The 121,940-nt window shown below is 42.8% G+C and overlaps 5 protein-coding genes across 9 annotated transcripts; 3 read left to right on the top strand and 2 right to left on the bottom strand.

Moving 5' to 3' along the window:
* Nucleotides 1–8,326: 8,326 nt before the first annotated feature.
* Nucleotides 8,327–39,818, top strand: obsl1.L (obscurin like cytoskeletal adaptor 1 L homeolog). Of its 2 annotated transcripts, XM_041576113.1 has the most exons (27): nt 8,327–8,693; nt 10,327–11,492; nt 12,389–12,655; nt 13,109–13,369; nt 16,995–17,270; nt 17,390–17,662; nt 20,118–20,390; nt 21,531–21,803; nt 22,692–22,964; nt 24,245–24,517; nt 24,937–25,209; nt 25,393–25,665; nt 26,791–27,069; nt 27,762–28,034; nt 28,368–28,643; nt 28,957–29,232; nt 30,762–31,037; nt 32,413–32,688; nt 34,177–34,446; nt 34,750–35,016; nt 35,104–35,483; nt 35,783–35,936; nt 36,025–36,186; nt 36,537–36,641; nt 37,481–37,747; nt 38,154–38,423; nt 38,531–39,818. In XM_041576113.1, the coding sequence occupies exons 2-27, from the start codon at nt 10,331–10,333 to the stop codon at nt 38,533–38,535; spliced, it is 7,413 nt and encodes a 2,470-aa protein (XP_041432047.1). In that variant the 5' UTR covers nt 8,327–8,693; nt 10,327–10,330; the 3' UTR covers nt 38,536–39,818. The 2 variants fall into 2 exon arrangements, with proteins under 2 accessions (XP_041432047.1, XP_018091164.1); XM_018235675.2 differs by lacking the exon at nt 30,762–31,037 and having other exon boundaries at nt 8,333–8,693.
* A 1,279-nt stretch (nt 39,819–41,097) lies between these two features.
* LOC108701272 (transmembrane protein 198-B) lies at nt 41,098–61,853 on the bottom strand. 3 transcript variants are annotated; one of them, XM_041575966.1, is made up of 5 exons: nt 61,746–61,853; nt 54,402–54,661; nt 52,272–52,847; nt 45,220–45,419; nt 41,098–42,973 (listed from the first exon to the last, which is right to left on the bottom strand). In XM_041575966.1, the coding sequence occupies exons 2-5, from the start codon at nt 54,562–54,564 to the stop codon at nt 42,830–42,832; spliced, it is 1,083 nt and encodes a 360-aa protein (XP_041431900.1). In that variant the 5' UTR covers nt 54,565–54,661; nt 61,746–61,853; the 3' UTR covers nt 41,098–42,829. The 3 variants fall into 3 exon arrangements, with proteins under 3 accessions (XP_041431900.1, XP_018091163.1, XP_018091162.1); XM_018235674.2 differs by lacking the exon at nt 61,746–61,853 and adding an exon at nt 59,751–60,288; XM_018235673.2 differs by lacking the exon at nt 61,746–61,853 and having other exon boundaries at nt 54,402–55,249.
* Nucleotides 61,854–68,197: 6,344 nt separating this feature from the next.
* Nucleotides 68,198–78,017, bottom strand: XB5760632.L (provisional ortholog of polyamine oxidase L homeolog). 2 transcript variants are annotated; one of them, XM_018235671.2, is made up of 5 exons: nt 77,901–78,017; nt 74,077–74,181; nt 71,274–72,484; nt 69,540–69,723; nt 68,198–68,483 (listed from the first exon to the last, which is right to left on the bottom strand). In XM_018235671.2, exons 3-5 carry the CDS (start codon nt 72,455–72,457, stop codon nt 68,346–68,348), a joined length of 1,506 nt encoding a protein of 501 aa, XP_018091160.1. In that variant the 5' UTR covers nt 72,458–72,484; nt 74,077–74,181; nt 77,901–78,017; the 3' UTR covers nt 68,198–68,345. The 2 variants fall into 2 exon arrangements, with proteins under 2 accessions (XP_018091160.1, XP_041432961.1); XM_041577027.1 differs by lacking the exons at nt 74,077–74,181; nt 77,901–78,017 and adding an exon at nt 73,442–74,064.
* Nucleotides 78,018–80,490: 2,473 nt separating this feature from the next.
* chpf.L (chondroitin polymerizing factor L homeolog) lies at nt 80,491–112,529 on the top strand. The gene is made up of 4 exons (XM_018235670.2): nt 80,491–81,644; nt 103,300–103,864; nt 106,172–106,354; nt 109,413–112,529. Exons 1-4 carry the CDS (start codon nt 81,349–81,351, stop codon nt 110,670–110,672), a joined length of 2,304 nt encoding a protein of 767 aa, XP_018091159.1. The 5' UTR covers nt 80,491–81,348; the 3' UTR covers nt 110,673–112,529.
* A 1,947-nt stretch (nt 112,530–114,476) lies between these two features.
* Nucleotides 114,477–121,126, top strand: LOC121398174. Its single transcript, XM_041576971.1, has 2 exons — nt 114,477–116,538; nt 117,757–121,126. The coding sequence occupies exons 1-2, from the start codon at nt 115,997–115,999 to the stop codon at nt 118,385–118,387; spliced, it is 1,173 nt and encodes a 390-aa protein (XP_041432905.1). The 5' UTR covers nt 114,477–115,996; the 3' UTR covers nt 118,388–121,126.
* The last annotated feature ends 814 nt before the right edge of the window (nt 121,127–121,940 follow it).

Here is a 121,940-nt window from a genome sequence, read left to right as displayed (position 1 = left end):
ACAGTAAATGGAATATATACCCACCAACACAGCTTCATGTAATATTGCTCAGATTTTTAACACTGCAAATATCATGATTGTGTAACAGGTACTTCCCTGCTATTCTATCCTGGCAGTGACTGGACAAATGCTTAGGTAACTGAGGCACGAAGCGTCTTCTGACATTTCTTTGCATGGTTTATCACTCAGTTTAACAGGATGGGTAGAACTGAGCAGAGGAGCATCAGGAGCCATTTCTCCATAAACATTTGCTGGTTTTTCCAGCCACCTCCAGCACAGAACAGCAGGGGGCTCTCCTGTAATATAGTAACATAGTAAAATGGGCTTTCAGATTACGTACTTATATTATAAATTATATTGCTTAAATTTTTGTGGACTTCTTTGTCTTGTACCTATAAACCTCATCTATTACCTCTAATTACAGCAGCTAAATGTGTAGAATGGCTCCTGGCCATCAATGTGCTCATAGGGAACAGTTAAGACCTGCATGATATCGTCTGATACCCAATACCTACATTTATATATCTGTATCATCAGATATTCAGAAATGTAAATTTGTCTTCTTATCTAGACCCTGAACCATTTAAGTTGTCCTTCTCATTATCAGGATAGAGAAAGAAAGGAACATAAAACTATTTGGAGAGGAGACACATGTCCCCATATACTGTCCAGCCTAGAGCCTCCCACTGCTATTTATAATAGAGAAGTAGACGGGACTCCTGGGAGATTAATTGGGGAGGGACAGGGTGCAATGAAATGAAACGAAACACCACAACACCAGTAATGTAACTACACACAAATAACAAATATGAAATTATAATCTGCCTGGCAGCATCACCCATATGGAAACATAACACAGGGTGCATTGCAATACACTGTGTATAAAGGTAACACAATGCCTGCCAGGCATCCTCCACCCTATTAATCACTGCCATGTTCATACCCTCAGCCACTTACAGCACAGTTTGTGTAATCAAGCACTGACCTTCAGGAATGTTGCAAAAGTTTATTTTAATAGGGACAGAGACAAGGAGAAAGTGTTGGAAAGGTTACTGCCTGCTCTGCTCTTATTTACACTACAGAAATAGGGATTGTCAGCACTAGGTACCTAATATAAAGGGACAAGTGGAAAGTGTTGGAATGGTTACTGCCTGATCTACTCTCATTTGCCTACAGAAATAGAGATTGGTAACACTAGATAGGTGCTTAAATGGCACCTGCTGGGCAACCTTTGGTTGGGGATTACATTTTTGCTCAACAGGTGCCCTTCAATATATAGTGACAGAGATAAGCTGAAAGTGTTGGAAGGGTTACTGCCTGCCTTGCTCTCAGTTCCCCTAGAAACAGGCATTGGCAGCACAAAGCATCACTTTGCAATGTGTACCGACAAAACAATCATAGATGTGGCATGGCTGATAGAGATGATGCCTTTGTGCCCTTTAGATGGCATTCCGCAAAATCAACCAGACTCTGGAATGTAATGATGTGTCATTAAATGGAATAAGAGATAAGAATGCTTGGATTGTGGGAGATGAGGTGTGGGAAAGAGGAGCCCAAAGATAGGATAGAGCAAAGGCTATAAAATATGGAGAGGGGGTGCCAGCTTGGGAAAGGGTATCACAACCCAGCTACCAACAACACAAAGTAGTGCTACACAAACACTCTCACCGCTCTTTGCAGCGGCGGGTGCCATCTGTGACTCTGCCTGCCCAGGTCTGATTCATGTACAAGAAAATATTTCAGCAGCACTCCGATTATGGTGAAAAAATTGTTGCTTTATTTGTGCCTCAAGCTAAGCGACGTTTCGAGCTTTTCCAGCCCTTTATCAAGCTAGCTACCAACTTACAGCTAGACAAACTGACGCCACTATTCAGAAGGAACATTTCACAGCATTATAGATATGAGTGTTACAATCTTTTATAATTATTTCTTATTTATATAGTGCCAACATTCTCTGCAGTGCTGTATATAGATTATGTATGAGTCACATCAGTCTCTGAGCCAGTGGAGCTGGAATTATGGGGGAAAAGAATTGTGGGCAAAAACATAGCAATTTGCAACATCCCTTTGCACTATGACCATCTTAGGCATTGAGCCTTTTGACCTCTAGCTTGTATATGCTGAGCTGTGTCTCATATAGGGGAATTTATAGTTCCCCTCACAGTATAGTCGGGTGGGTAGCCTCAGTGACTCCCCTGGAGAAGGACAACATCATAGGGGAGCATGTAATTTGCTTTAATGGAAACCCCCCTGTCACTGCCATATATCAGATGTTCCCTGGCAGAAATCTGTACACAGTAAATCTATGGGGATTGTAGTTCAGCACTGTAGCAGGTAGTTTTTGGCTGGGAACCCTATTCTTCAGCTTCATTACTTCATTGCCCAGTGCAAATAGGATATTATTAGATTGTAAGCTCTACAGGGCAGGGACCTCCTTCCTTCTGTCTTCTGCATTATGTTACTTGTCCTCCTTGTGTATATTTTTATAAATACAGTTATACATACATATATACATATTTATGCAGCTACCACCTCTGACTAGAGGTAGGACCATGTTGTGACTAAGAAAACACTGTATGGTGGCCCTCATGTCTAGACATTTATATGCTGTTGCCTGGATTCTCCAGATCTCTCCAGCCTGCTGTGCTCTGAGTATCTCTCTGAGGTTTCACTTATCAGTCTGTGACGTCTGGACTTGGTTTCCCACTGACCTTGATAAGGGAACATGGAAATAGCCGCAGCCCACAATGGTACCGGGGCACTCACAATGTACATTTGTATTACCCTCCAGCCTCTGTCTGAGACCAATAGCAGACGGAAGGCTCTATTTTATTAACTCGTTCTCTTACAGGCAGTGCTTTCTTTAGTGAGTGGGGTGCTGCCATAAAGGCTGAATAGGTATAACAGCCTGGGTATTTTGGCCAGTAGACAGTCACTATTTATTGGGTCTGTTGGGGGTCTGTTTGGTCCTCTGTGTGCTTGAAGTGACAGTGTGCTTGAATCCCAGTTCAGACCTGCCATCTGCTCCCTGTGATTATACCTGCTATTCCACAGCCACAGTCCCTTCCCAGAGACTATTATCCCACTGCTACTATAGACACCATCTCTCCCTACTATACCTGCTATCCCACAGCCACTGTCCCTTCCCAGAGGCTATTATTGAAACTGCCACTACTACTGGTGCACTATGGACCCAATTATGTTGGGGACTCAGCAGTCTTATATGATAGGACAGCTTTGCCTGAAAGAGAGTCATTTGTTCCAGTTAAAAGACTGTCAGGCCTCCGTGGTATCTGTACATGTAGCCAAATTAATCTCTATGGGATACAAATATGGGATCCATATGATATCTCTAGGAACTGAGTCGGACTTCTGTGAATTCTATATAGAGATTTTTCCACAAGGTCAGTATCAAGTCTCTGAAGGGGGTTCAATAGTGTATTTATAGGATATTCCCTGCCCTCTAGTGCTCAGTCTCCAGAAACCAAGGTTGCTGGGAGTTGTAGTTTAGGAGGAGCCTGAGATCGACAGATTGGTAATTTGGGTAAGGGGGTCATTTAGCCTATGCAGTACCAGAGAATGGCCGCTGTATGCTGGGCTGGCTAATCTATATTTGTATAACTAGGAAGGCCAAGAGGAGCTGACGTTGGAGCTTCAGTGGCTAAACATAGCACAGAGTCCCAGCATAACCAGACTTGCCCTGTTTTGTTGGCGGTGTCATCACGTTGGTATTTTTAAGTATGGCAGCTGTGGGAATCCATCCCCTTTCCATGGAATTGACCAGTAGCCATGGGACATGCATCTGTCACATACACACACAGGAGTACCCCAGAGAAGCAGAAAGACTCAGGAATGTTCTACCTTGGTAAATGGGTGAGGGGGGAAGAAACACACAATAGAACTGGAATTTCCAACCTGAGCCCATTTAGCTGTCTGGGGATGCTGGGACTTGTAGTATAACAATAATTAGAGAACACTAGATCTCTCCTATGAATCCACCTATTGGTTGGGCAGTGGAATGCCAATTAACCAAACTATACAGCCAAATCTGGAGACATATAGCCAGAGCGACAGCATAAGATCCTGATGGTATCTTACAGGGGTTGGGGGGGAAGGCTGTCATTTTGACAGTGGGTGGGGGCTACAATACTCTGATGGAAACTTAAAAGGTGAGGAGCAGGAAGCCTGTGACTCAAGCAGTGGGTGGGACTAGAACATTCTGATAGCAGCTTTTGGGGGAGGGGCAGGGGAACAGGAACATTTATTTTTATTAAATTGTTTATTAATAAAGACACAGTTATTGTTCCTGGAATATTTTACATCAGATATAAAAGCAAAACATATTCCTGTGAGAAAAGATGAGCCATAACCTTAGATTCACCCGGTTTGGGAACATGATCGCAATGACTCCCTGCACATGTGCCCCTCAAGTGAGTTAAAAGGGGAGCGGCTCTGACCACGAAAATGAAAAACACTTCAGGGATTTTAAGCTCCCGAGATCTTTTCTTATCCTTTCCTGTCTCTTTATCAGAGTGTCAGCAATGCCCCCCTCATTAAAGAGACTCAGGGGGAAGCTTGGGATAGAGGCAACACACACTGCTATAGCTATGAACAACAGCCACTGACTGAGGATCATGGGATGTGTAGTTTAAACATTTTTTAGAGCCCTAGCTCCCAAGTCAAAGTTACATAAAAGTATATGTTTATCAAAGAGAAAAATGACCATAAAATTAATTAGAAAAGACATTTTTGGGGCGGTTCATCAGACAGATGGAGGGGTCTTGATATCTTTGGTGTTAATGAGCCAATAAATATACAGAAGTAAAAGAGGTTGGTTCTGATTGGACAGTCTCAGTTGGTACAAAAAAGACACAAATTGGACTTTTAGCCATAAAGCATTGACCCAGTCATCCAGTTTGGACAGTTTGGGGGTGACTGAATTGTATGACCTTTAGTATTCATGTGTTCTGTGCCCACTGCAATGTGACATTATTTTATGGTACATTTCTGGAACTATTTAAATCGATGGTGAAAATGATGAATATATGAAATAACAGGTGATCTCATAAAGTGTATTGATATAGGAATAGCTATACAAAATGAGTTCTCTGTGGAACAGGTGCCCGAGCCCAGGCAGCTGTGTGGGTGCCTATGAATGATAGGGTGGGTTACCAAGGGCAGCTATATGGAATGTTACAGGAGGTTACTTGCACAAGATGCCTGTGTTACAGTGAGTCACTTGATCCGGGGCCCAGCTATGCATGAGGCCAGTGCAATACTATGTGAGAGGGATGAGGAATGGATATCTTATATGCAGTGGGTATCTGAGCAGAGCCAGGGAGCAGGCTGAGACAGGCTCATTGCCACTTCTGTCTCCAGCTCTGTACTGATCTCATACAAATGCAGGGTGTCCACGAGTAAAGGTGCAGGGATGTCTTTATGGGGTAATTGCCCGGGCCGTGTACCTAGTGGGATTCTACAGAGCAGTAGTTGAGGTTTGGAAGAGTGGTGAATCAAATGTATTATAGGGCAAGATGGAAACAGAATAAGCTAATGACAGTAGAATAAAATGGAGACAGTAGGGAAAGATGGCGACAGTAGGACAAAAAATAGACAAAAATAAGCTTTCCCACTTTTCTGGGAAAAAAATATCAGCCTTCCTATTTTTGTTATCTGGTAAAATATTGGCCAAGTGGCGGCCAAAGATAAAGTAGAAAAATATGACAGAAGTAGGACAATATGGTGACAGTTGGGCAAGACGAAAACAATAGGGCAAGATAAAGATATTAGGGCATAATAGTGACATTTAGAAAATATGGAGTCAGCAAGACAAAATGGAGACAGTGATTCAAGATAGTAATGACCATCATGCAGTAGGGCAAGTTTGCAGTAGCAGGACAAGATGGCATAAGTGGGACAAAGTGATGACTACAGGACAAGATGGTGACAGTAGGACAAGATGGAGACAATTGAAGAAGATGGTGACAATAGGGCAAGATGATGTCACGTTCAGCACCCTTAATCCAGATCTAGTGCTAGGCTCCCTGGTTTCGGCTCTTGCTTCTGCCTTTAACAGCCGCTTTACACTTCGGGAGGAGCCATCCGCTAATTGGTTGCCGACAGGTCTTAATAAGAGAGGAGCCAAGCAAAGGGGCACGATCGTTTTACCAAGGATATTGGACAGAAGGCAATACAGCTCAGAAGATGGGTCAGACGGGAAAGCGTGGTCAGGCAGACTGGGCCAGCACAAGCAGCATTCAAGAATAGTCAGACAGACCGGGTAAGTGCAGGCAGAGTTCAAAGAATGTTCAGACTGACTAGGATCAGGATTGGAGCACGTAGAATAGTCAGGCAGGCAAGGGTCATCTTTGGAGAGGTCAGAGTGGTCAAAACAGGCAGGCAAGGGTCAATACCAGGATAATCAGAAAGGATTCACTAGGAATACACAGCCAAACCTAACAGCAGGCAATGTGATTACTACTGAAGTCCCTTTAAATACGTTTGAATTTCAGGCCAAAGCATCGTGACGTCATCACGCCGGCACATAAACCCGGAAACCCACAGCCGCGTGCGACATAGGAGAACTGGCGCTTGAGGAGCAAGGAACCAAGCAAAGGCCGTCCCCGCCGGCCACTAGACCACCAGGGTGAGCAGTCCTTGCAGACCTTACAGATGGAGACAGTAGGGCAGGATAGAGACAATAGGACAAGAAAGAGACAATAGGACAAGATGGAAACAGTTGAAGAAGACGTAGAGTGTAGAGCAAGATGGAGACAGTAGGGCAAGATAGAGAAGGTAGGACAAAATGGAAACAGCAGCAGGCCCAGATTTGTGGCAATCCCACAAAGACACGGGCCTAGGGCAGCAAGATATTAGGGATGGCATGCCGCCTAGCCATTTTCTGGGGAGCACTGGGGACACACAGCTTCCCAGTGCTCCGGCACATGCGTGCATACACTCGTGTGGGGTGGGGTAGTGCGCGAAGGTGATAGGACTAAGTAGCCTTGGGGCGCTCACCCAGGAAATCCGGCATTGTACAGCAGGACAAGATGGTGACAGTAGGACAAGATGGAAACAGTTGGAGAAAATGGTGACAGTAGGGCAAGATGGAGACAGTAGGACAAGATGGAGACAGTAGGATAAAATACTGGCAATAGGATAAGATGGTAACAGTAGGAAATAACAGTAAATGGCGATAATGGGACAAAATGGTAAAAGTAGGGTAAGATGATGACAGTAGGATGAGATGAAGATGATAGGACAAGCTGGTAACAGTAGGACATTAAGATGTAGACATTAAGGGGCAGATTTATCAAAGGTCGAATTTCGAAGTGAAATATACTTTGAAATTCATCAATCGAATGGCTATACTTCGACTTCGAATATCAAAGTCAATGTTTTTTTACGGAATATGACAGTTTTGTGGTCAATCGAAAGATTCGAACGATTTTACTTTGACTACAAAAAACTTAGAAAAATGCATTAGCAGGTTCCCATAGGCTAACATAGCACTTCGGCAGGTTTAATTTGGCGAACTATTGAAGTCAAAGTTTTTTTTAAAGAGACAGTACTTCGATTATCGAATGGTCAAATATTCGAACTATTTTACTTCGATTCAAAGTAAATTCAAAGTCGTAGTATTCTATTCAATGGTCGAAGTATCCAAAAAATTACTTTGAATTTCAAATTTTTTAACTTTGAAAATTCCCTCGATTTCACTTTGACCCTCGATAAATCTGCCCCTAAGTGGTGACAGTAGGAATAAATAGTTATAGTAGAGCATGCCAGAACCGTAGCCACCCTAAATACAGTACAGCAAAATGACAATTGAGAAAGGTTTTTACAAAACATCAAGATGGCAACAGTGGGGAAAGATGGGGACAACAGAACAAGATGGAGACAGTAGGGTAATTTTGCAACACTAGGGCAAAATAGTCACAGCAGGACAATATGGTGACAGTGTAACATTATCAGTGTGGCCCACTTTGAAGCCCTTCCATTGTAACTGATGTACAACTCCCAACACCCACCAAATCCACCAACTTTGGAGTTCAACAACTGACAAGTTCTTAGGTTGAACAATCGAATGGCTTCTACTGCCACTACTAAAGACTGAGCAGACATCCCAGGGGACTTGGCATGATAGAGTGCAGGCCTCTGTGATTATGTGGGAAGTGATAGCAGAAGAATGCATTACTCACATTAGACAGTGGCATGGGGGATGTGGATAACCGTTACATTATCATACACCAAAAAAAGTCTATGGCACCCGCCTTTGCACAGCTATCTGCACCTATCAATCATTTCCCGAGCTGCCTCGCACTCCAGAGCCTGTAATAGATACAAGAAAGAGGCGTTGCAGCTCTGAGGCTCTGTCTCCACCTGTTTCCCCCATTGCTCTCTACTCCAGGGGGCTTGTGTCTTGTGCCTCTGACTCTCTCTCTCTCTGCCCCTTTTTCCCTTGTGCATTTTGGTTCTGACAGGATCAGCTGCCTCAACATTTTATCTTTAGACTAAAATTAGGATTGTTTCTGTGCAAGGACAAGCCCTGTTGCCTTTCATCATAGGGGTCCTCAAACACAGTGAGCTGAGCATGGAATAACCCAAGGGGGACACTATTTGTGAGATAGAGACAGCAATTCCAGGAGCCAGGCCCTAAAGCTACAACTCGGAGCTTAACTGAGCACAGAGAGGTAAGTAGGCACAATGGCATCACTATTTCATGTTTTTTTTTCCATAAAAAAACTCTCTAGAGGTCTGTGGGGAAATGTGAATTTAAAGTCTCCTTGATGAATTAACTGAATTAGGACCAACAATGTATCACCTAATTCCAGATTTCCCCCTAACTTGAATAGACAGGCAAAGGGGGTTGTTGTATGAGGGTAATAAAAGACATTTTCTATATGAATTCATTCATAATATCCCAGAGCCAATTTGGGCAGAATACATGTAGTTCATATTCCATATATAATGAGCCATAACACATGGAAGTATAAATATAATGCAAGTTCCATGTATGATGCCTCCATCCCATGCAGTGTAAGTTATTAAAGGGGCAGTTCATCTTTAAGTTAACTTTTAGTATGTTATAGAATGGACAATTCTAAGAAAAATTTCAATTGGTCTTCATTATCATTATTATTATGTTACTTTTATTAATTCTTTGCCTTCTTCTTCTTCTGGCTCTTTCCAGTTTTCAATTGGGGGTCACTGACCCCATCTAAAAAAACAAATGCTCTGTAAGGCTACAAATGTATTGTTATTGCTACTATTTCTCTCCAATTCATATTCCGGTCTCTTATTCAAATCAATGTATGGTTGCCATGGTAATTTGGACCCTAACAATTAGATGGCTGAAACTGCAAGCTGGAGATCTGCTGAATGAAAAGCTAAATAACCCAAAAACCACAAAAAGTAAAAAATGAAAAGCAATTGCATATTGTCTTAGAATATCACTCTCTACATTATACTAAAAGTTAACTCAAATGTGAACAACCCCTTTTATTAGTGTAGGAGTCTTGATTAAAGTCCGCCTATGCTAGTATGGAATTTTTATGACATAAAACTTTTTTCTCATTGAATTGAATATGGCCCAAAGTAAGAATTTCACATGTTCTGCATGCCTTTATTGTCTGTGGTGCAGTGGAAGATCATTTTGGACAGATTAGTTTTACTGTGAGCATAATATTCCATGTTTCGAATCCTATGGTGGAGACAATTTTGAAACTGCTGAAGCCCCCATCATATGCAGGACCCTGGGCTATCACCTCCAACCCTGATCCTGTTCACACTAATGAATAGGCTATTTAATGATATTTTCCATGATTAATTTGAAAATCCATTTATAAATCACCTTATTTAACTAATGGCAACTTTAATATTTGATGCAGCAATTGCAAACAGCACTACATTAAAATACCATGTGGCATGTGGTATTTATTATGGCATTAGTGGCTGATTCTCTTGGCACGTTTTAATGCAACCTGCTAGAGGAAGCCTGTACGCCAAGTTCTTGGTAATTCGGTAAACTCATTTAAATCATCAGAACAGGCTCCAATGTCACATGGGTACCTTTGTGAATGGTGTCCTTAGAGCTAATTTATTAAGCGCTCAAAAACAGACGCAAACCGGCATTGTACCCAGCCCTGTGCTGAATGGAAGCTTATATGCCCCTGCCGTAGGTGCTTTGAGGATGAGCATTGAGGGGCTTCATTTTGCAGATGTAGATAGCCTACAGCTCGACCGAAGGCCCAATCAGAAGCAGCATAGAAATGCATGTCATTCAGTGATGTAATGTGTTTCTAACCCTGACATGTTCTTCTTCAGGTAGATGGCAGCATTATCTCTTCACCCGCCCAATACCCATCCAGCTCTGGAAATGCCAGGAGGAGCTCCACGGTTCTTGTGTTTTCCTCGCTCAATCACAGCCCCTTCCGGCTCCCAAGCTGTCCTTAGATGCCGTATAAGTGGGGACCCCCCACCACATGTTCTGTGGGAAAGGGTGGGCAACATTCGAATGGAATTAGGGGAGAGGTGTGTGGTCCAAAATGATGGAGACTGGTACCAGCTAGTGATCAGTGACCTGAGGCCTGAGGACACGGGTCATTACATGTGCAGAGCCAGTAACTGGTCAGGAGAAGGGTATGCCGGAGCTAAAATCACAGTGAACCCCAGCCTTAACCCCACTGCTGAACCTCTTCCTTTACAACCCCATCTTCCTGTGATGTCACGTGAGACCCCCTTTATACCTACTGTCAGTTCTGACTCCTGCACCTTGCCCTCGTCTAAAACCCAGCCCCTCATCCACAAATGTATTTCAGAAACCTCTGATTCTCAGGAAGCAGATCTCAATACCAACATCTTGTCCTTTCCCCAGACTGGTTTGTCTACAGCCACCGAACTGCCCCCTCGTTTTCTGCTTACTCCAGTCTCTCAGAGATTATGCCGGGGTCAGAGTGGGGAGCTCACATGTAAAGTTTCTGGGATCCCAGAGCCCACCATTCGCTGGGAGAAAGATGGGAGAAACCTGGATGAACTTTGTGATGGATCTCATTACCGATTGTCCCCTGGGGGTCACACGTTATTGATTTCCCGAGTGCACCCACCTGATGCTGGGGTGTATGTCTGCCGGGCTACTAATACAGTAGGGCAGTGTTTGGCCGCAGCTGTAGTCCTGGTTGATCCAACGCAACGCCATGGCCAAGAACCCTACCCAGGGGATCCTCCAGCCCAGGTGAAAGTATTCACTGTCAATGAGGGTAAACATGCCAAGCTGCGCTGCCTGGTGACTGGCAAACCGCGCCCAGAGATTATTTGGCGCAAAGATGGTCGAGCTGTTAGCCCTGGGCGCAGGACACTAATTTATGAGGATCGTGAAGGGCACTTTATACTCAAGGTTCTGTTTTGTCGACAGCAGGACCGAGGCCTCTATGTGTGTGGTGCTTCCAACAGTGCTGGGAATACCCTAAGTGCTGTCATGTTACATGTGAGAGGTATGTGAGCTAAATGTGTACAAAAAAGTATAGTTGGGGTCCCAAAATCTTGCCCCCAAAAAGGTAGGAAATGGCAATTGTTTCAGTAAAGATCAGTGTTCTGTTGCATCTTTGGTAACCTGTGGACCCTGAGCTTATGAATTGTAATTGTGCCCTACCATCTGTAATAGCCCTTTAGGGGCCAGATGACTAAGACCTTGCTGCAGTGATTCTGATTCCATCTGTTCATTAACCCCAAATTGACCATTGGAGTATAGGGTTCTGTTCTCATCTCATGGGAAACAAATGGCTGTTGGTTGTCTGGGAATGTATAGTTGTTGACCAGTTTTATCCCAGAACTCACCAGCTGTCATATAGCCTGACTTACTGACTGCTGTGTGGTCTTAAGGGCTGTGACACATGGAGCAGCATGCATTATTATAATGGATTATAACCCATTAAGGTTTTGTTTGTCACTTGCTCCTCTTTTCTAACTGATAGGTAGCACAAGATAGGTGCCTAATATACAGGGACAGAGACAAGAGACAAGACGCTCTGCTCTCATTCCTCCTTCAGAAATATAAATTGATAGCACTAGATAGGTACTTGATATACATAGAGGCAAGGGGAAAGTGTTTAAAAGGTTACTGTCTGCTCTGCTTTCAGTTCCCCTACAGAAATAGTGATTGATAGCACTGGATAGGTACCTAATATATAAGGGAAAAACAAGGGGAAGGTGTTGGAAGAGTTACCTCCTGCTCTGCTCTCATTTCCCTACAGAAGGCTCTGGTATCTTTAGACAGGTGCCTAATATATATCGATAGAGAAAGGGAGGGTGCTGAAAGGGGGGGGCATTTATTGCATACATTACACGTTTCCTTTACATGTATCTCTTGTCCTTTTATTTGTGCTTCCAGAGGTTGGAGAGCGGTTCCCAGCTCCTCTTAAGGACATTGCGGTGAGGGAGGGCCAAGATGCAGTGCTGGAGTGCTCAGTACCAGATGGTACCCGGACGTCATGGTTCCTGGAAGATCAGAGACTTCACCCAGACAAGCACCACCACATGGAGGAGCATGGACCCATCAGACGGCTCATTATTCGAGGGGCCCGGACAGATGATGATGGAGTGTACATGTGCCAGACTCAGCAGGGTGCACAGAGCATTGCTGAAGTTGCTGTCAGAGGCAAGTTCTCCCTTTAGTTTTGGTGGGAAGAACCTGTCATTTAAACTGAGCATCTTATTGGTGTTCCGCCCCCCCTCCCATCAAAAACTAACTGAGAACTAATGGCTTTTAATAAAATTGACCTTAATGTAGGGGTGCCCAAAACGCGCGGATGCGTTTTCAATAGTTGCCCAAAGTTGCCTCACTGAGGGCGACTATAGAAAACGCATCGCCGAGTGTGCATTAGCGCAGGCGATTTTGCATTGTAGCCTATGGGGAAAAACTCAGAGGCAGTTCGGGGAGATAGTCACTCAAAAGACGAGGCGATTAGTCGCCCGGCGACAAAATCTCCTCGAATCTCCTCGTGTGGCCTTACCCTAAAGAGGTAGAAGGATAGACAAAAGGTAGAAGAGACTAGTAAATGTCGCCATCAAAAAAGTATGTCGCCATATCTCATACAGTATCTATCACCAGGCCCTATTATAAAGAAGCTGCCTCGTCGTCTGGAAGTAGCAGAAGGTGGAAATGCAGCCTTTTGTGCTGAGACAGAGAGTGAGATGGAGCAGATTGGTTGGACCCTGGATGGACATATACTTTCTGAGAACCAAAGGACAATAGTGCAGAGCTTTGGCAGGACTCATGTCTTGGTACTGGTAGGAGTGACACAGAAAGATTCAGGAATAATTCAGTTCCATGCTGGACTCTCCGAGTCGTCCTGCCAACTGCGTGTGAAGGGTAAGTCATCGGCGGGCATCACTTGGGTTGTAAATATGTGGATTTAAACATATGTGAAGGAGGTGTCATATTGTTTCCCATAGACATTACAGTATATGGGTATAGCTTATTGTGTGCCCAGAGCATGTATTTGTACATATGGGAGAGAGGTGCCATATGGTTTCTCTTAAACAGTACAGTATGAAGGTATAGCAATTTTTGTGTGCCCAGAGCATTACTTCTATGTATTTATGTATTCCATTGGAACCCCCTTCCACTTCCAGGAACATCTAACCCTCCCTTTGGAACACCTTGTACCCCCATTTTAGTATCTCATTCCTTGATCCCAGTATCAGGCCAAGCCGTCTGGTGCCCTAGGAGGACTAGTCGACAGAGGAAGTATGTGCTTAGCACCCTCCCCACCGTTGCGCCCTAAACATGAGTCTCTTCTACCTACCCCTAGTTCGGCCCCTATTCAATCCTATATGATAGGCTCCTTCTTTACATTGTGTCCTGGCAGAGAAACTAGGGATTCACCTGCATGAACCTGCAACTTGCCTTTTTGATCCTCCCCACCATCCTCCTTCCTTCTTATTGTCTTGCCTTGTCTTTTTCTTCTCTACTGTTACTTTTCTTTCTACCTCTTTCTTCTCTATCCTTCTCAGCTCCATCTCCTCCTACTCCTCTACTAGGTCAACCAGCTCTTCCCCTCTGGCAGGAGGTACTTATTTGAGGCTGGCATATCAATACCAAGAACCAGTTTCCTCCTTGGTTTCCCCACTACTCTCCATTCTTCCCTCCCCTACCCCAATTTTTGTACTGGGGAACCTTCTACCTTCCTTCTATGAACTTTCCGCTTCACTTTTTTTTTTGATGTACACAGGTTACAGAGGATCTTGCATTCCTTATTTACGTGCCCATGGGCCCCACATAGCGCACATATGTTATTCTCACAGTCGCTGGCCAGGTGAAGCTTTGATCAATGTTTGAAACATTGTTGCAGCTGCCAAGTAGAAACAGGATCCTCTCTCTTTGCCTATGAAAAAGGAGTGGTGGAGATATTTAGGGGCATTGTTCTCTATGAGTAACCTGAGCTGCACACTCCATCCTGCCACCCAGAAATCCTCCTCATTATAAACTGGCTCAAGAAGGGACAGCACTGTGCACCATCTTTGTAGCCACACAAGAATATCTTTGGGTGGTACTGACTTGTTTCTTGAACAATATGGTGACCACTTTGGTTTCAGGCTTATATGGGGATCGCTGTAAACACCTCCCCTCTTTTGCTCATACAATGCCCAATATCGCTCAAGACATTTGAACAGTTTAAAACTGTCAAATTCCACCTCAGATACACAGGTAAAGGCAAAGATGTAACTGCGTAAAGGCTATATTTTACTAGAAACAAAAAGATGCCTTTCCCTCCCAGTTGATCCTCACCACATTCCTTTTTTTTATCAACTGTCCTCAAATACTCATTCCTGTCTGGCAAAGAGTCTCCTCATGTCAGATATTGGGGTAATTCTTTCCTGTGTCACAGTACTCTTATGGGCATCTTTTCCCTCACGTGCTCACCCACCTCCCAGTCACAGCACTGACACACTCAACTTGCCCCTCTCTTTGCTCTGCTCCATCCTCGCTTCCTACTCTCTTTACATTCAAACATTCAGTATGATTAATGTCCATAGCATTTTGCACAAAATAACATTTTACTCTTCTCATGCAGGTAGAAAGTGTTTTGCCCTTTAAATCAGAAAACAACTGTTGCACAGTCTAACAAGACAACTCCCTGCAGCCTACTGTTTTGATACACCGAGACTTTTTGGATAGAAGGTGTCTCAGTATTTGATTAAACTCATTAGGGTATATTTAAATCTGCAAGAGCAGTAGGCAACTAGCGCTTTTCCTCACAGTGAGTGGAGCCTAAAAACACTTTCATTAAATGCACTTGTGTGCTCCTTGCACTTCTGTATAGTTTCTCTTGGCACCATTCAGTCCTTACTGACTTCTTTTCTGAATTGGTCGCTCCCATGCCTATTTACACAAGGGAACCCTGGAGCTACCACCTGGTTAGGAGGTGTTTGTAGCTACAGGAATCCACTGTGTCAATAGGGGTTTCCTTGCCTCCAGAGTAGCAGCATTATCGCTGGACATTTGCTTGTACCGGGGAGTGCACTGGGCCCCTTAGTCTTTCCCACTTTCCTCCTTAGGGTGCTACTTTTGGGAGGAAAAACAAAACAGAAGTCCTGGTGAATCAACTACAAGGCTTAAACCGTGCTTTTGGTGGCCAAACAGATCCTCTTGGACCTGTGAAAACCACTTTCCCCACGAGCACACTCTGAGTACATTCTAGGGTTCTAGGCCTAGGGCTTGGATCAGTGATGGCCAGTGACGTTACTTGAGGCGTGGCATGATGATGTCATGGGTAGGAAATTGTCAGGCTGTAGTAGGAAAATTGGCAGGTTGGGGAGGAGAAATGAGCAGAGAAGAGGTGGCCCTCTGCTCACAAGGAGGTGATTGAAAGCAGAGCGGGTCAGGGAGGGATTTACAGGATATTACAAATTTAAAGGGTACATGCCAGTAAATTTGTATTAACAACCCTGTCTAGGTTAGGTGTGTGGCAACCCTAGAACCTTCTAGGGTTGCCACCTTTTGGCATGAACATTACCGGCCAGGACTGGGATTGGTCCATGATGTAAAGTCCTGGGCAATGACGCAAAAAGGATGGAGCCATGACATCAGGATAGTGATTGTGAGTACAGCTGAGAGATGGGGAACTTGGAGAGGAGATTTGTGGCAAATGGGAAGTGTGCCAGGGGCAGAGGACTAGTTACAGGCCCTAGCCTTGGCTGGTATTTTACCTCATTACAGTACGACGGTATGGGTTATTGTCCGCTCAGAACATTCCTTCTCTGTATATTTGTATTTATACTTATGGGAAAGAGTTGCCATATTGTTTCCCTTAGACAGTTAAGTATGAGGGCATAGCTTATTGTGTGCTCAGAACATTTCTTCCTTGTATATTTACTTGTGTTTAAAGGGCATGGTGACCAGGACTAGCTCACTTACCTAAAATCATCACACTTAAAGGGATCAGGTTGTTCTGATGCCAGTGACTCCAGTGGGATTATCAGAGGGTGAATTTTAGGTCAGACGAGTCGCCTGAGTCACCTGGTAATGTTGCAGCATAAACAAAAAATAAATCCCAGAAGGCAGATTTTATTACTGAGCCTGTAATGAGTTGGCCAAATGCTGTTGCTCTTTCCCTTATGGTTTCCTGCAGCTCTGTCTTTGCATTATTATTATTCTCCGTTATTTTTATAACACCAACATATTCTGCTGTGCAATATAGAGATTATATATTATTGTCATCGGTCCCTGTCCTAAAGGAGCTTGCAATCTAAGTTCCCTATAACATTTACACACTAGGGTCAGATTTAGACGTGGTTAACAGTTTGGTTTTTATGGAGCAGGCACATTGGCCTGGACTAGAAGTTTGCCAACAAATTTGCACCCCACAGTGTTTTAACATGTAATCTTCCTAGAGATATTACAACTTAAAATCTTACCTATTAGAACTGGGCTCCTTTTTCAGCAGGGTCAGTCTCTAGTGTTTTTCACCCAATCAGTGTCTATCTCCTTACAGCTCGTGGGGTCAGCATAAAGCCTGCCTCTGGGGAACCAGCCAGTAGGACTCTAGGAGCAGGACAGCCCATCTGTCTATGCTGCCATGTTCCTAGCTCAGCCGTGAGAGTGCGCTGGATGAAAGATGGCCAAGAGTTGGAGTCAGGTGGACACTTCACCATCCAATCAGAGGGCAGAGTGCGGAGACTTCTTATCTCATCCTCACACCCATCTGACAGTGGAACCTACATGTGTCACACGGCTGATGGAAGTGTCAGTTTCACTGTCAGTGTGACTGGTAAGATGCAGCCCTCCTGATGTGCTTTAACTACAACTTCTAGCACCCTCGACAGATACTGCAATAACTGTGCAGGTGGGGATATCCTTAATCATTTTTTTTTCTCTCACATATCTCAGAGCCCCCAGTGAAAATCATTAACACTAGTGATAACACCCAGCACAAGTGCCTGGCTGGTGAACAGGTGGTGCTCAGCTGTGAGGTGTCCAGAGAGAATGCAGGTGTGCGCTGGTACAGGGATGGCATGGAGCTGGAGGAACAAGAAGGCCTTAGACTGGAATCAGATGGGAGACATCGCAGGCTGGTGATCCCCTTGGCAAAAACACAAGACTCAGGGGAATTTGTATGCGACGCCGGGGATGACTCTGTTTTCTACCATGTGACTGTGAAAGGTCAGTGCAATATGGCAGTGTCATGCAATTTACTATTAAGCAACCTCTACAGCATTGCCATCCAAGATTATCCATTCTGTGGGCCAATTATTATTGAATATGCTGGAAGGTCTTCAAAATCTTTTGGGAGACCCCTGCCCTGTAGAGACCTACGTAGGTGAATGCAGACTTAGTACTAAAGAGAACATTAGAGAAGCATTTTCCTGTACTGTCTATCATGATCATCCAATCAGAAGGCAACTTCTACTTGTTACATGGAACCACTGCCTTTGGCTCCAGGAGACAGATGGGCTAATAATTAGGGCCCATATGAAGAAGGGCCCTGATAACTCAGTAATTATGATTAATGATGGTGGCACTGTCTGACTTTGTTGTCTTATTTTAAGTCTGACCTGCCATGAGATCAACTGGTTAGAGATTCCCAGTAGAGCACACAAGTGTGGTGATATCAGGTTGGTTTGAGGGGGGAACAAAGCAAGGGCAACAGCTAGGAGTGACAGAATGGTTATCCCTGCTGCAGGAGCAAGGGACTCTGGGAAATGAGTCTGTGATATGGCAGATTCCACAATGTGAAAGTGACAGGTCAATGACAAGTCTCAGAGCCTTCACGCCTGGCCCTTCCTGCCCAACACTTAGCTCAATTATCTCCAGATGGCTCCTAATCTGCCCTCTAAACACCCCGATAAAAATAGTTTCTGAGGCAAAAACATTTCTGAAATGCTAATTAGCCTGAGCATGAAAACTGGGCAAATGCCAAGTAACTGTACTTAAATACTGTTAGGAATATCAGAAACACAAAGTAGAAGTGGGGCCAAGCTAATCCCCATCACAGCGCTCCTTGGTTCTTTGCTCATAACAAAGTTACAGATATATAGAAACATTGGGGTAATAGTCACCCTGCTATAGTTCCAGGGCACAAATAAGCACTAATCCCAACTCTCACCCTAACTGGCCTTCAGGCTGGTGCCCCTTAGCACATAACAAGGTAACGTATATATAGAAACATTGAGGTAACAGTCACCCTACTATAGTTCCAGGAGTACCCAGGGCAAAAATAAGCACTCACCCCAATCTCACCCTAACTGGCCTTCAGGCTGGGCCTCCTTAGCTCATAACAAGGTTACAGATTTATAGAAATATTGGGGATTACAGTGACCCTGCTATAGCCAATATTTTATGGGTATGAGATGCAAGGGTGAGGAAATTGGGTTACTGGTGGGTTAAGTAGCTATACTGTTACAGAATGAGGAGGAATCCCCTAGGAGTTAAAGTGATCCAGAGTATGACTACTTAACCTTCTGGGGACTGGAGGGGGGCCAATTCCTCTGAATTGTGGTCAGTTCATTTTCATCATCATCATGTATTTTAGACATGTCAACATATTCCGCATCACTGTACAATTAATAGGTTTATACATTAAACATACAGAATTAAATACAAAGCACCAATAACCAATACAAGAGGTAAGGGAGCAGTCCAGGTGATAGTTATTTCTGTCTTTAAAGGCTACAAGCCAATTTTGCACAGGCCATGGGGCAAGAGAATTTATTTCTTGGGGGCCTTGGCTCCAAATGTTACACAATTCTGAATTGTGTTTAGTACAGGGGGATACCTATACTGATATAGTTTTATAGTAGCACTGTACGGACTATTAGCACAGTTTTGGTACATTTACTCCGTGGAGTTTCGCTCATTGCAGGAAGTTCTATTTAGAGCAATAATAGTTGTGTTGTGGGAGTGGCTAGAATTACAAAATTTTGTACACACAAGGTTATCAACTCTACAATCTTTTGCACTGATTTTCCTTGCATTTGGAGATCAGTGCTCTGTACCTGACAAAGTACTAGGAGAAGAATGGATTCTTTTACCCACAGTGGGGGTTCTTTTCTGGGAAAGGCAGCAGCACTGTACCTGGTTAAAAACTGGGGTCAGACTGGGATGTCTTTGTCATTAGGGTGGTTTCTATTGCAGCTAATTCATATTGGCACATGGGGGACTACCACACTGGGGGGAGATCAGGGGGGAGCACCCATAAGATTCAGGCAGGGAGTCCGACCCTGCCGGTTTTATCTGAACATGACTTACCCATTAAAACTGGGCATAAAATAAATATCACTTATAAATACACCACAAGTCATATTTATAAATACCCCTGAGTTATTTATTGCACGTTTAAGGTAACATCTCTGCCGTCACTGATTCCCTGGGAGTGGGGTATTTAGAAATACAAATGATCATCGTATCCAGGAGGCCCCAGGACCATCAGAAATAAATAAACAGACTGTCAGTTTCTCTCTAGGTCTGGTAATCAGCTGACTTCCTCTACATTGTTTCAGGAGTCAGAAGCAGAAGTGCAGAGTATATAAACAGCCAAATAGACAATGCTTATTTCTGATGGATTGAGGTTTGTTTTAAAGGCAGGTCTGAATTTTTTTTTTAACTCTTCCTTCCTCAGAGCCCCCTGTGAAAATCGTGAACACTTGTGACGACACAGAGCACTCATGTCTGAGCGGGCAGCAGGTGGTGCTGAGCTGTGAGGTGTCCAGAGAGAATGCCCGGGTGCGCTGGTACCGAGATGGAGTGGAAGTGGCAGAGACGGATAGGATAAGGCTGGAATCAGATGGTAGGCGACGTAGGCTGGTGATATGCGCTGCAGGGACACAGGACTCCGGCGAGTTTGTCTGCGACACAGGGGACGACTCTGTTTTCTACAATGTGACTGTGACAGGTCAGTGGCTAATTTTAAGGGGAACTAAAGCCCAGAACCCACTGTCACATAGGGACACTGTGCCACCGAACACAAAAGGAGCCTCAGAAAAAGTGATGTGCCCACATGGGTAGGTTAGCACAAAAGGAGATGGTGCATCCAACTTCTATAAGCACTACTGAAATAAATACCAGTTCAAAAATAGAGTGAAAATTGGCAGGACATACTCACAGTTCACCCCAGTCCAAGGGTGCGTATACATAACAACAAAGCCGAAGAGTTCCTCCAAAAATAGATCAAGCAGCAAGTAAAAAAATACAAAAGGTTTATTAAGACATATAAGGACACGGCCTAACGCGTTTTGTGCCTGTTGGGGCATTTACTTATGAGTAAGTGCCCCAACAGGCACGAAAACGCGTTAGGTCATGTCCTAATATGTCTTAATAAACCTTTTGTATTTTTTTACTTGCTGCTTGATCTATTTTTGGAAGAACTCACACACATGGGTGGGTTCCCTTAGGTGCATCTGCCATGAGCTGCCACCCTTGTGGTATTTTGGAAGGGACAATGAAGAATTACTCACACCTGTAAGAGTTGCCAATGTGCTCTCTACACCAGCATATGTGCCCCAGCTCTTGCCTGGTCCAAATGCAGGAGATAGTAGTCTCGTGGCATTGGGTCTGTTGCCTTAAATTCCAGCAGAAGCACCCCATTGGCATTGTTGGAGAGTTAGTACATTAGTACAAAACATCAGGACCCTCCATTTAACCTAATCATTTTCTCGAAGTTACTGGGCCAGCAGCAAAGATTTAAAAGCCCCCTTAAACTTTGTGAATAAGATGCATATATATTATATATAAATCTTCACATAGACCCGCACTCCAATGTTCAGTGATTTAAATTATATTTATTGCAAGCATTTGTGCATCCAACTTTTCGGCCCCCTTGGGTCTTTATCAAGGATGCTTATGACTGTTTATACAGTGTTTATGTATATATGTATATATATATATATATATATATATATATATATATATATATATATATATAGATACTGTATATAGGTTTTAGGTACAGACTGAAACGTCCTTTTAAGATGTGGTGAATAAAGCGGGGCAACGCCAATGGTACTAACAATTGTCTTTCCCTTTTAATCATTAGAGCCCCCGGTGAATATTGTGAACACTAGTGATGACACTGAGCACTTGTGCGTGACTGGGGAGCAGGTGGTGCTGAGTTGTGAGGTCTCTCGAGAGAATGCCCAGGTGCGCTGGTACAAGGATGGCATGGAGGTGGAAGAGACAGAGGGGATCTGGCTGGAGTCAGATGGGAAACATCGCAGACTGGTTATTTCCAATGTACAGACTCAGGATTCTGGGGAGTTTGTCTGTGATGCTGGCAGTGACTCCATCTTCTATACAGTCACAGTGAAAGGTCAGTAATAGTTCTGCTGGGCCATTCATTTCACACTTCATAGACTAGATCAGAACATTGGCCAACCCTTTTTAGTTGTTTAACTCTGCTCTTGCTTTACATGTTGCAGATTGACACTGAGCTCCTGGCTTAGCTAAAGCATTCTTCTACATGAAGTCAGTGCATTAACATTGCATGGGGTCCGTTATCCAGAAAGCTCCAAATTAAAGGATGGCCATCTCCCATAGACTCCGTTTTATCCAAATAATCCAAATTTTAATTTTGATCCAAACTAAGATATAATTAATCCCAATTGGAAGCAAAACCAGTCTGTTGGGTTTATTTAATGTTTAAAAGATTTTCTAGGAGACTTAAGGTATGAAGATCCAAATTACAGAAAGATAAGTTGTCTGGAAAACCCATATGACCCAAGCATTCTGGATGACTGGTCCAATACCTCTACTGTGACTGTAAAATCAATGGAGCTAAATTTATATTGGGTCCAGGAATTAGCTTTGTGAGCCAAAACTAATTTAGAACCAGCTACAGCCCAATTCCTTGTAGTAAAAAGAAATTTCACATAATTAAAGGGACCCATTTTATCAGATTGGGGCCCATTTTTGGATCCTGACTCTCGGGTTAAGAATCCTGAAACTAAATCTATGGTTTATGAGATAGAGCAAGAGCACCCTCTGCTGGTAAAATGGTATAGTCACTTACATTTTTTTTATTGGCTAGCTTGTGTGTGTAAGCAATGCTACACATGAGTTTGGGTGGATTTTCTTTGGGGTCCCCAGCTTCTTCCTGCAGACAAGAAATATCCCAATAGGCTAGTTAGTGCCCAGTGAAACTAAGGGATAATTGTTTTTAAATTATGTTTAACTCTGTTGTGCCTGTATGTGATCCCAGAGACCCCCGTGAAAATTGTGAACACTAGTGATGACACAGAGCACTTGTGCCTGACTGGGGAGCAGGTGGTGCTGAGCTGTGAAGTGTCCCGAGAGAATGCCCAGGTGCGCTGGTACAAGGATGGCATGGAGTTGGAGGAAACAGAGGGGATCAGGCTGGAATCAGATGGAAAACATCGCAGGCTGATTTTACACACTGCCCAAACTCAGGATTCCGGCGAGTTTGTCTGTGATGCAAGAGATGATTCTGTTTTCTACACCCTCACTGTGACAGGTCAGCGACTGGGCCTGCAATGTACTTATAGATATATTTGCACTCTGTTTCTCCGGCTATAATTGCACTGAATACATAAGTATGGGGTTTGGTCGAAAATCACATTCACCATCAAATGTTTATCTGAATACTGAACCAAATTAGAACCCTAATATCCTTACTGAGATTATAATAGGTGTGGGGGGTGGAAATTGCATCACCTGTACTCAGGGCCAGATTTACATAGTGGGAGCCCTCTAGGCCCACTGCCGTTCGTCGCCCCTGTCCCCTTCCCTTTATTCATGGAAATTTTCATAATTTGGACTGGAGCAATGGAGATTGGCGCATGGGAATTTAAAAAATGATTGTATCTCCAACACATCCCCAGTGTTTTTGAACCAATGTGGGTGTGGTTGGGCAGCATGCCACCCTAGGCCGGGCCTAGGTGGCCTTTCCACAAATCCGGGCCTGCCTGTACCTCTTTCTGTGCCACCTGCTTCACTGTGATTGGTGGTTACCCACCAGCCCAATAAATTTTAACTTTTTATGGGATCAAACTGAAGCCCCTCTACAGTCTGAGTCAGGCCCGGACTGGCAATCTGTGGGTTCAGGCAAGTGACGGAGAGGCCTGGACAATCACTATTAAATGGGCTAGTGGGGGGCTGTTTGGGCCTCTGTGTACTTAAAATGTCAGAGCCTATTTTGAACCCCAGACCTAGTTTGAGATTGAGCTCCCGCTCTGGTAGGATCTATGGCAGTGATCCCCAACCAGTAGCTCATGAGCAACATGTTGCTCCCCAACCCCTTGGATGTTGCTCCCAGTGGCTTCAAAGCAGGTGCTTATTTTAGAATTCAAGGCTTGGAGGCAAGTTTTGCATGCATAAAAAACAGTTGTATTGTGAAATAGAGCTTTCTGTAGGCTGCCAGTCCACATAGGGGCTACCAAATAGCCAATCACAACCCTTTGTTTGCATACTATTTTAATGCTCCCCAACCCTTCTTACATTTGAATGTGGCTCACAGGTGAAAATGGTTGGGGATCCCTGATCTATGGCATCTATATCCTTGAGAGCCAGCCTTATACATTGTACTTTGATAGTCAAGCAGTTAAAATCACACGACTTTTAAGGTTTGGATTTATATTGGTTGGGCAAATCTGAACCCTACAGCAAGTGCTCAGATATGACTAAATCCTGAAGCCAGTGGCAACAAAACTCGCAGCACCTTTTCTAGCCAAAGACTGCCAGTATTACATGTTGGTAAATGTATTGCAGACCCTCACAACCCTTCCCTCTCTTTAGAACCCCCAGTGAAAATCACAAAGACGAGTGAGGAGGAAGAACACAGGTGGCTGAGTGGCGAGGCCATAGTGCTGAGCTGTGAGGTGTCACGTGATGATGCCCATGTGCGTTGGTTTAGAGACAATGTGGAGGTGGTGGAAAGTGAAACTATCCACCTTGAGTCAGTTGGGAAGCAGCGCCGGCTGGTTATCAATAACACAAGCCCCCAGGACTCAGGAGAATACATCTGTGATTCAGGAGATGACTCTGTGGCCTATAATGTATTGGTGGCAGGTAATAGTCTTATGTTCTTTCTAATGGAAGTGCCACCTGGTTCCTAGGCTCAGTGGCTCTGGTTGATAGGGACACTGAGCATAGCAACCAGAGATTTAGAACAAAAACAAATTCAAATGAATGGAAAATAACTTAAAAAGACCAACTCTGAAATGTTTATTTACATCATACCAAAATGAGAAATAAAGTAATAGCAGGGCACTCAAATACTTGAAAATGAATCTATTTTTATTTGCATATTAACCCAATGAGTTTCGACCCCAAAAGAAACATGAAAGGGTCTTTGTTAGGCAAACTAAAAATTCAGGTCTGCATGTTTGATATAGAAGTGTACCACCACATATCTTCTTTACTGCATCATACCAAAAGCTTATTTTTAAAATGAGTTCACATTGTTCATATGAGTTTTATGCCCCCAGAGCCCCCGGTGAGGATTACAAACACAAGTGATGGCACGGAGGAGAAGTGCTTTAGCGGAGAGCAGGTGGTGCTGAGCTGTGAATTGTCGCGGGAGAACGCCCTGGTGCGCTGGTACAAAGATGGCGAGAGGCTGGAGGAAAACGAGAGGATTAGAATGGAGTCGGACGGGAAGCTGCGCAGGCTGGTTATCCTTTCTGCACAAGTCCAAAACTCAGGAGAGTTTGTGTGTGATGCTGGGGATGATTCTGCTTTCTACAGTGTCACAGTTACAGGTAAATGTCCCCCAGGCTACTGAGTCACAACTTTAGTTGGTTTCACCCCTGATAAGCTGCTACCTAGGCAAGATTCTCATCTTGGCAGAAACAACAGTAGAAGGTCCATATATTTGCATATCTTCCTACAATATCTCTGATTTTACCCCATACCTGCTCTCTTGCCCCATTCTGTCTTTGCAGAGCCCCCGGTCAAGTTAGTGAGTACAGGGGAGAGCACTGAGCAGTCGTGCCTGAGTGGGGGGCATGTGGTTCTGAGCTGTGAGGTCTCCAGAGAGGACGCCACCGTATGCTGGTACAAAGATGGCGAGAAGCTGCAGGAGGATAAGAATATTTTACAGGAATTGGATGGGAGATACCGGAGGCTGATTATCGCAGTGGCTCGGGTGCAAGACTCGGGGGAGTATGTCTGTGATTCCGGAGATGATTCTCTCTTCTATAATGTCACTGTGGCAGGTCAGTGCCAACTTGCCCTTGTCTATGAATCTGCCATAGATACAACAGCTTTGTGTAAAATTCCTCTTTTCGCTAGTTATTGTTTTGGTTTCCATGATATCAGCAGTCAAACAATGTTAATGCCATGAATATGCAAGATAAATGGCCTGTCTGGGTGTGGCCCAGAAGGATGGATAGAAGCTTAAAGGAGAAGGAAAGCTAGCAAAGAAGTTTATTGCCAATAGATTAGCCACAATAGTGCAAGCTATAACACTATTTATTCTGTAGAATGCTTTACCATACCTGAGTAAACAGCTCTAGAAGCTCTCTCTGTTTGTTTAGGATAGAAGCTGCCATATTTTCTTGGTGTGACATCACTTCCTGCCTGAATTTCCCATGCTCGCTTATAGCTCTGGGCTCAGATTACAGCAGGGAGGGGAGGAGGGAGGAGGGAGGGGGAGAGGAGCAAACTGAGCATGCTCAAGCCCTGCCATGGAGGCTTAAGCTGAAAATTGGAAGTCTGATACAGAAGCCCATGTATACACAATAGAAGGAAAGAAATGTGGTGTTTCTTTTGACAGAGGACTCAGAGCAGCATTACTTTGGGGGTTTACTGGTGTATTTATATATTTATTTAGCCTTTCCTTCTCCTTTAAGTGTCAGGAGATTCTTCCTGCATTGTTTACATAAGCTTCCAAAGTTCTGTCTTGTCTGCCCTAGATAGCTGGGAGCACTTATTTCACACATTTGTGATATTAGCAGTGTTTAACTGCCAGTATAATGAAAAAAATCTATATTCTAAACAGAAAAAAGTGCTCAAAGGAATATTCTGAGCAATTGGGTGGGTATGAGTTATGTTTCTCTGTGTATGAGCCAGGGACAGAACAATAGAACAAGAAACCAGGGTCACCGTGGATCATTTTACCACTCCATCCTTTTTTTTTGTCCTCCTTCCAGGGGTGACCAGGGTTATATGGGGTCTAGTGGGTTATGTGCAGATAGCAAATTGTTTGCTGCATATTTCTTCTCCATCCCAATCACATCACCAACTTTCACCAACACCAACATGTAAAAAGGATAGATGACTCCCTACCACCGCACCCCCAGTGACCAAATGTTTAGTTACACAAATCCAATTCCTTCTAGATCCTCCAGTGACCATTGTGAACATAAATGACAACTCTGATCTCAAGTATCTGACCGGGGAGCAAGTGGTACTGTGCTGTGAGGTCTCACGAGAGAACGCCCAGGTGGGCTGGTACCGAGATGGGGTGGAGGTGGAGGTGGAGACGAGCAATAGAGTTCGCCTTGAGGAAGATGGAACCATCCGGAGATTGACCATCCTCTCTGCCGAGACGCAGGACTCAGGAGAATATGTCTGCGATGCTGGAGATGACTCTGTCTTCTATTATGTGTCAGTCACAGGTTGGTGGCCTTTGTCTTTGAGATTTTTTATCCAAGGCACTTTACATAGATACAGTAGGCACAGTAGTGGTCACAAATTTTCTGTGCACACAATTAGCTATACCATCATACTGTACTGTATAAAGGTGATCAATACAGCGGCTGATCAATCCATGGGCCCATGTTACATGTCAGTTGAGATTGGCAGGCCACCATACACATATATGTACATTTTATCCAATATTACCCACCCATATGTAGCAATTTAGATTTTCCCTTACATACATACATATATACAGAGAAGATTTGCCACGCTAGAAGTCTCATTATCCCTTTTTTTCTGCTCTCACTGTGACACATCTATTTCATTCATTTGCACACAAAAGCCCCTCTGTGTTAACTCAAATCCCCCTTGTTTCTCACAGCCCCTGACCCCTATTAAATATCAGCTCTATCAACCAAGGAGGCTGTATGTATATAGAACCAGTGTGTCCCATATTGTGTCCTACGTTTAACCTTCCCCCTCCCCCCAGCCAAGAGGCAGCCATGGAATGTATGGTAACACTATTTAACTGTTCTGCTACACTCATTAGGCCCATTTTCAGTTTCTAGTTTGTATCCTCCTAAAAAAAATTATAGTCCATCAATAAGAAGTGGGACTTTGTAGTGTATATAGTGTCTAGAAACTGATGGGGTACCTGTTCTTGTTCCAGAGCCCCCTGTCAAGTTTGTGAACACAAATGATGACACAGAACTCAAGTGTGTGACTGGAGAGCAGGTGGTGCTGAACTGCGAGGTGTCCAGAGAGAATGCCCAGGTGCGCTGGTACAAAGATGGCATGGAGGTGGAAGAGACAGAGGGCATCAGGGTGGAGACCAATGGCAAGTACCGCAGGCTGGTGATCCCCAATGCACAGCCACAGGACTCCGGAGAGTTTGTCTGTGACTCTGGAGATGATGCAGTTTTCTACAGTGTCATTATCAGAGGTATGTCCTGTTCTTCTTAATAAAGAACATTGGGAGGGTTTCTGATCTGGCCATGAACTTTCTCCCTAACCAGTCTCCTCCTCTCAGGCTCACCAATGCCGTCCTTATCCAAGAATAATCTGCTCAACCTGCATAGAGGCAGCATAACACCCCATTCCTTTCTCAGTAATTTAATTTTCTGCCAGCTGGAATAATCAGCAGATGGTGCTATTGTAGCAAATTAATTATATTAGCATTGAATAATAGGCAGGTAGATACATAGTAGCTCAGATACTAAATTAGTTACATTGTTGTGGTTTACAGTGCACATTATATTATTATTTTCCCTTTCAGAGCCCCCCACAAAGATCTTGCGCCCCGTGATTCGAACTCAGGATCTGCAGTTCATCACAGGGGAGCGGGTGCAGCTGGTGGTCGATGTGTCCCGGAGCGACGGCAGGGTGCGATGGTTTAAGGATGGACTAGAGGTGGATGAAGATGACAACCTGCAAGTGATGTCGGAAGGTCTCCGCCGATGCCTGGTCTTGCCCTGTGCGGTGGCAGAGGACTCTGGGGAATATATCTGTGACACAGACAGTGAATCTGCCACGTTTGATGTCAAGGTTCTGGGTAAGAAGAAATCTATCATGTTTCATAATGTTTCTATTATAGAAACACTGTAGCTAAGGTGGGAGGTGTGTGTAGAGAGAAATAGTGGTCCTTTATTCTTCTCACCAGCTTCTCAGGGGGGTTGCCCTGCTTCCCAACTGTACAGCAGACTCCATAGGGGGCTTTGTAAGGGAATTGGGCCCCACCATGAAGGCCAATATGGGTTAGATTGCAGGGTGAAAGGAACCATTCCTGTATCAGTGGGATGCTGGAAGTCTGTAGTGCTGGGAGCCCCTTGGTTACTTTCCTAGCTTCATGCCACTTCTCTTTCCAGAGCCACCAATTAAGATCCTTCCCAGAGGGAGCTCGGCCTCTGAGCTCAATGTTATGGCAGGTGACCCCCTGTCCATACACTGTGAGCTTTCCCGGAACAGCTCTGACCTCCGCTGGTTGAAAGATGGAGATGAAGTAACCCCAACAGAGAATATCATCATGGAGAAGCTGGGTACTATGCACACACTACGCTTTCTGTCCATCCAAGCAGAAGATGCAGGGCAGTACCACTGTAACGTGGGAGCCGACTCCAGGGTCTTCACCGTAAAGGTGGATGGTGAGTGTCACATATCAATGCATGTGCAGTCTGCACCAGATACATGGGAAGTGTCAACAATTCCCAGTGACGCCGTGTCTCCTGGGAGTGCTTGCAATATATGTTGTGATTATAACTGCTGGCAAGGCTACTTGAGTCCCCTGATGCTCTAACTCTCATTTTACTATGTGCAGGATGGGGTGCAAACCGCCATGTTTTTTACACTGTTTTTAGCGCCCCCTTAGCTGCAGCTCTTGCACCATAGAATGGAGCAGAAAGACCTGCTGATTTCTCATGAATACAGCCAGCCACTATAGCAGGTGGACATCCCCTTGGACTCCCCTTTAGCTTGGGGCAAGGTTAAATGAGCCCTTTGCAGAGTATATCAATGCCCCATACTATACAGATATGCTTTGCAGTGGGCAATTAACTCCTTATCTGGCCAAATATGCATCTAGAGCTGCTGCTTTAACCTTTTCTTTGCTATCCAGTGACTCCTGCACTCACCCTCCCTCGCTGCCTGTCCTTAACACAACCAAACACCCCACTACTCCCAGCACGCCAGGTCCATTCATATCAGAAAATCTTGTTCATTCCCAGAATCAGTCAGTCAGTCACGGCAAAGGGATAAAACTAGCTCGGTATATAAGCCCAGGTATGTAGCAAACAATCAGGTACTCTGTAGTGCACCATGCCAGCCCAACGTTTAAAGACTCGGGGGTGGGACACCAAGCCTATTCTTTTAAAAAATACCTCTTAATATACTGTACAACCTTAGGAGATTGTGAGGGAATCAGTTGGCTCAGAACTCTGTCTCCATTCAAACAATATCTCAAAGGATAACAAAAACAGAAGGGAATGGAAACCACTGGATGGACTCAGTCCACTAACTAAATACTTTACTGAGGACTGCTTACGTTCACCTTCCTCTTCCATCCACAAAAATACAAAGGGTGCAGGGCCATTACCATTGGATGATTTTTGGCAGGCCGGTGGGCACACAGATAGAAGATAAGCACTTGCCACTGGATGCCATTAAGACAAGCCTGGAAGGCACATGGGATCAAGCATACCTTAACAGCTTTGTCCTACCTTTTCCAACAGCGCTGAAGATCCCAGGATGTGTGCAGGGAAAAAGTTCTCATGGATCAAAAAAACCCAGGCCCTATGTGCCATTTCCTGCACCTAATGCTTTTTCATAGTTAATTAGTAAAAATATTGCTTCCAATGGAACAAGTAGAAGGAAAAAAACACACCATAGAGGAGGTTGGGGTGGCTTTTAAGACTTTGGATGGGGTCATTCTGATGGGGCATGGGGGGGGGGATATCCTGGTGAGTATTGATATGAAGTACTGTACATCCAGGGAAAGAATGATAAGGGCTCAGGATTAACCCATAGTGCACTAGGCCTTTAATATGGCTGCTCCTGGTTTTTGTTATGTTTTGTTAATTATGGTCCCCTCCAGCATGTTGTGATTAAAAAGTGCAAAAAAGAGATAGTTTCTGCCCCTGGGGGTGTCTAATGCCTGTTGGTTGTTGGTTCTTGGAAGAGAATAGAGTGAGGATCTTAGAGCGCGAGCAGATTGTGCCGTGGCGGTTTTGCACTGTGTCTGAGGACCTCAGGCTGGCACTCTCCCTGTCCCGACCTGACGCTGAGGTGAGATGGTACAAGGAAGGAGAGCGGCTGAGAGACACGCCACACATTCTAGTGGAGGAGAGGGAAGCAGAGTGCTCGCTGACCATCCTGGGATTGAAGCGTGTTGACGCGGGGGAGTATCTCTGTGACGCCAGCAGTGACAGCTTCAGCTTTTATGTCACTGTGGGAGGTAACGGGAGAGATGAAGAGGCACTGCAACCCACACTTGGCTGCACCCCAACCCCTAATATCAGCACTATCAAGCCCTAAGTAACCCTGGCCGGCTTTAGAGTAGGACAAAAATGGGGTCCCCTGGCAACAGACTCTTTAGGGGTAAACAGAGGTAAAAGTACAAGGTGTATTATATTGTGTATCAGTATATACTGTGCATCAGGGATGTCCAACTTGCAGACTCCCAGCTGTTGCTGAAGTATAACTCTCTGGGGATTCTGGGAGTTTTGGTTCAGTAACAGGACATGCCAAACTACTCTGCTCTACTGCCGGCCCTGGCACAACCCACCCCTCTGCTTCCTTCAGCTTATACCTTTAAGAACAGACTGTGATCTTTCATACTGATAAAACCATTATTCGTTACCAAGTGGCATTCCTGTTGGCCTCACCTATTTGTAAATGTAATTTTGGGTTAAAGTCCACCAGAAGGTCTGGTATCCAGAGGAGACCACATTGTGGTGAACTATAGCTCTCTACCATTTTTTTAGGTGGGGCAGTGATGGTTCTCAGCTCAGAATAAAAACTTGGCTTACTTGAATGTGGGTGGAGTTTATATCAGAAAAAAGAAATGTCATACTGTATTCAGTCGGTTGACATGACCAGAATGTGTTACACATTTATTGTATTAGTGGTCTAAAACTGCTAATATCTTGCAGGCTAGAAAATAATGTAAATTGCAACTCTTCTCAGATGAGTGCTCTAAGTGATTTTACAACATTTTGAGAGATTACTTTTCCTTTAAAGATCACTGTCTGTTTTACAAGTTAACACTTTCTATGGACCCATGCTGTATGTGCTGCTTTGTATATATTAGTGTTTTCTTTTTGGGCTGACTTTGCCTTTATATTCCCATGATCCTCTTGGTAACACCTTCCCCACTACCTGTGCTGGCTGCTTCCCAGTGCTTTTTCTAACTGTGTGATGCTTTCAAAGCTGTATAACTCCATCCTTCTTGCTCTGCCTCCTTCCTCCTCCTCTTGCCTCCAGGGCCAGTTTTAGGGTTAGGGAGAAAGGGCAGATATGCACCTAGGGGGGAGAAATGGCAATATAAGTGTAAATATACGTAAAATATGTTATATACGTCAGGACTTTATGTGATATTTCCTCCTGTCAGGTAGGGGCCTTTCTTCTCAAGCTGCCTGCCTACATGTCCCCTTCTGCCTGCTTGTAATGACCCCCTAACCCCTCATGGTCTGCCCTTAGACTGTGCTGCCCGGAGTGACTGCTGTTCTGGCTGAGAAGGGCTGCACACGACTTGCTTGGCCATTGCTTTTTCTTATTACATTGCATTTCCTGTGCCCTTTATGTCCATTTCATTTTTCTTCCTCCTACAGATCCTCCTGTTTCCATTGTGGGGAACACAGGCACTCCTGAGCAGCATCTCCTTATGACCGGGGATGATCTAGTTCTGACCTGCGAGCTGTCCCGGCCAAACTTCAAAGTACGTTGGCTACGCAATGGAGAGGAAATGGTGTCTGCCGGACGGGTGAAAATCCTAGCAAGAGGTGTTCACCGGCAACTTACCATACAGAATGTACGACCTGCTGATTCTGGCACATACACCTGTGATGCCGGCACAGACCAGATGCACACTGCAGTCTATGTGGAAGGTAACCAGTCATTCACTCACTAGTTGGCTTGCAGTGTGCATGAATGTGTCGACTTTATGGCAAACTGTCTCTTCCCCATCCCCTTTTTCCTCTTCTCATTTTTCTCTTTCCCTCTACTGCATATTGTGATCTGTCTCAAGTATCCAGGATAGTGAAGGCCAGGGAAAGCCATTGCATATTATGCATTTTCTGCCGTGATCTTACTGCCATGTCTGGGGTTAATGCAATGTTCAGAGTCTTTTTTCTTACTGACGTATGTGAGGCTTAATGAAATGCTCTAAACCCATTTTCGAAAGTGATCTTAATGGCATACCTTGGGTTTATGTAGAACACTGAATCCATTTTATGCAATGCTATTGGCAAGTCTGGGGTTAATGTAGTGCTCTGATCCATATTCCATTATTAAAGAATTGGGTGAGCACTGAAGTAACTCCACAAATGCCAGTAAGATAATTTCAGAAAGTAGCTCATCAAGGGTAATCTTACCTTTAACTAAAAACATATACCTGCTCTTTCCCACCTCTTGACATAAGAGAAAGGCAACATGGAGAAGCCCAATTGAACACAGCAGACACATATGAGATCAGCACATATTGACTTCCCAAAGCACAAAGCATGGCCCTAGTTGATGTGGTAACTTACTACCAGGTCAGAAGGGGTCAGTAAGTGCTGGTCTCATGTGTCCATTCTGCTTATCAGCTTTCCGTTTCCCCTCAGAATGGCATTCAAGAGAAAATATAAGAGAGACTAGGAAGAGAAAGCCTACCAGGTTTGCCACATGATGGGGTGGTGGGGCCCTCTTAAGCTCAGGTCCAGGCCAAAAAGTGGTAATCTGTTGGTTGTGGCAAATGCCAGAGAGGCCCCCGGCTGTGGCTGTAATATGCCATAGACACTCACTATTTATAAGGCTGGTGGGGGGCTGTTTGGTCCTTTGTGTACCTAAAATGCCAGGGCCTATTTTGAATCTCAGTCCAGACCTGCTCAAGGCCTAAGGCAGTGATCCCCAACCAGTGGCTCGTGAGCAACATGTTGGTCACCAACCCCCTTGGATGTTGCTCTCAGTGGCCTCAAAGCAGGTGCTTATTTTTGAATTCCAGGCTTAAAAGCAAGTTTTAATTGCTTAAAATGTAGGTATACTGCCAAGTAAAGCCTCTTGTGGGCTGCCAGTCCACACAGGGGCTACCAAATAGCCAATCAAAACCCTCATTTGGCATTCCCAGGGACTTTTTTCATTTGAATTTGGCTCACAGGTAAAAAAGGTGGGAGACCCCTGGTTTAAGGCCTTACCCCCTTTGGTCAGCCCTGAATAGAATTTGTTATCTGCATTAAACCTTATACTAATACTCAACTGTTCTATATTACTAAAGTGCTCCATTTTACTGACCTCTTCCATTTACTGACCTGTCCTATCCTACTGAACTGTTCCAATTTTCTGGACTGTTCCATATTACTGAACTGATCCATATCAGGTGCATTTGTTCCCCCCAGCTCCCCGCGTGGTAGAATTTGTCACTGAGCTGCAGAATGTTACCGTCCTGGAAGGAGAAACCGCCAGCTTTAAATGTATGGTGTCACCTGACAATGTGGATCTTCGATGGGAGCTGAATGGGTCCCCTGTGTACTCGGATAAAAGATTTAGTACAACAAATAATGGCATGTGCCATTCCCTCATCCTGCACTCCTGTCGTCTGTCTGATTCTGGCAAAATCACTGCCAATGCCGAGGGGCTTATATCCAGGGCAAAGCTGAGAGTGCAAGGTAAGAACCTCGTTATGTGCCAAACACAGTTCATAAATGTGGCCTTATTGCAGTAATGTAACTAGAGGGAGGCGGGCCCTGTTGCGGGACGTGCAGCCGGGCACCGCCCCCCTCCGTACGCCCAGAAACAGCCGAAGAACTCAGTGGCGAGCGAGCTGCCTGGAGACACTGAGGGGGTGCAGGCCCTGGCCCAATCGCACCCCCTGCTCCCCCGGTAGTTATGCCACTGCCTTATTGCCATATTTGGATGGCATTGGTAATTATATTTAGATGACTTACTGTTGATCTTTTTTGCCCCCACAGAGGCACAGGTATTGTTTGCACAAGGGCTCCAGGACATGGAGGCAGAAGAGGAACAGGATCTGCTGTTGCAGGTTCAGGTAACAAGGGAGCAGGCAGAAATCCATTGGGTGAAACAAGGGGTAGTTATCCAGCCCAGCCCCAAATATACCCTACAGGCTTCTGGCTGCACGCACTCGCTCACTATCCACGGGGTCCAGGCATCAGACCGTGGTCGTTACAGCTGTGAGAGTCTACATGACAGGACCGAATGTCGCCTGAACGTTATACGTATGTAGCAATGAATGTCATTAGTGAGAATTATTTGTACAAATTAAACTGCATCCTCATTTTTGTGCATTCCCTCAACCCCCGCAGCCCGCAGTATCTCTGTGAAGAAGGGGCTGAATGACATTAAATGTGTGGAGGGAAGCAGCGTGGATTTTACTGTGGAGATGTCCCACGATGGTTTGGTTGGCGAGTGGTGGAAAGGTGGTGTCCGGTTGACCAACGACGATCAGTGCACGATCAGATCCAGTGGGCGCCAACACTTCCTGCACCTCTCAGACCTCACCATCCCTGACTCCAGCGTCATTGCATTTATCACAGACACCCTGCGCACCACAGCACAACTGACAGTGATCGAGCACCCGCTGACCATCACGCAGCCTCCTCAGGACTTTGTAGTGAATGAAGGGGGGGCAGCAACATTCCAGTGTGAGGTGTCCAGACAAGATGCCACAGTGACCTGGGACAAGGTGGGGCAAATTCCCTTTGTGCTTTAAAGGACAATTTCAGTACAAACCCAAACTTTACCAGAATCTATTTGCATTAATTAGCTGGTTAATAAAAATAAAGCTGACTGTAATACTCACCATTATCAAGGCCTAATTCCTGCTTTATCTATTGCTTGGTGCATATACCATGTAATGGGGGGACAGTTGCCCCTGGAATAATGGTTCCAGTCAAGTTTGGGGATTAAAAGTGGGGGCAGTGACATCCTAGAAAAACGTGTTGGGGGTGTCAGTCATCTAACATATGTGTGTTATCATGACAGGACGGTGTGCAACTGGTCCCAAATGCAACGTGTCGCATGTACTCCGTAGGCCGGCGCCGAATCCTTCAACTCAGCCAGTGTGGGCCTTCAGATGCCGGGATCTACACTTGCCACATGGGAGATATAAATGCATGTGCTACACTGCGTGTCCTTGGTAAGATTTAGTTTAGGGCAACTGATAGTGACATCTCCTTTACCAGAGGACCCCCAATATATCAGGTCTTTCTTTTTGTTGTCACCAGAGCAAGAGCCTCAGATGTTGAAGGATCTCCAGGATGTGGACATTGCAGAGAATGAGAATGCTGTGTTCATGTGCGAGGTGTCCTGCGCTCAGGCTAAAGGAGAATGGTTCAAAAATGGAGAGCAAGTCCAAGTCAGCAACACCACCAAGATCCGACAGGAAGGTAACAATTCTCAGAGAGGGTTTTATACCTGCCCTTTATATGATATATTTATTTAAGTGATTATATCCCCCTTATGTGCATCTTATTTAGCCTAATTGCTAAAATTTTCCATTCCCATTAGTTAGTTGCTTCCTAGGCCTGTCTTATGTGCCAATATCTGTTGTTTCTATGACAGTTTAACAAGGTTGAACTTCATCTCCCAGCATCCTCAAGGAGACAATCTACTATTTTATAATTACACTCATCCTTTGCATATAATAGATTGCACAAATAGAAAATCATGCAAATCAAACATAAATGTGCCGTCTATGATTACAGTTGTTACTTATCAGCACTCTGTCTCCTCACAGGACGCAGGCACTTCCTTTTAATCTGTGGGGCACAGTGTGAGGACGCGGGCGAAATCACCTTCAAAGCCAGACGCCTACAGTCTACAGCCCGACTCCGAATTAAGGGTGAGACTCTATGGATCCTATATTAAGTCTAGAGGTTGTAGATGTCAGGCCTATTTTCAGTACCCACAAAGCAATAACTGGCCAATCAGAATTGGGTATCTCTTTGTATGCCATTAATACCCAACCAACGAGTTGTTTCCATTGGCTATCCAGTTCTAATGTGAAAGATGTGTATTTTCTCTTTGCTGAGTGGCCCACAGGAGCAGAACAGTAACACCAAATAATGAAAGTGTTTTAAAGAAATGAAAATATCATGTACTGTTGCCCTGCACTGGTAAAACTGATGTGTTTGCTTCAGAAACACTACTATAGTTCATATTAACAAGCTGCTGTGTAGCAATGGTGGAAAGTATATATGGCACAGGTTAAATAGTGGATAACAGATAACACCATTATGTTGTACGGAGCTTATCTGCTATCTGCTGTGTAACCTGAGCCTTTTCTCCTTTGAATGGCTGCCCCCATGGCTACATAGCAGCTTATTTGTATAAACAATAGTAGTGTTTCTGAAGCAAACACAGCAATTTTACCAGTGCAGGGCAACAGTACATGATATTTTCATTTCTTTAAAACACTTTCATTATTTGGTGTTACTGTTCTGCTCCTGTGGGCCACTCAGCAAAGAGAAAATACACATCAGTACATGATATAGTCATTCCTCTTAAACACTTTCAATTTTTTTTGTTACTGTTCCTTTAAACTTATTGGTGGTTGTGATTCCACAGACATCAACTAAGCAGCAGCATCTAGTGGTTATACTGTATGTAGAGAGTGTGAATTAATATACTGAGACAGCGAGACTGACACTTGCCCCTTGTGTCCCCATGCTGCACCCCCAGAGATCCCAGTTCGGATAGTGAAAGCTCTAAGGGACAGAACAGCCCTGGAGGGTCATCGGGTCGTGCTGGAATGTAAAGTCAACCCACCCAGAGCTCAAGTCAAGTGGCTACAGGGAGGGCGGGAAATCTTCCCATCCGCGAAGTACCAGATATGCAATGAAGACGGCTTCCATAAGCTCATCATCAACGATGTGGCCCCTGAGGATGAAGATATGTATACAATGAGCACAGCCGGGGGTCAATGCTCAGCACGGCTGCTTGTGGAGGGTAAGGAAGATAGAGGTGATAAGGTGGAGGCAGGGGACTGATATTGGGGTGAACAAAGCTATTAACAGCTGTGTAAAGTTATTCTGACTGCTGTAAAGCCTTTCTAGCAAACTGGTCAAGCTCCCTTTGTGTTAATCTGTGATATCACCAGGGATTGGCTCTCAAATGACTTCTATTGCAGAGAAATAACTGCCCCCACCACACTATACTTCAGCCAGGAACACAACCAGTGAATGCCAACTTATACTGGGATACCATTAGAACCAAATGAGCCTGTACAGAAATGTACAGCATTTATTTATAAACCCACCATAGGGTCATGTTCTCTTATACTTCAGCCATTGCTCATTTAATCCCCTTTTGCCCTCTTTACTCCAGTTTTCCTTTCTGTATTTTTGCCACTCAGGTCTGGCCATCCAGATATCCCGGGGACTGAGCGACGTGCGGGTGAAGGCGCCGGAGGATGCATGCTTCACATGCGACGTGTCTCTTCCCCTCTCACGACCTGCTCAGTGGAGTCTAAATGGTGAACCACTGCACAATGAGGAAGATGTCTCCATAGAAACCAGAGGAAATCGACACAGACTGATCCTGAGGAACACGCATCCCGGATTGTCAGGGACAGTCAGGTTTACAGCAGGAAAAGCACGTTCAGAAGCTAAACTCACAGTGCAAGGTACAAGGGGGCCCTATAAACAATGAGACCCCTCAGTGCCACAAGATGTGCTTATGCTTCCAGCTCTTTTTTGATATTAAACGTCTACTTTGCCTTTTGTTTCCTAGGATAACCAGAAAATCTCCCAATACATCCGAGGAGCACTGGATCCACACCCATCTACCAGTCCCGGGTATACACCATTCACCCCCCTAATGCACCATCTTCTTTGGCCCTTGGACCCCTGGCACTTGGTACAGCTGGGCTTGTACCACTGTAAAACAATATGGCTTCCCTGCAGCAATGATAATTAGAAGCTGTCACCTTATATTAACACATACTCTACCAGAGAGACAGTAGTCAGAAGTTAAGCATTGGTCAGGGTCTATCAGGGCAGGTGAAATGGTACAATGAGTTGATGGGACAGAGGGGAGGAACAGAAATAAAAGGGGTAATAAAAGTGGTTATTTTGTTGCTTAAATCCGGGTCTGGTGCCTTCCAAATGTCAGTAAACTGCAACTCCCAGTACTTGAGGAGAAGCAGAGAAATGTAGCCCAACAACATCTGAAGCAAATTTGTCAAATTCTGGCAGGAGCATTGTGGTATTACCTGGTCTCTAAGGGGTCGGACACTGCACAGAGGGGTAACAGCCTGGGAGCCATGACCTTTTAGAAAATTCAAGGTTCTTACTTTGCACGGCTGGGATTTTAGCAGGTTCTGAACTACAACTTACTGAATGCACCATACTAAGAAGGTACTGGGAGTTGCAGGTGAACAATGGAAGGTGGAGGCCCCAGTAAGTGACACTGAAAAGAAGAAGCGGTAAAGAAGGAATAGCAAATTTAAAAAAAGGGAACTGAATCAAGGCAACAGGAGGTGAATTATGGCAGAGGGAAGAGCTGTGTGATTATCCAGGATTATGGGAGATGGTGGAGATACATTCTAATTCACAGAGGATTGTGGGAGATGGGAGGAGCTGTATTCTGATGCACAGAAGATTATGGGAGAGGGCAGAGCTACATTTGAATGCACAGTGGGTTATTGGATAGGGTAGAGCTGTATCTTAATACACAGAGGATTATGGGAGAGATTCCTGATGCATAGAGGATTATGGGAGGGAAATGGAATGTGGGTTAGGTGGATATAAGTCTGGGTGTGTAGTGGTCACAAAAAGTCACATGCTGCTTTAGGAGGTAAAGGGATACTGATATTGTCCCCAGATGGGGGTTCTTGGCTCTACCACAGGGTGAAATAAATGCACAACCAATTTATAATATTGATATTGTTTTCCTACTGAATCTTTCCCCCAGAAAGTTCTTAGAACTGTTGTCCCCCTCTCTGTCCCAATCCCTTCCCAGCTGTGCTCACCTTGTACTTATGCCATTTGCATTGCTATTAAATATCATTTGTACTAAGGCTCTTTGTGTTCCAGACTAAAGTTTATAAAGTTGGTCGTCCGAACATGCAGGGGTCTAAAGCTGGCCATACACAGGCATATTTGAGGCCTTTGGTGGTATCATTATTGTGTTGGCTACAAGATCTAATTAACCAATGGCTGTCTGGTACTTTGTTTACTGCATGCGCAGTGAAACAATTATTTAAAGGAACAGTTCAGTGTAAAAATAAAAACTGGGTAAATAAATAGGCTGTGCAAAATATAAAATGTTTCTAATATGGTTAAACACAAATGTAATGTATAAAGGCTGGGGTGACTAGATGTCTAACAACAGAACAGAACACTTACTTCCTGCTTTGCTCTCGAACTCTAAGCAAATTGAAGGGGGGCCACATGGGACATAAATGTTCAGTGAGTTTGCAATTGATCCTCAGCATTCAGCTCAGATTCAAAAGCAACAGTTATGCCCCCCCCCCTCAAGTCACTGGTCACAAATAAGTGGAAATCAAGAGAACTGCAAAGCAAGAAGTAGTGTTCTGGCAATTATGTTAGACATCCAGTCACTCCAGCCTTTATACATTACATTTTTGCCTAACTAACTATATTAGAAACATTTTTTATTTTGCACAGCCTATCTATTTACCCAGTTTTTATTTTTACACTGAACAATTCCTTTAATTATTATCTAATTGAACCATCCAGCAACCGATTTCAATGTATGACAGTGAAAGTTTTCAAACCTGTCCAATCGACTGTTGAGACGAGTGCTGCCCTGAGCACCAGAACTGTGAGTGCCCATTGGCAAATGTGCAATTTTATCAGCGGAAGTGATGTCATGGCAGAACACACCTGCACATGATGTCACTTCTGCACACGCCACCTAAAGATTTCCCAGAATCCCCACCTCTGCTGATGGATTTGAAAGGAAAGCATCCAGCAGCAGGGGAAGTGGCTTTTTTCCAACGAAAGATTAATTTACAATAAAGGCAGCCGAGGGCTGCCCCCCTAAAGCACCCACCCTATGCATAGGCTCTCCAGTGCCTATGTGGTAAATACACCTCTGTTTATAGTGGAGACTGGGTCTGATCATAATCCTGTACAGATTCTTCCTGTATTCCCCTACATTTAGCACAATTTAGCAGGAACAGCCCATTAAGTTTGTTCATAGCATGTACAGAGAGATATCCTCAAGCTATATACACAAATACAGATATTATATATACAAATATATACATTGCAATGTACTAAGCCCAATTTCTCTAGATTCCAAGTTGGAAAAGAAGGAAACAGACACAGAGGTGGGACTTGTCCTTTAAAGAACGGAAATAAATTAACAATCAACAGGTATTGGTGGATATTTACAGAGAATATTTCTTTGTTTTTGGCACAGATAGAAAATATTTAAAATAAGAGATAAAGTTCCCCTCCCACAAGCAAACATATCCTGAGGGGGGGGCTATGCACTCACCAACTCAAAACTCATGCTGCTCTGCCTGGGCCAGCTAAGGGTTAAAACATCTATCAACAAGACAGGCCTTAAAAAAAATAGTTGCACTTTATCTGTGCGTTGCATTTCTGTTGCTCCACTATACATACATGCCAGGAACTTATCCAAATGCCAAAAATCAGCTGTGGCAGAACTGCAACTCCCAGGCCACTCAGCTCAGATGCAGAGGGTTCTGTGAGTTGTAGTTCTGCAGGAGCAGCAAGATGAAAATCCATGTCCAAAATGGACATCGCCTGCAGTGAATGACCCCACCCTCCATCTTCTGGGAGAAGAAAAACTGACCACAAGGTTCCAGGAGTACAAGACAAACTGAATGATTACTGGCCACATGGACAAGAAAGGAATATATCTCACTAGCCGCAGCTCATGGGTTGCTACAAAATACAACAAAAAAAAGCTGAAAGCTGATTGGCCCTCTGTCGGACACAATTCCAAAGACAGCATGGAGGGGATAAAAAGGGCAGTTGCAACTCCTCATTCTCTCACAGTCTGTATAAATATCACACACACTCCATCTTACACACCATCACTTCCCAACGCACCCCAATAGCAAGAGTTTAAAAAAGGTCCATTTAAAATTCCTCAGAAGTTATTTACCCCCCGCCCACCACCCACATACCAAATCTGTCCTTTGTGGCTTTTTTTTCCTAAAAATGTATAGATTCGACCAATGAACCAAAATGTCCTGAAATTCAGCAATTTCTTCTCCATTTATTAGGCTCCAGGTCTCTCCATCTGTTTTCATGTAGGACTGCTCCTGTAGATGGCCACTAGATGGCACTGGTGCTCAGTACATTAAGACAGCTGTAAGTGCAGGCAAGTGTTACTGCCTGTCTTCAGTGGCTTGACTTCTCCTTTGGTGGATTCAGGATGCGAGGGCAGAGGCAATGAGAAATGGGTTGGTGGGGGTGCAACTTAACACTGAGCTACATTACCCTCATCCACTGCGTAGGACTCCAAGAAGGCAAAGAGTCATGGCTACTTCCTAGGACGTGAATAATGGCTCTTAAATATGGTCCACACAATAACTTTATTGATCTAAATTCAGCTTCCCCGATCCCCTAGAGTGCAGCCTTATAAAAATCAGTATCATCCATCAGGACAGGATCATGGGATTTGTAGTTCTAAAGGCAATCTGCCCCAATTCTTTGTTATTCTGAGAAGCACCTCTAGCCCATGGGGGTATTTACAGACACTAAACTAGGGGGCATTTAATGGGATAGGAAAGGAATGATGGTAGTCAACCCCAGAGGGTGCAGATTATGGAGAGGTAGGTGGGCTACAGGTTGTATAGTGTCAGAGTGGTGTCTGTGGGCCACTGCCAGGAGTGAGATGCCATGATTCATACTGGCACTGTGTTTGGTCCCACAGAGAGCTGTGGGTAATGTAGTACTGATTTTGAGTGTCCACAGCTTGCGTAACAAGCCAGTCCCCCACGTGTCACAGTGATTGCTTAATACAGCGCAATGACATGGTATGGAGTATGGACACGTTGCCCTCACTCCCTGTGTATCTCACCCTCTGCTATACCCGCACAGCACAGGTGGCCCCTGCAGTCAGTGGCACCCGAGAGCCACAGTCATAATCCAGATCCACCACAGTGTGGGCCCCAGTCATGCGGCCTCGCGATGATCCCGACTGGTGGTCCCGGAAACTCTGAATGTAACTCTGTGAAAAAAATTGGAGTGAGTCAGGAGTCAATCAGAACTGGTATCCCCACTGTTCCTATATATAAATATAAATCTGTAATCTTGTTATGAACTAATGTGTCCCAGCCTGAAGGCCAGTTAAGGTGAGATTTGGGGTGAATGCTTTTTTGTCCCCTGGAACTATAGCAGGGTGACTGTTACCCCAATGTTTCCATATGTCTGTAACCTACCTTGTTATGAGCTAAGGAGGCCCAGCCTAAAGGCCAGTTAGGGTGAGATTTGGAGGTGAGTGATCTCATGGAATATATCTCATGGTATAAGAGGGGCACTGCCCAAATGTTAGGCTGTGGGTCAAGGCTTTGGGCCCCGTATTACAGGGGTACAAGTCAGACAGCGCACTCCCAAGCTCCTGATGCTAGCAGCTGAATGCACGTGGGAACAGTCGTGATTCATGGTAATTACACGTGATGGGACACAGGCAAATGTGATATTAACCTTTACTCTGCTGGTCAGTCATGCAAGAGGGAAGGAATTAAATGCTGCCTAAGGGGGATATTTTATTGAGTCCCCTAACGGCTTTTTGCAGATAATAAGCCAAGTGGATTCTATGTCTGCCCATGCACTAGCTAATTAGGGGCCTTGTTATTTCCTTTTGTATCCGAACACAGAGACAAAGCTGCACAGAGGAACGCTGAAGGGAAATAATTTAGGAAGGGACAGGGAAATAATAAGGCCCAGTATTAGCTCGTTTGCCATGGCACACACAGAAGGTGAGGGTAAGTGGGCTCCTTGGAGCAACTTATACAGTGATTCAAGCTGACACTTTAACCTTTACAGAGTGAGTAGCCGGGGGCAGATCCCTCTGGTCTAGTGATGGCAAATAAGAAAATTTGCCACATGCTTGATCCTCTTAATCACATGCTGCTCTGTCGCTCTCTTCCTGACCCATACCTCCCAACATTTTGGAAGTAAAAAGAGGGACAAAACATTTTTTCCCGCACATAGCGCAGCAATTTTTTGACCCCACCCCTTTCTGTGGCCACACCCCCTAATTACCATGTTTGTTTTACAAAATTTGGCAGGTTATGAAAGTTTGAAAATATTTCTCCTTATCTAAACTGTGTTTTTGTGTCTCAAAATTGTTACAAAGTATATTATTTGCACCTGTTAGCTATTCTGTGCTCTCTGCTAAAAGCCAATTAAGTGAGAAACTTTGTTTCTTTTTCTGGCTGTTCAGTGCATAGAAAAGAGGGACTTTCCAGTACAAATGAGGGACTGCGGGTTGAGCTGTCAAAAGAGAGACTGTCCCTCCGAAAAAGGGACAGTTGGGAGGTGTGCTGACCCACGCATGGGGGGGGGCGTTTGGCAACTACTGGAATGTGGCTGGGGGTTCTCAGTCGCATTGATACTGAAGTTCATGAAGTCATCATGCAGTCCATCTCACTACTTATGATCCCTGGCCTATCTAGTTCACCCATTCTTGACCACGGGGAAGAGAGCAGCCCAGAAGCAGGAAGTACAAAGGACAAGAGATCTGTGCCTGAGTAATTTCTGTGGGATAAACTGGATTTACACACCTAGGGGATTTCCTATTGTGGTCATTGCTATTTTCCTTCTGAACCTTATGGAAGGCGATATCGTTTTGTAGCAGATATAAGTCTGATTTAGGAAAGCTAAAGATTAGACAAGGAGTAGGGTATAAATGCTGCACATAATGTTGCTGTTCAGTACCAGCCAAGGCAACTGCAAAACTTTAGTTGGCAAGATGCCCCCAGTAGACCCTCATCTTCTTTTCTTCTGATTCCTAGCACATTCTGTTGGCTGCTCTCACTTACCTCAGTTTAGGGACCAACTCCCAATAAATTGTTTATGTACAGTATAACATTCACAATAGAAGTCTCTGAATTGTTTCTGATTCACATTACATGGCATCATAGAAACCAGTGCATTCTGCATCAGAATTGATTTATAATCAGCCCTGCTGCACCATAGCAAAGCCCTGGCCTCACTTTCTGCTTGATAAATTCCCACAACCCCCTAATCTTATCTTCCTAACAGCAGCCCAGAGCTTACTGACCATCTGCAGTGCCACTGACATGAAAAGTGGACTAACAAGATCCAAGATGAGAAGCTGCTGGGGGCAACTTGCTGGCCTGGATCATTACTGCAACATAGCTGCTCAACCTCTATACTGTACATTTGCTTCTGACCCCTAGTTACATGTATCTGCTACCGCACGCAACCCAGGAGGCATTGGCTACGTACCGGAGAAATCACGTCCCCATCAAAGCGCCGTATAGGGGTGGGTTTCCGGCGGAAGGCAGGATCTGGAGGATGTGGGGCTTTGTGCTGCGGGTGAGGATGATGATGGTGAGGCCTTTTCTTCTTCTTCTTCTTTTCTTTTCGTTCCTCCCTCTGTTTAATCTTCATGAGCTGGACACGGCGCTGCTGCCGACTGATGATAACTGAAAGGGGAAGATTAGTGATGGAAATCATCATTTCATGCTATTGCTACATTCTTTAGTTTCTACGAGGCTGAAGGAGGTGCCTTGTTATGACTATTATGGCTATGAATGCCTATTATGGCTTATGAATGAATCTGCAGATAAATAATGCTGTGCAAGGATTCTGGGAGTTGTAGTTTAATAACAGCTTGAGGGTCACATTATACAGTGTACCTGTAGTGAAGGGCTACTTCACCTTTAACTGTCAGTATGATGCAGATGGTGATATTCTAAGACAAGCTGCAGTTGCTCTATGTTTTTATGTGTAAAAAGCCCCCCTAAACATTTCGATTGATTGAATGGATTTTAAATTATTTAATTGTCTAGCTATCTGGTTGCTAGGGCCCAGTTTACTCTAGCAACCAGGCAGTAGTTTAGATAAGAGACTACAATACAGGGCCAGACTGGGCTCCTCACTCCTCTCATTGCAAACACAAAAGGTAAGTGGGTACATGGGGGGGGCAGGAGGATGAGCTCACAACTGGAACAGGGGGCTACTGAGGTGGCAACCCCGGACACCCCAGACACTGTTGGAAAATGAATAGGAGATCAGTAATAAAAAGTCTAAATTGTAGCCTCACAGAACAATAGATTTTTTTTTTGGGATGAGCACTCCAGAGGAAGGCAAATTATTCAGAAGCTATAAAAAAAAAAAAACAACTGAATAGGTGCTACGAAGAGGCCAAACTATAACATACTAAAAGCTTACTTAAAAGGTGACCCTCACCTTTAAACTTGACAATAAAGTGACCCAAAGAGCAGAAAGCAAATAATGGAGTGTAGGGGAAAGCAGAGTGTGACTCATTCAGGCCATTGCTATTCATTTGCTTCTCATTTGAGATGTCATGATAAATACTCAATAGCTGGGGCACAATAAATTAAATCTAACACTCCTGCCCAGCACCGGATATAATATATACAGAGAAATGAAATCCCATCATAGTGAGACGGAGATCACTAAAATACTTGAAGGTATTGAGCATCAAGTAAACCAAAATGTGACTCCTCCTGATGATGTTGTAAAGCAACTATTCCACCAACAGAAAAAAGAACTTAATCTTAATCTCCACGTGACGTCACTAGCACAGTATGTGAAAACTAGGAGAATACCACGTGACCTGAGAGTTCCTATTCGCCCGAACCTATGTGCAGAAGACCCTGTACTTATTCAGTGTTGGCAAGAAATTTGCAACAAGTGTAGCCGAGATTTAATGACACTAACCATTGAAAGGCTTCAAGAACAAGCAGACCAGATCAACCTATCGCAAAAAAACCCCCAAGGGCCCCGAGAGGATTACCCAAGCTGCAGCAAACAGCGGAGGTAAAAGATCTGGTCATTAATATTTCTTCCCACACTCTCTCCCAGGGCGAACTGTCATTATTGAATAAAGGGTTTGGGTTTATTCCCACTTACAACAGTGACTTTCTTGAATGAGATTGATTTCCAAAAGTTTTTAAGGTATTTTAATTTGAAAATGTGTTTTGGGGAATCTAGCCAATTAGAAGGGACACAGCATGGGTTAAAGAAAAAAAGCACTTTTGTCCCTACTATACAGAATGATGCATTAGTAGCGTTTGAGAAAGTAGTGACTACCAGTGTTAGAAACATTTGGGAAAAACCTGCTAAATGCACTAATAATTTAACCCATAATGAACATAAAGCCCTGTTGTCCCTACAGAATAATGATTCTATCCTTATACAAAAAGCAGATAAAGGAGGTGCAGTGGTAGTCATGAATAAAGCAATGTATATCAAAGAAGCCAGGAGGCAATTACACACCCTGGGCCACTACAAACTAATTGATAAAGATCCTATGTTTGATATACAAAAAGAAATAAGCATTTTGGCCAATGATGCATTTATGAATAATGTGATATCCAATGAAACAAAAGATTTTCTCTGTACTGAACACCCACGTACCCCTGTGTTGTATCTCCTACCGAAGATACATAAGTCCCTCGTGGACCCCCCTGGGCGCCCCATTGTGTCAGGTATCGGGTCTGTGTTAGAACCTTTTGCAAAATATGTCGACCAATATTTGCAACCTTTGGTAAAAAGAATACCTTGTTGCTTACTTGACACTAATGGTCTGTTAAACAAATTGGCAACATCATTGGGGATGATACTACACTCTGTAGCATTGATATAGTTAGTCTATATACATCTATCCCCCAGGACATAGGCATCTCATGGGTGGAAGAAGCCCTGTTGGACACTGACCTTCCAAATACATCGATATATTTTTTGATTGATTGTTTAACCTTGGTATTAAAAAGGAATTATTTCAGGTTTGAGAATGAATAGTACGTCGATGGGAGCTGCAGTCGCCCCATCTTTTGCCAACCTGTTTGTCCATAAATTGGAACAAGAATTATTTTTAAACCATCGTTACAAAGACCATATTTTGCTGTACCTTCGTTTTGTGAACGACATTTTGGTTGTTTGGAAAGGGGAAGTACAATTGTTTCACGGAATGGTAAATGAGGCTAATTCAAGGCATCCCACCATTAAATTCAACCCCAGAAACATTAACTAAAACAATAAATTTTTTGGATGAAAATTTGACAATTGAAAAGGGATCTTTTGTGACTAATCTTTACAGGAAGCCTACTGATAGAAATAGCCTTCTTAACCATTCCAGTTTCCATAATCGGAAGTGTATAGCGGGCATCCCCAAAGGGCAATTCTTGCAGGCCAGCAGAATAGCCTCTGATGATACTAATTATCGAGAAGCGGCTGAAATCTTGATTGATAGATTTTGTGAGAAAGGCTATAATAGAAAGTCCCTGTATAAGACAGCTATTGAGGTTAGAGATATTTCTAGAACCGCCTTACTAAATGATACAAAGATCGGAAAGAAAAATTCAAGGGTGCCTTTTTTAAGCCAATTCCATCACAAAAGTGATCAGGTTGAAATGTAATTAAAAAATTCTGGCCCATTTTACAGGGAGAGAAACCATTAATGAAAATCTGCTCTGAACCTCCACTGTTTTGTTATAAAAAAAAGGCCATAGCCTAAGAGATTCTCTATGTGCAGCAGAATCTAAAAAGAAAACCAGACAAAGTCATTTGTTTCATGGGTCGCCTAAGACTGGCACGTTCCCTTGTTTAGGGGGTGTGTGTTGCAGAGCCGGGCCAAGCCGGGCAGGTGCCCTAGGCACCCTACCCGGCTGCTGCGCCTTCTGGGTGCACACATGCACGCGAGAAAAGGTGCTTGTGCGCAGGCGCGAATAGAAGCTTGTGCGCATGCGCTGTGCATGGACGAGAATAAGTGGGCGGTCGGGACTCGGCAGAGAAGGGACCGGACTAGGGTATGAGTAAGTACGTGCCTGGCGCCCCTCCACCTTTGCGCCATAGGCACATGCCTACTCTGCCTACCCCTAGTTCCGGCCCTGGTGTGTTGCCCCTCTGTAATCAAAGGAGATTCTGTTTGTCACCCTATGAAAGGCAATAGAATCAGCCTCAAATGTTATGCAACTTGTGAGACTAAAGGAGAAGTCCATCTTTTAAAATGTCCCTGTGGTAAGGTATACATTGGGCAAACAATGCGGCCTGGAAAAGAACGGATCAAGGAACATAAGAGCCGATATTAGAAATTTGAAATCAAATACCCCAACAGATACCTCTGTATCGAGACATTTTTTTACCAATAACCACAACCACTCACAGTTTAAATGGTTAGTCCTTGAAGTGGTACATAAACCCCAACGTGGTGGAGATATAAAAAAAAACTACTACTCCAGCGTGGAGCATTGTGGATTAAAAAGCTAAGCAGCTTGGTACCCATGGGGTTAAATGAATATTGGAGTGTAGCACCATTCTTGTGATGACTTACCTTTGTTCCTCTTTTTCACAGATAATTAAACATGAAAATACCGCTGTCCTTATGCGGTAAGATTAATAGTATTATTTAACATGTATTATGGGCAGTTATATTTGACAATGTTGATGTAGGTGGATCTTTTTCACAGCAAGAACCTTTTTGGTAGGCCATTCGGCAGTACCTTGGGAGTTTTGATCTAAAGACTTTGGACTTTTTCAATATTTTCTTAATATTCTTAATATTTTTGATTTTTTTTGGACTTTTTCGCTTTCACTTCATGGCAGTCACTATATTCTGAACTTTGTTCATATGTACATTCTCTGTATGTTAACTTAAATTAATTGTATTTGGCACCTTTTGACCCTGGGTTAAGGTCCCCATAGACGCGACGATTCTTCTTGCCGAACGACCGATTTTAGGGAAGTCCGACCAATCCTTCGAAATTATCGTGCGGTTAGTGGTATTCGAACGATCGTACATCTTACGATTTTTCGGCCGACATCTGTCGGGAAATTGATCGGCCAGGTCAAAAAATCTTTGTCGGCCCCAGTGCAATCTATCTATGTTTGCAGGGCCAAGCAGGCAGCTCCCCTTTGTTTTCCTGCCAAATTGGTCTTTTTAGTTGATGGTAAATTCGTAGGATCGTACGATCGTTCTGAGAAGATATTGGTCTCACGATCAGGATCTGATCTTTTAAAAATCTCAACATCTATGGCCAGCTTTAGGCTGTCTTTATTTCTCCCCACAACAGTGGCCCATCCCACTTAATTACACAGGAGGGTGTGGTTTAACCTTTATATTGTGTGCTTTGATACACTGCGATTATTACTCGATAAAGGGCCTTGCCCGAAACATGTTGTACAAATAAACTTATTTGCAGTTTGATCTGAGAGTGCCTGGCTCTACTTCCTTCTCATTGAAATCCCATCAAGGCAGGAATACGGCCGCGCGGCTGAGATGAAAGGATTTAATCTGTGAAATTCGGAGGGAGAGGAAAGAGCAGGAGAAACACAATGAGAACTGCCACATGCATCACAGAATGGAACAGATTTCCCACTAAAAGAAGAATAACAAGCTGTGCCGATGAGAAGCGGAGAGACGACACACTGGATACATACATAGGTCTGAATTATTCCCCCCCAGGTATTCACATTATGCTATACACGAGATTAAAGGGCCACTAGACTCGTACAGCTTCCTGCTTCAGTATATAGAAGTAATTATTCTGGCATAGAGAAATAGTGTTTCTGCTGAATTGTGCTTAGTTACTGCAATCATTTTATAGTATCTTTCTGTACAGGCTATTAGCAAGCTGAGATGTGTGCTCCTGCTGAATTGTGCTTAGAATATGGGAATACCTATGCGTTTATAGTTTTATGCTATCTCTCTTTACAGGCTATTAGCAAACTTAGGGGGGGCGGTTTCTGCTGAGTTGTGCAGCTTTAGCCCCAGAGAACAGAAAGGGACCCCATCTAAAAAAAATAAAGCTCTGTAAGGCTACAATTGTATTGTTATTGTTACTTTTTTTACTCATCAATTTATTCAGACCCACTCCTATTAATAGTCCAGTCTCTTATTCATATCAATGCACGGTTGTTAGGGTAATTTGGACCCTAGTAACCAGATTGCTGAAATTGCAAATCGCAGAGCTGCTGGATAAAAAACAAAATAACGCAAAAACCACAAATAAAAAATGAAAAACAATTGAAAATTGTCTCAGAATATCTCTCTCTACATCATGCTACAATTAAGTTTAAAGGTGAACAACCCCTTTAAGCAAGGGTTTATTTTTGGGTTTTACATCCCCTTTATTATCTGCATATAGGTTATTCGCTTATCAGCCTTTTCTCTTTATAAAAACTCCAAAACTCCAGAGCTGACTGCAGTCAGAGGTCCCCTTTAACTGACAGCCGGGAAGAGTTAAATCTTTAAAAAGAGTTAAATCTTATTGGTCAGAAAACGTAATCCCAGAAACAAACTCTGACTCACGGGTAAATCTACCCATAATCCTCACGTTATGATAATCCAAGGTCATGGATCCTTTTCCATTTCCAGAACCTCAGTGGCTCAGTACAATCCCATTAGGGCAGGAATGATGGGCTGTACCAATATGTTCTAGCCATGGGGAAATCCAAGCAACGGAGGTTTAACATAGTTATATAGTCATTATACCATTATTTACATTTGTATCTGTCCAATAAAAGTAAGTGTAACTTCTCTTTGGTTTTTTCCTGCCTTTATGAAAGTCACTAACTCGGTGTAGATTCTCATTCTTTCATGGAATTCAGTTTTTTCTTAGATATTGTCAACATTATCTAAGATATTGTCCTTAACTCCTTATTGTATATTCCCCGTACAACTGGGGCATGTCTAGTGTAATAGGGGGGTGTGGTGTAACATTATTGGACACCTGAAAATTGAATCCTATAGTTGAATCCATAGTTTTAGCAGGACCTAGCCCCGACATTTATTTTAGTTTGTATTAGTTGAGAAATAACACTAGGTATTCCCATGTACTAAGCAGAATTCAGCAGAAACAGCCCTCTAAATCTTTTCACAGCCTGTACATAGATATACAGCAGGCAGGACAACAGAAAAAAACCTGAGAAGCAATTGTGGCAACTGTAGGTTTTCAGCTGCAAGTAAGAAGAGATATGTGATATGGGAAGAGGTATACATTGGGTAGGGGGTTGCTGTGGGGGTCGCAACAGGGGTGGGGGGCCTTGGTGACTGGGCTGGTGGGCCCTTGAGGTGGCAGCCCCTCACAGGCTTTGGACACCCTATTCTGATGCTGGAGAGATACCATAAAATGATGGCAGCATAGGTATTCCTCTGTACTAAACACATTTCAGCTGAACAGCCTCCGTATTTGCTCATGACATTTGCAGAAAGAAACCCTAAAATAATTTAATTTGATAGTTGCCCTTTAGCAGCCAGAGATCAGAAAAATACAGTGAATGTGCCCCAGTGCAGGGAGGCCAGGGCTTACCTTCTGTGTGAGAGTAGCCCTCTCCTGTGACTTTCCACTGAACCAGGACTCCCAGCAGGCTAAGTACAGGCCAGATGCCCAGGATGACCCAGCTATACCAGCAGACAGCTTGTGGCGGTGCCACCTTCAAGCGTTGGTAAACATACTGCACCAGCAGGAACAGCTCAATGAAGTAATCCACTGTCACTGTCATTATGGCGCTGCCAAAGACCGCTGTGGAAAGTGTGGTGAAGAACCTCTGCCACTGCAAGGTTAGTACAGCAAAGAGCATGCCAATGCCAAGCAAGAGGGCCACAGGAACCCAGACTGTCCTTGGGTGATAGAACTGCTCCATGACTATTAGACTGGCTATGGCTAGCAGCAGCCCCAGCAGTAGTCCCACCATGAAGAGCCCCACACTTCGCACCAGCATAGTCACCAGGCCACACAGAATCCCGATGCCCAGCCCAATGCCAACACTGGCCTCCACACTCAGCTGGGTGTCCAGTACCCGCTCCTTGTAGCATAGCATGAAGATCACCACTGAACCGAACATGAGACCCGTTAGAAACATCACAGCCTTAAAGCAGCGGTAGCCTGGCAAAGAGAGAGAGAGTGGAATTACTGGAGTATTAAAGCTGCAAACAAGAAAAAAATTGATTATTTTCCCATAATTCCATCTTAATTGCCGCCACAATTTTGCACAGTGCATAGCAATGGATGCAACTGCACTTGTATTTTGATGCAAATAGAGTGCTAGTAACATCTTGCAATTCCAGAAAGGGGTTTGTGTTTCTTCAAGATGACGTGTTTAAAACAGTGTTTGCATCTGATTCACTAGGCGCAAGTCTGGTTCTCCTCTTGATGTTAATTACAGTAAACAATATAACACATCGCTTAATCCGATGGATTAAAGATGTAGCAGCACCAATAATAGTTGTGGATCCACTTATCCACGTACAATAAATCTCCTATTGCTGTGACCCGCTGTGGGAACCCTGTGGTGGTATCTCCAGGGTTCCCAAGTGTCAATAGACTTATCTGAAGAGGCAAGATGGATGCAAGTACCTTAATGAATTGCCCACAGAACAACAGGAATCTGTGAATCGCGTCATGTCCTAAGCAAATCCAATTGTGAGCACGCCATTCTTTATATAAGTACCAATGCTACAAAAGTACAGAGCTGAAGAATATGTTGGTGCTTTATAAATGTTTTATTACTACTAATAAATCCTACAAACACTCAGCTTTGCCTTTAATGTGGTGATTACAATTAAAAGCATGTTTTTATGCCAGTAGCCTGCAGCCAATCAGCAGATCCTGTCGGTACGCTGCTGCACAGCACCATTACTGTTTATTCCTTCATTTGCAACTTCTATTTTTAGAGATGAAAATGGAAAAGATGAAATAGCTGCCACTGCTGAGATCTGATTGGAACGTGTACTTGTCCCTCCTGCCTGAATAAGCACCAATCAGAGTGCAGCAGAAGGAGTCGGCATGGTTGTGTTTGCTATGATGCGCAAGTGGCATTAGACTGCCAGCAAAGGAACAAAGAAAGAGGAGGAAGCAGTGAAAGGGTTACACCACTATTATTTTGACATTTTCAATTCTTTAGGCACTGGAGGGCTGCACCCAAAAGCTGCCGCCTTAGGCACAGTCCCTCAGGTACCTATATATAAATATGGCCCTGGTGCAGTATACATCTTTATGCACCTTTGCTACTACATAGGACTACGTACTGAATGATTGCACCCAGCTCTCCATCTGAAACCATGGTCATTAGTCACAAAAGGAGATGATGAGCTCAGTATAAACAAACCCATAGATGCAGCATTTGTTAGGTTTTAAGATAAGGGACAGCTCATTACAAAGAAGGTTAATCTTTGGACTAGCCATCTGCATGCCCCCTTCGGCTTAATCACTACCCCCCTGGCACAAGTGTTTGATGTGAGTCGTGGGGGCACAGTATGGATAAGATATTTGCAGCAGGAAAATAAGTTGGATGGACCACACTAATCATCCATATAATATTTCATAAATATAGATCTGTAAGGTTCCATCTGGCAAATTATCTGTTTATGAATATGCTCCTATGTTATGGACAGATCTATGACACATGCATTACAATCACCGTTATTTCTGACTACTCACCAAAAAAGCAATAGATGATTCCAAAGAGGCAGCACATGGCACAGACCACGGAAGGGACCACCTGGTACCTCCTCTCAATTTCCTGCTCACAGGGAGGAGGCCAGTCCTGTCCTGGCTCAGGGGGCAGCAGCTGGAAGTGTAGGGTTTGCATAGTGTCTGTCATATTGTCACCTTGCCAATCTTAGTCCTTTCTTCTATCAGCACTTTTGGAATTGGGTGACTTCCATGCAGAGACTCCTCTATAAATAATCTTGCATCACCTTCAAGGGAGAAAAATCCACTGAAGTTATAAGTAAGGCGTTTACTAGTTTGTGTGACCCACAAAGGCACCACTAACATGCTGGGTACATCTACCACTTCTCAGGAATGCCCTGTATCATCCCATAAATACCATCACTCCATTAGGAAAGGGCTTATTTTAGCAAACAACTGAATGAACATAGCCTTCTAAACCTAGATTAATCCCTCATTCTCTGTCATATTGGGACTGAGCATACAAAGTCTTATGCGTGCTCAACAATCCCTTCCTGGCGAGCAAGCGACTTAAACCAATGTGAAGCACTCCAGTCTGCATCTTATTAGTCTGTTTGTGTATGCAAGCAATTCAGGTGTATGCGAGTCAATCAGATGTGGACATAAAGTTTATTAAGCCTATGCAATCTACTATATGAATGCAAACTAATCTGGTGTGTGCAAGTGTATCAGGCATATGTTAACCTATGAAGTATATGGATGTTTATTGTGTGTATGCATGATAATCGGGCATATACAATCTTAAAGGGGTCATTAATTTTTAAGTTAATTCTTCGTATGTTATAGAATGGCCAGTTCTAAGCAACTTTTCAATTGCCCTTTATTTTTTCTTCTTCATAATTTTTGAATTATTTGCTGCCTTCTTCTAACTAACACGATCCAGTTTTCAAATGGGGGTCACTGACCCTATCTAAAAATCAAATGCTCTGTGTGGCTACAAATGTATTGTTATTGCTATTTTTTATTACTCGTCTTTCTTTCCAGGCCCTTATTCCAATCTCTTATTCAACGCAATGCATGGTTGCTAGGGTAATTTAAACCCTTGCAACCCAATTGTTGGAATTGCAAACTGGAGAGCTGCTGAATAAAAAGATAAATGATTCAAAAACCACAAATATTATAAAATGAAAAACAATTGCAAATTGCCACAGAATATCACTCTCTACATTACACTAAAAGTTAGTTTAAAGGCAAACAACCTCTTTAGCAAGTCTGTGCCTTCTAATCATGTATGCAAACCTATCAGGTGTATGCATGCTAATCACATGTGTGCAAGCAAAGAATCGGGTAATGTAGTATTAACAGAACTATGCATTCTAGTCAGGCATGTACAAGTTATTCTGGTAAATGGGAAGTTATCAGGTTTGTGCATGCTCAGGTGTATGAAAGCATGTCAGGTGTAAGCATGTTACTCAGGTGCATGCAAGCTTATCAAGTGTATGCCAGCTAATCAGGTGCATGTTAAGGGCTCTTACACATGAGCGTTCTGACCTGCGCTCCCCTGCGTTCCGTTTTTTGGCGTTCAGCCGCAGGGGAGCGCAGGAATAGACGCAAGTCATTATTTGAAATGGGGCTGTACTCACTCAGGCGCGTGTAGGCGCCGAACGCAGGTTCAGACGCAACATGCTGCATTTTTCCTGCGTTCGGCGCCTACACGCGCCTGAGTGAGTACAGCCCCATTTCAAATAATGACTTGCGTCTATTCCTGCGCTCCCCTGCGTTCCGTTTTTTGGCGTTCAGCCGCAGGGGAGCGCAGGTCAGAACGCTAATGTGTAAGACCCGGCTCTTAGGGCTCTTACACATGAGCGTTCTGACCTGCGCTCCCCTGCGTTCCGTTTTTTGGCGTTCAGCCGCAGGGGAGCGCAGGAATAGATGCAAGTCATTATTTGAAATGGGGCTGTACTCACTCAGGCGCGTGTAGGCGCCGAACGCAGGAAAAATGCAGCATGTTGCGTCTGAACCTGCGTTCGGCGCCTACACGCGCCTGAGTGAGTACAGCCCCATTTCAAATAATGACTTGCGTCTATTCCTGCGCTCCCCTGCGGCTGAACGCCAAAAAAACGGAACGCAGGGGAGCGCAGGTCAGAACGCTCATGTGTAAGAGCCCTTACAGACAAGCATTTTTAGCTGCGCTCCCCAGCATTCCGCTTTCATGCGTTCAGCCGCAGGGGAGCGCAGGAGTAGACGCACTGAATTCTTTTCAATGGGGCTGTACTCACACAGACGCATGTAAGCGTCGAATGCAGGTTGGGACGCAGCATGTTCCATTTTTCCTGCGTTCGGCGCTTACATGCATCTGTGTGTACAGTCCCAGCTAAAAACGCTTGTCTGTAAGAGCCCCTAAAGTTTAAACCAACTCTGAATAAAGCAGCTGGGATGTTCACCCTTATGTATATTAAACAGAGAGTAAATATAAGATAATTTGCAGTTCTTCATTTGTTTTTGTTCAGTGGGGTTCTATGTTGCCCTTCATTCTAATGCCTAGTAGCTGGGCACAGGGAGACTCGGCAACAAATTGTGAAATGGCAGGGCCTGAATAGAAAGGTAAGTAATATAAAGCCTCACTGCCAAGCTACTTTTTGGTTGTTAAGGTGGCTGAACATAGCAACCAGTTTAAATGAAAAGCATTTCTTAAAAAAGGCATTTTGTTAAAAAAAACATTTTGGAAGCATTCAGTCTGGTAATGACACAGTTAACTTGGTGTCTTCTAAAATAATCTCATGCATGAGCCATAGGCAGCAACATACCCAAACAGCCATGCACGCTCATGCAGTCTGGGAACCTACCAAGCCCTATCATTATTATAATATAACATGTGTTTTTAGTGTACCAACATATTGCGCAGCACTGTGACCTATAATAATATATCATTTAGATCGTGGATGCACCTGTAGGCCTCCACCTGTTTCTGTACTACAAGTCCCAACATCCCCAGACAACCGATGTTGGGGACTTGTAGTTCAGAAACAGGTGGAGGCCTTTGTCTTTTGTTCTGCGCAGTCCAGCAGAGGATATAGAGAGGTTCTATATAAAGTAAACAATCAATAGGAAATAAGATAGACCTTCATGTCATGGATAAGTGTGTTTGTTAGTATTGCACAGGGAGACTCAGTCTGGATAGATAAAAGGGAAATTCAACCAATTGAACATAAATAGAATCAGATGAGACTCCATTAGCAACCACTCCTCCTCTGTAAAGCTTGTCTCTCAACAGCAGCACCATGGACAGTCCCATTCTGATGATGGGGGAGGTGCAATTAACCTCTTGACTCTCTTACTGAAGGCCCATCTGTCTTAATATAAAACTTCTACTGTTGCTTAAATTAAAATAATTCCTTTCTGTACCATGACGGGTATGAGGAGGCACAGATGCAAGAATATGGTAAGTAGGACGTGGGCAAGAGGGTGATACAGTGAACTAGAAGATTTAACGTGGGCATTAGGGTGGCACTGATGTCATAGAGGTAGGTGGAATGTGGGCTTGAGGGTTTTTTATACAAAAGAGGCAGGTGGGTGTGTGGGTGGTACATATGTATCAGAGATATGTGGTAGGTGGTCATGAGGGTGGCACTGATGTATTAAACACAGGAACAATGGACAAAAGGCCAGAACAGATACAATACCAGCAGGTGGGCATGATGAAGTAAGATATATGAATAAGATGTGAGGTGGGTATGAAGGTGGCACATATGCATTTGAGACAGTTAGCAGATGTGCAAAAGAGGGGTATGGAGTAGGAGGTGGGCATGAGAGTGGCATAGCTTCAACAGAGGCAGGTGTAGGTGGACCTGAAAGATGTATCACAAACAGTTGAATGGTGCACAAATCCAAACTATTGGTACTACCAGGGAAAAGTATAGTAGGAAATTAGAGCAAAATATAAATACCGGTAATGTTCACAGGAGGGCATACTGTTCACCCCAGTCCAGGGTGCAAGTCAACAATAACATTTCAAGAGTTGTGAGTGCCTCCATAAAATAAAGGGCCAATAAATGTTGTATTTTGGACCTGAAAGATGCACAGGTGCAGGGGCTTAACTAAAGAGGAAGCAGACCCTGCGGCTGCAGGAGGCCCTGGAGGCATAGGGGCCCCGTGCGGCCCTACTTTATATAGAAGTTAAATAAATATTGGTAAAACAGGTCAACCTCTAGACATTTTGGGGGCCTGAAAAATAATTTGCTGTGGCTCCCATTAATATGTAGTTACGCCACTGCACATGTGTAATTGTACATAGGAAATCGGACATAACAATGGCAAAGGTGTGATAGGGGAAATCTTAGGTGGACATGAGGGAGAAACAGATCTAAAAGAGGTAGATGGAGTAGAAGTAGATGGAGCTTAGGAATGAACGATGAAGGTGGATTCAAGAGTGTAGAGAACTGATTGGTAGAGAGTGGACATTACAGTCATGCAGATGTAATAGAGACAGATGGCTCATGGATATGAGTGTGGCAAAGACAGAGTATACATATGTGGAACTTGGGCATAAGGACTAAAGGTGGAGTGATGTAGAAGTAGTTAATGCAGGTGGGCATGAGAGTGACATACATGTAATGGAGGAATATGGCATTGATATTGTAGACAATTGGAAATTGGGCATGAGAGTGGCACAGATGTAGCAGACATAGAGATTGGGAATAAGGATAGCAGGTTAGTATGAGATTGGTGAAGATATAGTAGAGGCAGGTCATGGGTATGAGAGTGGCACAAATGTAATGGAGACATGTAGCAGGTGAAAAATGGGTATGAGTGGCACAGATATAGCAAATGCATGTGGAAGGTGGGCATGAGGGAAGTCCAAATGTATCAGAAGTAGATGTAGAAGAGGTAGGTAGACATGAAACTGGCAAAGATGTTGTAATGGAGACATGTGGCACTGATATTGTAGCGGCCATTGGAAACTGGGCATGAGACTGGCACAGATATAGGAGACTCAGAGGTTGGACATAAGGGTAGAAAGTTGCTATGTGAGTGAGGTGGTTGAGACAGGTTTAAGGTTGGCATAAGAATGGCAGTGATAGAATCAATTCAGGTGGCATATGGTAATAAGAACAGCACAGATAGCATAGAGGCAGGTAAAACTTGGGTATGAGGATAAAATAGGGGTAAGAGTGTGACACTAATGTGGTGTGGAAGATTGGAATTCAAGTGGTGTAGACAACGTGGAGACAGGTGGAAGATGAGCACACGGCATGCATTATATGGAGACTGGTGGCAGGTGGGCATGGGAGTGGCACAGATATACACAAGGCAGGTGTCATATATAAATGTGGAAGGAACAATGAGGGGGGCATGGGATAGTGGTAGGGACTGTACCTTAGGCCCCAGTGTTGGGCGAATCACATCCTTTGGCGGTGCCCTGAAATCCAGGCCATGGTGGGCAACAGGGCACATTGATCTTTCAGGTTGCCATCCTGTGTGTCTGTTAATCCCAGGCCGTCCCTGTCTCTCTGCTGTGCAATAGAAATCCGTGCTGTCTCTCCGCGCTCTCTCTCATCCTACCTCGGTGCTTTTGTTTGTAGCTCTGTGCGCCGCTTGAGTACATACGGACGGACCAGCACCCTGAGGCTGTCACATGTGCTGGGCAGCAGCTCGGGACCAGTATGGTGTGTGGCTCCGGGGCCCTGTCAATAGCCGGCGATGTGCGCGGCCCCCACCCTGTCTCTTTGTCCCCTTCTCCCTGTGCAGCTGGAGGGGCTTTGTGCAAAGAGACGCCCCTCACCCCTCCACTCGCCCCCTAATGTTTCCTCTATGGGGGATTTTTTGTTCAATCTCGCTGCCCCCAGAATAAGCGCCTAGTTGCCCCTGACAGCAGCCCCTTACCCCCAGAACCCTGTAACCCCTGCCTTTTCCCTCTCCCGGCTCACTGCTCGCTACCAATCTCTCTGTTGTTTTCTTATTCTCCCCCTATACCCCTCCCCTCTGTTCTCCCCAAGAGCAGCCCCCGCCCCAGCGCTCCCCGCTCCCTCCTGATGCTGCTGGACAGCTCCTAGACTCCAAGCAGCAGGCGGGAACTACCAAGCGGTGACAGGCACGGGGGAGAGGAACAAACACCGGCGGACTGTACCATTCGCGTGCTCATTGTGGGTGAGAGGCGATGCGGTGATTGGCCAGCGCTGCTCCCTGTTTCACCCCCATCAATAAATTGTATTTCCCCCCACAGCTCATGCTGAGGGCACAGACACTCCCGGGAATTCACTTATGATGGGGGGGGTGGGGGTTCTGTTCTTGAGATAGGCCCAATCCACTGACTCTGAGTAATCAGCACACCCACACATGTGTATTTATACAGTGCCGCCATCCCATCTGATCTGAATACATTACACACATTCACTGCCTACTCTGAATATTTCTGCTGGGAACATGGAGAATCCATTGCACATTCAGTTCTACCTAAATGGGAACTATTCCCTGTGTATATTCATATTTATTGCACTGCATTTATTTCCTAGTGTATAAATTGTATCTACAAAACATTCTTTCTTTGTATATTTGACTGGGAACTGCTACCCTTAGACAGTACAGTATGAGAGTTTAGCTTATTGGGTCCAGAACATTCCATATCTGACACCACAAAATTTGGGCTGTCACACAACCATGGGCACCAAATACTTCCGGCTCCCAATTTCCACTGTCTGTAATGGCACCAAGAAGTGGCAGTTAAAGGGGTAGCTCACACATGGATGGATCTGTGATGCTTTGGGGTTGTATAGCAGCCACTGGCACAGGAAACTCCAGAGATTTAAAACGCTTACATATGTTAATTGGACTCTCAGGTGGTACCCAGGGCAGTAAAACACTCATCCTAAATCTCACCATAACTGGCCTTCAGACTGGGCCTCCTTAGCTCATAACAAGGTTATAGATATATTAAAACATTGGGGTAACAGTCACCATGCTAGAGTTCGAGGAGTACCCAGGGCACAAATAAGCACTCACCCCAAATCTCACTCTAACTGATCTTCATGCTGTGCCCCTTAGCTATTAACAGATATATAGAAACATTGGGGCTCACAACAAGGTTACAGATATACTGTATAGAAACATTGGGGTAACAAGTCTATAGTTCCAGGGGTACCCAGGGCACAAATAAGCACTCACCCCAAATATCCCCCTAACTGGCCTTCAGGCTAGGATCCCCATCCACTGTTTCAAGTTTCAAGGTGCCCAGCCCCTCAATTTGGGAAACCATGCAATAAAAGCAGGCAGCTGATATAGGTTTAGAACTGAAGCAAATAGAAATTGTGATTTCCCACTGTGCACTTGCCACAATACATATCACACAAGTACATACATTACTGTAGCACTTACCCGCTTACAATTCAGTGGTACCTCAATATCCTCTGGGGTCTTTAAACCCCAAATTTAGCCTGACACGGAGCACCAGCGCATAGATCACACTCTGTACAAGAGAAAACCTTATCTGTAGGTACAGCCCGGCACATGCTGTGCAATCTTTAAATACATGCACTGTCATAACATTAGCAGAAAACACCCAAGGGTTCATTTAAGGGCTGGGGTGTAAGTGGAGTGATAAGAAGCACAACATTTAAGCCTTTACTCTTCACATGTTCACCCTTGCCAACAGTAGGTAAAGAAAATATTAATTGTGTTTTGGGGCAATTGACATGTACAATACAGTCAATATCCAGCTGGTAAGTGGTATGCTCTCCTCCCTTCACTGCAAGTAGTGTGCTGATCAGAACTGAGCAGGCTCAGCAGCACCTACAGCAGCCCAGAGCATACCCACTATGTAGAGCTATGGCATTATTTTAGAAATAAGAGGAACAAATACATATAATGGTCTGTGACCCGCAATATTACAATATGGCAGTTATATTATTATATATGCAAGTGAAGGAAGCTTAATCATTATCCATGGCTGCTGTCACAGTCTTTTTTTTTTCCCTTTTGGGCCTACACGGTGCCAACATCCATAGGCTAAAGTCCCTGCCAAATGGATTGTCTAGAGAATAAGGCCATTATCACTTTCAGCTTAAGGCCCATTAGGCAGAGGCCCAGCACTGCTCCTTGCTCAGATTTAATAGACGTTTAATTAGCCTATATCGCCATTAGCTTTCATATGATAAAATGTCAGCCCCAGCACATCATCATTTGCCATTTAAGCCAATGGTATTGTTTCGGTAGTAAGTACAAGTAGATATGAATATTCTAAACAAACATCTGGGGAAATAGCATGTGCCGCAGCTTGAGTGGTATATATCAAACCCAACAGTTGTTTGCATCCATATCTCTGCATCGTAAGTAACTTCTAGTGGGCACACAATGGATATATATTTTGGTTTCACATTGAAATACATTCAGGATCATTTACTTTTACCTGAAGTGCAAAAGCACAAAGGCTTGAAAAAATGCACCTCTTAATGATCATTTTAAAAAACTCTTGCTCTGCACTAGGATATATGGCACTATGTGGAGAATGCTGGGCCAGAGGGTGCAATAAGGGGTATCTTACTGCTTGCCATATGTACAAGGACGGGAAGAGGGTTGGATGGAGCAGAGTGAAGTCAGAAGGTACATTCACCCACTGTGCACAGCCCCCAGCTCCTCTCCATCAGGACTGGCAATCTGTGGGTTCTGGCAAATGCCAGAGGGGCTGCTGTAAAATGTTATAGAAAGTCACTATTAATGGGCTGGTGGGTGTGTTTTGGGCCTCTGTGTACTTGGAATGCCAGGTCCTATTTTGACTCCCATTCCAGACCTGCTCTCCATGTTGTACTGTTCTGGGTGTGTAATACCCATGGGGCTGGAGTTAAAGAAGGCCATAGCGCCTAAGGCATGTGCCTAAAGTACCTGCTTTCCTTAATCTTAATCTGACCCTGCCCAATACAGTGTCTTGCTACAAGTTCCCTTGGCAGACTTATCACAAACTAAATGTCTAACTGAGCACTTCCCCCAGTAGACTTATCAAATATAGGGGTGGAAATAAAACACACACATTGATCATCATTAGAGAAGAATAATATATTGTAAGAAAAGTAATACAATACCGATTGAAGACAACGCAACGTCTAGCCGAGCTTCCCTTGGCAGACTTCTGAGAGGAACATCAGCTGGGGGACCCCGGGCCCAAATCAAATACAGCGACTCCCAGAGCACATCAATCGGCCAATGGTCCTTACAAGACCAATTATTCTACACAACACGTCTGCTTGTAGATGAAGTCCCGAAGCCCCCCCAGCTGAGCTCCTTTTTATATTGGTACAATAACAAAGTAATAGATCATTACACACAGACATATAAAATAATAATAATGGCTACATGCCCAGGACATGGCCATGAGAATGACCATGAAAATGGAAATAACCATGTGAATGAAAATAATTGCTGTGTATAATTGCTGTGTATTTTGATTATAACTAATATATGAGCTTCCTCCTTAATAAACATACCTATATGTTTATGAGTCTATTACCTTAACTCCTACTATTCCCTGTTCTCCTGCTAATGACTGAATAACTCAACTCCAGTTGTTCCCTGGTCTCCTGCTAATATCAGTACATCCATTTTACAACTAAGGAGCCATATTGAATGCACTTGATCACACTCACATTCATACATGGCCTGCCATGTCACATTTGTATCACATTCGAACCTTGATCAATTGCATTCAATAGAATCTCACACGACCCTCGGTTGTTTGCAATACAAGCGAGAGACTTCACAACATACGAAAATCTACAAAATCTGCTAAGAGACTAGCAATAGCTTTACTGGTAGCATTTATACTCTTGACCATAATACAAGCAATCTTATTAATTTGACGGCCTTGATATATGGTCAACCCAGGTATTGCAACCAGTGAAGCACCTAAAGCTATCATTTCTGATTTATCAAACAAATGTAAGTCTGATTCACAATCAGATGGGAGTTGCTCATACGATGCCTTTCTTTTATAGCAATGTATGGTCTGATCTTGTAATATATGGCTTGTAGGGATAGTTAAACTAAGTCTGGTAAGTGCACAAGGCCCTCCAGAAATATTGGCTGGAATATAAGTAAAGGAAATGTTTCCACAAGAAAAGAACCATCCTTTTGGCAATGGGACATGCCTTTCTAGACTGGGAGAGGGGATCGTATGATTACACAACATATTAGTAGTAATAATATAACATTCCTACATAGTTCTAGAAATACTGGTGGTTTGGGTCTTTTAGTATCAATCTTTGCCTGACCATGCAGGAATCTTTTCACTATCACAAGTCATATTATAATACACATCTGCTGCAGTTATATGGTGAGTGATCAAAGAAAGAAAACTTTTTTTCATTTTTCTTGTAGCATTCTGATCTGCAACATATGCATAAACAGGTATATAAGTTTCAGTATCTGAGTCCTCAACATTTGAGTCATTATATTTTCTTTGAAATGTTGCTGTCAAAACTGTTGTGGGTGTGGGGATGGCAATAAAACAAGTCTCAATTAGTTCACCAGCACTTAGGACATCCTTTAAGCACATGTAGCTAGTGTTCAATACATCTTTAGCCATATACTCCCACAAATTGTCCCCTCGCAAAGACAGTGCCCTTTTAGATATCTCTCTGCTCCCATTGAGCTGATCGGATGATTGTGCACACCATGGCAGATCCTGCGGTTGATTCACACAGGTAGTAGTCAGCATGACAATCAGGAACACAAGTCCTGCCAAAATAAGAACTTGACAAACCCCACCTCTGCGGTACCCTGGCTCGGCCTAGGGCAGCAAAAATCAGAAATATAGTTGTAATGAAGGCCTCACGTTGGTAAGATCTAAGTAAGACACTGGCATTGCCAGGTTGGGCACTAAAAACCAGCAGGCTCAGGAAGAGAGGAGGGAGTGAGACGGTATGATGTTGCCTCATTGTGCATGACTCGATACTCAGCCTAGAAGGCAAATCTGCACAAACGCATTACAGTCTCTAACATCAAAGGGAGCTTCTTAATAGTAAAAGTAACACCAACTGCTAAGCTGGAAGCTGCATCAACAGGTGCACTTATGAACTATACCTATATATATATATACCTGTATATATATATATATATATATATATATATATATATATATATATATATATATATATTTGTCTATATGTATTTTGTGGTCACAGCCTCACTGCACCCCCGCCTAATGGTTTTAAAAATTAGTGGTGAGCACAACTTTCCCTTGTTTCTTATAGTTATACAGGAGCAGTGACCAGCTCCATGTTGTAGCTCCCATCCTTCCCAGCTATAGTCAGGTGATCCCACTGGTGTCTAATAAAAGGGCAGCCAAGTTTGGGAGTTTTACTTTGAAAGCAGCTAGTAAGTTGCAGGTAAAGCTTAGTCCCTATTCTTAATGAATCAGATGAAAATTGAGTGTAGGACTGGCCAGATATGGGATGACTTTGACGTAATTGGCCAGCTTAAATATATTGCAATATATGGACAAACAATCCCTGTTTTGTTTAAAGGGTAAGGCATTTTTCAGTAGCAGTATGCACAAAATGTCTCTGTCTTAAATATATTGATAATGGGTTGAGTGCAGATTTGTCTATATGTATTTTGTGGTCACAGCCTAATGGTTTTAAAAATTAGTGGTGAGCACAACTTTCCCTTGTTTGTTTTATATATATATATATATATATATATATATATATATATATATATATATATATATATATATATATATATATATATATATATATAAAACAAACAGGTTGAATGAGTTTTAAAGCAAATTCCAACACCGATACAGCTATATGGGTAATGACTATTAGCATACACACCTTTTGTGCAGTCCTAACGGCCATTTGCATACACCTTGTACCAGTAGTTGCCTATACAGGGACATGATTCCCCCTGGTCCATATAATACCTTAAGTTTCTTTGAGGTACTATGGGCAGTATGGTAGGTAGGCTTAGGGGTGTGTTGGTTTGGTACAGGACTCTGACGGTCTGACCCTAGTTGCGTATGGCTCCCTCATGATCAGGGGTCAAGCTGTGTGATTTTGCATAGGTCACAATAGCCCGTCCACCTCTACTGTAATTGGGAACGTATATTCTGCATTCTCAGCAATCCACTGCCTAAAAAATTGATATTCGAGTGGGCTTCTGAGGGCAGGTCAACAGTGTTGGACCCTTTGCTATGACCATTGTTTCCATTGTTTTATTCCCTCCATTCCCTTTTTCCCAATTTTTTATGTCTCATATTACCCCACAATTTGTTACTATGTGTCTGCACTATGATGTCATTGGTGTGGGACGGTTTCATGGTTTCTAAGGGCTATATAGCACTTTTCACTGCACTCCTTGACAAAGGCTCCTTTGAGGAGCCAAAATGTTGGTTTTTAATAAACCCAGTTTTTTCTTTAAAACTCATTCAACCTGTTTGTGCAATTCCTGTGCCATCACTATGAACTATGTATTTTACTCCAATGCATGAGCACCCTTGCTTCATCTACTTTTGAGTGGTGCAACAAACCAGCTGAACATATGATATTGCAGGGTATTCATTCAGCCGACTGCCACTGCGATTATCAGTAGGGTTGCAACCTCATTGGTCAGTAAATATATATTTGTTGCCAGTGTTCATAACAGGGCTTCTGCCATGGTGAAAGTTCATACCTTGGCAAAACATGAAGTGCAATAGGATTCCTGCATCTTCATTGATTTACTGCTGTTAGAAAATGCTTATTTAAGGTTTTGCCATATTTATATATTTATGTGTATGAGGATGTTTTGTATGTGTATGCATTGTATATGGGAAAAGTAATGTTAATTATAAGAGCACTCTCCCAAAAAACCAAATTATCAGTATCAAAGGGTTTCCTGTGGTTTTTCAGCTGTTTGCTATGGAAGCCATAAACCTCATAATTTACCCAACAGGTGGGGTCTTTCTATCAACCCCCATCTGACCAGTTGGTCATGTGAGAGTTTTGAGGTGGGGAGGGCTGCTGACAAACCTACAAAACCCTCCCACCCCCACTGTATTTACAAAGTGAATATGAAAAGGTCTACTGATATTTTAGTTGTATGGTATCCCTGTCATCAGAGATTCTGCCTTCTACAGAGGCGCCATTCTCCTGACTTACTTCCTTAAACTATGCCAGCTGAAAAATGCAGGCCAAAAATCAGCCCCTACGGTAGACTCAGCCTTCTTCCTTGTCTGGTACTGGAACAATTTTGTTGGTTTGGAGTTGTGGGCAGGTCACAAAGGCCAGTATATTAGGGTTAAAATTGGACATAAATGGGGTAGAGGCATGATGCCCACTGGCCGCACGATAAGTCCATAAAGCTGACAGGGAAAGAGTGCTCTGTGCACAAAATAGCAGTATTGCTGTGGAAAGCCAGTTGGTGCAGGTGAGATTTGAGCAGTTGGGGAGGGAAGTTGGGTGGGAATAAATGAATGGGCGGAGAGGAGGTTAGAGTGGCTGGGGGGAAGGTTGGGGATGGTGTGAACGCCGGAGAGTACGAAACAGCGGGGGAAGCAAGCGGGGGGTGAGGTGGGGTGCAAGAGGTGGGGGGGCCTAGAGGAGTGGGCTTCTTGAAATCAGGCTCATGCACATGGCAGATTGCACCTCCAAAATTCAAACTGTCACCAAGATCCGTTGCAGGTGCCTGTACCTAGGCTGATGGAACAATTCTTGGTACTGGCAAGGAAAAAAAATATATATATATACTGTATATATATATATGTATTGCCTGTTACAAGTACAAATCTTTGTTTTCTTTTGCCTGTACAAGTACAAATCGTTGTTTTCTGAATAAGAAAGCAATATTAATAATGATTTTTCAGGTTCTCCCTTTCAGGGGAAAGGCATTTTTTATTGATGAGGTATGAAAGTTAAGAGAAAATACACTGCCTGCCGGGGATTGGCAAACCCAGACATAGCAGCATTTGGCTCAGCTTTGCAGACCAGTTGTACACAGTGGTTACAGACGAGAGTTTGTCCTAATCTCATAGTGCTCCAGGATCCTCTCTGCTTCCCGCACTCCAGTCAGGTAGGCACCATGAGTTGTTGTGTAGAAATTGGTGTGAGTGGCTTCCCCTGCAAATAGCACCTGCAAAGGCTAAACATAGGAGATGGGTGACAGATCAAGTTAAAAGTAGTAATAGGACCAATAGGAGGAGCAAATCATGGTGGGATGAGAAAGGTTCTGGTAGGAATAAGACATGGCGGGCAAGGAATGTTCAGGCAGAAATAAGACTTGATGGGAAAAGAAATGTTCGGGTAGGAATAAGACTTGGTGGGAAAACGAATGTTCAGGTAGGAACAAGACTTGGTGGGATAAGGAATGTTCAGGTAGGAATAAGACATGTTGGGATGAAAAATGTTCTGGTAGGAATAAGACACTGTGGGAAGAGGAAGGTTCAGATAGGAATAACACATGGTGGCAAGCTTGGTTCCCTCTAAGGTGTGCGCTTCTGAGGACCCAGCACACAACAAATTGTGGTGCACACAAAGAATTTTGTGTTAAAACACAAAATGTTGTATTAATTCTGACCTGAGTACACAGTTTTAAAAAACGGCACACATAAGTTTAAAATGTGCGCACAAAATAATTTTTTTGCAAACTAGTGATGTGCGGTCCGGCTCCATACTCGAGGGACCCCAGAGCAGGTTTGGGCTGACCACGCTGTTCCTCTTGCAGGTCACTCTTCTGCCTGATCTCCACACCTGTGACCTTAGACTGCCGGCTTCTGACTTCTGGCTTCCTTTTTATAGACTTGCACCTGCCACACCCCTTTTGTGACATTATCAGCAGGTCAGCACAGGTCTATAAACGGAGGAGGGAAGGCCAGTGTGGGTCGGGAGGGTCCGGGTCAAAGTTTTCTTGGCCCGCACATCACTATTGCAAATGTAGCTGAGAAGGAATTAGAGCGAACAATGGTGATAAGGGCCAAAGTTCTGGAATAAATTTGATAAAGTTGGATGAGCAAGGTTCAGGTAGGAATAAGACACAGCGGGATGAGGAAGGTACAGGCAAGAATAAGACAAGACATGGTGGGATGAAGGTTCTGGTATGCCACCCAATAATGGCTAGAAAGAGGAAGGTACACTACAGGTGCACAGTAGGGCACTCCATTTGGAATTGTAGCGGAAACACAACACAAAAGACAAATACCCTGAGCCTTTTCTTCTGGTGCGTTGAAGGAAGAGGTTCTTCTAGTGCTTTCTGTTCTTTCACTGCATCCACTCCTACTGGCACGTTGGTGTAAGAGCCTCTAATGTAGGGGTTAGTGTGCCACGTGGAGCGCAGGACTCGCCTCAGCTCCGACACATGCCAGCCTGTAAATTGCTTCAGTAGTCTGTGTCCAAGACATAAAACAGCAAGGGAGCAGCAGGTATGGAAAAAGAGATTGACAATGGGGAGAGAGAAAATGGGAAGAAGAGATGAAAACAGAAGGCAAATAGTAAATGAGTGCAGAATGTAATTTGAATGAACATAAGAGCATCAATGATTTAGAAACCATAAAAATGGAAAGTTACAGCACGTCCATTATCCGCAGCATTATAGCTGAGACACACAGACACATACTGTAAATGAAATGGCCGCTGTTTATAACTTTGGCTCTGCCAGGCCAGAAACAAGAATTGCTCCCTGCCGGAGGCAGGGTATGGCCCACAGCATCTCAAGAGCGGCAGCTCAGTCCTCAGCTCAGACCTTTACTAAATGATATGAATTTTCTTTTGCAGCTTTTTGCCAAATTGATTATGAAATAATAATGGAACTCCTGCTGAGGCCCAGCCTGAAGGTCCTGGAACTATAGCAGGGTGACTCTAGTGTCTTATAGAGTGTTGTTTGTATCAATAAATGTCAATACAGACTACTACTTGTACTTGGCTGTTTTTATTGTAAAATGTTTACAGAATATCATTAAATAACTTTGAGTCTGAGTTAAGAATACAATAATGAAACAGTGGCATCTGGAAAGTGCATTCAAAACACCTGTGAAGAACCCCAAGGGCAGAAAAGATAGTAAGATAACAGAATCTGCACATCAAATAAAAGGGGAGCTACAGAAAATATAATCAGGCAGTTTAATAGAAGACCAGAGCAGCTATAATACAAGGGCTGTAAATGAGAACAAAAAGAGAAAATGTGGGGATTAAAAGATTATAAAGAGTGAGTAGGAATATTATGTACAATAATATTTGCAGTGTGAAGGGGTTGTGCTATATCCTACAAGGCATAGAAAGAAGGGGTGAAAAAAAGATTAGAAACGCCAGTTGAAACCAGGAGTGAATAAGTACTTACAGTGAAATCTGACTCTGAGTGAGATGAAAGGGAGAAGCATAATTTCTATATTGCATTTGTGTACTTATGTCCATCAAATCAGGTTCATAACTTTGCACCAGTTACTGAAGCCCGAAATATTTCCACACAGAGTTGTGTGCAAATGGACCCAAACTATGCAGGCAGATGCAGCCCTCATGGGAGTGACATGAGTAGGGTTGGACAAAAGGTGGGTTCTCGAGGGGGAGGACCATGTTGTAAATGGGCAGGCTAGTGATGTTACTGGGGCAGGGCTATGATGTCAAGGAGCAGAGTCAAGCCATGGAGCAAGGAATCATGAGGTGATTTGGTGAATCACCCGGATTCATGGTACTTCCTTTTCCTGCTCAGCTCTTACTCCCATGGTCAGGGAGAATGTTGGGATTTGACCCAAAATAAGCTGGTCATGAGGGTTCCCCTCCATATTAGAACCAAGTCCTGCCCCAGGCCTGTCCATGGGAAAGAGAGCTGCTTTGAAGCAGGAAGTATGGAGTATAAAAGCTCAGTACAAAGGCAACATCTTGCAAAAGTGACATATTACATAGACAGATCCTATGCTCAAATAACAATGTTTTGTCTTACCTGACACATACGTCTCCCACCTCCTTCTCAGGCAGTGTTTCCATATGTTCAGCAGCAAGTCCAGTGATCCAGCCACAAAGAATGCTACGGTGCAGAGGAACACAGTCAAACCCCCCGATCTTCTTGTACCACTCAGATCTCAGTGAATCCTCCTGGTTGAGAGCAGCATAGCCCTCTGGACTCTCTGGTCCCTGTTGCCACACAAGTTGTATACCTGCACAATCATCGGGCCAAAAAGCCTCAGAAAACTCCAAGAAGATCTTGGCCACTGTGCCAAAGCCTAGCCGTTCAACAGCCTCCATCTTCCCTTGAGGTAGCGGTGGGTCAAAAAGGCTTGAGGCATGTTCCTTCAAGTAGCCAAGAGACACAGTGACAATCACATGATCTGCTGGAAATTCCTCTCCATCTTCACAAAGCACCAAGGCAGGAGGTTTGGACTTAGATGATGGAGGGGAACCTTCCCATTGGACACATTTTACGGGTTTACAACAACGCAAAGAATTTGGAGGAAGTTGATCTAGCAAATTGTTAAGCAGAGCTTGATAGCCACTGCTGCCCAAACAGTTGAAAAAAGGTCCTTCTAGTGCAGTATAGAGGCCCAGCTGACTCAGGGAAAACTCATACATGGAATTGCAAGCCTCATCAACACACTCTGTGCGTTTACACCACTCAAAGATACCCTCGGACAACTCGGACTTAGAAATACTGGACGCTGCAAACTCTTGATCTAGATACTTCCCGACTGACCATGATGCACATTCCGACTTGAAGTCCTGTTGATTAATCTTAGCCATGGCTTGGCCAAAAAAGCAAGTTACCCGATCTACATCATTTGCAGGGAAAAGCTTCCCTTCTTCAGAAAAAAAATAATCCTGTGGGGTGACACTTATTGGCTGGCATGTTACCATGTTAAACCCATTGTCTGCTAGCAACCCTTTCTCTTTGGCCATTTGATACAATGGATTGTTTGTCTGACCATGGATCCATGTGGCTCCAAGTTCTAAGGCAGGGCTACCAAAGGTTTTGTGTGTTAAAACCCGGCCGCCTGCTCGATCTGAAGCTTCTAAGATTACCAAGTCTCTCACCCCTTGTTTTGCCAAGCTGGTGGCTGCCCCAAGTCCGGCAAAGCCAGCCCCAACTATTACCACTCTGGGTGGATGGGTTCCAAAATACACACCATCCATGGATCACAGTGAAGTGTCCAGAGATACCTACAAAAACACAGATAAAACATGGCACTGTCACAGCAGTCAAATCATTCATGCATTTATCCTAGCATCCCCACCTGTCTGTACTAATTCCCCATGCCCCACTCACCAGACTTGTTTACCCTAGTTAAACGTTTCTGAGAAGTTTCTCAGGCTTCTGGTAATTGAGATGTCATTTCCAACAGGCAGTGCTTATTTATTAGCTTCGAAACATTTTTTTTTACGTGCCCACTGTTTAAAGTTTTAATGGATGTTGACTGACTGTTGTGCAATTGGAAACCAGGTTCATCTGTGTCAGAGTCAATAAGTTCAGACAGAGAGCCATTCACCACTTCCACTTGAATTAAAATGTGCTTGCAGTTTCAAGCATTGCCTTTCGCAATATTTCCTTCTCCAATATCTTTAACAAGTGGAGCCTGATCACATGCATGCCTGGGAAGCTTCAGCCACATGCCAGGACTGGAGGCCTTTTCTCTCTGTTCTCAACATTTTCTCTTCATTTCATTTTTTTTTCATACTGTACTGGGCTGTATGGGTACATGTACGGTTTGGGAGGAAACCGGAAAAACCGGAGGAAACCCACTCGCAATAACACACCTTGTTATACTTTATTGCATAGTATAACACACATACATATAAGGAAGACCTCCTATGAACTTTCTAAAGGTCCCACAATCTTATCCAGAAATCCCTCCCCTCCACTACCGCCTCAGTTAATCTACCAATTGTAAATCAGGTCTCCATATTATATAGAGAGTCTTTACTAACATTTTGAGGACTGTGATTCTGTTATGGAAGGGGGATGGCTACTGACTTAGACAAACAATAGAAACACAGAGCTGACCAAACAGCGCCCCAGGTATCAGAATCATTAAAAATTGGTTATTGGATAGCTGTAGATTTTAATTGTGGTTCCAGCCCAAGATACCTGCAGGTTATTATAGTGACACATTCACTCACCTTAAACTGGATCTATTTAGACTCTTAGTCCTGGCCGTGTATTTTGTGTGGCTGGTCGCAGCTCATCCAAATATCATATTCGATACTGAGCGGCTTCACTTGGTGTTCTATTTATTCTTTTTCCCTCTCCCCAACCCCCCTTACCACCAGACCTTTGGTCAGCACTTTGCGATAAAACAGTCCAATAAATAGAGGTTACATCAGCTACTTCTGCTGTATATTAAACTATTTATGTTTAAAGTACACACTCACAAGTGCAAGCAAAGGAAGGGCAAAGTCTTATCTTCATTGCTAGTGATAGTTCCCTGTTTTCCACCATACAGGTTTTAATTTTGTGCTGAATGTTGCAAGTGTTTCCATATGGATTGAGAGCAGTTACCATCTTATGGGAGAGCTCTGCAACAATGTGAGGCCTCCATTAGGTCACGGGTGGGTGTCAAGCCTTGCAGTTCCCACAAATTTAATATGCAGGAAGCTTGTCCAATAAGTAACCTTGCTACATGAGTCTGTCCACACAGATCTACATCCTCCTCCTTCTCTGCTGCCGGCTCATGTCATTGGTCAGGCATCAAATACACAGAAGTCCAGCACAATGGCATTAGAAGGGGCAAATGGATGTAACAGTCTGTGCTTACCTTGCTGTGTGAGGAGGTTCTCCTTCTCTTACTGGTACTTACTTAGCCCCTCGCATGATGGAGCTGCATTTGGCAACAGAGGAGAGTTTGTCCTGATCTGTTAAACTGAAATAAAAGCATTGAATAAAGGAGAACTTTGCCTTTATTTAGCATCCCCTGCAGATCACCAGAGGTTAAATGAAGACAAAAATCAATGTGAGCTTTCTTGGCCCAAGGATCCGCTAATGATTTCATGCTCTGGAACTGGGATGAACATTCTGTTCTTGAGGGTCAATCACCATAGAAACTCTGCTCATTGCTTGCTGAAGCTCAAGAGAACTGAGAACTCAATGTCCATTTATTGTTACTTTTATTAACTGACCTTATGGCTACTCGTTATTTCCCTCACGTGATTAGCGTATAGTACACATAGCTGTTTGGAGGGGGGAAAGGGAGAAACTACTGAGCTACTGCAAAAGGGATCACTAAGAGTTATACCCTCATTTATTCATGCTAGTTGTAACTTTATATAGGTTAATGTCTATGCTGGTGAGTTCTATGGTATTTCTGTGTCTAGGCTATAAGCAAACATAGGAGGCTGTTCCTGCTGAATTGTGCTTGTACAGGCTATGAGCAAACTTTGTGTATTAGGAAAGAAGAAATTACATCTGAGATCCAAAACCTGATTTTGCATGAATATGCTCATAGGTCAGTGGCTTAGTGTCTCAGGTGAAAAAATTACCCAATCACCTTTGCTTTATGGCTGTTTGGTGGAATTTGCCCTTACATCAAACATATCTAGCTCTGCATTTCAGGCTAATATCTTCTAAGCGTTCAGTTCCCAATAGGCCCATAAAACAGTGTGAGGGAAGGTGCATATAAACAAAGTATTGCATAATACTGGTATACAGGAAGATATAGCTGTGATAATATTATAATACACAAGAATCATGGATATCCTGTAAATTATACCTTTATAATACACAAAAGCTATGAATATCTTGTAAATTATATCCTTATAAACGGTGAGTTCTGATGTAATTTCTGTCACATGACTCACTGAAATGTGTGTGTATTATAATAAATAAAGTACCCCCAGTTGCAAAATATGAGGATATTAGAAGTTACCTCGGAGTTCCATGACCTTTATAAAAACACTCGGCCTTCGGCCTCGTGTTTTTATATGGTCATGAAACTCCTCGGTAACTTATAATATCCTTATATTTTACAAGAGGGGGTACTTTATTCACTATATAATACACAAAAGCCATGAATATCTTGTAAATGATATCCTTATAAACGGTGAGTTCTGATGTCATCAGTTATAAATGGTGAGTTCTGATGTCATCAGTTATAAACGGTGAGTTCTGATGTCATTTCTGTTACTTGACTCACTGAAACTTGTGTATAATAATAAATAAAGTACCTCCATTTGCAAAATATGAGGATATTAGAAGTTACCTCTGAGTTCCATGTCCTGTATAATGGTATGGTCGTGGAACTCAGTGGTGACTTAAAATATCTTTATATTTTACAATAGAGGGAATATTATTCACTGTATAATGGAATAACATAAACACAAAAGGGAACAATGTGGTCATCAGTATCTTTTTGTAGAGGGATTGAATGGGGGGGGGGGTAATTTCTAGCCCTTATCTGAAGGTTCAATAACCCTTTATCAAAATGGTTAATTTCACCCCAGAAACACACCTGGTCAAGAGCATGGCCAGGACAAGTGGATCAATATGAGGGGGAGTGATCAATAAAGGAATGAGAGAGCAGAAAAGGGGGGAGCTGGGGTCTGAGCAAATGTAGCACCTGTTGGTGGGGCATCAATACTACTTGGTCCTGACCAGGTCGGGCCTAAAAGCAAATAGCGCTACAGGTGACTCCTAATGTTTAATAAGCGTATGATGAAAAGTAGTTTGGAGTTATATTTTCTTTCATTGTTAAAAATAAAACTGTTTTTAGGTGGCGTTCCCCTAAAAAACTGATCTTTTCAGAAGCAGTGATCCATATTGAATTTCTGCAGGTTGTTGGGTATTTCACTCTATATCTGGCTGTAGGATTTCCATGACAAACATTAACACATTAAAACACTGCATTGCTAAATTATCTTAAAATCTACGTACCTGAAATGCCAGGACACATTTTGAATCTCAGTGTGGACTTGCACAGGACTGCTTTTTATTTCTGGGCACTAGAATGAGCAGATATTTGCAGCGCCGGATTTCAATGTGCGGCGCCCCTAGGCCGCGCGGTCCGACCAGGCGGCCGCGCGGTCCTAGCGCCCACCTCACCTCCCCTTCCCAGCGCGCCGGCGTTTTTTCGCCGGCGCAGCTGCTGTAATTGAATGGGGACGCACGCGTCCCCATAGTGCGGCTGGGCGGCATGCCGCCCCTATTTTTTTGCCGCCCTAGGCCCGGGCCTATGCGGCCTTGCCGCAAATCCGGGCCTGGATATTTGCTATCTATATGCTATGCCCTATCTGGCTGATATAAGAGTTTAGGCCTAGGTCCCACAAACATGTTTTCTGATATTGGTTGTTCCATAAATCTGGAGCTTGTTCATGCTGTAACTGCACACTGAGTGCTTCTGCTTGTTGTTTAACATTATGTGCATACATAACACCCTAACTTGCTTGTTACAGACGTCCAAAGAACTGCTCCCTTCATATCTATAAATTAGGGATGCACCAAATCCACTATTTTGGATTTGGCCGAACCCCCGAATCCTTTGGGAAAGATTTGGCCGAATACCGAACCGAATCCTAACTTCCTTGTTTTGTGACAAAAAGTCACGTAATTTCCCTCCATACCCCTAATTTGCATATGCAAATTAGGATTTGTATTCGGTTCGGCCAGGCACAAGGATTCGGCTGAATCCTGCTGAAAAAGGCCGAATCCTGGCTGAGTCCCGAACCGAATCCTGGATTCGGTGCATCCCTACTATAAATACAAATATACAGAGAAGGAATGTTTTGAGCACATATAAGCTATACCCCTCTACTGTACAATATGTAACCTCCTTCCCATATGTATAAAAACAAATATACAGAGAATGCGCAAACTTCCCAATATTTGGAAAATAGAAAGAGGGACAAAAAGATTTGCTGTGTATAGAGCGGCAACATTTTGACCACACCCCTAAATACTACTATTTTACCAAATGTAGCATACTATAGAAAGTTCGAACACATTTCTGGGGGTTTTAGGGTCAGGTTTTATGTGTTATTATAGTTTTGCAAATGAAAGTGAATTGCCCTTTAAGCTGCAAGTCACAAGTTTCCCCAAGAGACCTGCCTTTTTTAAAAAGTTAAAATTGTCTCTTTGCTTATCTTAAATTGCTACAAATGTATATAAGTGCAGCTGTCACTAGTGAGGAGCTCGCCCCACCTCTTTTGTGATGTCAAAGTCGAGGCGGCGCAGGTCTATAAAAGGGTCCTGGAAGTCGGGCTCAGAGGGAAGGCAGGTTCAGGTTGTATTTCACCATACCCGCACATAACTAGCTGCCACGTATTCTGGGCTCTCTGCCAAAAGCCTCTTATTTGAGTTTCAGAAACTTTGTATCTTTTTCTGGCTGTTTTTGTTGTAGGGCACATTCTACTTAGTTGGGCTGCAGTAGGCTAACACCCAGGGTCCACTGGAAGGAAGGGCACTCCAAACTAATAATTATGAGGCTCCCTACATATTATATGAATACGTTTCTAGGAAGGAACACTTCACAGAGCAACAGCCTTTAAAGCAACAGGAAGAAACAAACAAACACAGGACTTGACCCCTTAAATTCACATAATTGGTTGCTCTCCCCGCGCGCATACATCAACCTAAGAGAACATTCCTCACCTGAAATGCCAAATGAGCATTTATAATCACACGAGCGCACAGACTGACGGGAACTGTAGTTTTTTTTTAGTCGGAGAAGCAGTCTGAGACGTCGAAGTGACGTCACAAACCTCTGCCGGCGATTGGAATGCCGGGAAACGTAGTTTACTCTGTAACGTGAAGTTCTGTGACGAGTTCTTTCATGTTAGAATGACGAGCAGCCGTCAATACGAACTATGTGCGTTTGTTTTAAATATTACTCAGTCCCAGTCGCTGAAGATACAGTGTCATAGGAAAAAAATGGGGGATTTGGGCTAAAAGTGTATTTACAAAATAATATTACTTTTTTGTACTGATACATTGTTGCCTGTAGGTGGCGCTGACATATACCGTAAATATCGCTGCTTTTACTAAACCAGACCGCAGTCTGAACCCCAATATAGATCTGTGTAATTACATAGTAGCTGGTTCTATCACATTTTATTTTAGGGATATACCTGGAACAGTCAGATGCTTCAGGCAAAATATTGATAATAAAAAACATTTATAACGTGGCAAATACAAGGGGTAGATTCGAACTAGTGGACGGACTACACAGACAGATCTGATTACTGCAGTTGTTAAACACCTACCACCTTTCCAGACCTGTTCCTAATGGAAGATTCCTCTCCTTGAGATTCATGCAGTAATACATACCTGCCGAGCAGCATTCCACATTTGCATTCTGGGGGATCTATTCTAAACCCAAGTAGAATAGAAATGTAAATGTGCTCAGAGTGCTTCAAAAGTTATTTTTTAGTGGTTTCTAAAATATTAGCAGTTTATTTACTGCTATACCAGTTTTGTGGCTTAGCTCTCCTTTTGCAAACTAAGGGCTAACTGGCAGTTCAGGTGCCCCCTGTATAGTCAGTGTGAGACTAACCATTAATTTAGCACCGTCACCACTAGGGTGTTCCTATATATTTATCTTTTTTCGCTATTGGATCAACCATTATGTTTACCGGCCAGGCAACCCTAGTCACCACCCAACATTTTAATTCCTCCTCCATTCACCATCTTGCTCTGTCCTGGCACCTCTTCTTTCCTTTAGGTCATTTTGGAAATCAGGACTTTCAGTTATTTCCATTGGCAATGGAAATTTGCCAAGAAATGGAAATTTATGTTCCATATACGCACCAGAGGGCGCAAGCCCGGATTTTCTCCTCAGGCACCCCAAGCCCACAGGGACCTTGCTCCCTGCCACCTGTGAGAGCATGTGCCTGGGTGGAATGCCGTCCCTTAAATCTTGCCTTCCTAGGCCTGGGCCTTGTCACAAATCCAGCCTGAGAGGCAACCTGCCTTAAATTGCTGCCCTAATTACATGCCCATCTGTCAATATTAAGCTGCCCATACATGGTAAGATTTAGCTAGGTTGCCAAACAAGCGGATCTCTGCCAAATATGGCCACCTATACACTGGTAAAACCAAGGCTGATCCATCCCTGATCCAGGAGGGCAGCCAGTGCAGGTCCATACTGAAATTCAAACTACCCTTGCATTTCAAGTACACAGAGGCTCAAACTTCCTCATTAATAACTGTGCATGGCATCTTACAGCAGCCCCTCTGGCATTTGCCAGAATCTACAGACTGCCAGTCTGGGCCCGCGCCAGTGATTGGACCATACAACAGGCCTAGAGAAACCCACTGAGCGAATACTGCTACAACATACCGATGAAGTCTTTGCCGGCCAGCTTTGTAAGCTGCCAACTTGATCTGAAGGGTGCAGCTTTTATCAGCCCATGGGTGGCCAGCTTTAGGCTACAAGTGTAATAGTGAAGAAAGCCTGTGGCCACTGATGTATTTGAAACGAGTGTGGCAGACATTATGTTTTTTCATTGCCATTATCTCCTTGACCGTGTGTTGCAGCTGGAGAGAAAAAAGAAAATATCATTCTGTGCTCAGTGAAATTTGCAGTCTGAGCCCCTGAGGTCCTTGTTGCATCACACACTTGGGTCTGTTTTATCAGGAGCCAATTAACCTGTGTGCCTATGGCATGGGTTTGGGAGGAATCCACAGTACCATGAGAAAACTTGCACACATACAGGAAGAATAGACAAGGTGCCCCAGGGCTGCAAGGCACCACCACCGTACTGAACCCAGGGTTATGGTACATAGGGTAGCCACCTTTTTTGGAAAAAAATACTGGCCTTCCTATATTCTTACAGGCCAGGTGGCAATCCTAATGGTGGACCAGGGGGAGAGAAGACCCATTAAGTTTCTGGAATTCAAACCACCCCCCCCCGCTGCCCACAATCCCACTGCAGTGACGTTTGGTGCCTGAAATATACTTTGGTGGAGGCCAGGGGAATACAAGATAACAACTCTGGGCTCCAGTTTCCCATTACTGTTCAAAAAGATACAAAACATACTTGTATGTTAACGGGAACCTAATTTATGAAAAAGGGGCAATATTAATAAAAATCATATTCAGCCACAAAAATTAGACCTATAAACTAAAAAGTCTTTCTCTGGACACGATCACTATATATATAACATTGGCTGATCATTAAATAAGCCTCGTTTCCGGTCCTTGCGTTCTACGTCTCGCTTTGGTTTCTCCTTCGCCGTGGGAGCTCAGCTGATGATGTAAGTGTAGGGGGCGGTGCTTTGAGGTGACACGTCAGGTGGTTGCTGGGAGCCTCTGGGTGAAGAGGAGGAAGGAGAGTGAATGGAATTGTTGGGAGACCGGGCGTGCGGGAAGAAGCGGTGTAGCAAGGAGACCGGCCTGTGGGGCTGGAAAGAGAGACGAGAGCAAAGTGAAAGCTGCTGAGGAAAGTCACGTAGTGCGAGGGGTCGGGGTACCTGAGAGACCTGGGAATTGCAAGGGGAAACGTGAGTGAAGTAGTGTAGCCTGGCACATAGAGAACTCAACAGATCGCATCTTGGGACAGAGAGAACTTGGGGAAACGCAGTTCTGGGAAAGTGAACTGAGTGGGTTGAATTTTTTGGGGGAGAGGAATTGAAAAGAATTCCAGTTTGGGGGTAACCGGGAAAAGTGCATTTGTTGGGTGCAGAGAGAAGTTGTGGGTAAAGAGCATTGGGCAGGATGCTTTATTGGGGGCACAAAGTGAATTTTGCAGGTAGAACTGAGCACTAGTTTGAAGGGAGGGAGAGGAGCATTGGCTACAGCAAAAGAGGAACCTGGTTTTGGGGGGAAATACTGGGAATAATGTCGATTCTATTAGTAAAGGTGAAGCTTTAGATGACAGGGTACTAAGAGAAGGGCAGCTAATAGGGAGGCAAAGCAAATACCCTGCCTGGTATTTAAATCAACCCCCCCCCAGCTCAAGTTTGGTATTTCCGAGATCCTTGGACACACTGTTGAAATGACTATCCCACACTGACAATAGAAGAACATTCTTCTGCCTGTAGCTTGGAGCCTGAGGCGAGTGTCCTCGGAGCTGGACAGTGCATTTGGACCTGGGCTGCAATGAGACTATCTATGTTTCTGTCTCTTTTTCGGCCCGTTGGGCCCGTGGTGGTTGGCATCTCATTAGGGTTCACTCTGAGCTTGCTAAGTGTAACATGGGTGGAAGAGCCGTGCGGAGGCCTGAGGTCCGGTGGGTCTGGAGCCATATCCGATGCAATTCATGACAGGAGTAACGTCAATGCAGCAAGGAAGCCCAATTCAGTCCCCGCTGGCATGGAAAATGCTGAGAACTTTGAACCCAGGATAATTCCGTACATTCCGCCGGATCCGCAGAAAGTTCAGAAGAAACCAGTCCGGTAAGATTCAGCCATTTATATTGTTTTGACTTGAAGGATGACATGATGTGTAGAACTGGGCTGAGATATTGTTTTTATCCCTTATTGCTTTACTTTACACAGTTCTTTATATAAAATGTGTGATGCTTCACTGCTTTTTCTTCCTCAGCTGACTTTATAGTGTTTGTTCATTAGAAGCTAGTATATCCTTTGTATTGTAACAGCTGCATCTATAGAGAAACCCACCCACTTGGACAGAGTACATACAAACCCCCTGATAGAGAATAGAACCTAGTGCAATGCTATGCAGTGTTATGCATTATATGTGAAGGTCACTTTTAAATTAACTTTTCATGTGTTATGGATACACCTTTTCTAATCAATTTCTCAATTATTTATTTTCTGTAGTTCTTTTAAAATGTTACCTTTCTATTCTACCTCTTTCCAGCATACAATAGAAATTGCAGTCTAGTTGTTGGCGTCCCTGACCCTGGCTACCAAGCACCACATATTCAGATTTGTGGTTATTCATATAACATTCTGAATTCCCAACTGCTTGTGTCTAGAGCAATTAAAGGGAAAAGAAAGGATTCATCACTGAGCAGGGGGTGCCCTTTCCCTCAATGATTAAAATTGCTACTATTGTGGCTACTCTGGTCTGTGCAAATTCAGAGTAGAGTTAAGCGGCCCATACACATAAAGATCAAAGCTATTTTTGAACCTATTCAATGGATATCTGGACCCACACATGGGCAGAAAATCTGCTAACTCAGCCTAAAGGGGCATCTTAAATCTGACCATGTATGACCAGCTTTAGACTGGTATTTAAGACTCTATATTGCATGCTCTCAACCCAGGGCAGCTGCAAGAGTGCTGGAATAGGAGGCAAGATAGTGGCACTTCACTAGACTTGTGCCCAGGGCCAGATGCAATTTCAGTAAATAGGAGGTCTGATGCTAATGCCACACTAGGCTGTTTCTTGGCCTGCATATAAGCGTAAGCCGAGAAACTGCCCCTCTGTAATATCTGCTGTCTTTGGTGTCTGCTCTTGGCGCCACTGCGTAGACCCAGGTGCAGACACACACAGCAGATTTCCGTGCCAAAATTCATTCTCACATGTTTTAGCACTGATATTCACTCCGTGGGGGTCATTTATAAACCCTGGGCAACTTTGCACCTGGGCAGTAACCCATGGCAACCAATCAAATTGTTTGTTTCAATGTTCAACTTGCAGCTGGCTGAAATGGGTTAATGCCCAGGTGCAAATTTGCCTGGTGTTTATAAATTACGCCCAATGTGTCTGCAGCCAGGCTGTAGTGATGCCTATAAAAAGGTCAAGAAACAGCCCAGTGTGACATTGGCATTATAGGTTATAATCACAGGTCTAATAATGTAACGATCCTGTTATCAGGAACCTTGTTTGGTGGTAGTACCTGCAAGGGACAGGTGGACCCTGTGGGTTCCAGTGTTCACCAATGCCTTTTTGAGGCCCCGGGCTTTCTGCTGCAGAATCCAACAAGGAAGTGCAAAAGAAGTCCGTAAGCGAGGTACCGGCAGGAATTAGAGAAGGCTTGTCAATTCAGGCGAAGAGTTTAAGGCAGGCGGCAGAAAACATAGTCGAGGGTCAGGCAGAAGTCGAAAACCAGGAAATCAGAAGTCAGTATAACGCTTGAGCAGGAACAGGTAAACTGAAGCCAGCTTGGGCACTTGCAAAATGGTGGACTGGTCTTTTAAAGATATCTCAGCGCCAAAATTCTAAATCGGCGCGCCAGGATGCCGTTGTGATGCTCGGCGTCAAACGCCAGCGTCACTAGATCCGAAACCCTGAAGTGCACCCGGCGGGAGGTAAGAGACCTCTGCGATCTCCTGGCACGTCTTACAAGTAAAGTTCATGCCAGAGCTTAACCCCTTTTATGTCCTGTAAACCAGAAAGCAGATACCATTCTGAGCCCGAGGGCGGCAGAAGAAAAAAGGAATTAATTGAGTGAGGTCTAACAAGCAGGGCCATCTCTTTCTTCAGTAATGTGTATGTTTGATGTGTATATGCTTCTATTCTACCACGCTGATTTCAGACCAAATCTAAAACTAGTAATTAGAGAAAAGAGGACATATGCTGTTGCTTTCATGTTTTATGATCTCATAAAGATCACAAGCTGCAATTATTATCTGATGTTTTACTTTAAGCATTTTTTTTTTGTTAATCTTAAAAACTTGAAAGAAAAATATTCATGGCCAGAGTTTTTCTGGGCAAATTTCACTGTCACTTGTGGCCTCAAATTAGTAAGGTTGCTCACCTAATTATTACATTTCCATTCATATTTGTTAAAATAGCTTTGCCTTTTTCTTCCTTTTGAGTTTGTGTGCTCTTGCCAAGACTGTGTAGGTTTCCTACTTGGGCACACTCCAACTGCATACAGGCAGGTTCATTTGCACCTGATAAATCTCTCCCTAGCGTATGTGTTTGGACCTTAGATTGTAAGCTCCACGGGGCAGGGACTGGTGGGAATGATGTATAATATCTGTACAGTTATGTAGAATATGTTGGCACTATATATAACAGGAAAGAAAGACAAATCCCTAATATGATACTATAATGTCATGTGACTAGATAACTTCACGTGAGAACATTGGTTCACAATTGATGGATTTTTTTAATTCTGAACTAGCAAATTAGATTTGGTTGAGATTTTGGCCAAATCCAAAAAGATGGATTCAGTGCATCCCTTATAAGGCTCATACATTTTTTAAAGTTTCCCTTCTTCCTCAGCTAAAAGTAAACCATTTATGTGCTTATTAGATGCATGTCCACAATCATAATCGATATAGGGGGTAATGTAATAAAAGGCACTAAGTTTGCCCAGGAGCAGTAACACATAGCAACCAATCAGCAGTTAGCATTTACTGATAACCCGCTTAAAAGCAAGCATCTTATTAGTTGCTATAGGTTACTGCTCCATAGCAGTGACTTTTATGGAGGATAAAGTTTCCATGGTGATTGGATGATATGTCATAATAATGTTATCAGTTATCTTTTTGGACTTTGTGTTCATAGTCAATAGTTTTAACTTGTATCCATTTTTGTATGTAATTGTATAAGGCTGTGCACACTTGCCTATACATTTCTGGCTTAGACCAAATACACAAGCCCCTCATTAGTAGCTCATAAATGCTCAAGTAGTATTCAGAGTGTGTTGTGTGTGCAGTCGGTGTGCCAGTCATAGAGGCCTTTGTGCCTGTTTCAGCCTCATTCTGTAGTTTCAGTGTGACATGCTCTCAGAAGCTAAAACATTTTACCTTGCAACCAAATGACTCATGCTGTCTGCACAGCTTGAGATTTCTGTTGCTGACTAATGCTGGAATTAAGTTGTTTTACCAGACAAATCACTGATGATCGACAATAATAAACTTTAACGCTACTGCAGCAATTTTACTCATGCTCTTAGATGGTGACATACAGCCATTGTCACTAAGGTGCACTTGATAAAGACATATCCCAGTAGAGGTGCACAGTAGCATAATCAAATATGTCAAGGGGAAATAAACACTGTATAATGGAAATTGTCCAGAATTCACATCAATCAATGCTCAAGTGAATCTTACAATATAAGGTCCCTGCCATGCACGCATACTAGTAAATTGGAGCTCGGTGAAGAAGTCATGTAAGCATAAGAAGAACTCACTGAAAATAGCATCCAGGTTGGAATCAATATCCAAAATCAAGCTCTGTTTGCATACCAAAAAAGGTCTACTAAGTTTTGGAGGTGTACAAGCATATTTAACTGGTAAAAATTGATTTCCTTATTGTGATTTTACAATTTTTGGAATGTTCCTTTTTTGGCACTCAAGATTGAAAAATCTCATTGAAGCTCACCTTAGTCATAATTTTTTAACTTTAAAATCACTTGACATTAAGGGGCAGATTTATTAAGGGTTGAAAATTGGAATTTGGAATAACACATATACACTTGCGTCGGTTACTCAAATTCCAGCATTTCGGCATACATATGCTTAATCTTTTTAAAAATTTGTATTTGGCACCTGCTACGTTTTTGACTGTGAACAACACCAACTCGGATAGATTTCAAATTTATAGGGGTACCCGCCAGGGATGCCCGCTATTGGCCCTCCTCTTTAATGTTGCGCTTGACCCGTTGCTAAAACACTTAATACAACACCATGACTTGCATGGTATCCAAATAGGCCAATCTACACTAAAGGTCACGGCATTTGCCGACGATATTTTAATGTTCCTTGGACGGCCTAAAACGGATATCCCTATAATCCTACAACTAATCAAAAGATTTGGCAATATTGCGGGATTTCAGATTAATTTAGATAAAACCGAAACGCTGCAGTTATATCACTCAGACCCGGCGGATTGGCTTCCTCACTTCCCTTTTAAGAAAACCACACACAGCATTAAGTATTTAGGAATTAGTTTGCCGTCCCATCACAAAGACACCTATCCCCTAAACATACGGAAGATCATAGATACTATTCTACGGGAGATACATCAATGGAAACACACTAACCTAACAATTCTAGGCAGGATACATTTTATCAAGATGTTCCTTTTTCCCAAAGTGTTATACCCGCTGCGGATGTTACCTTATTACATAAAGAAAACCGATTATAAGAAATTGAATCAAGCATTTCGACTATTCATTTGGAACAAAAAACGCTCGAGGATTAGCCTCTTCAAATTACAGCAACCCAAACACTTAGGTGGAGCCAACCTCCCGAACATCAGGGAATATAATGAAGCGGCGCTCCTTTGTTATGCTGGAGACTGGGTTCTACACAGAGATCTTTATATGACAACAGCTCTTGATTCTTACACAGCACATAGTCACTCCCTTAATTACGCTCTTCATTCACCACTTCACAAAATCCCGCCTTCCTTACGCGACAATCCTATATTTATTGACACATACAAAGCTTGGCATGCGGTCAGGAAAAAATAAAAGTTATCTCCGTCTGTTTCTCCATACTTGTCGTGGTTGGACAATGAAAATTTCCCTATAGGTGTACGAAATCCTATTTTATCACAATGGAGAGATAAGGGGCTACAAAATTTACATGACATACTAAATGCTGATAACACTGTCTTCTCCCCAGCTAAACTGCTGGACAAATTTCCGTTCACGCCATGTCTTCCTGACCTTACAACTTCTCCACTTCGCGACGAATGTGATCAAAAACATGTCGGACATTGATAAATCGAACCCGTTCAATACACTTTGGAAAAATAGACGAGTAAGCCAAACTACATCACAACTGTATCAAATGATTAGAACACTGATAGACTTAGATAACACTCAAAGGCCAGGCTTTGCTTGGACCTTAGACATTCCGAATTCTACACCTTCCGCAATTTTCCAACACCATACGAAAATAATGCAGCTACTTCCAGTCAGTAGGTACCAGGAAATGTCTCTGCAAATACTGCATAACGTTTACTTAACTCCAATCAGAAGATACAAAATGGGATATCTGCCCTCTGGCAACTGCCTTAGATGCCAGTCCCCCAAGGCAGATCTATTACATAGTCTGTGGTCTTGCCCCTTCCTACAGACCTTTTGGAAGGAAGTTGCTAGCTATGGTGCTCAGATGACTGGTACACCCATTCAAGCACATTTGGAATGGGCAATGTTTAGTGATGTTACTACTTTGACACGTCTATCGAAGTCTGATAATAATTTTATGGGGAAACTAGCTGCTGCGGCCCGGAAAACAATTCTGCAACAATGGCTCAATACTGACTCACCCGCCATGGCAGTAGTAAAACAAAAATTACACTTCATCTTTCACATGGACTGGTTGGAAACCTCGATAAAAAAAGAACAAAACACTGATAAATTTTTTGCGACATGGTCGACATATATAGTATCTTTACCAATATTACTTAGACACCTTACAGTACACACGTTCCGTTATACAACATGGTATGATACAGCGATACTTACGGAACATCCACTGGTTATGGAATCGTCCCAGTATCTCCGAGACCAGCGTCTAGACCAGCTACGTTCAAGTCCGACGTCCCCCGGGACCCATCTCGCTAACAGGTTATTAAGTTCTTACTCATCGAACCCTATATAGGGAATTTTCTTTTTTTCCTTCTTTTTTTCTTTTGCCTTTCTTAGTCCTTCGTTTGAGCTATTAGTTTAATTTGTTATTACTGTTCTTGACAAATTCTGTCTGATGCATATACATAATGTTACAAAACTAATGTGAACATTTTCTTCCTTGGTTTTGACTTTGTAACTACTATGTGCAGATCCTTTAATAAAAACAAGTTTGAAAATTGGAATTTGAATTTTCCAAATTTTTCATGGTCAAAACTGTGATTCAACTAGAGAGTTCTCCAAACTCGATTCAAGTTTTTTTTAAAAAATTTGAATTCAGTTTTCGAGATCTATCATACTCTGACCCTTTAAGAATTTGAATTAGTTGCCTCCTAAAACTGCCGAATTGCTGTTTTAGTCCAGGGATCAATTTGGCGATGTTTTCGGAGAAAGAAAACTCGAATTGAGTTTGAATTTGATTCTAGTTGTTTAAATTCGTCCGAGATGGAAAAATTTGATTTTATTAATAAATTTCAATTAGTCGGATTTCGAATTTGTGGGAGTTTTAAAAAAACATGAACTTGAAATTTGACCCTTAATAAATGCATCTCCTGCACTTATTGTACTGGGCAATCCAGAAAGATACCCATGAGTTCTACATTTTTCTTGATTATTATTATTATTATTCACTGTCCAGAAGCAATTGTTCCAGCACAGAAAACAAACTTGTTATATATGACATTTTTTACAGAGTAGTAACTATCATTGCCAATTAATAAAAGAACAGCACTGATATATTAGTCTGTCGGGATCTGAATTTGGTGTTCCAGGCTCGGCTTTCAGCAAAATGCTCTTACCGGTGAAGCCCTAGTGGGATTAAGAGAGCAGCCAAAGTGAAAGAGAGGACACAAGAGTATGGAAAACAAATAGAAAGTTTAAGGGTAGAACATACATTTATTTATAACCATAAAGAGAACAGATCTGTATAAATTGTTGAATGGGAAAAGAATTTTTAAAAGTTTTGAAAAAGTGAGTGACATGTCAGCAGGTTCTGCATCAGCATTTGGTGAAAAAAATAATGCGGTTTGTGGTTTGTCTAACTGGCACTGAGTTGCAGTCTGAGCTTTAATTCCGAATAGTTCTGACCCTCGTACTGAATATTTGTACAGTTCTGAGTGTCGTTTCCCTTACTGTGCCCCTTTGTAGATGTATTTATTAGGCTTGTAGGTACCCCCCCCCTCCGCTTCACTTCAGGAAGTCATTTCAGAGTCATTTCCTTGTGATGTTCCTTTAGGGGGTCCGATTGTGTTGACTGCTTCTGTAGATATAAGTGCTTTCTGAAGGAGCTGAGTTACACGTTACCTTAGCCGGACCCCCTTTCTGGCAGTTTGTGAGCAGCTGGTATGTGGCAGGCATGCTCTCTCATTATCAAGGGACTTTTCTTGGAATTTAAGATCCAACCACTACACCTCATCAAGCAAGAAGCTCATTAGAAGTCAATGAGGAGGATTTTTTTTTATTTTCCCATTTGCAGCCTAATGTGTGATTCAGCTGAAGGAATTGGCCTAACCTACGTGGCATTGCCAGGCCTGGCAAATATTTTAGCGAGTCCAAAATAGAATATTGTTCTGTTTTATTTCTAATGTTTTTTTCCTTCATTTCACCACGCTAAACTTTTGGGTGTTAAATTAAAAGCCTTGCAGCTCTTGGCCCCCAGCCGTGCAACAGACTCTTTTTAAAGAATTCTGTTTTATTAATGTAGCCTTTTTCACAGATAAACTGAAACATAAATACAGGTATGGTATCCGTTATCCAGAAACTCGTTATCCAGAAAGTCTCCCATAGACTGCATTATAATCAAGTAATCCAAATCTTTAAAAATGAATTCCTTTTTCTCTGTAATAATAAAACAGTACCTTGTACTTGATCCAAACTTTGATATAATTAATCCTTATTGGAAGCAAAACCAGCCTATTGAGTTTATTTAATGTTTTCATGATTTTCTAGTAGATTTAAGGTATGAAGATCCAAATTACAGAAAGATCCATTATCCGGGAAACCCCAGGTCCCGAGCATTCTGGATAACCGGTTCCGTACCTATATCTGCCAAATTGGTCCACCTCACCATAACTGGACTGGTTTTCTGCAGGAATACACCAATGAGTTTGACTGTTGAGCCAAACCAAATCCTAACTCTTTAAGTGTTATGACTTAAAAACTCTCACAAGTAGGCACGACACATTTTTCTCTACAGTTTATGCCATTTTATGACTATTTTAAAATCTGCATATGGACATCATGGTTCAGTTTCCGTCTTTTGAGTGGGATGTGGAACTTGGCTAAATCCAAAATTCTGGTAGGATACTCTATAAATCAGGTAGTGCCATATCCAAAGCTAGTACAGTACATTATATACTATATGAGGCTTGCAGAAAAATTCTGTTTTAAAGGAAAAGTAAAGGGTTCAAATTGGCTAACCTTCATTAGATTAGCCACATCTGTGCCTCCCCAACCGCCATATTAATAAGTTTTTAAGCGCTGCCATATTCGTTGTCCAACTTCTCAAAGTACCGACGCTATTTCTTCCTTCGCGGCGGCCATTTTAAATCCGCCGACATCACTTCCTCCTTCGTTTTTAGTAAAATGCGCATGCGTCTATTTTTTTTTTTTACTTGACCCCATTGCGTAATCACGCTACATCATACGCTGGTTATACTCGCACACTGACACAGCGTGTTTTACATATAACAAATCTGGTCAGCAAGCTGCACAGCTCTGCTCTCCCATTTAGAAATTATTGTTGCTATGGCAACCCGTTTCCTGCAGCGTGATTAGCTGCTCTAACAAAGAGGGAGGGCAGAACAGAGGTCAGTAACGACGTAAGCAGGGAAGAAGCTGCTCAATATGCGCATGCTCAGCAGTACTACAGAGAGGAACTGCGCATGATCCACGTCGTGAGTCGCAATGGGAAGATAGGCATGCTGGGAAAAACGCTTCTCCTACTCTACACTATCAGAGGAAACGGATCAACAGAGCTGCTACAAGAAAGCACACAGAGGTACATGTAACACACCAGCAGACTTTTAGTAACACAGCTGCTTTTTTAAAGATAATTCATGTTTGGGCTTTACAGGTCCTTTAAGGCTGGTCACCACTAGCAGAGATATTGTAAAACTACAACTCCCAGAACGCTGTCAGTGGAGTTGTAGTTCAAGAATATCAGAAGGACTACAAGTATTTGTGACAGTCTTTAGGTTGCAGTGAGTATAGCTGGTTCATATAAAGATCCTTTTATAGCTGTGGCCATTATAAGGGAAGGCTAATGAAATAATAAGGTAAAATAAGTTCTCTGAAAGTAGCGACTTGACATAATGGCCCAATTCCCATTGACCCTGAGGCATAAAATGAGCCTCCACTGTCCATGATAATGAGCCAAAACAGCACCAATGCTAAAGCCCATAGTGCAGTCCTTTCCATAGGGGCGTTGTACAAGGCACATAGTGATAGTAATGCTTTGTTCTACTGGCAGGTACATAACTTGCTGGCTTTCATGCCCACGTGCATTAGGATTTGCTGCTACTCCATAGTCAGGAAATTTCACTTTTTTCATTAGAATAGCCTTTTTGTTACTGGGCGTCTGTTGTAACCAGCAATTTCCATGACTGCAAGTTACTTTTCCTTTTATCCACTGACCACTTCTCATTGCAGTCTAATATTATTTTCTGCTAATTACACCATGATTTGTCCTGCTAATATCCTGACATGCACAGACCCTGGCACAGGTCACATTATGGTCACACTAACTCACTTATATTGCTCTGCATAGACACAATGTTGTCCTTGTTAAAGACCTATCAGAACAGAGGAGGTCAGTTTCACCAAGATCCAGTTAACTTGCGTCTATGTTTTTGGATTGTGGGAGGAAACCTGCCCAGACATGAAGCAAACATAACATTTCCCTGGGATAAATATAGTTTAGTTGTTGTCTCCTTTTAAGGATGGCTACTTATTGTACTGAGCCTCTTTAGACTGCCACTTAACCAAGGCCGCCATCATGTATATCTTGTCTATGTGGGAAATACCTTTCTGTTCCATTCCCAAATTAGTGTGACAGGCAACGAGTAGGAGGAACGTACATTTGAACTTCAGATTGTTAAAGGGGGACCATCATTGCAATAAAAGTGGATTTTTAATACATTTTGCAGGGGTGTTTATAGTATCTGACATCCGTAATTAATCCAGTGTTTAATTACAAACAACTAATTCACAATGTGAGTCCCTGGCTGATAGCACAAGTCCATTGTAACAAATGTGATAGGCTGAGAGAGCACTTTATATAGATTTCCCTGACGTAACCAACTGATTGCAGAACAGCAGTTGTTCGCAGCAGCTTCAAATCATTTTAGGGCAGGAATTTCCGTAATATCCCTATAATAAAATAACTCCATTGTCATCACAAAACTGAAAATCCCATAGGGCAATTATCACACAGATATAAGTGTATAGACTTTGTCAGTGACGCTCCTTGTGTTTTGGTTGACATTTTTTGCTACATGGGTGCAGGTTTACTGTTTGCTTAACAGCTGCTTTGTTGAGACACAAAGCCTTCTACCTACCAAATACCTATGGCAGTGGAGGGAAACACAATTATTCCATTGTCCTCTATGAGGCAAGGGGAGGCATTCCTCCCATGGAACACATTTTATCTCTCCTTTAGTGGTCTAGCATACTTGCTACTAAGTATTTTGATAGCACTCCAGAGGCTGGGAATGCTATTATCTTCTCCATTTTAAAGAAACCATTTTTAAAGAAATTTTCCTCTTCATATTTTGCCCCGGATGCTTTGGAATGGCTCCTGCTTTATTTGACGTCCGTAAGAAATGTTTAAATATTGGGCTAAAGGAGCTCACATTCTTCTAAAGTACAGTTGTAGGGAACACATTTGTAGAACAGGAAGAAGTGTTGAAGCAAACGACAAAACTCTGTCTGTTAATTGGCTCATGTGACCTAACATGTATGGTTTGTTGGTATGTTTGTGAGTACAGTGAATCCTACGATCCCAGGGGGCGGCCCTTATTTTTTTAAATGGCAATTTTCTGTTTATGATTACCCAATGGCACATACTACTAGAAAAGTATTATGAAAATGGTTTATTTACATGAAGCAGGATTTTACATATGAGCTGTTTTATGCAATATCAATATAGAGACCTACATTGTTTGGGGGGTATAGTTTTTCTTTAAAGGAGATTTAACGTTTTGTTAATGGGGTTTCCAGTCCTGAACCTCAGGTTTTTCCTGATTTCTTTGATCTTCAGTCTTATTATTACAATGGTGTCCTAAAAGGGAATTTGCATTTGGGATATTTGCCCTTATGGAATCTCTGACATTAATGAGCAATTAAAGCAAATGTTATCTTCCATTATGTTAATTCTTTTTTTCAGGATGGTTTCATTGTCCGTTATTTAAATAGAGCTAACCTGTTATGCAATGCTTTGATAAACACAGAGTTAGTCCCCCCCTGCCACCATAAAGCTTGCAATCTAACCGCTTTGCACAGATGCACACTAGGGGCGGAGCCAGAACACGGTAACTGCTATTGGTACTTTGGGATGATTGATCTTATAGCTGATGGGTCTCATACATGTTACTGTTTACTAAGTTATTTTAAGGTGTTTGTCAGTTTTCAAAAGAAGATCGCACTGAATAACTGTGAAAGGTCAGCATATTAAATACAAAACTTTGTTTAGTTCTCTTAAGTCAATGATTGTCAACTGCAGGACAAAGTAACGCCAAACACGGCCTATTGAACTATAGTAAGATCTAGTAAGAACTATAGTAAGATCGATTACAGCTGTTAAGTTTCAGTGAAAACAGGGACTTTTATACAGGTTTTTCAGGTTATCCTTGGATTCTCACGAAAGGCAGAGCCTGTGTACACCAGACAGGAAAGTCTGCTTAGTCAGCTATCTAATATTTGGCCATGCACATGCCATATTGGGGTTTGATTTGGGCCCATGCATGCATAATTAAAGTTCATTTGGTTAAATAAGCAGATCTCATTTATACAGGTATCTGTTCGACTGGACAGCCTAAGTGAATGGAACAGGAGTATAAGCTACATCTCCTCTTAGCTTCCTCATCTGCCAATGCACCATACGCTGGCAGATATGGTACTTTAAAGTGATACTGCCACTAAAAGACTACTCTTCAAAATATTAATGTACATTAGAAGTTACCTATAGGCTGCTTTTCTAAGTAGTTTTTTTTCAAGTTCCTAAATCTGACTGTCCCTTCTCATCCTGTCAGTTATGGCTTCTAACGCTACCAGACTACTGCTGCACAAATATGGCAGCCCCCTCATTGAGCAACACGGGGGGATCAATGGATAATGTAAAACCATTGGGCAATTACTTTTTCTAGCATAATTATGGATAGCATGCAAAGACATATCAGCAATGTTATGAAGAAAGATGAAAGATGTTTAATTTCTGGTGTCCGTAACATGTCTGATCTAAGAACAATATCCATAGTACATGGTTACAGATTAGGATTAGTGGGCTGCCATGATTGGTACGTGCATGGTCAGCTTCATTGAAAGTAGTGATGTTCCAATTCCAGTATTTTGGGATTCAGCCCCCACAAAGGATTCAGGTGAATCCTGAAACCAACCCAACCCCTAAGTTGCATGTGCAAGAAAGGGTTTTGCACTCGCAGTGTGCACAATAAAAAATTCTGATTTGTCCTCTCTATTAGGGACCTGTTTGACCTGTTTCGCTTCGCCAAAAATTTGCCACTGGCAAAATGTCGCTGACACCCATTAAAGTCTATGGGCGTCAAAACATTTTTGTCAAAATTATTTTTGACACGCGTTTTTTTTTCTTTTTTTGACGCACGACGCCATACAAGTCTATGGGCATCATTTTTGTGGCGAAACAAGGAGAAAAAATTCACCCATCCCTACTCTCTGTATGTTGATGTCAGATGTGAGTCCCAAATGTGCAATTTGGCCAGTCAGAAGATCAAACAACACTTCCTAAGGGCACATAGCTGATATGGGCCAGTGATCTTTGAGAATTGCTAACACTCTCTCCTGTTTAAATTGCTTCCGTCTTTGTCAGCACTGAGATGAAAATATCTGGTGTGACTACAAGTGGTTCTGCTTATTAAAACTGATTTGCCTGGCTGCCTCTTATCAGAAATAATCTCACTCCATTTTTAAAGGAACAGTACCACACACAAGAAAGAAAATCTTTTGATTAAATCGAATATACTATTGCTCCACGTTGGTAAAAGTTATGAGTTTGCTTTAGAAAGACTACTAGAGTGTTTATAAATAGGCTGCTGTGTAGCCATGGGGTAGCCATTTAAGCTAAAAAAGGAGAATTCTTGGCAGATAAGCTCTTTACTAGAATATAGTGGGATTCTACAAAGTGCATTTGTTATGTGCTATCTAACCTGAGCCTTGAATGGCTGCCCCCATCGCTACACAGCAGTGTGTTTATATGAACTATAGTAGTGTTCCTGAAGCAAACACACCTGTTTTACTATTGCAGGGAAACAGTACATTTTATTTTAATTACTTTAATACACTTTTTGGTGTTACTGTTCCTTTAAGGTTGGTGGCAACCAGATTCTTCCTGGAGTCACAGCTACAACTGTATGTTAAGCTCCCCATAGACGCGACGATTCTTCTTGCCGAACGACTGATTTTAGGGAAGTCCGACAATCCTTCGAAATTATCGTGCGGTTAGTGGGATTCGAACGATCGTACATCTCACGATTTTTCGGCCGACATCTGTCAGGAAATTGATCGGCCAGGTCAAAAAATCTTTGTCGGTCCCAGTGCAATCTATCTATGTTTGCAGGGCCAAGCAGGCAGCTACCCTTTGTTCCGAGAAGATCGTGGTCTCACGATCAGGATCTGATCTTTTAAAAATCTCAACATATATGGCCAGCTTTAGTCATTTGGATCCCAAAGACTAATTAGCCTTTCCATGATTTTGGGTGGTTTATGTAGAGCAGTGATCCCCAACCAGTAGCTCATGAGCAACATGTTGCTCTCCAACCCCTTGGATGTTGCTCCCAGTTGCCTCAAAGCAGGTGCTTATTTTTGAATTTCTGGCTTGGAGACAAGTTTTGGTTGCTTAAAAACCAGATGTACTGTCAAACAGAGCCTCCTGTAGGTTGTCAGTCCACATAGGGGCTACCAATAGCCAATAATAGCCCTTATTTTGCACCACCCAGGAACATTTTCCATGCTTGTGTTGCTCCCCAGCTCTTTATAAATCTGAATGTTGCTCATGGGGGAAAAAGGTTGGGGACCCCTGATGTAGAGGACTGTGTTGTTGTCTCTGGATCTTTACTTAATCCCTCTTGAACACCAGAGCTACTGTTCTGAATCATAGAGTGTCAGCATATGGGAAGTAACTTGTTCACATGTTCACAGAATGTTCTAAATGTGTATTGGGGTTTAATGGAGAGCTAAAGCTTAACTAAAGATTTAGGCCAGAAATGTTGTACATTATCTTTTGTGTTTCTGTACTGCTGATGCTGTCACTTACTGTGCTTAGGGACGCACTGTGCCAGTAAATCAAAAAATAATAAAAGGAAGGAGAACTCCAGCAGAATCTCTGCAAAAGTTTTATTGCAGGTTGTGGTTACATTGATTCTGCTGGAGTTCTCCTTCCTTTTATTATTTTTAAATGTACTAGCACAGTGGAGTTGTTAGCACAGATCAACATACAATTTAGTCCTGCTCTACAGACCACTAACAACCCTTTTACTTGGGGACCCACTCAAAATATACAGTACACAGAATAGAAATGTCACAGACTGATTAGTAATTAATACATGTAATTACTACATGGGAGCACAGAAACCAGTTCAATTAGCATCAGAATTTAATAATCAGCCTTGTAGCATCAACTTATATTACGGTCCAACCTCATTTTTTACTTGATAATTTACGACGACCCCTAAGCTTCTCAACAGCTGCTCAGAGTCCACTGAGCATGTGAGAGTCGCAGACACTTTCCTAGATGGTGACCCCCTGTGACAAGTTTGAAATCCTGGATCATTGCTGCTATTAACAAGCTAAAACTTTAGGCTGGTGCAATAAGTGTAGCATATAAAATATGGCATTTTAGCCACATTCATTTTTAGGGTTGAATTCTCCTTTAACTGTGCTTAACCCTGTCAGTGAACATACATACTCTTCACACTAGCGAGGTGCACCCTTAATCAGCATTAGCGGGGGTCAGTCTAACCCTAATCACTATGAAAGACAGGCTTATTCAGACTTGCACTTTAATCGTATTTCTTTGATTTTGATGGGCTCTCTATAGCTCTTTTAATTGTGAATATAGTAAAGCTAGACGCATATTCCAATATGGCAGCCAGCTGGGTTGCATCTTGGCTAAAATTGCTTACAAAATATCTCTGCAACGTACCAAATGGCCTGGGGGTTGCACCTTTCTTTAGTGTTCTTTCAGTTTAACCCCTTTGTTGCTTCCAGAATTGCCTCGGCCCACTCCTCCATTGCTCTTCACTTTTACACTGACCTTACAAAACCCCCCCTGAAGCTCTCACGCTGTTTTTTGTTTATTTGCTTCATATCTGTTTTCAGGAGATGTTGTACTTTGGAAATATTGGGGATGCATAACATTAGAATTCCAGCCAAGTGTGAACTGAGGCTCTTCTTATGATTTTTATACACAAGACGCCTGCAGCCAAAGAGTTGTACTCTGGGGAGCTGAACTATTGATCATGGGCAAATGTTTGACCAAAGAGGCGGAACCTGCGTTCGTTGCAAAAATGATGATTTCTATCTGGTCACGTAATTTGAGGGATAATCAGACTTTGAGATTTCTTAATGGAGAACTAAACATGTCATATTTATATACTAAACTTTTTGAACCAGACTAAAGGTTCAGCATCTCTATAGTGGTAATGATCCTGGCCTTCAAAGTTATCCGGAGAACCAAGGTAGTAGTTCAGTAATTCATTTTATTCATACAGTGCACGACATGTTTCGAGCCAACACGCTCTTCCTCAGGTGAGGAAGAGCGTGTTGGCTCGAAACATGTCGTGCACTGTATGAATAAAATGAATTACTGAACTACTACCTTGGTTCTCCGGAGTTCTATGTTATAATTGAGTAAGTCTGCAGGTCTGGCGGGGCCCTGACTCTGAAGTGGAACCAGACATAATAACAAAAGGAGTACATCATCCATAAGACTATACCTTCAAAGTTATCACAGGAGTTACTCCTCTTGAGTTCAGTTAGGTGTCTGGGACACACACATGCTCCGTGTATTTTGAACAGCGTTTGAGAAGCTAAGATTAGGGGTCGTCACAAATTATTAAACCAAAAATGAGGTTTGTCATCTAATCTGATGCTGCAAGGCTGATTATTAAATTTGTTGGCCGAAGGCCAAGTGTTTTTAAACAGGTCATGGAACTACGAGGTGACGTCTAATATCCTCACATTTTGCAGCAGGGGTACTTTATTTTAATACACACGTTTCAGTGAGTCATGTGACAAAAATTACATGCTCCGATTATAATCAATGACATCACTAAGCACTGTTTAAAAGGCTATTGTGTTTGTTTGTATGTGTGTGTGTATATATATATATATATATATATATATATATATATATATATATATATATATATATATATATATATATATATATATATATATATACACTTTCCAATGAGTATCCGCACTCCAAGGCTGTTGCTAATGGCGGGGTGCACGGTAATTATGTTGTATGTATCAATTATCGGCAAACCAGCACTCCCTTTAAAAACTTGATAATTTTATTGTCGTAGTATCAAATGCCCGATGTTTCGGTCCACATTTGCACCTTTTTCAAGGATGTGAAAAAGGTCCAAATGTGGACCGATATATATATATATATATATATATATATATATATATATATATATATATATATATATATATATACACATATATACACTCAAAAGAAGACCAGCAACACCTGGATTTCTTATGAAATCAGCAAATGTATTAAAAAGTGCATGTGCAGCCAACATGATGTTTCGGTCCCTGAAATATATATATTTCCAGTATATTGCGCATTGATCTCCTAAGCTCAGTAAGTGACAGAAGCAGAGTATATGCAGTAAATCAGCAGAAAAGTAGGTTGGGAACTACTAGGAGAAAATCTGGAGGCACAGATCTTTACTGCTAAATGGCTATGGTTCACATTGGGCTGGTACAGAAGCGCGGAGCCAATTTGTTAAACCCGACCCACAACCCGGACCTACGACCCGCATGCTCGCCCACTTGGACCCACTACCTTATCCTCAACCCGATCCGCGACCCGCTGACCAATATGAAACGGGAAGTGATGTATTTGTAAACCGGAAGTGGCATCATTAGAAGTTGGCGTGATCAGAGTAAAACAGGAAGTTATGTCGTAAACCGGAAGTGACATCATTGGAAGTAGGCGTGATCAACAAAAAAGGAGTAAAACTCGCTATTGAGAAGACTATTGAAGAGAACCGCGGACCCACGTCTATACCCGCTCCCGAAACTTCTACCCTCAACCCACTGGGTACCGCAGGTTTTTGTGGGTAACCCGCGGGTACCCGACCCGCTGTAGGACTCTAGCCCAAAACATAATGTACAACATCTCTGCCCTACTGTAGTTCTCCTTTACATTCTGGGTTTGATGCCCCAAATATCATAGTCATTGAGATTTAAGTCTCAGTCACATAAGAGATAGTTATAAGATTGGATGTGATTTGATCTGATTGTGCTGGTTAGGCTTCTCCTTATAGGATATTTCCATGGTGGTCCGTGGTGAATGAATTTGTGTGAATGTAGGAGACTGGGTTTGCAACATCTTATCAGCAATAGTTATTTCTTGCATGCAAACCAATGTTTCGTAGACTGGGCAAGACTTGATTAACACTGTGCCCTAGTGCAATAACCAGTAGCAACCAATTCATCACTAACATTTAGGATTATACCTACAGTAGACTGATATAAGCTAATTTGTGATTGGTTGCTGTGTGTTGCTGCATCAAGGCAGATTTGCCCAGTGCTATGTGGTCTGATTAGCTGTCCTAAAGTCTCTGAGTTGGAGGGGTGGGGGTGGCGATTGCCTATGTTTTGGGGTAACTTTTCAGGAATCACCCAAAACATGCTGCTCCGTAAATAATTACCTAATTTGAAAGTCTGTTGGGTGCAATCTATTCACACAGCCCAGACATAGAAGTATCTTGCCATCAATATGGCAGTGTATGCTGTCAGCATCTATATATAACGTGTGAATTTGTGGGGCTACAGTGTACTCAAGGTGCTGCTGTGTGCCACAAGCAGGTGATTGTTCCATTTGGGGGAGGGGGAGATAGAGTATGCCATAGTATCTGTGCACTTATAAATCTGCTTCTGTCTTCCACCTCTGACTAATCCACTCCCTCCCCCTCTCTGGGGTACGTGTGGCAGCACAGCCGAGCCCTGAACAGAAGGACCTTATATTTACAACAGAAACAAGACAGAAACCAGATGCGGTAACAGCGGAGGGGCGGACTGATACAGAAATAAAAACTGGCTAAAATGGGCATTTTCTTACACGGCTCTGGCTACCCTCCCTTTGTGTGGATTCATTCAATTATGTTTTTATCGGTCGTGGGCCAATTGTTTCTTGTGGACCACATTGCAGGGCCGCATTATATTAAAGTACTTACATACAAAGGAGCTTATGGAGAGGCTAGAGGCCAGAAATATGCCCGTGGGCCTCCAGCCTTGCGTTATCTACTTGTTCTCCTGATGGGTGATGGACTCCTGAAACCCACAGTTTAGCACACACCAACCCAATAATGCCCTCAGAGAAGTATATGGTTTACTGAGCCCCATTGTGATTATCAGTGCATGTAGTACTGCCAAGCTCACATATGCCAATATGATTATACTGGAAAGAGAACAGAATAATTGTGTGGCTACTCTTATCCAGCCTTAGATGTACATGAGTCTTCCTGCAATATCTGGGGCTCTTCCAGGGAATCCAGTAAGCAAGGCAGACTGTTTAATGTCATTTTAGGTTTGCAACCAGAATAGTTATTTGGCTGCTTCCTAATGAGCAATTTAGAAGTACAAGGACCAGTCATAATCTCTGTCTGCCGGGCAGGGGGTAATAAATACTATACAGGCGTATGGTTGGTGTACTTAATATGGCTTGCTGCACCAACCGACAGCATGCATTACTTTTCCCCATCCCGGTACAGTGCAACTTTTTATTTATTTTTTTTTTTTTAACAAACCCACAGTGTTCTTATAATGTTTTCATTATCCTCTACATTTAGCTGCTGAAATGATGATGGATCTTTTGGCCCTGCTGGCTGGAATTCCGTCTTCAGACCTCAAAATGATTATTTCCTAATCTCCCCCACCTTTTAGTAAGATGTAAGGATATTAGGGGATTTCAGAGAAAATTAGCCAGATGGAATCCTTCTATTTAGGATTTCAGACATTTTATGTCTTTAGCAAGGGTGTATGTTTGTGTATATGTACAGTATATCTTGCCTACCATCTTCCCAAAGTTGGCAATACACGCACAGATATTATTGTACGAAATAAAATTTCCGAGACGATCGATATCTGCTAAAGACTTGGATATTGGTTGTCGTCTTGTTGATCGACAAGGAGGAAAAAGTTTCGGGCGCCTTTAAAACATCGGTCATATTTTATGCTGTATCATCAGATACAGGTAGAATTTCTACAGATATGGGACCTGTTATCCAGAATGCTCAGGACCTGGTGTTTTCCAGGTAATGGATCTTTCCGTAATTTGGATCTTCATACTAAAAAATCATGTATAGCTTAAAAAAAACAATAGGCTGGCTTTTCTTCCAATAAGAATTAATTATATTAATTATATTTCCATTTGGATCAAGTACAAGGTACTGTTTTATTATTACACAGAAAAAAAGAACATTTTTAAAGATTTGGATTATTTGAGAAAAACGGGAGCCTTTCCATATTTCAGAGCTTTCTGGATCTCATACCTGTATCTGTATGTCTGACGATTTAGCTCTTAGTAGAGAAAACTAATGATTGTAATGTGTATGGCCACCTTTAGTGTGGTGGATGCAGTCTTTTATTCCCTACAAATAGATACATTTACCTTGGTGCAATAGACCACCCTATAGTGATCCGCACAACCTTTCCTGTTCTACGTGGTTCTGTTAATATCAACCACAATAAAGGTGGCCATACACGGGCAGATCAAAGCTGCCAATATCTGTCCTTAAGACCGATTTGACAGCTTATCTGCCCGTGGAGGGGGCGTTCCGATGGGTTGCCCTCATCAATATCTAGCAAAAGATTGGACCGGTTTCATTTTTCTTACGATCGAGGACCTCGCCAAACTAACAGATCTCATAGTGTATGACCACCTTAACACTGGCCACATTCAGACAGATTTAAGGTGCCAATTTGGCCCCTTCAGACCAGGCTGGCAACTTCTCTGCCTGTGTATGGGTCCTTCCAGACAGACTGTGGCTGTACACAATAAGATTCACTCGTTTGCCAAAGTCGCAAAATGAGCAGATCTTTCCCTGAAATGCCCACTAACGGCAGGGCGATAATGTGGAAGATAATGTGCACCGACAGATCGTAGGACCACATCAACCAGCAGATGTGGTTCTCATCACAGGAAATTCAAACCTGCCTGATCGATATCTGGCTGATTTTTGTTGTGATATAGATCGGGGGACCCGTCAGAAGCCCCCGACCGTCTAAAGGACCGATATCGGCAGCTTTAATCTGCCCGTGTGTGCCGGCCTTAAGTGTTCCTACTAAAATTAAATTTTTGTCAACTTTTTTTTTCTCTTGTTACTAGTAACATCTGTGTACATTACATGCATTCTTGTTACATATCATTACTTCCGTAAGAAGAGAAAAGAAAATAATAAAGGAAGAAAATCTAAATAAACAAAAAACAGAAGAAAGAAAAACATTATACTGTGCACTTGAATTGCAATATTTACCTACAGTGTGTACCATGTCTCCAAATAATATTACTAAGCTCATGAAGCCTCTTCCCACGTACACTCCAAGGGTGGTGAACTCTGCCCATTGCCAAGTTCATATAGATCCGAGAGCATCTCTATTTAGAATCCATGTGTCCCATATCTCTGTTTTTCACCATCTAATTGTCTATTTGGTATTTCAAAAGTTCGTTGGCGTGTAAAATTTAATTTTTAAAGTTAACTTCCTATTTAGTCAGCGCTGCCTGTTGGTATCCCTTTAGTAATGTGAAAAACTCTTATATGCGCAGTAAATAAAGGGTGGCCCCTACACAGCTGAACTTCTATAGACACTTCAGACTAATCATATGTTTTTTTTAGATGTGTGGATTCAAAGCTTCACTGAGATGACACTCCTTTTGGGAATTTAATGCTGGGTAATCCATCTGTTGCTTTAACAGGGCAGCTAAGGGTCCCCCTAATGGTCCCACCCATCACAAAGCTCTATGCATATGAATCAAGCTAACATTCCATTATACTTATACTGTATGTATATGTGGACAAGCCTTAATGTTTCTAATCCACTCTCATTTTTTATTGCAGGTCTCGGTACATAAGCACAGAACTTGGCATCAGAGAGCGCCTCTTTGTGGGGGTCCTGACTTCCAAAACTACTCTGAATACTTTGGCTGTTGCAGTGAACCGGACACTTGGCCACCGACTAGAAAAATTGGTGTACTTCACTGGCATGCGTGGGCGTAAACTGCCCCATGGGATGTCAGTGGTGACCCATGGAGATGATCGACCCATTTGGAACATGTATCAGACCATGAAACACCTGCTGGATCATTATATCCAGGAGTTTGACTGGTTTTATCTGGTGCAGGACGACACGTACACAGAGGCTCACCGTATCTCTCGCTTGGCTTCTCACCTCAGCATAGACGCAGACCTGTACCTAGGGCGGCCAGAGGAGTTCATTGGGGGTGACACTGAGGGGAGGTATTGCTACGGAGGATTTGGTTACCTGCTTTCACGTAGCCTTCTCAGAAAACTGCAACCACATCTGGAGAACTGCCGAAACGACATCCTGAGCGCTAGGCCCGATGAGTGGCTGGGGAGGTGCATCATTGATTACACCCACATTAACTGTGTGGAAGAGCACGAGGTAAGCGCTTTTCCCAAAGTTAGTTAGGCTGCACCCACCCCTTGAGACTGCAGATCTAGTCTAGCTGTAAAACAACCTCATCGTTTTGTAGAGTGTTTATGTAGTAGAAAATTGTCCATTAAAGGGTCAGTATACCCCCTTTCACAAAAACATATAGGGTTTGTGCTGAGCATTTAGTTTTGCCTTTTTATTTAAAAAAGAAAAAAATCCTTTTGCATTCCCGCTGTTATGTACACTGTTTTGAACTGAAATGGCCGTGCAAGTGAATGGCCCCTCCTATATCTGTTCTGCCTTTTGCCTGATTAGTTGCATACCACACATTGTCGACCTGTGCATGCCCACCATAACAAAGCCTTTGCAGTTTGTTTATACAGAGCTCATCTAACTGTTTATAGGGGACGACAAGCATTCAAGTAAAAATGCATCAAGTTTCAATTTGTTTTTTATAATGGCATACTAAATGTCCTATGTCACCACTTGTTTAGCAAAGGTGTATATAGGTAAATACTGCCCCTTTAACCCAAAGCAACCAGTGTAAGCCAACAAGCTTGTAGAAATGGAAGCCATGTGACACACCTGTTGTAAAATGGTGCTGGCCCCCCCAAAATTTTATTTAAAGGAAAAAGTGTAACAGGTCTTAGGGCTCTTACACATGAGCGTTCTGACCTGCGCTCCCCTGCGTTCCGTTTTTTGGCGTTCAGCCGCAGGGGAGCACAGGAATAGACGCAAGTCATTATTTGAAATGGGGGTGTACTCACTCAGGCGCGTGTAGGCGCCGAACGCAGGAAAAATGCAGCATGTTGCGTCTGAACCTGCGTTCGGCGCCTACACGCGCCTGAGTGAGTACAGCCCCATTTCAAATAATGACTTGCGTCTATTCCTGCGCTCCCCTGCGGCTGAACGCCAAAAAACGGAACGCAGGGGAGCGCAGGTCAGAATGCTCATGTGTAAGAGCCCTTAAAGTTCAACCTTTACGTCTAAGTTAAACCTGTTTAACTGCTTGTCTGGAATGTCGTTTAAGTTTTAAAAATGACATATATGCAACCTTTTAACAGTATATTTAAAGGAGAAGGAGTACCATTTTTTACTTGGGGGGTGCTAAAACTTAGGCACCCCCCAAGTGACAACTTTTACTTAACTGACACCCCCGGGCGGTGCTCCTATCAGCAGAAAACTGTACCAGCCCGGGGTTCTTCTAGTAAGCACCACGGAACAATCGGCTTCCTGCTTCTTTGGGTCATCTCGTGGCTGCGCATGCACAGTATAGTGAAAAGCCGAACTTTAACGAAAAAGCCAGTTATTTCTTGCACATGCATCTGCCTGGGGAAATTTAAAAACCGAAGTATATTTAAGCTGGCCAACTACATTAAAAAAGGGTAAGGCGTTTTTCTCAATGTCTTAAATATTAATTGATGATAGGTTGAGTGCAGAGGACCTCTTGTATGTGTCTATAAATGTTGTGGTCATAGTCTCATTGCACTCCCGCTTACCGCTTTTAAAAATTAGTGGTGAGCGCAACTTTCCCTTGTTTGTTAGGTGCCTGGGTGCAGTATATAACACCAGGTATCACATGAAACTTGATTTCGCACTCGCAGGACTTTGGCAAACCTAAAAGTGATTTATTGGAGCAAAATTTACTTTCTCAAATTTTTCTATAACTTTAAAAAAAAGGCTGGGAGTACAGCCGAAAACAGCGGTTTTGCTCCAATAAATTACTTTTATGTTTTCCGAAGTCCTGCGAGTGCATTATGAATATTTATATATGAAATATATAATTCATTTTTTGGTGTTACTGTTTCTTTAAACTGAGAGCATTGTGAGCTAGCTGGGGCATGGGGATGATGGAGAGTGTAGTTGTGGAAGGATGATTGGACCTTGCAGCTTGTGGTACATGTAGGTCCATGCTGTGTGTATAACTATAAGCGCCTGCCAGTTTTCCTGGAATTTTGAAACCATTGACATCACCCTTGTGGTTTCCTGTATAAGGAATATACTATTTCAGGGAAATTAAACTTTCTTTCTCCTTACTTTTTTTTTTTGCACTCCCTGCCAACTAGTATGTAGCAAATCTTGGTAGCACATGAGTACATGCAGCCTGTGAGCACGCAGAGGGAATATTCCTGGTAAAGAAGAAGGAAAGTGCTGTTTCCTGAGCCCGAGGCCTGTGAAAGGCTGGCATTATACCTGTGCAATGCATTCTCATTTCTCATGTGTGTGTGTGTGTGTGTGTGTATAACAGTGTCTTTGTATTTGATCTGGGGGATAAATTATATGCATTGCTTACCTTTATTCTTTTTTCCTGCGCAGGGTATACAATACCGTTACTTTGAGCTGAGTAAGAATGCTGACCTGGAGAAAGAAAATGACCCACGATTTACAAATGCTTTCACTGCTCATCCTGTGCTGGATCCTGTGCAGATGTACCGGCTGCATAAACGCTTCACACATCTAGAGCTGGAGAGAACCTATCACGAGATTGAGCAGCTGCAGGTAAAGAGCAAGTTGGCAAATCAACCAGCAGAAACCAATCAGGGACCTGAACTCCCATTTCTATAATGACACCTCTCATGTATTCGCAACAACCTTGGGGCTTTGAAGAGGTAGTTCCAGTGGGGTTTGAATTATTTAGCTTTTTGATCTGCAACTCACTATATTTCAGCATCTAAATGGTTATTATGGTCCAAATTGCCCTAGCAACTAGGCAGTGGTTTAAATGAGAGATTGGAGGATGAACAGGAGAGGGCCTAATAATAATAAATAGTTACTGTAACAATAAAATTGTAGTCTCAAAACACTACTCCACCATTTTAAGGATAGAATTAGGCAGAAAAGGTTGCTAACGGTACTTAAATGGGAACTATACTGAAATAAGAAACTTCTAAATACAATCAATTAAAAATTCTGCATTGTTTCTGAAATAATCAAGTTTATGTTCAATATTCCTCTCTCTCTCTCAGTATCTGTTTTTCTTCATTCTGTCTTCATGCAGGAGCATTATATCTTATAGGGGGGGGGCTCATTTTGCCTAGAAGATGTATTAGAGCTCACTCTGTTAAAATCACCAGAAATCCTGTCGCTCTACATGCTGAATTTGTGCAAAGGGCAGTTATTTTGTTTGTACTGGAATCAGTTATTTGAATGAGCTCTAATACATCTGCTAGGAAATAAAGCCCCTCCATAAGATGTATTGAATATTTGGCTCTAACTGTCAGTGAATATCTGACACCCAACTGCTGCATCAAGAGAGAATAAAGAGAAACTGAGAGAGGGAAAGTGAACATAAACTTGATTATTTCAGAAATGATGCAGATTATTTAATTGATTGTATTTACAAAGTTTTTTATTTCAGTGTGCTGAAGCTTATATTACATTTTCATTTTAACGATAGTTCCCCTTTAATTTTTGTGATCCTCTTAAGTCTTACAGGGGAAGGGGGAGTGCATATATTTGCTGTGGGGTTTAGGTTGACCTGAGTCCCAGCGCAGAGGAGGAATATTCCCAAGATTGTAGATAGTAAACTGTGGGCGGTAACTGGCATAGAACCATAACAACTGGCCTTAACCATTTAATGATGCCTTGTTGCTCAGAAGGTTTATCTTTTTCAACTTTAACATTTAAAATGCCTTGCGTGTCACATTCTTCATATATATGTGCCCTTTTCCCCGCTTATTGTATATTTCCTGCCAGCGGCTCTCAGTTCCCAGGTACATTGCACTTCTCTGACATTTCTAAAGCATGTACTCATTTACACATTTGTCAAGAAATACTAACCCCAACTCATCCGTGGATTTCTCACTGTGCTTAAACCTGAATAGCCGGTATTTTGGTTAGTCCTGTGTTCTGCAGCAGATAAGTGCTGCTCCCCAGTGGTCACTTAACATTATTTGCAGCCTCACATCTATCAGTTTCACTGCACCCAGCTGTATTTGTATTATCCTTTAAAGTCATTATTGTGGCTCCAGCCTCAAAGCAAATACTTTTTCATTTGAAGAAAAATGTTCTTTGGTGAATGGCATTTTTGATCTACAATCACTACACCTTTTGTTTGGAGTAATACACTGCATTAAAGTGCTGCAGCACGGCACTGCTTCTGTGTTATATTATTTACTCATGGCATTTTCTCCTCTGGCAAAACCTTGCTATCGTCCACTTACAATCTATTCCTCATACAAGTGGATAGTGGCTCATATAAGGCAGTCTTGTGGCCCTCAGCTATATGTACAATGGTTAGCCCCAGACCACATGCCCAGTAGATCCACATCTAAACAGCCACAAAGTCATTCATTATATTCCATACAGGACCCAAACGGCTGCCAGTTCTATCAAATAAGGCCAAACCTGCAGCCATTATTGCTATATTCTAAATAGCTTTCATAGACATTCCCAAAAGTAACTACTGGAGGCGTAAGTTCCTATTCTAGAGAATGTGAACATTTTATTTAAAACCCAGGAGGGTCATGCAGAGACAGCAGCGGGTAAATCTCAAGGGAAGAGTAATTACAGAGGGAGAGTATAGATTAAAGGAAACGGAACTGTAGGGGCCCTACTCTCTAAATGATCTGAATTCAGCAGAGACACCGGCATCATAACCAGAGAGGATTATGCTCGACATATTCCTGGAAACTAGGACACCCACAGTATTGGCTTTCTTTATGGAATAAAAAGATCAAATGCATTACTTTAGACAGTTATTATGTTCTCAGGAGGGAGTTCGTATGTGCGCCAGTTATAGTTCTATACTACAGAAAATCAAATGTGAATACCTCTCTTTCAAGGAGCATATGAACACACCCAGAGATTTGCCAAGGCAGGTTGTCACCTTGGGATGTCAGCGGGGAATGTATAGGTCAGCCAAATCTCTATCAAAACATTTCTTTGTGTGTAAAAAGTACTGTCGGGAATGCAGAAAGTACAGAAGCTCAGATGCTCCCCATAGATCACAAAATGAGAGCAGATATTGGAAAATCAGTGTTCTGTTCTCACAGTTTTTATAATATGTAGAAGAGCAAGCACACATTCAGCCCACAGGGGTACCAGCCCCACAGTTTGGGAACCTTGGCTATAGAGAAAAGTCTCTGCACGTACTCCATGTATACTGCTTTCTGCAGTGGGAGTATTTAGTTTGGATTTTTTGTGTTAGCCATTCAAAGATTAGTCAAAACCCTGGCAAAATATGAGCAGCATTATTAGACAAGGTTGCTTTATATGCAGACTCTTATGCTCCCACAAACCTCCCAACATGTTCATCATGCTTGTGGGATTATTAACACGCACACTGGGAATCTTCAGGCCGGAGCAATGCTCTGCAAAAGTGTTTTACTATAGAAATAGGTGAAGTCCAAAGGCTACTCGTAAACCAATTGCAATGCAAATTAGAGGGCTTTAGCTGCCCTTTAAACATCAAAGCTTGTCTTGTTGTTTTGTTCCTCATTAAAGTAAAAGGCAAATAAAAATGTCTTGGTATTTTTTTTGTTTTTTTTGCAGTCTGATTCACTAAATACTTGAGCAGCTTTATTCTTAACATCCTTTATTCATATTTGTTTTCCAGAGGGAGATACAGAATACCAGTAGCCTGTCAGTGGAGGGGGAACATTCTGCCACATGGCCCCTAGGAATCAATTCTCCCTTCCAGCCACGGACGCGGTTTGAAGTCCTACGCTGGGATTACTTCACGGAGGACCAAACCTACTCCTGTGCTGACGGTTCTCCAAAGTGCGAGCTGATTGGAGCTGACCTTGCAGACGTCACTGATGTCATAAGCACGGCAGTGGATGAACTGAACCGCAAGTACCAGCCTGTGTTACACGTGCGTAAACAGCAGCTGCTGAATGGCTACCGGCGCTTTGACCCTACGCGTGGAATGGAGTACACCTTGGATTTTCAGCTGGAGTTGGTGACTCAGAAGGGACATAGTCGCTCTATCACCAAGCGTGTACACCTTGTGCGTCCACTCAGCGAGGTGGAAATTATCCCAATGCCATACGTGACTGAAGCCAGTCGCATCAACATCATCCTTCCTCTAACGGCACGAGATCGGGAACATGCAGCTCGTTTCCTCCAGGCCTTCATAGATATTCAAGGCAACGAAAACTCCCTTCTGACGTTGCTTTTTATTTATGACCCGTTCCAAGCCCAGCAGGTCAGCCAGAATGATATATTTGGCCAAGTCAAAAGTCTCATTGCTGAATATGAGCGAAAAAACCATGACCTAAAAATCCCATGGATCAGTGTAAAGACTGATGCACCCTCCCAAATCCGATTAATGGACATCATCTCCAAAAAGCACCCGGTAGATACGCTATTCTTTCTGGCTGGTGTTGGCAGCCACTTGAACACAGAGTTCCTCAATCGCTGCCGCATGAACACCATCAATAACTGGCAGGTCTTCTTCCCCATCCACTTCCAAGGCTACAACCCTGAAGTGTCGGAGCATGGTCAGCAGTCTCATTCTGCAACACTGGAACTTTTGAGAGATGCCGGGCGGTTTGACAGAGATGTGTTTGAGGAGTCCTGCTTCTACAATGCCGACTACATGTCTGCCCGTTCCAAAATGAGTGCCGATGCTCAAGAAAATGAAGAGATCCTGGAGATGTTGGACATTTATGAGATGTTCATCCGGTACTCTGGACTCCATGTCTTTCGGGCTGTGGAACCAGCGCTGCTTCAGAATTACCGATCAAGGTCTTGTAACCCGCGGCTCAGCGAGGAGATTTATCACCGGTGCATTCAAAGCAATCTGGAGGGTCTGGGGTCTCGATCTCAGCTTGCCATGCTGCTGTTTGAGCAAGAACAGGGTAACAGCACTTGACCTAAGCTTTAGGTTTGACTGCCTCATATATTGCATCATGGTCATGGAGGGATTTTAGACTGCCTGCAGGACTCTGATGTGTTAAAAATTAGGGGCAGACGCCCCACATTTCCCCTCTTTTAGCACAATCTTTGACTGATCTTGCTTTCTATCCATGACACTTAGGAAACCAAAACGTTGTCGGACGCGAGGGGATATTCCCTTCAGCAATGACTGTCAGAAGCTCCACATTCCATTGGTTGTGTGTGTACGTACGTATGTATGTGTGCTTGTTATGAGTGATACCCCATTGCCCCCAGACTTACAAGAACAGACTCCACTCCGATACTAACATGACGGACACTGATTTGAGGAGAGACTGGGTTTTGTGTGCCCTCTTCTTCACAATTCACGGATCTGTGATCCTGGGAAAGCAGCAGGCTTGGCGCTTGACCTGGAACAGCCACAATGTCTCATTTTTTTATTGTTCAGTAGATGTTTTAATTGACTTTATGAAGTAGATTCTATTTAGTCTCTTCTGTAGCATTGTCTGTTTTACCTCTGATATCTCTGTTGTGTGGGGCTGATGATCTCTGTCTGTGTTATGTATATTAAAGTGGTACTCGCCCAACTCTATGGCATCTCTTCCCGTTGCAGCTGCTGCGGAGTTGTGACATTTTTAAAGTCAATAACAGGTTATAGGGGTGGGACACCTGATAAATGAAGTTTAAGAATATATTTATTTAATTCCTCATGCTACAACCATTGTAGGTTATATTGTGCAGCCAGTTGGTACCATTAACTTAATGACTCCATGACAAAGTGAGTGAGCCACTTTACGGATACAACCAAACCATATATCTAATTAGGGGTTATATTTCAACCATGGGGTATTCATTTTGCAGGTATATAGTATGTATGTATGTATGTATGGGAGCTGCCATATTGTGCTCCCCAGAAAATGACTCTTTTGACATAACTAATATGGCAGCTCCTACATGCAGATATACAGAGAAAGCTTCTGTACGTACCATAGCCAATGCCTTTAGGTGCATAGAATATATCCCTTACTTGAAAATGTTTATGCTGTATTTTCCATTTAAAGATCATTTAACCCCTAGACTAATACTTGTTTAATTTGATTGCAAAAATGCAGAACTGTTGTGTACAAGTTCCCATATACAGCAGGTTAATTTACACCATCCCTGATTCCCATTGAATTAACCTTCCACCACACATGCAAATCATGCAAATAGGGGCACTATTTTGGAGCTTCACCTGAAACTTCAGGAAGAAAGGGAGTCAGCCCAATGGAACCCAGGAAGTGGGCTTGGGAAATCAGGAGACTCGTTCTGCATACAGGGCTGCTGTAGCTGGCAGTTGGTACAGCACCTCCGTTCATTAATGCCAACAACATAACATGAAGTTTATTTGGGTTCCTATTTTATCGTACAGACCCCACTGTTCAACACTACCATATGTATATATGTGCGTCCATTGTCATGTGTGCGTGTGCGCCATACGGCTAAACCATTGTTTTGTCAGAACGTGATTTCTTTTTTTTTTCGGACACTTTCTATTTGTTATTTTTTTTTTAATCTCACCACTGCATAGCGTCTGGCAGTAAAGAGGATAATCAGAAAATATTTTAGAATAAGCATTGGGGGGGGAGTACATGTGAGAATCGCAATTCCATGATTGGGGTGAAGATGAAGTAATCAGAGGAGACTCTTTTTGTATGGTAAATTTGAGACCCCGCAGGCGCCTCTCAGAAGCAAATTGTTTTTATATTATAAATATATTTAATGTTTTCCTTTTATTTGTTTTTTTTTGTCATCGATTTAAATATTCTACTTTAATAAAAATGCAGGAAAGTCACTATGTGGGTGTATTTGTTATTGTACTTACATACATATATACATACATACAGTACATACATACATATATACATACATACATACAGAGGGGAAATATTGTGCATCTCATTCCTATCACTCCCAGCAGTCTCATCTCCCAAGCGCAGGCCTATTAGAGCCTCCTAATGCTTGGCCAACATTGCCCAAATTGTTGTAATTATTTGGCCTTAAAGTCTGTGGCTAAAGACTTTACCCAGGGAAATTGTGCCTGATCTTGCACATAAACACACATATGCTCAAAACACCTCCCTTCTGTGCCCAAAACACTCTCTTATCAATATAAATACTATATTATACTAAATATATTGTAGTTGCAGGTCTAGATACTTGTCCTCATTTAACTAAAGACCTAGCAACGGTGATCTGTTTTCCATGGTCCCTGGCCTTTTCAAACATCTTGGGTTTTGGATGACAGAACAGGAGACTGAGTAGAAAGCAGGGCAACTAATCTCCCTGAATCTGCCTGTGTGCCCTGACCCTTACTGGGGGTTCCCCAAAAACAGTGAGCAAAATAGCCTTTGGCTAATGTTAGACGGGACTAAAAAAACGTCTTGCTGAAATATGCAGGTCGAGAATCCGCCCCTTGCTTCCATTAGCCTCATGTCCTACCTGCTCCTGGAACAATTGTGTAAAGAAAGAAATGAGAAACTGCATTCTCGCCCTCCATATTTCAGCACCTGATTTTCAGCCCCGTCTAGCATTAGCCTTAAACTGTCACGTGGAACTGCTGTAACATAGTAATCTAGCAGGATTCCAGGAGTCAATGTAAAGGTTAATATTTGTATTTCTTGTGTATCATACAAGTGCCATAACCTTTAGTCTGTACTTAAACTAAAACTCCTTGTGGCACTTCAGTGGCATAGGGCTGCTGTATCACTTCCCATGGTTAGCAGCCTTATCCCACGAGAAAGAAATCTCCCTTTCCATGTAGCCATAATTTGCCTTCCAAAAGCACAGCTGACCTCCACAGAGTCAGGGGTCCCCAACCTTTTTTAAGCGTGAGCCACATTCAAACGTAAAGAAAAGTTGGAGAGCAACATAAGAAAGCACAAAGTTCCCGGAGGTTCCAAATATAGGCTGTAATTGGCTATTGATAGCCCCTATTCTGGCCACCAACAGGAGGCTCTGGTTGGCAGAACACAGTTTTTGTGCCACAAAACTTGCCTCCAAGCCTGGAATTCAAAAATAAGCACCTGCTCTGAGGCTACTGGGAGCAACATCCAAGGGGTCAGAGAGCAACATTTTGATCATGAGCCACAGGTTGGGGATCACTGGTCTAGGATATAATGCATGTATTGAGGTCTATGGTATGTTAATGCATGTGGGCATCCTACCCCGTACAATGTCACTGCACATGTTCTCTAACCCGGATATACAGGAGATGGAGAGTTGTGTAGTTCCATGGAGACCCAGGGCACAATAAGTGCTCAGCCTCTCATCCTATCTGATTTTCAGGCAGGGCCCCCTAAACTCATAACAAGGTTACAGATATATAGAAACATTGGGGTAACAATCACCCTACTATAGTTCCAGGGGTACCCAGGGCACAATTAAGCACTTGCCCCAAATCTCACTCTGACCTTAAAGAGATACAACAGAAAATAACCTTTTTTTATATCATATATCATAACATTATCTTTGAATGCTATTTATAATTTTGCCATAAAAATATTTGCCTGATGCTTTTACATTACCTTTCTTACCCCCGTGTTCCTCTATGAAGAGGCTGCCATATTTGTGCAGCAGTAGTCGGTTAGCATTAGAAACTCTAACTGACAGACTGAGATGAGTCAGGTTGGCAAAACAGTCAGGTTTAGGAACTTCAAGTAATAATTACTTACAAAAGCAGAACTATCCGCAAAAAACGATCAACGTGACCTATATGTAACTTTTAATGTAGATTAATATTTTGAAAAGAAAATGTTTAGTGTCAGTATCAGCTGGGCCCCCTTAGCTCATAACAAGGTTAAAGATAAATAGAATCATTGGGGTAACAGTCACCTGCTATACATACAGTTCAATGAGATTAATGGTAAGGTGCTCTCTAACCTGCAGAGCTTACAGTTCAAGTGGACAGGTAATATACAGGCACAGGTGGGAGTGCAGTCCATGTATAAAGGTCTGACGATAATTTTATTTTCATGACATGGAGCAGTAGGAGTAGCAGAGCAGTTTCTGTTTCCTTTGTGTGTCTCACTTTCATTTCATTAAAACACACAAATGTCTTGCCCTGTAATGAATACTTTTGCATTTAAAGTAACACAACACCTTAACACAAGAGCCTTTGGTGTATTGATTGTCTGAAGAGCTCGTTCCAAGCACAATGACTTTACCTGTTGGGTGCTCAAACAGGAGGCACCATGGACACCAAAATGTCCAACCTCCAGCCCTCCAATTATTGCTGAAGTATAACTCTCAGTATCCTGAGACACTGGTAGTGGCAGTACGACACATGTATTTGTCTGGAACTACCTCAAGGGGGAGCCTATGTGCTGTGTAACCAAGTTTATATGTATAATTGGCTTGATGAAAAGCCGAGGCCATATGATAGCGAACACATCGAATTTAACCAAGAAAATGCCAACCTTAAATGGGCAAGGATCTAGAAAGGTGGCAAACAAGCAGGTCTGTGAAGCAGGCAGTGGTAGAGAGAGGCAGCAATCATACATAGGCCCGTGCATCAGGCAGTGGTCGAGAAAAATCCAAATGAGCAAATCAGACGGCACTCCGGATAGGTTTGAGAGGTTTATTGCAACATTAGGGTAACAGCTTCACCTTACGCATTTCGGGAAACATTCCCTTAATCATAGGCATATGGTCGAGATAGGTAGCAATCAAGTGTAAGTCCGTGCATCAGGCAGTGGTCAAGACAGGCAGCAATCAAGTGTAAGTCCGTAGAGCAGGCAGAAATCAGAGCCGGGAAATCAAACAAGAACAAAGGTACAGGCAAGGCAAGAATGTAAGATGAAGCAAGAACAAGAACAAGCGGGGGCAAGATCAATGGATTTTAATATGATATGGGAAGGGACTGGCTTAAATACCCCATAATGATAACTGACACCTGACCGTAATGAGATTAGAAGAGGAGACAGAGTAACAAAGGAAATCTAAGCAGTGGTGTATAAAAAGTGCCCTCTCGAGCAGAAAGAGGGGGGGGGGTCAATGTAATTTGTTTTTCCTCCAGGATCTGGTTGTTAAATGATTAAATCCAAACACCTAATTTAAACCATCTCACCAAAGAAACGAAAGACATCATAACATCTGCAACGTGACTGGTCATGTTCTGATGACTTTCCCTTTATTTTTTTTTCAGTAGTTTCATTTTCCTTTCTCATGATATAAGGAATGTCAGAGCTGAGTTCAGCGAGTAGTGCTGTGTAGAGACAGGTGCAGAGCTTTGCTGTGGGGCCCTTAACAGTCTCCAATATAATGAATTATCTGGAAGACACATCTCCTTGCCCTCTAAGTGAGGAGGAGAGCAAACTGGCCTATGGAGCAAAGAAGAGAGCCTTGGATATTTTTTATGACCTGGAGAAAAGAGACAGTGTTTTGGTAGAATGTGTTAATTCTATTGGGTGGTTTCCATCTCTCACCCCTCACCTGGTGCACAGTCTGAGGACAGAACTGGAGCGAGTGACTTTTGTGAAAGTGGACCACCCATTCTATGCCATTTGTTACATCTACCCCAGATCACATGAGAGGACAATATATTTGGGCCCCCGATTCTGGAAACAAGGGGAGATCCTAGGGGCAGATTCTCGCCCTGGGTTACTGATCAAAAAAGCAGCACAGTTTCTTTTTCACAAAACTCTTGGTGCGGTGCCGGTGGGACAAGGAACAGCTGTGCAAGGGCAACGCCATGAACCACGTCTGATTTCAGCCAATCAGATTCACAGTGAGAGTGAAATGGTCTTAAACCATCAAGACAGGGAAACAGCACAAGATTCTGTTTGTGAAGATTCTTATAGCAGGTAAGATAATGGCAAATGTCACAGGATTTAGTGCTCAACTGCATAATAGGCTCACGCCAACACTTATCACTTATACACACATTGATATAATATATAGTGAATAAAGAACCCCCTCTCTTTAAATATAAGGATAATACAAGTTACTGAGGAGTTCCATGACTATATAAAAGCAAGAAACTGAAGACCAAGTGTTTTAACACAGGTCAGGGAACTCCAACATGACTTCTCATATCACATTTTGCAACAGGGTGTACCTTATTTATTATAATACACAAGTTTCAGTGAGTCATGTGAAATATATATTATTATAATATGTGCTTAGAGATGTCATCAGTTATAATTGATGCTTTAATGATGTCATCAGTTATAATTGATGCTTTAATGATGTCATTTATGTCACGACTTTTGAAACATATGTGTCTTCTAAAAGTTAATATACCCCTGTTGTAAAATATAAAGATATTGCAATTTACTAAGGAGTACTGTGACCTGTATTAAAACTTTGTGTGTGGTACAGTGAGCCCAGCATTAAATGGTATGGTGAACTTCAATGTCTTGCATTTTGTTTCACCCAAATATACATAGGTATCTGATAGATATCTGAATGATTGGCAAGGCCATCAGGAAGGCCCCGTACATTTAAGGGGAGGTTCACCTCTTAAATTTTAGTAAGTTATAGAATGGCAAATTCAAAGCAAATTTTTATTATTTATTTTTTTATAGATTTGTAATTATTTGCCTTTTTCATCTGACTCTTTCCAGCTTTCAAATGGGGGTCACTGACCCCATCTAGAAAACAAATGCTCTGTGAAGCTAATAATGTATTGTTATTGCTACTTATTATTATTCAACTTTCTATTTAGCCCCTCTCCCATTCATATTTCAGTCTCTTATTCAAATCAATGCATGGTTGCTAGCGTAATTTGGACCCTGTTAGCCAGATTGTTGAAGTTGCAAACTGGAGAGCTGCTGAATAAAAAGCTAAATAACTCAAAAATAAGAAAAAAATAAAACCAATTGCAAATTGTCTCAGAATATCACTCTCTACATTATATTAAACGTTAACTCAAAGGTGAACAACCCCTTTAAGCAAGCACATTGGGGTAAAGAGGAGGAGTCTCGAGTACTGGTTATATAGGATTTATTTAAATATATTAAACTCAATATATACTTTACACATATACATTACACCTAATCTAATGTATGTTTTGGTTTCAGACCATCATTATTGAGTAATGCATCTAAAGGCTCTTTACTGAGTGAGGAAGAGTGGAACTTGGCAGAGGAAGCAAAGCAGAGAACCCTGAGGATTCTATTTGATGCTCTGGAGAAAAAAGACAGTCTCTTAGTAGAGAATCCTGAGGATTTTGTTGGCATTCAAAGACTGAAAAACTGCCCTCTGATCCCCCAACACTTGGTGCAAGACCTGATCACTAGACTTCTGAAGGTTACATTTATGAAAGGCAAAAATGTGCTTTGTGAGACCTTCTATCTTGTGCCGGATTCAGATGAAATCATTATATATCTGAGCCCAGACTTTTGGCACCAAAAGGAGATGTTGGACAGCGGGTCCCGCCCTGGAACTCTCATTCTGGAATTATCACAAGTCCTGGGGTATAAACGTTACCTAGAGAGAATCACAGAAGACAGAGAAGGAGACGTTCCACCCATGGTCCCACTTTCGGCTTCTAACATCTGCTCGGCGTTTGAAACCTGGATGAGCCACAAAGGATTGTACTCTGGATTCTATTCCTGCTGCGGGGAGGAGTCAAGGGATTCCGTGTGTGCACTTTCTGATCTGAGCGTCCTTTTAAATGATATAATCCCACCACCTGTAATACCCAAATGAATATAAGAACAACTTGATATAGAGTATTGGATTCCTGCGACAAAACCCAAATATTAGTACCTCTGGTATTGTGGAATTAAACTGAATTGTACACCACTTTCTTTGGACTTTATGTGCCAAAATAAACAGGCTCTAAAGTAATTCCTAAACTATAGGGCTGGCCCTAAGGGCACCCAGAGCTATGAATTGAACACGAGATAAAGGTACAATGGGCGAGATAAAGGTACAATGCCTATTTTTGCTATGGTTATTGCTTGTAAATCAGTTGTGTAAATAAATACATTTTTTTCAGTTTCAAGATATTCCATTATTTTACATGTACAAACAGACTAATAAATACTCATACAGACTGGTTCCTACTAATACATCCTTCTGAATCCTCAGAACTCTGGTTTGGCCAGGGGCAGATACCCGTACAATTAACATTGTGAAGTCTCAGAACTAAGAAATCAAATACGAATGTCAAGTACAACAGAAAACAACAACCCATTACCACCATTACCAACCACCCAATCCTGGGGGTGGAGGGCTTTCTCAATTGGCCAGGGATAGTTTATATAATGGGAGGACTCACATGACTCTTCCTCTCTTAGCAGGTAGTGAATCTCCTGGTGGGTCTGAGATGGAAGTAGGTCTCCATATGGGAGCCCAAGGCCAAGTTCCTAAGATAACAAATCCTTATTGAAGCCAGGGTGAAGGGGCTCCACTTATGAGGCTTACCAAGTAACTGACTAGCTAATGTAATAGTAGACCACAAGGTGTAAGGGATAGTGAGCAAGATCAGTCCTGTGTGCCACCATAAAGCAATGCAGTTATCATTCTATACTAGAAATATCTCTTAGTGTAGGTGCCACAGCCAGAAAAGGACTGTAGTTTTTTTTAAGTTTTTTTTTATTGTGAGTCAACAGGAAACTGAGGGAAAGGGGTTCAGGAATAGGAAGTTACAGTTTAAACAGTCTGATTCATAGGCATACAGCACATAGGTAGTACATGGTAAAGATAATCACACAGAACTACATGAGACATTTAAGGCTCATTTTCTGGGTCTAGTAAACTTCTTTAGTTTAACTGGAGTGAGGTATAGCTGGTGGATGAACTTGAATTGGTCGGTCTCTAACAGAGATCAAAAAATTATAGAGACTGTGTGTGACCTCTTCCCAATCATCTGGGTCCACTGACGGAGCATCAGCCTGCCACTTTTGTTGGGCTCTATCAAATGATTCAGGGAGGCATACAATTAATGATCTATACAGTTTAGAGACAAGTTTGTCTCGTCTGTCGTCCCATAGGGACTCTTCGAAACTAGGGGTAGCATATGTGATCTGCAGTGAGGAAAATCTGCTTAGAAAGCTTCTCTAAAATTAAAATATCTAAACTACTGGATCGTCTGTTGAGCAGTCAGTTGCTTGAGTTTAACCATGGTAGGGAATCAACCAAGAGGTTGCTTGAGAAATCTTACCTGCAATTTGGGCAGTAGTAGAAGTCCTGCAGTTTTCACAAATGGGGAGATTAGCTTTTTTTCCCAAAGAGGTAAGTGGGGGGAGTTTCGTATATGGGACATTGTGGATTGCCTCTAGTGAGCCCAACAGTTCTTAGCAATGTGTTATTAGGGTTTTCCTCATCTGGATGGAACTACTAGTGGACATGGTTTAACGGCCTGCTATGTAGTAAAGAAAAAGGTGGGGGAGACCAAGCCCCCCCTGTCAATAGGGGCTGTTAAAGAGATCCATGAAAGTCTGGGTGTTTTATTGGCCCATAGAAAGGGGGTGAGCAAGTAGGTAATTCTTTTAAAGAAGGAAAGTGGGATCTGAACCTGTAAGTTCAGCAGCATATATATTTACCCATCCCCATATAGTCATTGGGAGTTTGGCCCATGTTGTTAGAGCTTGCTTAAAATGTGCGAGGATTGGTTGTTCGCTATGAAGGAGGTAGAATCTATAGAGATGTTAATACCTAAGTATTTAAACTGTAAAACACATTACAGCCCTTTTATTGTTGCAGCCTGGGTTGGGAGGGGGTCCATTGGCATAAGCACAGATTTCTCTTGATTTATAGTTAGGTCAGAGAAGTCTCGAAAGTCGTCTAGTATGTTCAGAGCAATTTCTAGTGATTGGTTGGGATCAGCAAGGAACAGCAGTAAATAGAGCCAGCTTATCCTCTAGAGCACCTAGGCGAAAACCTTGCATTGTTTGGGATGAGGGGTTTTATACAACAATTGGACCCATTTGATAAAGTTTGGGTCAAACCCAAATTTGCATATTGCTGCTCATAGGTACTGCCATTCTATCACATCAAAGCTTTAGAACCTTTGAGGTGACCAATCTGAAGGTGTGTGTGGAGTCTAGAAAGGGACCCTATTAGTTATCCTTGAGAGAATTCCACTGTAGGGGATGCCAAAGCACTGTGGTGTCCATTCTGTCTCCAAGATGTGTGACTGATATATACTGCCTGATGTTGTCTTGCTGAATCTGTTTGCTTTGAAAATTAAGTGTACAAAGGGAGTGCCTTTACTGTTCAATAAACCTTCAGTTTATGGTTAAGAATCACTGGCACCCATTTCTTTTATTCTTTATACTGTCACAGCACCTCAAAAGAAAGAGTCACATGTAACAATACCCTGCTGTTACGTGTACATATAGGAGATTTACAAATTACTCTGGGACCAGACCAACGGAAACATGCTATACTATTCTTACAGTTTCTAATGGAGGAACCTTGCATGTTATCACAACAATTCAAAATGTATGCCTAGCATTCAAATGCATACCTCCCAACTGTCCCTTTTTTCGGAAGGACAGTCCCTCTTTTGACAGCTGAACCCGCTGTCCCTCATTTGTACTGGAAAGTCCCTCTTTTCCATGCACTGAACAGCCAGAAAAAGAAACAAAGTTTCTCACTTAATTGGCTTTTAACAGAGAGCCCAGAACAGCTAACAGGTGCAAATAAGATACTTTGTAACAATTTTGAGACACAAAAACACAGTTTAGATAAGGAGAAATATTTTCAAACTTTCATAACCTGCCAAATTTTGTAAAACAAACATGGTAATTAGGGGGTGTGACCACAGAAAGGGGTGTGGTCAAAAAATTGCTGCGCTACTTGCGGAAAAAGAATTTTTGTCCCTCTTTTTACTTCCAAAATGTTGGGAGGTATGCAAATGTGTTGTCACAATGGTTGCTCTTCAAGAATTCGTTTTTGTGTTACAGAAGTATGATTGTGAGAAGGGTTAACTATGAATGTGTATTTTTAATTAGCAACAAGAATGTTACTTGTTTGCTGTTTATTGTTGTTTCTATAGGGCACTATAGACACTGCAGCTCTACGGCCCAGTTAAAGACCTAGGGAATTGTATCCTAAGAACCAGAAAGTTGGTCACCCTTACTTGTTTTTTGGCCAATTTTACCCAAGTGGAGAATTCTGGGCACTGGTAATACCCTACATCTTCACATTAAAGGATGGCAATGGATTTCATTAATGCAAGTCCACAAGTGACATACATATATCGGCATAAAGTGTACACAACAATTAAGCCCAGACTTTCATTTATATGTTG

Source organism: Xenopus laevis, chromosome 9_10L, assembly GCF_017654675.1.
Source record: "Xenopus laevis strain J_2021 chromosome 9_10L, Xenopus_laevis_v10.1, whole genome shotgun sequence".
Classification (NCBI taxonomy): Eukaryota; Metazoa; Chordata; class Amphibia; order Anura; family Pipidae; genus Xenopus; species Xenopus laevis.
This window is presented reverse-complemented; position numbering and strand designations above follow the sequence as displayed.

Coding starts and splice junctions, on each gene's coding strand:
- LOC108701272 (XM_041575966.1), bottom strand. CDS start 54,564: ATGACAGACACTATGCAAACCCTACACTTCCAGCTGCTGCCCCCTGAG. Junction 45,420..52,271: donor GGGCTACTCTCACACAGAAG/GTAAGCCCTGGC, acceptor TTCCCCTTTCAG/TTATCATCAGTCGGCAGCAG. Junction 42,974..45,219: donor ATGGGGACGTGATTTCTCCG/GTACGTAGCCAA, acceptor TTTTTTTCACAG/AGTTACATTCAGAGTTTCCG.
- chpf.L (XM_018235670.2), top strand. CDS start 81,349: ATGAGACTATCTATGTTTCTGTCTCTTTTTCGGCCCGTTGGGCCCGTG. Junction 81,645..103,299: donor GTTCAGAAGAAACCAGTCCG/GTAAGATTCAGC, acceptor TTTTTATTGCAG/GTCTCGGTACATAAGCACAG. Junction 106,355..109,412: donor ACGAGATTGAGCAGCTGCAG/GTAAAGAGCAAG, acceptor TTTGTTTTCCAG/AGGGAGATACAGAATACCAG.
- LOC121398174 (XM_041576971.1), top strand. CDS start 115,997: ATGAATTATCTGGAAGACACATCTCCTTGCCCTCTAAGTGAGGAGGAG. Junction 116,539..117,756: donor TGTGAAGATTCTTATAGCAG/GTAAGATAATGG, acceptor TTTTGGTTTCAG/ACCATCATTATTGAGTAATG.
- obsl1.L (XM_041576113.1), top strand. CDS start 10,331: ATGGCAGCATTATCTCTTCACCCGCCCAATACCCATCCAGCTCTGGAA. Junction 17,271..17,389: donor TTTCACTGTCAGTGTGACTG/GTAAGATGCAGC, acceptor CACATATCTCAG/AGCCCCCAGTGAAAATCATT. Junction 37,748..38,153: donor AGCACGGCTGCTTGTGGAGG/GTAAGGAAGATA, acceptor TTTGCCACTCAG/GTCTGGCCATCCAGATATCC.
- XB5760632.L (XM_018235671.2), bottom strand. CDS start 72,457: ATGGATGGTGTGTATTTTGGAACCCATCCACCCAGAGTGGTAATAGTT. Junction 69,724..71,273: donor GTGGGAGACGTATGTGTCAG/GTAAGACAAAAC, acceptor TCTTGGACACAG/ACTACTGAAGCAATTTACAG. Junction 68,484..69,539: donor ACCAGAAGAAAAGGCTCAGG/GTATTTGTCTTT, acceptor TCCTATGTTTAG/CCTTTGCAGGTGCTATTTGC.